General features: G+C 39.0%; 7 protein-coding genes and 1 non-coding gene across 11 annotated transcripts in view; 5 read left to right on the forward strand and 3 right to left on the reverse strand.

The window, feature by feature from the left end:
- LOC127652068 (replication factor C subunit 1-like) overlaps nucleotides 1–17,218 on the reverse strand; it is a 22,054-nt gene extending 4,836 nt beyond the window's left edge. Inside the window, exons 1-20 of one of the 2 annotated variants that reach the window (XM_052138123.1) lie at nucleotides 17,042–17,218; nucleotides 16,814–16,888; nucleotides 15,800–15,866; nucleotides 15,563–15,655; nucleotides 15,132–15,442; nucleotides 14,976–15,041; nucleotides 14,085–14,162; nucleotides 13,696–14,004; nucleotides 13,366–13,473; nucleotides 13,085–13,264; nucleotides 12,232–12,336; nucleotides 10,426–10,804; nucleotides 9,265–9,374; nucleotides 8,769–8,883; nucleotides 8,513–8,601; nucleotides 5,598–5,735; nucleotides 5,308–5,403; nucleotides 2,159–2,257; nucleotides 1,916–2,070; nucleotides 1,596–1,713 (exon numbers count right to left, since the gene is read on the reverse strand). In XM_052138123.1, the coding sequence (XP_051994083.1) occupies nucleotides 1,596–1,713; nucleotides 1,916–2,070; nucleotides 2,159–2,257; nucleotides 5,308–5,403; nucleotides 5,598–5,735; nucleotides 8,513–8,601; nucleotides 8,769–8,883; nucleotides 9,265–9,374; nucleotides 10,426–10,804; nucleotides 12,232–12,336; nucleotides 13,085–13,264; nucleotides 13,366–13,473; nucleotides 13,696–14,004; nucleotides 14,085–14,162; nucleotides 14,976–15,041; nucleotides 15,132–15,442; nucleotides 15,563–15,655; nucleotides 15,800–15,866; nucleotides 16,814–16,888; nucleotides 17,042–17,044 (2,694 nt within the window). In that variant the 5' untranslated portion in view covers nucleotides 17,045–17,218. Of the gene's footprint in view, nucleotides 1–1,595; nucleotides 1,714–1,915; nucleotides 2,071–2,158; nucleotides 2,258–5,307; nucleotides 5,404–5,597; nucleotides 5,736–8,512; nucleotides 8,602–8,768; nucleotides 8,884–9,264; nucleotides 9,375–10,425; nucleotides 10,805–12,231; nucleotides 12,337–13,084; nucleotides 13,265–13,365; nucleotides 13,474–13,695; nucleotides 14,005–14,084; nucleotides 14,163–14,975; nucleotides 15,042–15,131; nucleotides 15,443–15,562; nucleotides 15,656–15,799; nucleotides 15,867–16,783; nucleotides 16,889–17,041 lie in introns of both variants that reach the window. The other variant, XM_052138122.1, reaches the window with a different exon arrangement.
- A 1,163-nt stretch (nucleotides 17,219–18,381) lies between these two features.
- LOC127652088 (60S ribosomal protein L9) lies at nucleotides 18,382–22,374 on the reverse strand. Its single transcript, XM_052138150.1, has 7 exons — nucleotides 22,247–22,374; nucleotides 22,018–22,133; nucleotides 21,814–21,909; nucleotides 20,771–20,903; nucleotides 20,556–20,636; nucleotides 18,981–19,099; nucleotides 18,382–18,547 (listed from the first exon to the last, which is right to left on the reverse strand). Exons 1-6 carry the CDS (start codon nucleotides 22,290–22,292, stop codon nucleotides 18,993–18,995), a joined length of 579 nt encoding a protein of 192 aa, XP_051994110.1. The 5' UTR covers nucleotides 22,293–22,374; the 3' UTR covers nucleotides 18,382–18,547; nucleotides 18,981–18,992.
- Nucleotides 22,375–23,021: 647 nt separating this feature from the next.
- LOC127652077 (lipoyl synthase, mitochondrial) lies at nucleotides 23,022–31,597 on the forward strand. Its single transcript, XM_052138135.1, has 11 exons — nucleotides 23,022–23,305; nucleotides 24,836–25,008; nucleotides 25,595–25,688; nucleotides 26,591–26,671; nucleotides 27,859–28,015; nucleotides 28,118–28,175; nucleotides 28,297–28,425; nucleotides 29,547–29,692; nucleotides 29,810–29,880; nucleotides 30,019–30,130; nucleotides 30,263–31,597. Exons 1-11 carry the CDS (start codon nucleotides 23,216–23,218, stop codon nucleotides 30,325–30,327), a joined length of 1,176 nt encoding a protein of 391 aa, XP_051994095.1. The 5' UTR covers nucleotides 23,022–23,215; the 3' UTR covers nucleotides 30,328–31,597.
- A 6,478-nt stretch (nucleotides 31,598–38,075) lies between these two features.
- Nucleotides 38,076–43,707, forward strand: LOC127652084 (ubiquitin-conjugating enzyme E2 K). Of its 3 annotated transcripts, none has more exons than XM_052138147.1 (7): nucleotides 38,076–38,312; nucleotides 39,083–39,176; nucleotides 39,279–39,337; nucleotides 40,498–40,580; nucleotides 40,726–40,825; nucleotides 40,916–41,044; nucleotides 42,173–43,707. In XM_052138147.1, exons 1-7 carry the CDS (start codon nucleotides 38,250–38,252, stop codon nucleotides 42,245–42,247), a joined length of 603 nt encoding a protein of 200 aa, XP_051994107.1. In that variant the 5' UTR covers nucleotides 38,076–38,249; the 3' UTR covers nucleotides 42,248–43,707. The 3 variants fall into 3 exon arrangements, with proteins under 3 accessions (XP_051994107.1, XP_051994105.1, XP_051994106.1); XM_052138145.1 differs by lacking the exon at nucleotides 38,076–38,312 and adding an exon at nucleotides 38,323–38,637; XM_052138146.1 differs by lacking the exon at nucleotides 38,076–38,312 and adding an exon at nucleotides 38,609–38,729.
- An 862-nt stretch (nucleotides 43,708–44,569) lies between these two features.
- On the reverse strand, nucleotides 44,570–85,206 carry LOC127652066 (sister chromatid cohesion protein PDS5 homolog A-like). The gene is made up of 33 exons (XM_052138120.1): nucleotides 85,065–85,206; nucleotides 84,243–84,391; nucleotides 69,790–69,993; nucleotides 69,485–69,571; nucleotides 69,178–69,275; nucleotides 67,394–67,520; nucleotides 67,197–67,277; nucleotides 65,044–65,184; nucleotides 64,811–64,926; nucleotides 64,620–64,714; nucleotides 64,377–64,522; nucleotides 64,137–64,288; nucleotides 63,865–63,978; nucleotides 63,139–63,220; nucleotides 62,907–62,955; nucleotides 62,658–62,797; nucleotides 61,405–61,520; nucleotides 59,599–59,704; nucleotides 58,431–58,591; nucleotides 58,142–58,265; nucleotides 57,437–57,595; nucleotides 57,222–57,290; nucleotides 57,001–57,137; nucleotides 56,101–56,224; nucleotides 54,957–55,161; nucleotides 54,657–54,771; nucleotides 52,028–52,160; nucleotides 51,770–51,889; nucleotides 51,615–51,683; nucleotides 50,643–50,794; nucleotides 50,315–50,399; nucleotides 49,901–50,223; nucleotides 44,570–45,336 (listed from the first exon to the last, which is right to left on the reverse strand). The coding sequence occupies exons 2-33, from the start codon at nucleotides 84,357–84,359 to the stop codon at nucleotides 45,333–45,335; spliced, it is 3,951 nt and encodes a 1,316-aa protein (XP_051994080.1). The 5' UTR covers nucleotides 84,360–84,391; nucleotides 85,065–85,206; the 3' UTR covers nucleotides 44,570–45,332.
- An 8,162-nt stretch (nucleotides 85,207–93,368) lies between these two features.
- LOC127652239 (U6 spliceosomal RNA) lies at nucleotides 93,369–93,475 on the forward strand. Its single transcript, XR_007971689.1, has one exon. It is a non-coding gene; the product is annotated as a U6 spliceosomal RNA (small nuclear RNA).
- A 10,755-nt stretch (nucleotides 93,476–104,230) lies between these two features.
- LOC127652065 (NEDD4-binding protein 2-like) lies at nucleotides 104,231–119,390 on the forward strand. The gene is made up of 8 exons (XM_052138119.1): nucleotides 104,231–104,631; nucleotides 107,103–108,039; nucleotides 108,557–108,681; nucleotides 108,824–108,912; nucleotides 109,202–109,278; nucleotides 109,521–109,673; nucleotides 109,769–112,128; nucleotides 119,305–119,390. The coding sequence occupies exons 1-8, from the start codon at nucleotides 104,352–104,354 to the stop codon at nucleotides 119,361–119,363; spliced, it is 4,080 nt and encodes a 1,359-aa protein (XP_051994079.1). The 5' UTR covers nucleotides 104,231–104,351; the 3' UTR covers nucleotides 119,364–119,390.
- Nucleotides 119,391–119,616: 226 nt separating this feature from the next.
- LOC127652087 (rho-related GTP-binding protein RhoH-like) lies at nucleotides 119,617–121,651 on the forward strand. Its single transcript, XM_052138149.1, has one exon. The coding sequence runs from the start codon at nucleotides 119,617–119,619 to the stop codon at nucleotides 120,202–120,204; it is 588 nt and encodes a 195-aa protein (XP_051994109.1). The 3' UTR covers nucleotides 120,205–121,651.
- The last annotated feature ends 4,040 nt before the right edge of the window (nucleotides 121,652–125,691 follow it).

Genomic DNA, 125,691 nt, shown 5'->3' on the forward strand with positions numbered 1-125,691 from the left:
GCTGCCCATGTAGAACAATTATGAGGTTCCATGACGATGGCTTAAAGGGATAGTTCAGCCAAAAACGAAAATTCTCTAATTTTATACTCACCCTTGTTATATCCCAGGTGTGTATGACTTTCTTTCTTCTGCAGAACACATTTGAAGAAAAATAGTAAAACATCTCAGCAGGTCCTTAAAATGCAAGTGGATGGCGATTTCTATTTTTCAAGCTCCAAAATCACAGACAGTGAGCAGAAATGTCATCGATACGACTCCAGCGGTTAAATTAACGATTTCTAGAGCGACACGGTCGTTTTTGGTGCGGAAAAAAAAATACATGTTTTAATTTTTTTTTATAACGTTTTTCTCCCAATTTGGAATGCCCAATTCCCACTACTTAGTAGGTCCACATGGTGGCGATGTTACTCACCTCAATCTAGGTTGCGGAGGACAGGACTCAGTTGCCTCCACTTCTGAGACCGTCAAACTGCACTTCTTATCATGTGACTCGTTGTGCATGACACCACAGAGACTCACAGCATGTGGAGGCTCTTGCTACTTTCCGCGGTCCATGCACAACTCACCACACGCACCATCGAGAGCGAGAACCACTAATCGAGACCACGAGGAGGTTACCCCATGTGACTCTACCCTCCCTAGCAACCGGGCCAATTTGGTTGCTTAGGACACCTGGCTGGAGTCACTCAGCACGCCCTGGATTCAAACTCGCGACTCCACGGTGTGGTAGTCAGCGGCAAAAAAAATATACATATTTAAGTAGTTTTATTAACTCTAAATCATGCGTCCGGTCAGCAAAAATAAGCATGTGTGATGTAATAGCGTTTGAATAATTTTAAAACATGCGAGAACTGAAGCATATGCGTCATAGCTGGAAGAGCAGCGCTGTTTACAAGTGAGGAGGAGGACCGCTGTAAAGTAGCTTAGTTGGTTTTGGTTTAGATCTGTATTTATCTGTTTCTTTACTCGCAATGGTGTATTTGTGTGCTTATCCTGGATGTCTCAACCGAGAGGAGAACATAAGATTATGTCTGTATCATGGCAATGCAAATACGACACGAGAGACCACTTCCACCCTCTCATGAAGCTTCCCGGACGTGTTGGAATGCAGTTAAAATAATTATCTTTTTGCACTTCTAAAGTGATCGCCTTGCTTAAGAAGACATTCATTTAACCGCTGGAGTCGTTTGGATGACGTTTATGCTGACTGACTGTGATTTTTGGAGCTTCAAAAGAGAAATCTCCATTCACTTGCATTTTAAGGACCCACTGAGCTGAGATATTTTTCTATTATTCTTCAAATGTGTTCTGCTGAAGAAAGAAAGTCAAACACACCTGGGCTATCATGAGGGTGAGTAAATAATGACAATTTTCATTTTTGGTTGAACTATCCCTTTAGGGAGGCAGCTCACTAGGTTTTGGAACAGTGTTTATGTGAACACATTTTGTAATTAGTTACAAATCAGTGCAATAAGACTCTAATCTTTGTCGCCTCCAAAGTGACTACTTTAGGCCCTTATTATCAGAGAACTGAAACAGCAATCAAAGCTGTTTACATGTCAAGGATGATGAGTTGTAGGTGCGGTGTGTATTACCTGTGTGGGAAGCAAAGACCAGGTCTGTCTGGAGCGGATCTGTTTGTCTACTAAATCACCATCACAAATGCTGTCTGCTGCTTTACTCAACAACACCAAATGATTCTTCAGATTTCCCCTGACAAACAACAAATGGCACACTTACAGTAAGTCATTACACTCACTCACATCATTACTCTCTCCTATGCAGTTAGATGAGACTTTTTTTAACTTATGCAACATGCTTTAGAAGACTTTGTGTTTAATATGCAAGCTTTGCCCAGCTGTTACTGCCCATACACAGTTAGCTTTGCGTGTTTGTACGCGTGTCTAAAACGTACCCTGCTGCGGCTGGTCGGACATGTATGTAGTTCTCTTGTACAAACAGTGGTGCTAAGGAGTAGTCGTGGAAGAAAAGGTCTGACTTGTCAATCAAAGACATGTGGGCAGTTTCCTCTCCCGAGGCAAACACCTTCCGGCACACATCAAACGGACCCTGTACACATAAACAGAGTGTAGTTAAATCGTCAATCCACCCAGAATATTACAGCAGGTGTCTTGTATTGCAGAACGTGCACAAGTACCAGTTTCATGTCCTTCTTAGCATTGTTAGCATCAGCTTTGGCTTGGTCATAGGTCATGACTTTGTCTTTAGCAGACCACATGCTCAGATTATGCAGCACCTAAGAGTAGAAATAACAAAATATCACTAGGGGCACCTTTAATCAAGTTTAACAACTAGAAAATTAATGGCATAAATGCGTTTTTAATCATCCGAGTTAGATGCCCAAAACTCTGTGTAACGATGCAATGCCGCATAAAAGCCAAAGTAAATTATACCTGTTCTGACCCAACTCAAACCCTAGTATCAAAGGCAGTTCTGATGCTGCTTTGGTTCTGTGCAAATGAAATACAGCACCAGATCAATCTTAAAGGGACAGTTCACCCAAAAATGAAAATTCTCTCATCATTTACTCAGACGTATATGACATTCTTTCTTCACCAGAACACATTTGAAGAAAAATATCCTAGCTCAGTAGGTCCTTAAAATGCAGGTGGATGGTGATCAGACAATTGAAAGTCCAAAAATCACAGACAGTCAACATAAACGTCATCCATACGACTCCAGCGGTATAAATTAATGTCTCCTAAAGAGAAACTGTTTTGTTTGGTGCGGAAAGGATCAATATTTAAGTACTTTTTAAATATAAATTGGTCAGCAGCAGAAGCAGCGTTCATTTGTCACACATTATACATTTGCACATATACATCCCAGCTAAGCTGGCGTCAAAGCGCAAGGTGCAGATGCGGTCAAGGGGCATGCTCAAGGGCCCAACAGTTGCATTTTAGTGGTGCTGGGGCTTGAACCCCTGACCTTTTGGTCAGTAACCCAGCGCCTTAACCGCTGAGCCACCACTGCCCCATGTGGTGTAATCGTTTTGAGTAAAGAAACAGATAAATACAGACCAAAATCAACCAAGCTACTGCACAGCGTTCCTCCTTCTCCCTTGTAAACAGCTACTTTTCTGGGTGTTGCACGCGTGCTCAGTTCACGCGTGAACATGCCAACGCAATTACGTCACACGCGCATTCTGTTGCTAACAGAAGTGATGCATTATAGTTAAAAAGTACTTAAATATTGATCTTTTTCTCACCAAAAGCGATCGTGTCGATTTAGAAGACATTAATTTAACTGGAGTCGTATGGATGACGTTTATGCTGACTGACTGCAATTTTTGCATTCACTTGCATTTTAACCTCTTAACCAGCACCCCTATTTTTGAGAATTTTCGGAAAATGACATACCCAAATACAAATGTCTGTAACTCCTAAACCATATGCTCCACATTCATAACTCTGATATTTTTTTAAACTAGACACTTGAAACTTTGTTACCCAAGAGTCATATTAATTCAAAAGTAGCATAGGAACAGAGTAAAACAAGGTCAAATTTACATGAAAGTGACTCACGATTTCTATGAATGAACTTCATTTAGGGAAAAATGTATCAGACTTTTATGTTAAAGGCCTGAAAACACCATAAAGATAAAACTGAATGTCTGACCATGTTCTGATTCAAATTTGAAGATGATACTCCCAAAAATGTAGTTTCTGTAAGCTTTTATTCAGGGAAAGTCTAGGCGTCCTTTCCAAAAGGCCATTTGGAGACTGTAATCTCATATCTTGCTAGTCTTCTCCACTGTAATTTTATAATCAAAACCATCTTCACCTGACTTCTTGTAATCCTTTCCTTCCATTTTTGTTATATTATATGCATCATAAATATAATGTGTGTGTGATATAAATATTATGTCTTTATGTATAATATACAGCTATCACCTAGCTACTCGTGTAGCCTCGTGTCTTTGCTAGTCATTTTATAATCAAAAACATGATATGAACAGAAAAACTGCCAATACTTCATAAATATAAAAACTCAAGACGATGTGTTTCAACTTAGCGATCTAATACGGGATCGAGTCCATGGAGACCGCAGGTTCTGACCCGTGTGCAAAGTTTCAAGAGTTTTTGAGCATGTTAAGAGCCCCAAAAGTGCCCCGTAAGTCGTAAAAAAAATAAAATAAAAAAAATAATAATAATAATAATAATAATAATAATAATAATAATGCTGTCAGTAAAATGACTAAGAGCGACGCAGTGGACGCTACTTGTATTAGACCTATGTATTAGACAGATCTTCTGAGGTAAACTAAGCAAACTGTCAATCACTTCATTCGTGTTTTAGTTGGTTAATACTCCCATCCATCAAAATTTTGCTGACAAGACATTGGGTGGCTTTTATCCAGTCAAAAACCGAGGTGCGAGAGTGACAGGTCAGAAACAGTCCAAACTACGGGGGAGAGATGGTTTTTGAACATTGGAATACAAATTAGAATCGATATTTCATTGAAAGTGAACATGATGGATTACTCTAACTGGAAGCTCATGAAAACTGAGGAGGATATTTAGTTTTTTCCCTATTTTTTTGTTGTTTTGGATTAAAAAGTGGGATGCATTTTGAAGAGTAGACCCTTACATTGAAATGTATGCTGGTGTTTCTTGGATTCGTCTGAACTGATCTGAACCATAGGAGATGAAAGATAAGTATTGCCGTTCATTTTGTTCATATTTACAGGGTCGGTCTGTCAGCATTTTATTGAACCCTTTCCTCTCTGGTGTATTGATTGCAAAAACAAGTTCAGAGCGTGATTCTTGAGTGTTTTAGCTTTCAAATGATGCATAGTTTATGATAGTTGATTGAATATTTGTTATAAAACAAAGGTAATAAAATTATAAACACCCCCCCAGGGCCCGCCGGCGCCCCCCTGCTGGTTAACAGGTTAAGGAACTACTGAGCTGAGATATTTTTCTATTTTTCTTCAAATGTGTTCTGCTGAAGAAAGAAAGTCAAACACACCTGGGATATCATGAGCATGTGAGAATTTAAATGTTTGGGTGTACTGTCCCTTTAAAGTGTTGTTGTCATGATAGAGCATGTATATAATAATTTATAGCTTAATATTTAAAAGTATAACTTCATATTTTCATTCACTTCCTTCTGTTTTCATCATTTTAATTATAAAGCATGAATTTCATAACATTATTTATGCAATTGCTGTGTAAATGCATTTATGCACAGTCTTTGTGATAACTTGGTAAATATGCCACTTCAGATGCAGCTTCTGTGCCATGTTTGCATTGTAAAGATAGCTTATGTTTGTTTATATGATACCTGTCGAATATCCTGATTGGATGCCAAGATGACTTCATTCAGTGCTGGGGGTGGGATCTTCAGACCCTCTTTGAAAGCTATAGACATCACAGCCGCCTGATTGAACGAAAACAGAACCAGAAAGAAAAAGATACATACTCTGAACAGACATTTTTCATTGCTGATATATTTACAATCAATACATTTGCATTCTCACACACAATAACAAACCAAAAATATCGAGATGCATTCTCATACATTTACATAAGAGATGGATTTTTATGATAATCATACCAAATGTCATTCAGTACCTTGATCTGCTCAACACGGGGTCTCTGGAATCGCAGGTCGTAGCAGTAGTTGGCCAACGAGCGGATCTTCTGATGATTGCGGTCATTGCACATGCAGACGATGGGAATCTTTGACTGCTTTATTAGACCGATCATCTCCTGCGAGGGTCAAAGGGCAAAGCACAAGAGTTAACTGCTGCCTCAGTGTCACTGTAAACACTGACTATGCTCAGAACAGCATATGCTTGGGTTTAAGGTTGCTCCAATACCAACATTTTGGCTTTGGTATGATACCAGCACTGGTACATTGGAATCGATGCTAAATCGATACTATAATCAACAAATAAAAAGCCTCAGATTTGACTTGATTAAAAGAACTGCATAAAGTCTCACAGATACAAATTATGCGTTTTCCGTTTGAATATTTCTGGATTCCATGTTAAATGTTTTAATTAAATAATATGATCAAATGGTGTTTAATCAAAATCATACATACATCTTTAATCAAATAAAAATATATTTAGGTTTTTTTTTTTTTTTGGGCAAATAAAATTCTGCACAACAGAGCTTCACAGTATTAATGAAAACTTTAATTAAAAAAAATCTGATGGCACAAGGTTGCTATGCCTGAATCACCACATGCTGATAATACACATGCATTTGTCATTTTGCTTACAGATAATAATAATAATAAAACCATTTAATTTTATACAATTGTTATGAGTATTATTGCTACTTTTTGAAGATGACATTTTTATACAGAAGTTATAATTTTCTGTCAACAATTTCTTGCATCCAGTTGAATTGAGCTTTCATGTTAGCGGGACTTTTATTTTGACAAATCTTTGAGTTCTTCCTTTTTTTGACGGGTTATTTATATCAATTAATACTGGGATAATCCCATCGCGACTCTCGAGCTTAAGGAGGAGTTTAAGTGTAAACAGCCGTTTATACACTATACACAGGGTTGCGTTTGTGTGAGTGTGTGTGTGTGTGTGTGTGTGTGTGTGTGTGTGTGTGTGAGCGAGTGGCACCTCTTGTTCATTCTGTAGAGTGCAGCGCATGTGACTGTATATTATTTAATTAAATTACATCCTTCTGCTGTTTTATGATCACACTTGGCCATATCCAGAGGTTTAAAAAAATAAATAAAAAAAAATCATCAAATTGTCACTGATTCCATCTCAAATTTGTCACATTTAATTTTGCTATTGAGAGCATACTGTAATATGGTACTGAAATTAGCAACAAGATAATATCCTGACATTTTCATTTTTTTGGTATCGCGAAACTTCGTTAGTACCAGTAAACCGCATACCGGTACTAACGAAATATCACGATACCAACATTTTTGAAACGGTACGATATCTAGTTCATAATTTCAGTCTCCAGTATAGTGCTATTAGCTAAATTTTAGAGGATGTGAATTTTTTGTATATGAAATCAATGACAATCTGACAATGAATCGAATTCCAATCTCGATATGGCCAAGTGTAATCATTGAACAGCAGACAGATGTTATTTAATTAAATAATAGATCGTCTGCATGCGCTGTGCACTTAAGAACGGGAGCTGCCGCTGTGCTCTCTATCACACACACACACAAACAGATCGCGCAAAATGCTCAATGCGGTTTGTTTAGTGCTTGGGCAAACTAATGTGAATTTATTCTCCAGGGAATTTTCAACTCGCGAGTATTTCAGCATTTCATTTGGAATGCCGAGCTTACTAAAAACTACCGTCAAAAACAGGAAGAACTCAAAGGTCCGTCAAAATAAAAGTGTTTCACTGGATGTGTAATTTATGCCTTAATAATAAATAGTTTTGTTATTATTATGACTAATATATATATATATATTTATTAGGACTGTTGGTTTAATGCATTAATTCAGTGCGATTCATTTTATTAAAAATAGCACGTTGCAACAAGTAACGCAATTAATCGCAATGCCCCCGGACCGTAACAAGAAAGATTCCTGAGAAATGCAAGCTTGTAGTACCACCTGTTTACTCCAGAGGGCAGTAAGTGAAACTTCATCTATGTGGCAATGCACAGTTTATACAGTGAACAAAACACTTCAGCAGCAACAACACAAACATGAGTTACATTCTTGCGTTCAAAACACTTGATGGAGCGCAAATCCAAACTAAGAGATCTCAAGATGTGTTTTAAGTATTAAACTATATTTAACGTGACACAGTGACCTAAAAATGTGTGTTTATGATGCAACACACCCGAGACGCTACACAAGCATGTCTGACGCAGGTGTACATTGCCGGTCCTTAAACAAGCCCTCATAATAAATCTCCAACTGATTGACAAATTCACTTGTGTAATGGATTACTGTGAACTGTTGATCAATGATTGACTTATGATCAATAATATGATAGTAAACAATACATTGTATTCTAAAACCACTTTTTGTATCGTCTTATCAACGATTAACTCTTCTGCCACGAGAATATAATGCATTTTAATTATCTGAATATTTATTTATTTTATATATATATATATTTAAAGATAACTATGTATAATTATTTCATCATTATATATTGAATCATTTGAGGGGCTTTCTCAGCAAATAATTAATCCGGACACCATGTAATTAATTCAATTAAAAATTGTAATCGATTGACAGCCCTAACACACACACACACACACACACACACACACACACACACACACACACACACACACACACACACACACACACACACACACACGCCAGAACATTAAAACCACCTGTCTAATATTGTGTTTTTTTTTTTTTTACTACGGTCAAAATATATACGGTGCAGTAATTAGTTAGTAAGCTAGTATTCCATTCTGAACATGAATCCATAAACATTTAAACACCATCTAGTCCAATTTGCTCCTTGAGCACCACCTCTAGGAGAGAGAGAGAGAATGCAAGTCAATGAGTATGTATATTTACCTGAATTCCTCCTCTGTCTTCATTTCCTGCCATCCCATCCACCTCGTCCATTATAAGGACGTGTTTATTGCTCACAGTCTGAGATGCACCTGACACCATTAAACACAGACACACACTGTTTATATTATAATCATTTGCCAATCTAAGTCTCAAAGCTTATTGGTTACAATCAATAGTGAAATTTAGCGGTCTGAGGTTCAACAAAGCTGTTTCACAGATGCTACCAGATTTATTAGCTGTTAATGGAGTAAATTACCAGTATAGAAGTTCTTAATGCTGGTGTTGTTGAGTGATTCTGCAATCACTTCTTTTAAACTGTTCTTACTGCGGGTGCAGCTCGCATTCATCTCCACGTAGCTGTAACCCAACTCCTACAAACACACATGGCACTCTTTTAATGCTTTATACTAATCTCAGTATGGCAGTGATGAAATGTTAAAGGAATATTCCGGATACATGATAAGTTGATTCGACAGCTTTTGTTGCATAATGTTGATTACCAACATTAACTTTGACTCATCCCTCCTTTTCTTTAAATAAAAGTACAAATCTTGGTAACAGTGAAGCGAATGGGGGCCAGTCGATTTCATAAGCATAGCCACAAGATGTATTTAAATTCACTCACAAATGATTAAAACATGGATTCAATGCTTAACACACTTATGAATGATTACTCGCGTTAGGTTTTTAAAACTTAGTTAAACAAGATGTTCAGTTGCATGCATTTATGAGAGCGAGTTAAGTGAACCGACCTCACAGACGAGAGCAGCAGTAGTGGTCTTCCCAACACCAGGAGGCCCGGATAACAACGCCGCCTTAAATCCAGATCCATCATCTTTACTCCCAAACTTACCAAACTTAGCTGCCATACACAAAGAGTGAGTGAGCGTGTGAGAGAAATAAGAACAAAAATAAGAATGAGTCAAGGACAATTTAAGCTTCCACAGCTTAAATTGAATTTCAATAGATCCATTGAAGGAATACTGACTATAGATCCATTGAAGGAATACTGAGGTTACTGTCGTAACCTCGGTTTCCTGATGGAGGGAACGAGACGTTGTGTCGATGCAGTGACACTAGGGGTCTCTCTTGAGAGCCTCGGTTACCGCTTATCTTTGAGAAAAGGCCAATGAGAATTGGCGAACAGAATTTGCATGCCCCTCCCCCGGACATACGGGTATAAATGAGGGAAGCGTGCATCTGTTCAGACAGGTTTTGAGCTGAGGGGCCAAGAGTAAGGTCCCCTAGTACAGTGTTTTGGAAAGAGGGACACAACGTTTCGTTCCCTGAGGTTACGACAGTAACCGAGACGTTCCCCTTCTGTCACTCACTCGACGTTGTGTCGATGTAGTGACACTAGGGGTCCCCATTTAAAAACGCCACCACACTGGACGTGTTATGTGGACTGCTGATGCAGGTGGAAGCAAGCTGTTGCGTGCGAAAATAGCAGGTGCATCAGACTGCATGTAACATTCCCAAACGCCCCAAGAGACGCCATATAGTTCCCCATATCCCCGAGGGAGGGAAGTGACATAACTAGCCTGGGAGAAGGCTGCGCCAGCCAGTCCTGCCTCCCACACCTGGATGAATAAAACTATTAGATCTAATGTGAATAACTCTGCAAACAAAGTGGAATATGTAACTGTGCTAAAAGATACTTTGTTTTCTTGCCACCTTCGATACAGATCTGTGCATCCAACCCTGACTCCTAAAAGTAGCATGAAGCACGCCAACCAGACCGAGCTTGTTGAAGGTGGCAAGTTCACAAGTGCATTGTGGCATATGTATCCGGTCATCTGGGTATTCCATGCATATAGAAAATATGCATACTGCGCACATTTACCATAGTAGATCCTACATTCCTAAGACTAATACCCTTCCAAACATGTCTCTTAAAAACTTTAAATACTGACCTGGTGCTTTTGCATTGCCGCTGTGATTTTTATGCCAGTTTTGTAACCAACGCAGAAGTTTATTGGCACAACTCAGATCCCCTTGTTGCCCAATCAGATTCTTTAGACTGCGGGGCCGGTACTTGTCCACCCACAACAGGCTGCTCCCGTCATTGTCTGGGGTAGATGTTGTCTTGGTCTGATCAAAGCTTAAACTCTTTTTGACGTCTGAACTTGATCGAGAAGCTCCAGGTGATCCAGAGGTAGCAGCAGAGCCAGGCTTAGACTTCCCCACAAAAGGGCTTCTCTTGTTGGGGCTGGGTCCTTGTGGTGAGGCCTTTTTGGCCAGAGAAGTGGATTTGCCTCCAGAGTTTGTGGTCCTTGTTTTAGCTGATTTACACTGAAATAAGGAAGATGGATAGATTGTCAACATGCCAAATGCCTTCTGTACACATCCAGTAAACATATTTAACCTGTTTGAAAGTGAACAGCTGGTTTGAGGTCGGTTAGGGGTGTAAATATTTGCTCTGACAATGAGTCCATTACCATTTTTTCATGGTTACCTTGATTTATTTGTGGTCCTGACTGGATTCGAACATTTTGGAGAAATACATTTTTAACATACACCCTAGTGGGATATTAACAGAAAACAACACACTACATTCACAGGCTCAAGAACAGTATTTTTTACATTTGCTGAACCAATAATTGAAATAAAAATTAATTCTGACATGAACTGACAGAAAAGGTCCTTTTTCTGTCTTACATTTACAAAAATACTATTAAAATATTCCATATAAGATATCTTAATTACAATAACAATTGACTAATTTTGCCGTAATGCACACAATCATAAATATTGACACAGAAAATTGAATTCTGCAGCTTTAACTTAAAGGGGTAGTGCACCCAAAAATGAAAATTCTTAATTTACGGACCCCTCATCTTCTGCAGAACACAATTGAAGATTTTTAGAAGAATATCTCAGCTCTGTAGGTCCTTACAATGCAAGTGAATGGTGACCAGAACTTTGAAGCTCCAAAAAGCACAAAGGATTTAGTGGTTTTATCCAGGTATTCTGAAGTGATCCAAACGAATTTCGGTGAAAACAGACCAAAATCTAACTTATTTTTAAACTATACTTCTTGCCGCTATCATGATTGAATGCTCAATTACACATCCTACTGCATGACGCATGTGCAGAACACTAGATGATGCTAGGAAGTGTAATCGAGCTTGAAATCATGATCACCAAGGAGACTGCTGATGTCAAGATTTATAGTGAAAAGGAGTTATATATTGATATGTTCTCATCCGAAATTGATTGGGTCTCGTCTGAAGACATGGATTTAACCACTAGTCATATGGATTACTTCTATGCTTCCTTTATGTGCTTTTTGGAGCTTCAAAGGCCACAATTCACTTGCATTATAAGGACCTACAGAGCTGAAATATTCTTCTAAAAATCTTAATTTGTGTTCTGCTGAAGAAAGAAAGTCTGACACATCTGGGATGGGATGAGGGTGAGTAAATCACAAGATAGTTTTCTTTTTAGGGTGAACTATTAATTAAATTCATAATCTTTATTCAAATTCCAATTTTTTCTTCAGTCTTGCATGCTCGGTGTCTTGTGTGATAGCACGTGCGTAATCCTTTTGAACACACTGGATATTACCATTATATTTAGCATCGATTCATAAATGGCATAACCAGTGCATTGAATTGTCATTGTCAGATCGATGCATTGATGCATTGATGCATTTTATCCCTAACGTGTCTGCAGTGAGGGAAAGAGAAAGAACAGGAGCGTCCATGTGGGTTTCTCACCTCTGCTTCGGCTGCAATCTCATATTTGGACTTTTTGCCTGGTTTGGTTCTTATAAGATCCAACAAGTCATCTTCTGTAATAATCTTAGTGCCAATACTCTCCGCCTGAGACAGACATTACATTAACACATTACGTTAAAAGTTAATCAAATGACATTAAAACTTTAACTTAGACTCCCAAATATAAAAATAAAGGAATAAAAGCAAAACTGATGTTTGAATAAAGGAGAATAAAGGGATAGTTCACCCAAATATTTTAATTCTCTCATCATTTACTCACCCACATGCCATCCCAGATGTGTATGACTTTCTTTCTTCACCAGAACACAATTAAAACATTTTAGAAGAATATCTCAGCTCTGTTGGTCCACACAATGCAAGTGAATGGTGACCAGAACTTTGAAGCTACAAAAATCACATAAAGGATATAGAAGTAATCCAGAAGACTCCAGTGGTTTATTCCATGTCTTCAGATGAGATATGATAGGTGTGGGTGAGAAACAGATCAATATTGAAGTCCTTTTGTACACTAAATCTCCACTTTTTCTTTCACCTTCAGATGTAAAAGTAAAAGTGAAGATTTAGATGAACAAATAACTGAAATATTGATCTGTTTCTCACCCACACCTATCATATCTCATCTGAAGACATGGATTAAACCACTGGTTTCCTTCTATGTTTCCTTTATGTGCTTTTTGGAGCTTCAAAGTTCTTTCATACACATCTGGGATGGCATGAGGGTGAGTAAATGATGAGAGAATTTTCATTTTTAGGGTGAACTATCCCTTTAACAGGTTGGAAAAGTAACAAGAGAATTAGAATTAATGACATGCTGACACGTGAAAATTAAGACCTTCTCAGTCTTTGAGGCTCCGCTGTCTCGTCCCAGAACAAGATAAGTGGTTTTGCGGCTGATGTTTCCTGTGACTTTCCCGCCGTATCGCTCTATCAGTGACTTCGCGTCATCCCTCTCCAAAGACTCTAACACACCAGTCAACACAAATGCACACCCCTCCAGACAGTTCTCTGCTCCCTATAACACACAAACACGCAGTTGAAAGGATGGTAAATATGAAAGGCAATAAGAAATGGCAGATATTATTGTAATGTGAACAAAGAGAGGATCATTTTAACCTGTGGTATCTCTTTCGACCCCAGTGCTCGTGGCCCTTCTCTGTTCAGATAGTTACGGTACGCTGATGTATTTGCATGTTTCTTTTCTATGTCCTCAGGACTTATATTCTGAAAAATGAATGACAAGTTTGCTCACTGCGGGTTGTGTGCCCCATTCTCTGTAAAGCTGCTTTGGACCAACATGTATTGCAAGAAGTGTAATAAAAGTACAACTAAAGCGGAAATCTTAACTTCAGATTTAAGGTACAGTATGATGTCTCTGTAATGCCCCCGAGCACTTTTCCAAGACATGTATGTAAAGCACTAAGCAGCATAAACAAACGGAGTTACCTCTGGTTTTGTTGGTGACGTTTTAATGGGTGCACCGTCACTTTTAGGTGTTGAAGATCTTCCTGTTTTGGGCGTGGCTGCCCGCTCCGAGTAATTAGATGAAATGGGCTCCTTCTTTGGAGAGATCTTAATCTGCTTTTCACCCCTTACTAGTTTCTTCCTTTCCTCGTTCATTTGTTCCTGTTGTCTTTTCATCTGAGCCAGTTTGGAGCTAGTCTTGACGGGGCTTGTTTTAGGGGAAGGCTCCTTTAGCTTGGGCTTGGTCTCTAAGGTTTTTGCCTGAGAGGGGGAAACCGGGTCTACACGGGCCTAAGAAACAAAGAGACATAAACAAACCTATGAGGGACCTGGGTTTCTTAAAGGTTAATGGTACTTGCATATTGAAATACCTTTTTCGCCAAGGGAGCTTCATCGAGCATGGCTAATGTTCTTGCAAATTCCGCATCGTCATGGATCTGCTTCTCCATCTATCACAAATGCACACACACAGTGGCGGGTTCAGTACTATGCCTTTAGATGCATTTGAAAAATGATGATTTTTGCATGATAGTGAACTAGCTGTGAAAAACTAAGTGGCCATGTATACAACGATCAGCCATAACATTAAAACCACCTGCCTAACTTTGTGTAGGTCCCCCCTCGTGCTACCTAAACAGCACCAACCCGCATCTCAGAGATGCTACTCTTCTCAGCACAATTGTACAGAGTGGTTATCTGAGTTACCATAGACTTTGTCAGTTCAAACCAGTCTGGCCATTCTCTGTTGACCTCTCGCATCAACAAGAACTGCCGCTCACGGGATGTTTTTTGTTTTTGGCACCATTTGGAGTAAATTCTAGAGACTGCTGTGTATGCCCGTCTGGCACCAACAATCATCCATGCGATTATCTAATTAGCCAGTCGTGTGGCAACGGTGCATAAAATCACGCAGATATGGGTCAGGAGCTTCAGTTAATGTTCACATCAACCATGAGAATGGGGAAAATGTGATCTCTGTGATTTGGAGCGTGGCATGATTGTTGGTCAACTCCTGGAAAACCGTAACGTCAGTGTAAAACGGAGACCGTGGTGCTTTAACCCGCCTGCATTTTGATTCATGCTTTTCTTTTTTCTCCTTTCAGTGTTTGGGCAGGGGGTTCCTCCCTGCCACCTGTAATTAGGCTTTCTAGAAACTTAAAGATTGGCTTAATCGGGTTATGAAAATAAGGTTAACGCGTTGACATACATATCTGGAATGAGACAAAATTTTGATGAATTCTGTCAGCGTGTTCTGAACCAACCTCCATGTCTTCATCCATCTGAAGTTCTCTTGCAACGCCTTCATCACTGAACGACTCCTCGGTTACCTGGATTAGACAAAACACAGATGAGTTAGGACTTTTTCTGCACACACTCACTCACTCACTCACTCACTCTCACACGATCTCTCGACTCACTGCCTTCCTCTTGATGCTGGTACTAGCAACCATTTTCTTGTCCGATCTCTGAACACTGGAGCTCCCGAAAAAGTCCATTACTGAGGTGGGTGTCTTTTTGGGTGGGGTTGGTGCTGTCTTTGGGGAGGTGATGGAATGAGAGCTCTTCGTCCCTCCCTTCACAGCTGTGGTCGGAGATTTGGTTGGAGATTTACTGGAGGACGTTTTCACCTCTTTTGTTTTGCCCGAGTCTGATGCCTTCTTGCCTTTAACTGTTCCATTTTCTCTGGGTTTGGAGGACTTTTTCAGAGTCACAAATGTTTCATCTGAATCTGGGTATATAAAGAGAGAATGAAAGAGGAGTGCAAATGAACTGGGAGGTGTTCACATGTTGAAATAACATTGTATGAGAATGCTTTATGTTAAATGTTAATGTTTGCTGAATCTCTCACCAGAATCAGACACATAAGTCACTGGGTGTTTCTTCTCCGTGGGGGCAGCGGTCTCTTTAGTGCTCTTCTTGGTCTTCTTCTCTTCCTCAGAGTCTAAGATAAGGGTAGAGAGGGCAGTGCCTTAAAATTGTGCAGAAGAGTCAGGGACCGTCTGAAGTATTTCTGAATAATCATCTAAATAATGGGTGTCGTCATCATAATTATAACGCCAAAATTTAATGAATGTGGTTTATGCACCTGAATCAATTATGACTCTTTTCTTTCTTTTTCCAGTAGGTTTCTCGTCAGATTTGGGACTTTTGACCTTAAAAACGGCACGAGAGAGAGAGAGAGAGAGAGAGAGAGAGTATAAGTAAAGTGATCTAAAAGGATTGTCAACATTTACTGAAATAAAAAGAGCAAGAGAATTAAATATGGCATGTGTTTCTTAAAGGGATAGTGCACCCAAAAATGAAAATTCTCATTATTTACTCACCCTCATGCCATCCCAGATGTGTGACTTTCACCAGAACACAATTGAAGATTTTTAGAAGAATATGTCAGCTCTATAGGTCCTCAAAATGCAAGTACATGGTGACAATAATGTTGAAGCTACAAAAAGTACAAATAGACAGTATAAAAGTACTCCAGACGTCACCAGTGGTTTAATCCATGTCTTCAGAAGTGATATGATAGGTGTGGCTGAGAAACAGATCAATATTTAAGTCCTCTTTAACTATAAATCTCCACTCTTATTTTTAGATTCTTCTTTTGTTTGTTGGCGATTTGCATTCTTCCTGCATATCGCCACCAACTGAGCTTCTGAAGACATGGAGTAAACCACTGGAATCGTATGGATTACTTTTATGCTGTCTTTATGTGCTTTTTGGAGTGTCAAAGTTCTGGTCACAATTCACTTGCACTGATCTGAGATATTCTTCTAAATATCTTAATTTGTGTTCTACAGAAGAAAGTAAGTCAACACATCTGGGATGGCATGAGGGTGAATAAGTCATGAGAGAATTTTCATTTTTGGGTGAACTGTCCCTTTAATATTTAGAGAATCTGTACAATGATAGCTTAGTATATTCCAGTGATCCTGTGTTTGTTTTAGAGACGTTTCCTTTTACTTGGCATTATATTCAATGGCTTTAACATGATCGTACGGCTCTATAATTTGAAAAGTTGCTATGGAATAATATGTATTGTGACAAGTGCTATGCAAATGATTTTAAATTATACTGGTTTTGATTTCTGTTTCTTCTTAGTCACTTCATCAGTGCTGGTGCTTCCGTTTGAAGATTTGGGAGCCGCTGGTTTGGTGGGAGCAAAAAACCTCCGGATGTCCTGAAATGAGTGAATGACATGATGATACGTGAATCTTAGTATTAAAAAATCTTTATATACGTGCAGTAACTTCACCATTGCAAACGCAGGCTAAGTTTAGTTCTTTTGTTATATTTACATTTTAATATAGACTTTGAATGAATGAGAACTCACCATTTTTAAGCATGTGTCAATATCTTTTCTTTATTTTGGACAGATTGGAACAGTCCGCAGTCTTCTTTGGCGCCAATGATACTCAGTTCAGACGCGGCGTGATGACGTCTCTGTGACCCCTAATTAAATATTCATGACTTCCTATCTCTTGTTTACAGTGGGTTGATATTCCAAATATTATGTTGTTAGATGATGTCAAATTCATGTTAATGATAATTGTACTTTCTATTCATATAAATTATCCCACCTGTTGCTTTTGTGTTCTCAAGGTATAATGGTTGGAAACAAACCCCAAATTTAAAGGTGCACTTAAGTAATTTCTTCCTCATTAAAAAGGTTTTACTCGTAAATAAATAATTAGTCGTTTTAAAACATTTGTATGCAATGAGCCACTCACATGAGATGAGACATATCATTAACTTTATAAAAGCTGTTTTATTCTACATGGTGAAGGTCCCCTCATGGGGGCTGCCATGTTAGGATCACATGACCAGCCGAATACAACGCGCTTAAATCTTAGTCTTATTAACTGCTCTGTTATTGGACACTTTTACTCAATGATTCAAATAATTATGGCTTTATGAATTTCGCATTGATAAATGCTGCACTATAAATCCAAATATTTATATATACAAAATTAATGAGCGCACATTTAACTTCTACAGAAATACATTTAATCACAGAACTATGTATAAACTGATATTACTTCATTTTTTTATATATATATATATATGTAAATTTGCTAGCTGTATATGGTTTTGTAGATATTTCAAAGACTATTTAGCCTGTTCGAGTCAATTTTACACAAACCTGTTTGCCAATAAAAAGTGGAATTATAACCATGTTGCTTTGTCAAATTGTGAATTTTATTTAAAAACAAACAAAAAAATTCCTAAACATGCACCAATTAAATGAAACATGTTTATTATGTCCACCTTTGATGTAAATTAGGGCAATTTCCACAAGGGGTCAAGTTAAGCATTTACATCCTTCCAGAATTTGTGACTGTGATGTGCACCATTAGAAACTTTTATATGGTTTATTTGTAAAATATCAGGGTTTGAGAGTAGTTACCCATGTATCAGAGCTGTGTCTGTATTGGATTATGAATAGTTAATGTAGCATATAAAAACTCATTCTAGAAGAATCAGCCGGTCAGGCTCCAGAGTCTTGTCTGAGTAAAAGAAGTTGGATTTTACAAATACAAGGCAGTCCACATGGTGCCTTTTACAAATAGGCTTTAGTTTTTTTTATTTGGCACACTCACATCATCCAAAACATCCATCATGCCTTTGGAATTGTGCAAACAGACATGGGAATAAGACAACTGCACACAAGTATTTGTGGTTGAAAAAAGTGGAATTGTTCTTTATTGACAGATTTTACAGAGACTAATTTAGTCCTCTTGCTCTTCCACCACGGTGCCCTTCTCACTGACATAGATCCCATCCAGAAACTTCCGGATGTCCTTCTTTCTCACAGTTGTGGCCTGCTGGATCAGAGCAGCTGATGGAGAGAAACAAAGAAAACGTGTTAAGACAAACTAGTTTGCATGGGGATGCAAGGTGGTGCTCCCCAAAACACAACTCCCATGTGCTATATGACCGGTAACATGCACACCAAGTCAGTGGTTAAAGCTGTGAACTCAGAAAAGCCTTGTTAGTGTCGTCATGCTTTGATGATTGTGAGAACTCAGAATTAAGCCCTTAAAATATGAAATGCAATAATTTGATGTAGGTAAACTATGATTAACTAAGTCAAGCGCCTCGTAATGGCTTTTGAAACTGGCAGGTTTAGCAAAGAAGATTTGGACAATTAACAAATGAGTGTGAAAGATGAAAATGAAGATTTCAAGAAGCAGGACGAACTGATGCACAGACAACAGAAAGGCGAGGGGGGGTGGCGGCTCCTGCCCCCCGTGCGACAGTCTTGTTCTAACCTCTCGTGTTCTCTATGACTCGGGCTCCACTACAGTTCCCTTCTCAGAGACGTAAATACCATCCAGGAATTTTCTGATATCCTTATTTTTCACTGTGGTTGCCTGCTGGATAAGGGCCGCTGAAATAAGAAATGCTGGGGAGGTGAGGAGCATGCAAACGCCAACAAGAGTCTCACACACTAACATTAAAGACTCGCACTCAGATCCAGTCACTTCAATCATTCACTCACACAAACACAGGTTACGCAACATGGGGTAGTGTACATGGTAACAATTGGGACCTGCAGGTGAAGGAGGGTCAAGTTTAGGGTTTAAAGGATTTCAATACAAGTTAAGCTCAATCGACAACATTTGTGTCATAACCTTGATTACCACAAAAATTAATTTAAACTCAATCCTCTTCTTTTTTTAAAAAGAGAGATTACAGTGAGCAGGGCTCGACATTACCGTTTGTCCGTGACAAATGACATTTTTAAACCTCATTAACGAATATTAGCTCAATAGTGCGGGATTGTGGGGACAGAGCACAATTTGATGTTTTTTTTTCCCTTTTTCTCCCCATTTGGAATGCCCAATTTCCAATGTACTTGGTCCTCGTGGTGGCGTAGTGATTCGCCTCAATCCGGGTGGCGGAGGACGAATCCCAGCTGCCTCCGCATCTGAGACCGTCAATCCGTGCATCTTATGTGGCTTGATGAGCGCATTGCCACAGAGACATAGCACATGTGGAGACTTCACGCCATCCCCGCCCAACTCACCCCACGCCCCACCGTGAACGAACCACATTATAGCAACCACGAGGTGGTTACCCCATGTGACTTTACCCTCCCTAGCAACAGGGCCAATATGGTTGCTTAGGAGACCTGGCTGGAGACACGCAGCAAGCTCTAGAATTCGAACTAGCGAACTCCAGGGGTGGTAGTCAGCGTCTTTACCTGCCTTTAAACCCTCCAAAAGTTGGCCCCCCATTCACTTCCATTGTAAGTGCCTCACTGTAACCTCAATTTGTTATCTTTTTTTAAAGGAGGAATGAGTCTAAATAAATTTTTGTAGTAATCAACATTATGACAAATGATGTTGATTGATCTTAACTTGCATTGAACCCTGAACATTCAATTTAAATGGGGATCTATGGCTTTCAGCAGTAAAAGGATTACCAAGAATGTGTATTTATGTATGTATATATTTATTATACATACAGCAAAAAAATAAGGAGACCACTGCAAAGTGACCAGTTTTTCCTGAGCTGTATATAACATTGACACTCATTACTTTTAGTTCAATGTTCTGATCAAAATAATCACAACAAAATCTAACATTGATATCTGAAACACTGGGATCATCTTATAAGGAGCAACCAAAATAAAACTTAGTTCATTCAAATGACCAGTTTGGCACATAAAAAGATTCACATTAAAGCTAACTAATACTTTAAATACCTTTTTGTGAGAAAGAAATAATCAAAAGTTATCCAAACATTCAGATACACCATCTTATGGTTAACACATCTGTGCAAACCATCTGAAAGGTCTCATCATATGCTGACACAATACAACATATAGAGAGAAGGCTCACCAGAGTTTGACACCAGCTCAATGTCATTACCCTCCAGAACCAGCTCGTCTTTCTGAGCAGCTGACACAGCACATGACACACCTACACACAAAAAAGATTTCCCATGATTCTGCAACTGGCAACCAAGCTTGGGTTCAAATCTATGGTCACAAACACTCAGTGATGTCAGAAGAGATTAACACCACCAGTTTGGACAAAAAAGCCTTTACACATACCTTGCCTCATGCGGACACGGCGGATGTACTTCTCCCCTAAGAAGTTTCTGATCTCCACCAGAGTACCACTCTCCTGCATCACCACGTTAATGGGGAAATGGGCATATACAGATCGCATCTTGTATCTGAAGCCCTACAGATAAAATCACCATGCATTACATTGCATGCCATTCCCTCTTCAAAATGACTAGCAAGAGATTATGGACACAAATGCACCTTTTTGGACAAACACATAGTCTCTTTTAAATTCTGTTTTAAAGGGATGGTTTCATTTTTGGGTGAAATTCCCTCATCATTTACTCACCCTAATGCCATCCCAGATGTGTATGACTTTCTTCTATAGAACACAAATGAAGATTTTTAGAAGAATATCTCAGCTCTGTAGGTCCATACAATGTAAGTGAATGGTGACCAGAACTCTGTAGCTCCAAACAGCACATAAAGGCAGCAAAAAGTGGTTAAATCCATGCCTTCTGAAGATATATGATGCACATTATTCTCTAATTCTTACATCTTATTCTCCTCCCTGCCCTGTAGGTGGCTATATGCATAAAGAATGTGAATCGCCGAAATCAAAACATTGCAAAAGTGGAGAGTTATAGTAAAAATTATATCAGAAACCTGTCAAAATCACCTATCATATCACGTCAGAAGGCATGGATTTAATCACTGGAGTCATGTGGATTACGTTTATGCTGCCTTTATGTGCTTTTTGGAGCTTCAAAGTTCTGGCCACCATTCACCTGCATTGTAAGGACCTACAGAGCTGAGATATTCTTCTAAAAATCTTTCTTTGTGTTCTGCAGAAGAAAGTCATACACATCTGGAATGGCCTGAGAGTGAGTAAATGAGAGAATTTTAATTTTTAGGTTAACTACTCCTTTAAGCACCCAATACAGCAAAATCCATTTTCATTATAGAAATCACAATTCTTTAATTACTAATATCCGTAATTTCTCTAACATCGGCAGGAATCTTAATAAGCTTCACGTGTCATCAAGGAATTTCTTGTAAGAGTTCAGATGTAAAGTAAAATTTCTCACCAGAGTGACCCCCTTGATCATGTTTTGGACATGACTGCAGATGGTGCGGACTGTGGCCAGCTCCTTCCTGTTACCCCACCATTTGTCCACACGCAGCTGAAACGAACACAAATCATCCACTGACATCACCAAGCCTGCAAACAGCCAGCTTAACACAATTGAATGCAACCCACTCATTCATGTTTATGCACTGAGGATGCAAACCTTTTTCTGTTTCTTGCCCAGCAGACTGAGCTCCAGGTTAATGTGGTTGAACTCCCGGCGGAGAGTGCCACGGGGTCCCTTCACCAAAACTGTACGACCCTTGAGGGACACCTCGACTGTGGAGAAACCATCAGGTTTTATTAAAACAGAAGGTATCTATTAAGAAACAAACATCTGAACCATACACAGGTGATGATGGGAAAGATGTCACGCATGGAGTTTAACATACCGTTGTCGGGGATGTCCACAGTCTGGTTACTGAGAATGGTCTTCATTCTGAAGCAATGGAACACATAAGTGGTTAGAAATATTATGAATACTTCAAACCTAAATTACACACTGATGTCAACTTCAATATTATAAATCACACAGCATAAACCTAGAATTCCATTGAAATAGGAGTCAACCCTGGTGGGAAAACCAGCTTAAGCTGGTCCAAGCTGGGAGACCAGCTGGTCACACCAGCTAAAGTTGGTTTCTGGAAGATTGTAACTGGTCGACCATGGTACTGGTTGCTGGAAGATTGTAACTGGTCGACCAGTACCATAACAGCTAGCAGTTTAAGCTTTTTTCCACTAGGAACGCGTCTCATGCCAATAGTTGAGTTTTAATAGTCTTTAAAGCCGGCTAAATGGCCTTAACATTCAGTCGGCTTTAAACTACTAAAACACACTATTTGTACTATATCAACATAATTAATGAGCTTGCTTCGGCCCACAAGTTACAGGCTAACTGCCACATAAACTGTAACCAGACTGAGATTATCAATCATCGTCCGGGTAATTAACAGTAATAAAACCACATATATTAACATCGAAATGCAAACAATGGTCTGAGACGCTTGGCAACCCTAAAGGATTTGACATTTGCGCAGATTGCACTAGATTAAAATGCTCAAGAACAGAATGCACCATCTTCTCACCTCGCAGATTAAGGAGGAAAGGAAGGCGGAAGGACGTCATGACGTCAATGTAACAACGACGTGACCGCGTCATCACCTACTGTCCAAGGCTCGATCAAACAATTACCGGATTTCAAACGTGTCTAGTTCATGAACTTTGAAGGAGTATATTTAATTTGATTTGATGTATTATTATTTTATACGCAAGAATAAATGACCTTCGTGCGTTTGCAATAGATAAGTCCACAGACTATGACTGTCAGTTTGAGTTAATCGATGTCAGAGTGAGACAAAGTCATGGCGTTGATTAGCCGGAGTTGTGTTGCTGCAGGTCGATATTCCTCCAATTTTCTCTTTTTACCGTCAAAATGCTCTGAGGTGTCGCATGTAAGTTCATTTGGTTTCAGTTCTATGTTACTATACGTATGTATGAGATCAAATAGTTTAGTGTTATCTACAGAGGTTAGTGTTGTATAACCAGTGATTGGTAAGTTTCTAAAAAAAGAATCCACTACAAATTACTAACTAGTTCTCTGAAATTATAATCAGATTACTTTTTGATTACTTCATTGAAAATTAATCGCATTACTAATGACCAGTGTTGGGTGTAATGCATTTCTAAGTAATTAATTACTGTAATTAAATAGCTTTTTCATTGAAAAAAGTAAAGGGATTACTCTTAATTTTTCAGTAATTTATTTAGTTACTTCTGATGTAATTGCTTTAACTGTATAGACTCTATATATAAAACAATAGTGAATTTAAAATCTAAATGTAATGTCTAATGTTAAAATATGTTTTCAAATTTGACGCTGCCCCCCTTAAATTCTTTTGCCAGTTCATGAATAATTTATTTAATTTTATATGATTTATTTGGAAGAATTAAAAGAACAGTTTAATGTCTATCTTTGTATTTTTCAACTGGTCGAGGTTGATAAGTGTTTTAGAAAGTAATAAGTATTGCAATTACTTTTCAGAAAGAGTAATTAGTACAGTAGAAGAAGATACAATTAGTAGTTAGTAATTAATTACTTTTTTAGAGTAACTTACCCAACACTGCTAATGACTTTTCTTTTAAGTTACTTTCTAAAACGCTTGTCACATTCTCAACAAATTCAAATGAATGTCTATGGGTATAAATTCAAATTTTAATTGTATTACACATAAATAATATTTGTACTTAAAAGTAATTACTTTCATTGAAAGTCAGGAACTGTAATGCATTACACTACTTTTATGCCTAAAAGTAATTAGATTACAGTAATTAATTACATTGTAATCCAGTTACACCCAGCATTGCGTATAACAATATAATACCCACGATTTTTATTTCTCCCCTTTTCTCCCCAATTTGGAACGCCCAATTCCCAATGCGCTCTACGTCCTCGTGGTGGCGTAGTGACTCGCCTCAATCTGGGTGGTGGAGGACGAATCTCAGTTGCATCCATGTTTGAAACCGTCAATCTGTGCATCTTATCACGTGGCTTGTTGAGCGCGTTACTGTGGAGACGTAGCGCGCGTGGAGGCATCACGCTATTCTCCACGGCATGCACACACAACTCGCCACGTGCCCCACCAAGTGCGAGAACCACATTATAGCAACCACAAGGAAGTTACCCCATGTGACTCAACCCTCCCTAGCAACCGGGCCAATTTGGTTGCTTAGGAGACCTGACTGGAGTCACTCAGCACGCCCTAGATTCGAACTAGCGACTCCAAGGGTGGTAGTCAGTGTCAATACTCGCTGAGCTACCCAGGTCCCCCATTTATACACATGTTTAATGTTTCACGCTCTTAGAGCAGTAGTCGAGTTGAGACTAGCGAGTAAACTGAACTGTACGGTGAGGATCTCATACCCGTATGAAAGTTTGTTAATTAATGAACTAAAGTCTTGTGATCTTGTTTTGCTGGTCACAGGTTCACTGTAACAGACTGACAATTGCTGCCAACAAATCAGACACACTCACAGAGAGGAAGAAAGAGATAAAAGAAGATGGACTGAACCTGCAAGACTTTATATCCGGAGAACTGTCAGAAAAGAGCAAGTGGGAGGAATACAGGGGCAACCTAAAGAGACAGAAGGGAGAAAGGTAAACTAATGACCCCACTCGCGTGCACTTCCAATAACACTTTCATTAGCTACAGTTAGGTCAGTGATGGAACTGTATTATAATGCGGTGTAAACACAGAATAAATTGACCATAAACATACCTACAAAAAAATGGCATAGTACTAACTTATTTTTGGATGGTTTTTTTTAGCATGTAAATACTTTGGTATGTTAATGTACAATGGTATAGTTCAAAGTACCATGGTATTGCCATCTGATAATACCATCACTGTACAATTATACCACCACAGTACATTTATTAAAGAGTAGTTAAGTTGTTTTGTGTCACTTTGCAAAGGTATGCTAACCACAATATGAAGGTTGTCCAAATGTGCTTTAAGATGTTTTTACCCTGTTGATAGTAATTAAAAAAACGAAACAACAACATGTGCACTTAAATAGCATTTGCCGATTGTTTGACTGAATGCATGCAGACTTTGTACGTACTTTCCTGGTAAAGTGCAATTTATGACTTTAAGATGGTTAATAATTGAGATGCTTGTTTAATGATTTCCGTATAGTAAGTCCAGTCTATATGATTTAACCATCTGTGTTTATTTTCCCAGACTGAGACTACCGCCTTGGCTGAAAACAGAGATCCCTATTGGAAAGAACTACAACAGACTAAAAAACACACTCCGAGAATTAAACCTGCACACAGTGAGTGTCTGAAAACACATCTGACATTTGACAGCACAAGATCTGACAGCTTGATCTTTCAAAGGCCCTCATGTTGTCTTGGGACTGGTATGACTTTCTTTCTTCTGCAGAACACAAACAGATTTTTAAGATATGATGTTTTGATATCCGTACAATGCAAGTCAATGGGGTCCAACACTTTCAAGCTCCAAGGAGGACATAACGGCAGCGTTCAACTCGAGTGTCTTAAAACATATCTTCTGAAATTTTTGCGTGTGAAACTTTTCATCAAGCGCGAGGAAGTAATCGAAAAAAGGAGTCACATTTTGGTCTGTTTCTTACTTGAAACCAATCGTATCGCTTCAGAAGACTTGGATTAAACCACTCAAATTGTATGGAAGAGCTTGATGCTGCATTTATGTCTTTTTTGGAGCTTGAAAGTGTTTGACCCCATTGACTTGCATTGCATGGACAAAAACACTTCATATCTCCATCATTATATCTTCTTTTGTATTCCACAGAAGAAAGAATATCATTTGTATTTGAGATGGCTTAAAGATGAGGAAATGGTAAGAGAATTGCCCTTTTTGGGTGAACCGATCCTTCGGAAGGTCTCATTTCCTTTTAAAGCCGAAAACCGGCAAAGTTTAAAACCCTTGCTTTAGGGAAGTAGCGAGCCTGGGACGCCTTAGGATGCATTAACGTTTTTGCTACAATTGTAATGTGGTCGCATGTTTTTTTTGGCTCCCCACGGGCCATGAATGTGGTTTTGGAGATCAGATCAAAAAATGCCATCAATGTAGGGCTGTCCGCTTGTGATCAGAATGCCTGGAAGAGATTTTAATACCAGGTGTAAATGCTGTAAAAATGTATGCTGATAGACCTGTGGTACAGGAAGTACAGACTTGTTACTATGGTTACAGGTCTGCGAGGAGGCCAGGTGTCCCAATATCGGAGAATGCTGGGGGGGTGGAGAGTATGCCACTGCCACAGCAACCATTATGGTGAGTGTATTGGCTTGGCAACACATGCACATGAAATTACCACAGCAACCATTATGGTGATTGTATTGGCTTGGCAACACACGCACATAAAATTACCACAGCAACCATTATGGTGAGTGTATTGGCTTGGCAACACACGCACATAAAATTACCACAGCAACCATTATGGTGAGTGTATTGGCTTGGCAACACACGCACATGCAATTACCACAGCAACCATTATGGTGAGTTTATTGGCTTGGCAACACACGCACATGCAATTACCACAGCAACCATTATGGTGAGTGTATTGGCTTGGCAACACACGCACATGCAATTACCACAGCAACCATTATGGTGAGTTTATTGGCTTGGCAACACACGCACATGCAATTACCACAGCAACCATTATGGTGAGTTTTTTGGCTTGGCAACACACGCACATGCAATTACCACAGCAACCATTATGGTGAGTTTATTGGCTTGGCAACACACGCACATGCAATTACCACAGCAACCATTATGGTGAGTGTATTGGCTTGGCAACACACGCACATGCAATTACCACAGCAACCGTTATGGTGAGTGTATTGGCTTGGCAACACACGCACATAAAATTACCACAGCAACCGTTATGGTGATTGTATTGGCTTGGCAACACACGCACATGCAATTACCACAGCAACCGTTATGGTGATTGTATTGGCTTGGCAACACACGCACATGCAATTACCACAGCAACCATTATGGTGATTGTATTGGCTTGGCAACACACGCACATGCAATTACCACAGCAACCATTATGGTGATTGTATTGGCTTGGCAACACACGCACATGCAATTACCACAGCAACCATTATGGTGATTGTATTGGCTTGGCAACACACGCACATGCAATTACCACAGCAACCGTTATGGTGAGTGTATTGGCTTGGCAACACACGCACATGCAATTACCACAGCAACCATTATGGTGAGTGTATTGGCTTGGCAACACACGCACATGCAATTACCACAGCAACCATTATGGTGATTGTATTGGCTTGGCAACACACGCACATGCAATTACCACAGCAACCATTATGGTGAGTGTATTGGCTTGGCAACACATGCACATAAAATTACCCCACAAAAACCTCAAAAAAGTAGTTTCCCAGTGACAGAAGTTTGAATGAACATGTATGCTTGATATATTTCTCTTTCCATAGTTAATGGGGGACACATGTACCCGTGGCTGTAGGTTTTGTTCGGTTAAAACAGCGAGACGTCCTCCACCTCTCGACCCTGACGAGCCGCATAACACAGCCAAAGCCATCGCAGCATGGGGACTGGACTATGTAGTACTCACATCAGTGGACAGAGATGGTGAGGAAATGCATTAAAACACCAGCATGCTACAAGATGAAATATAATTCTGTATGGTGAATGGGATGATCAAGCAAATTATAATTTTATTGTATTAAACAGACATTCCTGATGGTGGGGCTGAGCACTTTGCAAAGACTGTTTCTAACCTCAAACAGAGGTACTGAGAGTGCCCTGACAATTAGTTTAGTCAGCAAAAGTTCACCCAAAAAGGAAAATTCTAGCATTATTTACCCGCAGGTCCTTCGTCAGTTTGTTCATACCCACGTCTTCTCTCTTAGGAATCGTATTATTATGGTTGAGTGTTTGACTCCTGATTTTCGAGGTGATCTGGCAGCAGTGGAGAAAATCGCTCTGTCTGGGCTTGATGTTTATGCTCACAACGTAGAAACGGTCAGAGAGTTACAGAGGTTGGTGCATTGTTCCCTCACTTGCTAAGCTGCGATCAATTGGGGGGGGGGGGGGTACTATTTAGGAAATGCATTTTATACATTTAACCCTTGTGCGACATTCGAGACATTTTTGTCTTTTTCATTTTTGTTTTCGATCATTTCATCTGTGTTAATGCCAACAGCATAAATTTAGCCAAAGGTGTGTATTTGTTGGGTCATTTTGATATTTCATCCTCAGTTCCTATAATACATCTATAACACACTGTGTACACAAAATAGTCACACTCAGGACCTTCAGGACAAAAATGTCCCCATTTAAACCCATTAAAACTGCAATATTTGATCCCAGTGCCATTAAAGCATTAAATCATGAATTCTATGATATTATGCTTTCATTCCAGAGCCCTGGCTTAAAAATTTAAAAAGAAACATATTTTCCACCAGATGGCGCCATTTTTCTCATGTTCAGCCTATGGAGCAAATACATGCTTTTGCCCTATTTTCTGTTTGCTGTATTATAGAGCACTGCAGGCCAATTGAATAAATGATGCGGCTAAAAGTGTGTGTGTGTGTGTGTGTGTGTGTGTGTGTGTGTGTGTGTGTGTGTGTGTGTGTGTGTGTGTGTGTGTGTGTGTGAAAAACAACAGTGGCATTATGCAAACAAACTGGCATTTAAAGGGTTTAAATCCGGAAAATTATTGAATATTTGGTCAGAGAAAGTGGAAAATAATATTAATATATCATATTATTATGGCAGTTTTTTGACGCGTTAATTTTTGTTCTCTAAGGACCTCTGAGTAACCTTTTTAAACTGACGTACAAGGGTAAATAATGGCCATAAAATCAAATGCAACAACATAAGATATAATCAGAAAAGGTCAGATGTCATTAGTTATACACTTCACACTTTTCAGTCCTTCTTATATATATATATATATGTTGCCTGTGTCCTGCTTAGTTGTGTCCTGTAGTATATACAATCACCACCAGATGTCATAGTGCTCTTTTAACTTAATGGGTGAATTAGTAACCTTGTTGTTCTCATGCTTCGTTTTCTCATTGTACTAAATCTCACTGGTGTCCAATGCTTTAAGATTTCATGGCTGATCCCTGTTTGACCTCTGAACTGTGACCCTTAGGTATGTCCGTGACCCCCGTGCTAACTTCGACCAATCGCTGAGTGTTTTGCGACATGCTAAAAAGGTGAAAGCCGGTTTGCTTACGAAGACTTCAATCATGCTGGGACTGGGAGAGACAGACTCACAGATACACGGCACTTTGAAAGGTAACATGTTGTAACACACTGATACTTACCGAAGATGTACATGCAGACCGCACAGTACACACAGTGGAAAATAAATATGCATGTGTTAACAAATGAGAGCGCTTTGTTTTCTTTCAGAATTGAGGGATGCTGGCGTGGACTGTCTTACACTGGGGCAGTACATGCAGCCAACCAAACGCCATCTCAAGGTACAACAGCAACACCACATAAGAACTCACCCGGACCCCATGACGAATAACGTCCCAGGCTACATGTCCTCTCATTTCAGTTTTACATTGTTACATGACATCGCTAACGTGCATCAGTAAATGTGTGCATCTTTATAGGTGGAAGAATATGTCACTCCTGAGAGGTTTGCGTACTGGGAGAAGATTGGTCGGGAGATGGGATTCGTCTACACAGCCAGCGGGCCACTTGTGCGCTCTTCTTATAAAGCAGGTACTGTAACCGTCACCAAAGTGTTTGTTGCTAATTTCTGATTAAGGCTCATAGAGCACACATGCTTGTGCAGACTGTAACATTATTTGTGTAAACATCCTGTCTTGTGCTTTTTCTTTCTTTCTTTCTTAGGCGAGTTCTTCTTGAAGAATCTGCTGGAGAAAAGGAAGATTGAAGGGACAACAACGACAGCATAGTAAAACTCTTGAACATCACCTGCCTGACCATCCTCATCCTGTCTGTCTGTCTCTCTTCTGTCAGTACAAACAATATGAAGCACAGATGTTACAAATAAAACACATTATGCTAGATGTAACATTGTATATGGTTACAATCACCAAGCATGATCAGGCTTCACAAAGACTGAAACATTTAATGATTCTGAATTATTCTGGGTAACGTCGTCATCTTCTTAAAAGAAGCAAATGAAGGGCAGCCTGTGGTATTTAAGAGACTGCATGTAACAATGCAGATAATAAACATAACATAAATGTAGCGGCTGTAGACAACGCAAAAACAAAAGTTGCAGCCGCGAGGGACTAAACACTGAGAGACTGAAAACACTGCGACGCGCAAAAACTCATTTCCACTCAACTGTCTGACTTCCAGCATTTATTTCACTTCAACACTTAAAGGTACAACGTCATGAAGATTGCTGTGAAAGTGCGCGAGTGCGGTCAACAGAAAGTGTTCGCTCCCAGGCTCACTCCCTCTCTCTGTCAAAGCCCCATTGTCCTCAGGTGCACAGGTGAAGCAAACAAATAGACCACTATCACTTCCGCCCAAGCCCCGGTGGACACGCCCACCACCTACAATCCGAGTGCAGTGAATATTATGAATGAAACCATAAACATAGAACACATGGGAGACTTACAGGTGGCTCTTACAATAAATGTGTGACTTGCTTCTCTATAGGGAATATTCAAGGAGATGTTGTTTAATTTAAAGGGATAGTGCACCCAAAAATGAGAATTCTCTCATCATTTACTCGCCCTCATGCCATCCCAGATGTGTGTGATTTTCTTTCTTCTGCAGAACACAAATTAAGATTTTTAGAAGAATATCTCAGCCCTGTACAATGTAAGTCAATTGTGACCAAACCTTTGTAGCTCCAAAAATCACATAAAGGAATCATAAAAGTAATCCAGAAGACTCCAGTGTTTCAATCCATGTCTTCAGAAGCGATATAATAGGTGTGATTGAGAGACAGATCAGTATTTAAATCCTTATTTACTGTAAATCTCCACTTTCCCTTTTACATCTGAAAGTCACATGTGGTGCCTGTTTAGTTTAACTTTTACATCTGAAACTGGAATACAAAAAGGACTTAAATATTGATCTGTTGCTATTTCTACATTAAAATACAGGCCCAATAATATACAGTATATAAGATAATTACTTAATGACTGGGTGATTTAGCTGTTTGCCTCTTCTCTAAGTCAAGACATTTTTAATGGGAACGAAAATGAGGCTGTGATGTTGTCTGTTCTATGGGACGAACGGTATAAAGCTCCTAGATCACATCATTTAAATGTCCAACTTGGTCCCAAAATCAAATAAAAAATTCCCTTTCCTTTTGTTGGTGCTCTATCAGACATCACTCTCAAATTAAATTATGACTTGGGAGGCTGTGGCTCAGGTGGTAGAGTGGGTCGGCCGCTAATCGCAGGGTTGGTGGTTCGATTCCCGGCCCACACGACTCCACATGCCGAAGTGACCTTGGGCAAGACGCTGAACCCCAAGTTGCTCCCAATGGCGGGTTAGCACCTTGCATGGCAGCTCTGCCGTCATTGGTGGGTGTGTGTGTGGGTGTGGGTGAATGGGACACAGGCTTTGAAAACAGCTAAGGTTAAAAAAGGGGCTATATAAGTGCAGACCAATCACCATTAACACCAATTGTGTGCACAGTTCAAGGGACAGTTCACCCAAAATGAAAACGGTCACTATTTACTAAGAAATGTTTAGCAGAATGTCCAAATTGCTTTTCCATAGAATAAAAGTGGACGGGGTCCAAGAACAGCCGTGGTCACCGTTCGCTGCTCATTTTATGGAAAAGAGCAGCTTGAACATTCTGTGAGATAACTCGTTAAAACAACATGAAGGTAAATGCATCATGACAGCATTTTCATTTTGAGGAAACTCCCTTTAATATCTCTAGAGTCTAGAGCAAATTTTTGTAATCGCTTGAAAATGCCGTTTTCAAACGTATCCGGATTAATGTAGACGTAGCCAAATCATTTAAAACATTAAATCACTGTCAGCATTTCTTGCGAACAGCCATTAGAGATAAAATCCTTTCTTATAAAAACATTCCAAACACAATTCAGTCTGGATCATTAAACGCATCATTCACAACATGCTGACAAACTGTCTCTGTTCTTATGCCTCTGTAGTTTTCCAGAGCGTGATGTATGTGCTGACGGAGCACGTTTTATATATTTTGCATGCTCTCCCTTTAATTTAAAACACTTTTTATCTAATCAAAGTAACAAAATATCCATTGAAGTGAAGATAAAATTATAGATGAATATTGTCAACGATTAAAGATTTACATTTAGAGGCCGCTATTATAGGAGTACAAACACAGCAAAATAAAAATAATAATGAAAATAACATATATATATATATATATATATATATATATATATATATATATATATATATATATATATATATATATATATATATATATATATATATATATATATATATATATATATATATATATATATATATATATTGCAAACATAATATGCCTCGATTTTTGCCGATAACCTATAGTTTAAAAAGCAACTATCGGCACCGACTATACCGATATATCGGCCTAACTCTAAGCTTGATGATGGCATGTTATCCAAGGGATAATTGAGGAGGTATCTTATCATCACTTTTTTTTTAAAAGTTACGTTTATGGCTCTGCTTTAAAACTATATTTTAACCAACCATTCTGATACATAATCACCAGTGTTGGGTAAGTTACTCTAAAAAATTAATTACTAACTACTAATTACATCTTCTACAGTGTAATTACATTACTGTACTAATTACTCTTTATTAAAAGTAATTGCATTACTTAGTACTAATTAACTTTCTAAAACCCTTATCAACCTCGACCAGATGAAAAATACAAGGATAGACATGAAACTGTTCTTTCAATTCTTCCAATAAATCATATAAAATCAAATCAATTATTAATGAACTGGCCAAAGAATTTAAAGGGGCAGCGTTAAATTAGAAAACATATATTTTAACTTTAAATTTCTATTTTAAATACATTATTGTTTTATATAGAGCCTATACAGTATTTAACGCAATTACATCAGAAGTAACTGTAATTAAATTACTGAAAAATTCTGAGTAATCCCTTACTTTATTTTTTCAGTGATAAAGTAATTTAATTACATTAATTAATTACTTAGTAATGCATTACACCCAACAATGTTCATTAATAATAATGAGATCAACTTGGTTGAGTGAATGCAAAAGAGTTTGATGTAGTTCATAGTTCGAATTACAGGGGGTACTGGGGGGTACTATACCCCCCAATGAAGACCCAGTACCCCCCAAAGGGACAGAAATATCAGTTTTGGGGGGGTCAGATAATTTTTCTGATATTGTGAAAAAATATATTTACGGTTACAATATAAGTCAACTCCTATTTTCACTGTAGGAACATTTTAATGTAAAGCGATTTCAGACACCCCTATAGTGGACCGTGCCATTTTTAACCACCGTGGCGGCTAGAAGCAATGGAGATAGAGAACGGTTTGCTGCTGACGTGCATGGATAATTGTAAGTTGCTAGCTGACGTCTAGCTTGTTGATTTTACAACCTTCATTTATTAACGTGTTTTGTTCTTTCATAGCTTATGTCACGTCTTCATATATTGAATTACCGGCTACTTACCTGTAGGGATGGGACGATTACGGTTTCACTATAAACCACTATAAAATGTATTGACTACATATGGTTACACGTTGGCCTTGTTGACATGCCCTGCTTTTAACCTTTAGTGACACATCTTACTGGAAACAACAACAGTTTACTTTGCTCACCCAACAACAAAACGAGTCATCGCCCATATTTCTGCTTGCATCATCTGATTGTGGAGAACTATGTTGTGGTTTTCTCTCTTCAGGTATGTTTCCACTCAAAAATAATTTCTCTTGACCTTTTATATGCTCAAAGCGCACATAACAAAACAGTTGGAATGTAAGGGCTGGCATATTGAGGTAAACTCATAACAATGTTACCGTGAATAAGACCCTCGGTCATTGTCCATATTAAAACAGAACATGTAAAGAATAACCTTCATGTGTTGACTGAGCAAATATAAATGTCCTTAAAGGAATAGTTCACCCAAAAATTACAATTCTCACATCATTTACTCACTCACTTTGAAGGAAAATCTTCATTTGAGCTCAACAGAAGAAAGTCATGTACATGCACAGCTCTGTATGTCCATACAATGCAAATGAATTGGTACCAAAAAGTTGAAGCTCAATAAAGCAAAAAAGGTAGCATAATAGTAATCCATACGATATGAAAGGTGTACGTGAGAAACAGATCAATATTGCAGTTGCTTTTTACTATAAATATCCTCCCTGGCCAGTAGGTGGCGTTATGCATGAAGAATTTGAATCGCCAAAAACAAAAGAAGAAAAAAGTGAAAGTGGAGATTTATAGTAAAAAAGGACTTAAATGTTGATCTGTCGCTCACCCACACCTATTATATAACTTTTTTTTTATCCCTTTTTCTACCAATTTGGAATACCCAGTTCCCACTACTTAGTAGGTCCTCGTGGTGGCGAGGCTACTCACCTCAATCCGTGAGGCGCATGACACCACGGAGACTCACAGCATGTGGAGGCTCATGCTATTCTCCGTGATCCATGCACAATTTACCACTCACCCCAAAAAGAGTGAGAACCACTAATCGTGACCACGAGGAGATTACCCCATGTGGCTGTACCCTCCCTAGCAACCGGACCAATTTGATTGCTTAAGAAACCTGGCTGGAAGGAGCAGTACCCCCCAATTATGGTGGGGTAATTCGCACTCTGATGTAGTTCCATATCTGTGTTAATGTCTTTAAGAGTGTCATTATAAAATTATTAAAATCTCTCTCTTACTCTCTCTCTCTCTCTCTCTCTCACACACACACACCGGGGAGGACAGCAACGTAAACACGTCAAAGAGGGGCGGGGACAGTGTCTGCTTCAGGATCAAGTAATATAAAAAAAAGACCCCTGCCACTTGAAAGGAATATTTCGTGTCAAAGTTTCTGTCCGTGTTCAATACAAGTTAAGGTCAATCGATAGCATTTGTGGCATAATGTTGATAATCACTCAAATTATTTCTACTTCTCCCTCCATTTCTTAAAAAAAAGGCAACATCTTGGTTACCATCAGAGACTATTTAGCAGAGACGGGACACTTCTATTAAAATTAATGGGAGAAAAGGAAAGGTATAACGGTTATAGAAAGGAAGTCCCGCCTTACAGTTAAAAGAGCCAATCACTTTTTAGGTACAGACATCGCCTGTCAATCAACTCGAGAACGCGCATTAGCTATACAAACCGAGGTTAATCACAACATCAGACACTTTGTTTTTGAGGCAAAAAATATATATTTGAAAGTCGGACATAAAGATAAAGGGACAAGGCTGTGTATGTATATGTTTCATGACGGCACAAACTCCAATCCCATGAAGCATTGCAAATGACGTCATTGATTATAAAACAATGGAAATATTTTTAAATATTTATTTTAGGTTGTTGTTTAGAAGTGCAGAAGCAATATATTTTACGTTTATTGAAAAATATCCCGATATGTACAAATATAATTAGTTTAATGGTGAAGGGAGACCGACTCGATTACATCATTCACAGTGCGTCATGGAAGTGGGCGGCACGTTTCGCGGGCTTCGTTGGCTGCGGTTCTCTGATTGGTGGATCTTTCTCTGATGTACCATGGGTAATGTCGTTGTTTACCATGAATTCCGCCATCAAACACGATTTTTAAACAGTTAAGTTCAGATAGCAGACGGATGGCTTCAATGGAAGCATATACCATTGATGAACAACTTCGTTGCTCACAGTAGGTTTGTCTTTAAAGTGTTATAAGTTATCGTTGAAAATCTATTTGTCTATGGGATAAATTAATGGGAATTTTCCTTCCGGAACCAGACTGTGGCACTCTTTAACCTCCCGAGGGCATTCCAAATATGACCAACAGTGGACTGACTTGCTAGAAAGTCTTTGGTCACGAGACACTTACAATGGAAGTCAATGGGGCCAATATGTAAACATCATAGTACTCACTCTTTCAAAATAATACCCACAATATGTAAACAATATGTGTTAATTATGATTTTAGTGTGATAAAATCGCAACCTTTTCTGTGTAAAGTTACAGCCAATTTTATTAACAATGTAAAACGATTGTAAAACCTAAAATGGTCTTTAAAACGCTAAACAACTTTACAGCTCATAAATCAAAAGAGATTTAACTTAATAATTAAAGTGCTTTTATAAAATTATAAGCAACACATTTCTGCTTTTACACCCTCCAAAATTGGCCCCAATCACTTCCATTGTAAGAGCCTCACTGTAACCCAGATTTTGCTTTAAAGGTAAATAATGTTGTCATAGAATGCTGTCATTACTCTCCGCGGTCCATGCACAATTTACCACATGACCCATTGAGAACGAGAACCACTAATCGTGACCACGCGGAGGTTACCCCATGTGACTCTACCCTCCCTAGCAACCAGGCCAATTTGGTTGCTGTTTGTTTTTTTTTTTCAATTTGGTTTGGACACAAATTCTGCTTTCTAAACTTAACTAACGTGTGTCTTCAGTTCCCAAACACTTAATACGTGTTATTAGAAGAAATGGCGATGTTACACAATTGTGAACAGCCGACTGTCCCAACTATTTCAGAATTGGGGTTGTAAAATCCATTATTTTTGACATAAGTGTTTTTGACATTTGGTTACAGTCAAAGATTCCTCACACTGCATGTCTTCATTCAGTCACAGTATTGATATTGTAAGCACAGCTTGGATCTATCTAACAATATATGACCAATAGTTATTGAGAGAAGCTTTAATGTGTCTTTATTTTGACACATGTCTCTCTTAACTAAATAGCAGCATCCACCCCACTTCACTTACCATTTAAACACGTGACAGAAGGACGGCAGGTCATCACCTTTACAAAAATAAAGTTAACTTTGTATAATAATAATGTCATCCATTAATATAATCCATTAATATATTACAATATAATTAATTATTATATTTTCAAATTAAGCTTATTCCGATTTTAATGTACTTGGTGATTTGTTAAGCATTATATAATGTTTGTTATTAAAAGCAGTGGCTTAATACTTTACAATAAAATTATATTTTCTTCCTAACCCCTAACCATTAGGTTTCATAACTAAAAATAAAAAAGCATTTATATATCTTGGTTAATGGTAATTTATCTTTGTTTCATCGTTATTTGTTCATGTTAGTTCATAATGCACTACCTAATGTTAAAGGGATAGTTCACCCAAAAATGAAAATTCTCTTATTGTTTACTCACCCTCATGATATCCCAGGAGTGCATGACTTTCGTTCTTCAGCAGAAGACAAATTAAGATTTTTAGTAGGTCCTCACTATGCAAGTAAATGATGGACAACATTTTAGAGGTCCAAAAGGGACATTAAGACTCTAGTGGTTTAATCCATGTCTTCAGAAGTCATTTGATAGCTGAGGGTGAGAAACAGATCACTATTGAAGTCCTTTTTTATTTTACTCAAAATCTACACTTTCACTTTTACTTCCACATTCTGATGTATGTGTGTGTGTGTGTGTGTGTGTGTGGAGGCGTTACTTCCTCTATCCACTCTGGAAACTACGCCCCTGTAACACCACCTGATTCAACAAAGGGGGAACACGGAGTGTTACTGAGTTTTCTAGGCTGTTACTGTTTTTGCCTGTGCATGTACTAGCACTCAGCTTTTTTTTTTTTTTTTTTTTTTTTTAGAAAAGGTGGACTGTTTTAGTCAAAGGGGAAAGAGAAAGAGAGTGTGTGTGAGAGAGAGAGAGAGAGAGAGAGAATCATTCAGCCATGGCAAATATCGCTGTGCAGAGGATCAAGCGAGAGTTCAAAGAAGTGCTGAAAAGCGAAGAGGTTTGCGAAACGTTACTTTGCTGTTTTTCTTCGTTGTTAAAATAATCAGCCAGACTTTTGGTGACATAGACACCCTGAAGCCAGTGAGCTAGCTTAACCTGCTAAGCTAATGTTAGCATGAGCTGTCACTAGCTTTGCCTGCTAGGCTGATGTTAATATGAGCTGTACTAGCTTAGCATGCTAAGCTAATGTTAGCATGAGCTGTCACATCAAGGCGTACAGATACGGAAGTCACACATTTGCCAGCTTTGCTCCTGTTGACATTTTCAGATATAAGCCGAGACCTAAATTTGAAAATCACTTTTATACATGCTGTATTTTGATGGTACAAGCTTTAGCCTCTGTGTTAACATGCTATTTAGTTTCACTAACACTCCTGTAGTGCTGTATGGTATTATTGCCCGTGTTAATAGCCTGGTAAAGTAGTTGTTTACTGTTTGCTGTGTCATTTGTTGATGTGTTATTGTCACTTAGCAGGGTTGCTAGGCTGTTACTGTAGTTTTCAATGGCTGTGTATTAAAACATAGCCATCGTAGCTATGCATGATGGTCAAAAATGCTGTCTAGGTAAACAGCTTACTAAAATTTGACACATTGCCCATGACTTGAAAATTGCACTGGCCATTTCTTTGTCTCGGGCCATAGAAGACGAAAACAAGCCCCTTTAGGGCCAGTGGCACACTTTTTTTGTAAATTATATTAAAAGCACTTAAGTTGTAAGACTGTCCCAAAAACCTCTCTGCTTTACTATTTTGTTCTGCTTTTCAATAGACAAGTAAAAATCAAATAAAGGTAGACCTAGTGGATGAAAACTTCACAGAGTTAAAGGGGGAAATCGCAGGACCACCAGACACGCCGTATGAAGGTTGTGATACTCTTTTTGTCTTCTCTGTTGCTGCCATGATGTGTAATAATGCATGATTATGGTACATGAAAATATTGTAAACAAGACGATTTTTCACTACAGGGGGCAGATATCAGCTTGAAATCAAGATCCCAGACACGTATCCCTTTAATCCACCCAAGGTCATATTTTTATACATTATGTTCACGTAATGGTAAATGTTTAACGTCAACATGAAATGCCATTCGCAACCCATTTTACTTCCTCAACCAACATGCAAGTGAAACAAAATATGTGATGATAAAAAGGATAATTATTTGTAATTAATGTGATTGTGAAATGTGGGTATTGTATACTAGAATAGTGGTTGTTAAAGATGAGAGGTCGGAAAAGTCTTGTTTCAGAGGTCGAGCAAGTTACATAATTTTGATCATGGTGTTTGATTAAAGATGAATCATACACCGTTAGATCAGGTATGTGTTATACGGGATAGTTCACCCAAAAGTTAAAAAATAAATATCTCTCATTTACTGACTTTCTTTATTCTGGCAGAACTCAAATGAAGATCTTTAGAAGAATATTTCAGCTATGTAGGTCCATACAATGCAAGTGAATGTTGGCCAGAACTTTGAAGCTCCAAAAAGCACATAAAGGCAGCATAAAAGTAATCCATACGACTACAGTGGTTAAATCCATGTCTTCTGAAGCGATCCAATCGGCTTTGGTTGAGAACAGACCAGAATGTAACACTTTTACTAAAAGTCTTGATATAGTGACATCTAGTGTTGTGTGCATGCGTCAAACATTAGGAAATGTAACCAAGCTTGAAATTATGATCGTGCCTAGTGACACAATACACTGCGCAAAATACACAGTGAAAAAGAAGTTACATTGTGTTTTGTTCTCACCAAAAACTGATTGGAACCACTGAAGTCTTGTGGATTACTTTTATGCTGCCTTTATGTGTTTTTTGGAGCTTCAAAGCTCTGGTCACCATTCCCTTGCATTGTAAGGACCTAAAAATCTTAATTTGTGTTCTGCAGAAGAAAGAAAGTCATACACATCTGGGATGGCATGAGGGAGCGTAAATGATGAGAGAATTGTCATTTTTGGGTGAACTATCCCTTTAAGAAATAGTGGTTTATGATTTCATGTTGACTTGTCAGTGCCTGACACAGGTCATTAGACTGAAATATTAAGTGTCCTTTGGAAGTTTTCCTAGTTTCTTTATTTCAGTGCTTTTGTCCCACACCTGCTTATAGCCAATCAGGTGTGTGAGAGGCCTTTTATGTTTATTTTGATCACATTTTAAGTAAAAAACTAGTTTATCTTCTTTTCTCAGGTGCGGTTTATTACTAAGATCTGGCATCCTAATATAAGTTCAGTCACCGGGGCAATATGTTTGGACATTTTAAAAGACCAATGGTGAGTGTTTATTGTCATAAGTCATTATCTAATACATCTGACACGTCACTGTTTCTTTCCCAACACATATTTATTTTAAACTCCTGTTTCCTGTTCCCCTATCAAACTGTTGTTCTTCTGTTTCATCTTTCCTTATTGTGTTCAGGGCTGCTGCTATGACTCTGCGTACAGTTCTTCTCTCACTACAGGCTCTGTTAGCTGCAGCAGAGCCAGATGACCCTCAAGATGCTGTGGTTGCCAATCAGGTACATGCATGTGAAATGTGTGTCTGACTGCCTGAATGAGAATGTGCCTCATTCAGTCCCTTTAAATGGATCATTGTTGTTGTCTTTCAGTATAAGCAGAATCCAGAAATGTTCAAACAAACAGCCCGTCTCTGGTCTCACGTTTACGCTGGTGCTCCTGTGTCCAGTCCAGAGTACACACGCAAAATAGAAAAACTTTGTGCAATGGGCTTTGACAAAGTAAGTACTACAACTAGATAGCGGCAAATAATGTATGCACAATACATTCTGAAATGCACAGGTGAAAAAAATATCAAATATAAACCGTACCGAGATCTCAGTCATCCATAAGACAGTCCATCAGTATTTTTAGGCAAACTGTTTCCACCAGGGGTGTAGATTCAAGTGGGGGTGGGGATGGGGGGTAGGGTAGCCCCTTCCCTCGCCCCCCATAATCAAATCAGGTAAGTACAACCCCCCCAATATTTATACCATGATTAATAAAACAATAAACGCTTCACACTTATCCATTCCGTTTATGAGAATATTTGTCCAAAAACCACGTCGTTCACAGCGATCTCGCGTTCATTCCTATGGGGAGTTCTGCAGGGCTTGTCAGAGTGAGTGACTGTAACCAAGGGGGGGGGCGGAGCTTAGAGAAGGGTCAATTGGCCACACCCCCTCTTTCCAAAACCCCACACTCCAAAGATAAAAGAAGAGCTTTATTGAGACCAACATAAAACAGAATCAGTTGTTTAAAACAACGGCAGCAAAACAGCGCCCTCAAGAGGCAACTCTTATGAACGACACGGCATAAAAATGGCAGTAAGCCTCAATAATTCGCTGCAACTACAATACTGTAAGATTGCACAGAATGATTGACAGGTCGAAAGATTCTTTGTCCGTGGCTCACGGACACATTTTTATTTGCTAGAGCCGTCACAGAGACATTGTTTCGGCAATTATTTCATCAATATCTTTCAGGGAGTACGAACCGTTTTTGCATACCTTTCCATGAAAAAAAATCCCTTACAGCACCTTTAAACAGTACAAAAATAGACAAAATAACAGGCCACATTTTGTCGGAAATGTACGTTAATTGATACCCTGTCGTTTATAGAATAGTTGTATGAAAGCAATGTCATACGAACAAGTACTGGTTACTTGTGGCCTTGTGCATACACGGCAAATCACTAAACAAGTTCTATAAACGAGAAGGAAACATCGAGCAACCTGCAATTTTAGATATAATACGGCCCGTTATTTTGTCTTGCTCCTCAAGCCACTTGCATAATCAGTTTGAGTTATTCAGTAGATTTATTGTCGCTTGGATACTTCATTTAAATGCTTTTTTTCTCTCTCAAACAGAATGCAGTAATAGTAGCCTTGTCCTCAAAATCATGGGACGTGGAGACGGCGACAGAGGTGCTACTTAGCAACTAACCATCCAGCTCTCTTCACCAGGCCATATTTGCCCCAAACCCGCCCTCGTCATGCCCCACTCACACATACACACATCAGTCATCTTGGTTTGTGTTTACAAAGAATCTTTTAGGAGCATGAGATCTGAAATGCTTCCTGGGCAGCAGTCAAGACCGTGAGACAATTAGAGCATGGCCACGGAGTCGTCTTTTGTCTCTCTTAGCAAATGTTTGTGTCCCTTGTCTCCCCCACCACCTTTTTAACATTTTGACTTGCCACAATCACACCCCCCCCTCCCCCTCAGGCTGTAACTCGTCTTTTAAAGAAACCAAACAAGACGAAGCCTGTGCATCACTGTCATTTCACACTAAAACAAGAGAACGTTCACTTGCGTCCGTGAAACTATGTTAGTCATTGAAGAGGCAAACGGTAGCATGTACATTTTTGTTCTATCAGTACATCATAAATGTAACATTTTGGGATGTGTATTTGAATGGGATACATTGCGTATAAAAAAAAAAAAGATTCATAGTGCTCCTTTTGATTGATGCCCTCAAATGTGTGCTTTTCTTTGCTCATTTGATTCTTTTGGCTTTATTTTGCACTAAACAGCCTGTATAGCAGTTGACATGGCCAGATGACATGGTGTTATGGTGCGTGCAGAGAAATGTTCAGACTTATTGGTCATTGTTTTTTTTAACGAAAGGAAGATTGACCCCTTTTCGGAAATAGGGAGGATGCATGATTAGTGGTCACAAACCCTGCCTTTATTTCTTTTCGGGGCAGCTGTAGGGGTTGTGACATCTTGATCATTGACAGACCTACCTTGAGTTGCTTCTTCAGTTTTGTCTTTGCATTTCTGAAGAATGCATGCTATTGAAAGTGTAATAACACGTATGACAAACTTTGTACACGTAGAGACAAGTGAATGGTGAGCTGCTAATAATACATACATATTTAAAATGTAACCATCATTGAAAGTTTGGTTAAAAAAACAAGTCTTAAAAGATGCTTCAAAGCAAAATGGGCCAAGAGTGAGTACTGCCACATGATGCTTTTTGCACCAATTTTTACCTAGTGTTCCCCCCGTTTTGCAGCTTGCCCTCCCTCCGTGTTATAGCATCCGATTTGTTTTTCAAAACACACCCACTTTCACAGACAGTTGCTTTCATACACCTCTTTTCTCATCTACATACAGCCAAGTTTTCTTTTGGGAAAAGTACTGTTCATCTCTAGAATGCACCATTGATGGCTGGATTTATATTTTGTATGAAAAACAAAAATGAGACAAAAAACAAAAAGACTTTTCTTCCTGAAGTGATCACCTTGTTCAATATTGCACGAAGAAGTGAATTAAAGGACAAACATTTCTGTCAAAGGAAATATGCTCCTTTACAAAAACAAAAAGAGCCGTACAAGCATGGTTATTTATTGTGAAACTGTCATTTTTTTTTTGCATTAAAAAGGTGAAAAATTTTAAATTGTGTCGTGTAATCTGTGAATGCATTCTCTGCTACGTTTTGATTTCCACCTGGTCATCAGAATCGTGCCTCTTAAAGGGGCAGTTCACCCAAAAATTACAATTCTCTTATTTACTCACCCTCATGCCATCACAGGTGTGTATGACTTTCTTCACCAGAACACAAAATGTTTAGAAGAATATTTCAGCTCTGTAGGTCCATACAATGCAAGTAAATGGTGACCGGACCGTTGTGGCAACAAAAATCCCATTAAGGAAACCAGAGTAATTCACAAGACTCCAGTGGTTTAATCCATGTATTCAGAAGAAATATAATAGGTGTGGGTGAAAACTAGATCAATATACAAGTCATTTGTACTCTAAATCTCCACTTTAACTTTCACTTTCATATGTAAAAGTGAAAGTGGAGATGGAGTACAAAAAGGACTTATATATTGATCTGTTTCTCACCCACACCTATCATATGAAAAGGCATGGATTAAACCACTGGAGTTTTATGGATAACTTTTATGCTGCCTTTGTGATTTCTGGAGCTACAAATGTCTGGTCACCATTCACTTACATTGTCAGGACCTACAGAGCTCAGATATTCTTTTAAAAATCTTAATTTTAGTTCTGCAGATGAAAAAGTCACACACATCTGAGACTGCATGAGGGTGAGTAAATTATGAGAATTCTCATTTTTGGGTGAAATGTCCCTTTAAGTTTCTCGCTGTAAAAATGCTCATTTCTTTAAAGCACGAGTGATATGGACAACGTTTATGGTGCTTTTGGAGCTTGATCATTACAATCACAATGCTCGTTTTTAACAGTTGAAAAAATAGTATCGGTTTTGAATGATGAGTGCGAGTAAATGAGGGCAGAAATGTTTATTTTCTGTTTGTTGCATATTAACATTGCTCCAGCAACAGTCGAACCTTATTATATTTTTGGATGTTTCAAAAGTATATACGCATAGTTAAAATGTTTAATGCATTTATGTAACAGAAAATAACAGATTATTCTTTTCCAATGAACTTTTCATTTTTCAGCAGATCAGTGAAAACTAGTTTTCAATGCATTTTAATTAAAGTTGTGACTGTTGAAAGAAAATGCAGTCGATCTTTTAAAAGCAATTTTTTCGATCAGATAATGAGGGGTACGGGGCCCTTAACGAAAACCCTTATCCCCAGTGTAAACAGCAGTTTTACTAATCATACAGTCACCTTCAGCGGCCGTCCATGCATTGTAAATTTAGAGCTAACTGAATGCAGGCGTCTGGTCTCTAGGAATCCTTGCCATCGACAGTATTTGAATTAACAGAGGACAGGGAGAAGAGACGTTAAAAAATCATTCCAAGTGTTTAATAAGCAACCATAGAGCAGATTAAACAGTTTTTCATTCAAATGTTTGTTTTTAAAAATGGCTCCAGATAGAGAGAGGCAAAGAGCAACAAGGAACAATTTCAACAGAAAATAAATGAATGAAGAGAAACATACAAGTTTGAACATCTGAATCTAAAGATTTCATTCCTCTGAGGTGACAGTTCAGGTTTGTGAAGAGCATCTGATGGGTGGGTGAATGAGTCTCTTGGGTCGGCTCGTTCGATCCTTTACTGTCTGACCATCCTCATCTTCATTCTACGCTTTACCTAAAACAAAGAGAAACATATAAATATCTACAATCCCCATTATAGCAATGCATGAGCAAGGCCTCGGTGGACAATTTAAGAAAAAAAGTTATATTGCGATATTCTTTGCATTTTTGATCAATAACGATACGCATCACAATATACACATTAAGGAAAGTAATTCAAAAACGTTGTTTTTTTTTCCTCCCTAGTTGGGAATTCCCAATTCCCAATGCGCTTTGGCGTAGTGACTCGTCTCAATCCGGGTGTCGGAGGACGAATCTCAGCTGCATCAGTGTCTGAGACCGTCAATCCACGCATCTTATCACGTGGCTTGTTGAGCACGTTATCGCAGAGACGTAGTGCATGTGGAGCTGTTCTCCGCGGCATCCACGCACAACTCACCACGCGCCCCACCGAGAGAGAACCGCATTATAGCGATTCAGCTCTGTAGGTCCTTACAATGCAAGTGAATGATGGCCAGAACGTTGAAGCTCCAAAATGCACATAAAGGCAACATTGAATTAATCCATGTCTTCTGAAGCAATATAACAGGTGTGGGTGAGAAACAGATCAATATTTAACTTTTTTTTTTGTATTAATTTTTTTACTAAAAAAAATCTCCAATTTCACTTCAAAATTATTTACTTTGTGACAAAACGCAATCTTCGTGCATATCGCCACCTACTGGTCAAAGGTGGATATTTATACTTAAACTTATATATTGATCTGTTTTTCACCCACACCTATCATATTGCTTCTGAAGGCTTGGATTAAACCACTGGAGTCACATGGATTACTTTTTTGCTGCCTTTATGTGCTTTTTGGAGCTTCAACGTTCTGGCCATCTTTCACTTGCATTGTATAAACATACAGACCTGAAATATTCTTCTAAAAATCTTTATTTGTGTTCTGCTGAAGAAAGTCATACACACCTGCCATGAGAGTGAGCAAATGATGAGAGAATTTTCATTTTTGGATGAACTATCCCTTTAACAGAATAATTAAAGCAAGCGCTTTTATAAAATGATATCCTTCGCATTTCTGCTTAAACCCTCCAAAAATGAGCTTCATTCACTTATTATTATTCACTTATTGCAAGTGCCTCATTTAAACCCCAATGGGACTAAAAACAGTTCAAGGAACAACAACAAAAACTGAAAATTAATTAAACTGACAACCGGAACAAAAGTGATTTTCAACTGTTCCGGAGTGAAAGCATTATTTTAAATGCTGGTAACTGGTTAATTTCGTCATGAAACTAAAGGGATTATCACAGAATATTTCTGTAACTACATCACGTCATGTTGCATGTAAAAATGAAACATGTGCTTTGATCCTGAAGGAAACTCCTGCATCACACATTTCTGTGTCTAATCGGCCGTTGTGGATGAAGATGTTTTTAACAGCGACCTGTATGTCGAATCACTACATATACATGCACGCCTAATCCAGATTTCTCAGATGTGAGATGATGCATTAATACAGTTTTGACTCAGAAGCAGATCTGTAATTAAAATGATATTTACTGTTAATGAACTGTATGCTTGTTCTGATTTCTATGCTGATAAATCCACCACACAGGGAAACATTCGTTGCTTATATTGGTGAGGGGAGTGGCTTATTTTGGGCTTGTTTATCCAGACCAGGTTACTTGCTTCTCTTGAGAGATCTGGAAACATCAGTATTGATATTTCATGTTATTATATAACCCTTCTTTTATTTTGTTCTAACCGGTACCTTTTGGAAAGCAGACTACGGAACTTCTGAACCGGAAAAATACAGTTTGTGCTCAGAACGAACCGAAAAAAAAAAAGTGTTTTTAGTCCCTGGTGGTAATCAATATTATGCCACAAATGCTGTCAATTGACCTTGACTTGTATCCAACCCAGAACATTCCTTTAATCAGTGTAAGATTGTGCATGTTAGCACGCTCATGGACTACTTTTATGGTGCTTTTTAGAGCTTGACAGACGTGCTTACTATCCACTGTCTTGAATAGGAAAGCGTGTACATTCTGCAAACCTTCTCCTTTTGCATTTCATGGAAAAATATCATATTTGAAACACATTTTTTTTTTTTTTTTTTTGGATGAACCATTACTTTAAAAAAATAGTTACAACTTCAATTAAAGACATGTTAACTACATAAGAGCACAAAGTTACAGGCTTGACATTCCTGTGCTAAATGAACCTCCCTCTCAAACACTCACTGACAGATCCCCCTGCTCTGCTGTACAGGTGGGCTCTCTCTGTTTGGGGCTAGGTGTACCCCTCAGTGGCTTGTGAATGGTTTCTCCCTGCTGCTCCAGTAGTTGTGTGAGTGAGAGTACAAACTCTGGACTGGACTCAAATTCTCTCTCTGTCTCTCCTTCACTTCCATATGTCTTCTGAGACAGGTGGCTGTGTTCGTACACTTGCTGATCTCGCTGTACTACCCTCACTGATCTTGGACAGAAGAAATATATTAACTACACATAAAACACTTGAAAAGCAACTAAGGTTAACATGTGAAGTGAAGGCCTGTTCACGCCAAGTTGCAATGCAAATACATGGCACGGATGTTCCCAAAATATTGTTAGGAAACCATACACAATATTCAATTTTCATCATTCTCTGAAAAAGAAAGAAAGCAAAATGCACTATGATAATCCATGTGCTTTAATGCAAAACCCATTTGACAATCAGGGGCGGGTTTATTATTTTTTGCATAAAAAAAAATACACCACAAATGTATAAGTCATAAGCTGGATATAAAACCGCTTATTACAGGGCGCTCTGGAATACTCTATTCTTACTGGTCAATGGCGCCATCTAGTGGTCTGATATCTCTGAGTAACAACCGCACGTGCACACATCAGACCACTCATTCGGGTTCTGAGAGTCATCTTTCCTTCGTCTTCGATCACTGTGCAATCTCTACAAGTAAGCTAATAAATTAATTTTTATTTAAAAATCAATGTTTCATGTGCATTTATTTATATGGCAAGTAGTCTTATAATGTGACCCATAATGAGAAGTCGACGTTCATCAATTTCAAAATAAACAACAGAACTCTGACTCAAACTGGAGCTGGCTTTCAGCTGTTCAGCAATTTATTACTTCTCACTAGAGGTCTTCACAGGTCCAAAAATCTGTGCCCCAAACCGAAGAGACCCAGAAATTTGCTATCCGGAACCGACCAAGACCCGTCTATTATTTTAAAGTTTGGATCCGGACCCGTGGAGATCCGAGAAATGCTCTACCCGGAACTAACATGGACCAGTCTATTATTTGAAATCTGGACCCGGACGGGACACACAGACCCCGCAGCTAAATGCTAATAACATGTTAATTTCTTTCCTGTACCTGACCGTGACGCACACAATCCATCCTCCTTGCCAAGAAAGATGGCATAATAACATCCATGTTGTTCCTCTCTTGCGGATGAAAGAGCATGTATAATGCACTCATTATTTCAGCTTCAAAAGTCCAATTGCGGTCACGGTGGCGGATGACAAACGCAACTTTGCCGTTTTTTTGTATCTTGCATAATACGATAAGTTCCACTGTTTGCCCTTTTGAACTATAACAAAGATTGCTAGTTTCAGTGCCACGGCCGCTGACATTAGCATCACTAATTTGCCGTCATCTGTGCTCACCGAGACATGTCTGACCATAGATTTTAGATATACAAAGCGAACGAAGTCCAACCACAATATCTCAAATCACACAGACACCAATAATGTACTTCGGTTTATGCCATCTGTCAAACAACGACATGGCGGAATAAGTCCCGCCTTCTAAATAAAAGAGCCAATCGTCAATTGATCAAGTCATCATGTCACTGCAGATGTTAAACAGACCCACGACCCAAAGCACAAGAATGGGACCCGAACCCGTACGGTTTCATTCCTCATTCCCAAATAAACATATAACATCTGCAATGACACCTACATTTGATCCAAGATAAATGAAAGCTAATAACAGAACATTAATTTATATATTGATTCAGGTCTAAATAAAGGCGATAGTAAATAAAGGAGTTCACAGCGTCATAGTGAGTGTGTTATGAGATGTTATAACCAGTTCTGTTCACTTACATTAATGTTATTACATGTGTAATCGCTATTAAATGAAGATTTTCTCTTTTCAAGTGACTGATAACAGTTCGCCTTTATTCTGATTCACAGTCTGTGAAGTTTTCAATCAAATTACTGAGTAATTTAACCATTTATTTTACAAAACACATCATTTAAGCATACTTAACAATTTTGTCAATTCCATTAAAGATAATATTTAGCCAAAAACCGCGCAGTTAACGGCAATCTTCCATTCATTCCTATGGGGAGTTCTGCAAAGCTTATCGAAGCGAGCGACTGTAACAAAGAGGGGCGGAGCTTAGCGAAGTTACATAATTTCAACGCAAACCAAAAATGTATAGGTTGCGAGTTTTCACTACCTCCTTTTTTGGGGGGGGTACTGGTATGAAGGGGTGCATAGGAATGCATTGTGAAATAACATCAGGCCTCCTTTACATGTGAAGCTTCAACTTGTGGTACTCTGGAGACATGATTTATAAATGTCATTCAGTTACACTCGGTTACCTTTGCAGGTCAATCTGTCTCTGTGGCACTGCCTCTTTCGCCTGTTTTGGTGTCTTGCCACTGATTGGATCAGCTGAGGTTGTGGAGGCGGGATCCTGAGCAGGTGCTGCTCTCTTCCGGCCACGTCCAGCCCCACCCCCTTTCGTAGCTCCAGCCTCTTTATTCGGCGTGGCTACACCAGCAGGGTTTTTAGGCGGTCGACCCCGTCGAGGTTTGTTGGGAGGGGGCTGTGTTCCAGCCGAGGGGTTCGTGGACACACTGTTCTCTGTGCCATCACTTCCAGGAGCAGCACGTTTCTTCCCGCTGGTCTGTGCAGCCTCATCCTTACAGACAGAGAGAGCAGAAACTGAATAAGGAATGACAGATATGGGAATGTGTGAGGCATTTTCAGTGTTTACATGAGACATTTCTGACCTTCTTTACACCTCCTGCTTTGGTGATCACTGGATTCTCTTCGTTCTCCCTTGCTCCAGTCTCTGATGACTCAGATTTCACATCCCTTTATGAGAGAAAAAGAAGTGAATCCTTTATTGTTCACATCAGTGGTAGCAGTATTAAAAATAAGAAAAACAGAAAAACCTTTGATTTTAGATCAAGCCCACATGATAATAAACCACCAATAGTGACACTTGATCAATTCTACATGATGGTAAACGAAAAGTAAACATTTTAAAATGGTCAAAAATATGAACTCAATCTGTTAACAGTAGCTGCCTGACAGAGATGTCTGATAAACACAAACCTGCTCTTATTTGTTGCAGGGGAGCTGGGCTGGGACTTGGCGCTTGCGTTGCTCCCCGTGTCAGAGGTGGTGATTTTAGGTAATGGCCGGCGAACTGTTACCGTTAAAGGTTTGTTCACTGCTCCCAGCACACCTGCTTGCTTTGGCGGTTGCTAGATAACACCATAAAGTACATTTAAAAGTGTCATTTAATGCAGTCAAGACATTCAAGTTACTTGCCAACAAACACAATGCTGATCAGTCATTTATCTATCCCTGTGCTTAAATCGACCAGCAGCTACATTTGGATAAACCTATTTTTGTGTGCTGAATCCCAATGACCTTAAAGGCATAGTTCACCCAAAAACTGGGGTCTCATCTCTCATCATTTACTCACCCTCATGCCATCCCAGAGGTGTACAACTTCCTTTCTTCTGCCGAACACAAACCAAGATTCTTAGAATATTTCAGCTCTGTAGGTCCTCACAATGCAAGTGAACTTTACATTTTTGAAAAGCACAGAGGCTGCATAAAAGTAATCCATCAGACTCCAGTGGTTTAATCCATGTCTTCTGTATTGATACGATAGGTGTGGGTGACAAACAGATCCATTTTTAGGTCCTATCATTAAATCTCCACCTTTGAACAGCACCGACCAGTAGGTGGTGATATGCGTGAAGAATGCAAATCGCCATATAACGATATAAGAAGAATGTAAAAGTGAAAGTGGAGATATATGTTAAAAATTCACTTTTGCATTGTACGGACCTACAGAGCTGAGATATTCTTCTAAAAATGTACACGTGTGTTCTGCAGAAGAAAGAAAGTCATAACACATCTGGGATGGCATGAAGGCGAGTAAATGATGCGAATTTACATTTTTGGGTGAACTGTTCCTTTAAGGCCATACTATTTAATGCACATGTTACGTCACACAGTTATAGAGGACTGCATATGCAGCTGTCTGCAACTACATCAGGTGACAAAACCTACCAGGATTTTTCCAGTCTGCAAAACTGTTTTGGCTTCTGGAGACAAATATTCCTTATCATTGACAAAGTCCTGTAAATATAAGGGAGATAGAATGAGTTTCATGGAACGGTCACAGTTTGTAAAGGTTAACGGTGGAGCGTCAGAGTAGTTGTCACCTTATCTGAAGGGGTAAAGAACATGATGGGTAGCACAGGATCTTTTGGTGAGTCCAGATGACAGGAAGTGCTTTTGTTCGCAATCACAAATAATGCTACATCACACACTATGTAAAGTTTCTGTAAATTCATGAAAATACAGATTAAGAAACTGTTTCACTCGAGAGCACAGATAGCATAAACACTTCATCTAAATAAATCAAGAAAACAACATTTATCATTTAAAGAACAGACACTTATACGTGATTGGTGACAGACCTCGTTTGCCTTGGGGTCATCTGGGGCCTGAGCGTCTTTTGTTTGTTTGATGTTCTCCACCATCTTCCTCAGAAATGAGTGACTGTTATTCTCGTTCTTTGTCATCAACACCTCCAGCATGAACCACAAACACCTGAAGACAGGAGCAAACAAATTAAATTCAAATTTTACTGACACCTCTCTCTGAAGTTGTGCTTCCTCTTCCACCCACGATACAAACAGTTAATACTGTTACTCCACAAATGGCGAATACTGTTCATTTGCATTAACTGCCGCCCCCTTCTAAAATGATGTGACATAACCTGAAAGCTGAGACTATTATAAAAACAAAACATAAAACTCAATATTTTAGGTTTTACTTAATTTGTAATTTACAGTTTAATATTTTTACAGTTTTGTTAATAAATTCAGCAGGCTTTTGCACTATTAATGTGAGACCAAACCTTGCGTTTATTGAATTCAAGCAAATGAGGACTATATATCTGAGGCCTATATAATGAAAACTAATTATAATAGTGGTATTATTACTATTGTATTTAAAAAATAAGTGAAAAGACCAATAACATTGCATATTTTATCCCACTGAAATGCTCATTCGACATTACATCGTTGATTCTGAGTTGGATGTAGAGGAAAATTTACTGGTATCTACAACAACGAGGTTATCTATAACATATAACATCAATAAAAAGTAAACACCTAATTTATGTGACTAAATTATTTTGACAGTGTGAGTTGGAACTCCTTTCATCGGGTTCTTATTGATAAAGCAAACAAAACAGTTATATTTTCGTACACAAAAATATTTTAGCCCATTTTTATTTTTAGGATTACGCATTTCTTTTTCATCTAAATTACTTTATTTCATCCCCTTTTCTCCCAATTATGGAATGCCCAATTCCCACTACTTAGTAGGTCCTCGTGGTGGCACAGTTACTGACCTCAATCCGGGTGGCGGAGGACAAGTCTCAGTTGCCTCAGCTTCTGAGAGAGTCAAGCCGCGCATCTGATCAGGTGACTCGTTGTGCATGACACCGTGGAGACTCACAGCATGTGGAGGCTCATGCTACTCTCCGTGATCCACACACAACTCACCACACGCCCCATTGAGAGCGAGAACCACCAATCACGACCACGAGGAGGTTACCCCATGTGACACTACCCTCCCTAGCAACCAGGCCAATTTGGTTGCTTAGGAGACCTGCCTGGAGTCACTCAGATTCAAACTCTCGACTCCAGGGGTGATAGTCAGCATCAATACTCGCTGAGATACCCAGGCCTACATTAATGTATTTTTGCATTAGCACTTTTTGACTGTAGTTTTTTAAAAACTGTTATTTGTAACAAGAAAATAGTAAGCACATGGAATATGGATTTTCACTACCATGGTTAGATGTAACATGATTTCTATAAAACAAACTATTTTTGTAACCAATTTTAATTAGCATTAACTGTGCATTTCAGTCAAATAAGCATGAGAGCATTTAAAAGCAGTCGTGTCAGTCAGACATCATGCTGGGACAGTGCTCAGTACTGTAGGAACACTGGTATCATGACATCTTTTTTATTTTAGTATCAACTTAGTACCGAAGAACCGGCACTTTTGACTACACTAGTCGTTGTGTTTACTGGTTGAGTTCGGGATTCAAATTAATGCCCATGTGGACCTCTACAACCATGTTAGGATCAATGTGTATCTCTGTAAAGAAACGAGGGGGCAGACACTTTAAAACCCCTTTTACACCTGGGATATTAACATGCGTTTCGGGTGATCTGATCACAAGTGGGATGCAAACTCTTGCAACTGAAATGATCTATTATCTTTAACAAATGCACACCGATTTGTTTGTTGTTTAAAGCTTTTTTGTTGTTTTTAAAGCTGATAAGGTAAGTAACCCTTTCCAGTGATTTTAATGAGGAATATGTAGAACATTTTTACAAACAATTTGGGCAAATTGGCTCCAAAAAAGGGGACTTTAGCTGAAAGGTGAGTAGTTTGCATCCCGGAATACAGGTGTGCAAACATTTTGTGATCGGATCACAAAAACCACATACGAAGGTAGTCAAAAAAACGCATGTGACCACATCACATTTGAGTTGTAAATGCTAATGTGTCCCGGACAGCAGCGAAGCACCACCCCTAACCTATTAATCAACCGCTGCGCTCAAACAAGCATTTAAACTTTGCTGGTTACGAGCAGTTTTAAAAGGAAACAACCACCCGTATGGAAAATTTGACCGAATACATTAGCACAAAAACTTCATGGATGTTCTTCATTGTGTCTGAAATCAACATCCATAGGGACAGCTGGGAAGCATGAATATCTGAAGCTCCAATAATTCAGGTACTCACTAAAAAAAACAAGAACTCTGCTTGAAATGATGTATTTGTGATTAGATTACATTTCAACTGGATCTGGGAGAAACAGTGCACCTTTTTATTCATGCTTTTGTCTTTTCTGACTTTGTTGCACTTTAATGTCATGCAGTAACACACTGACATGGTGATGTATGTTGTCATGACATCAGAGACCCTCTACTAAAAATCTGAACACAAGTGGTCACAGGAGATGCCCAGGTGTAAACGAGGTCAATAAGTATGAGAACGTGTGGACTTCAACACTCATACTCTTTGATGTCTCTGATCTGCTCAAGGTCCTGTGGTTTGGTGAAGTCTGGATCGTGCGCAAGAAGATGGATCATGTATGGCACCACATATTCTGGCAGGAGAGATAGCAGCTTCTCTGAAAGACACACACACACAAAAAAAAAGACAGGACATTTAGGTCCAGATCCATTTAGGCAAATGTACAGTAAGTGCAGTTATTGCTTCAGTATGGCATTTGTGGTTAATGTCAAAGTAGCATCTACTTAAACACCACACAGCAGCTCAAAAGCTCAGAATAAATGTGAGTGTGCTTGCATCTACCATGGGACATGGGGTTCTGTTTGATGTACTCTCTGCGGACACTGATGTTCTTGAGCAGGCACTGTCGGGCATGAGCGCGTCGCTCTTTCACTGGGTCTTTAGCGCACAAAGCAAACACAGCCATGTACTCCAGTGGCAACAGTAACTTCACCAGAGCGACATGCAACTTCTGAGCAAAAAGCTGTCGCACCTGATAGCACTCATCCTAAAGAAAGAGACGAAAGGGAGGGAAAGAGCTGAAGTTGTGTGCAGTAAGGCTATTCTACACTTTTGAAGTATTTTATTGGATTTTTGCCTCCTTGAATTCCAACTATGTTAGTCAAAGTTTCTTGCACCATCCTTGTAAATTTATACTGAATTTGACATCTTTGTTGCCATGACAAAATGTCAATGAACTCTAAAGCTCAAAAAAGACTAAAAATGACAATTTAAACAACTTTACAGCTCAAATAATACATGAGTTTTAGCAGAAGAATTAATGTAAGTTCTTTTATAAAAATTATACAATTTTATAAAAAGTAGGCCCCATTCACTTCCATTGTAAGTGCCTCACTATAACCTCGTTTTATGTATTTATTTATATTTTAATCCCCTTCTCCCAATTTGGAAAGCCCAATTCGCACTACTTGGAAGGTCTTTTTGGTGTTGCGGTTACTCGCCTCAATCTGGGTGGCGGAGGACATGTCTCAGTTACCTCTGCGTCTGAGATGTCAGTACGCACATCTTAACACGTGACTCGTTGTGCATGACACCGTGGAGACTCACAGCATGTGGAGGCTCATGCTACTCTCCGCAATCCACGCACAACTCGCCACACGCCCCACTGAGAGCGAGAACCACTAATCACGACCACAAGGAGGTTACCCCATGTGAATCTACCCTCCCTAGCAACCGGGCCCATTTGGTTGCTTAGGAGACCCGACTGGAGTCACTCAGCACGCCCTGGATTCAAACTCGCGACTCCAGGGGTGATAGAAAGCGTCAATACCACTGAGCTACACAGGCCCCTTTTGTTTTGTATTTTTAAAGAATGGGGTAAAAATTAAAGGGATGAGTCTAAATACATTTTCGTGGAAAACAACATTATTAAGAATTAATTTCCATGCGTGTGCAAAAGGTTATGAGTGTTTTGTGTCAAACTCACGTTAATGACAAGTCCACATAGCTGGAACTGTTCTGGAGTGATGATGTCATGGTAACAGGGCTCCTGAGCCAGTTTCATAATGGCACTCCCTGCTGCGAGCCTCATCCGAGACATGTCAGACTTACTGGGTTCACAAACACACAAATATAAGTTAGAGGCCAATCAGCCACTATATCAGCTCATAAATATATTAACCGATTGTTCAACCAAAGATGAGACTTCTCATGATTTACTCACCCTCATGCCAACCCCAGATGCGTATGACTTTCTTCTGCAGAACACAAATGAAGATATTTAGAAGAATATCTCAGCTCTGTAGGACCTCACAATACAAGTGAATGGTGGACAGAACTTTGAAGCTCCAAAAAGCACATAAATGCAGCATAGAAGTAATCCATACAACTTCAGTGATCAAATCCATGTCTTCAGAAGTGATATGATAGTGCCAGAGTATTTAAGTCCTTTTTTACAATAAATGTCTTTTTACTTTCACTTCGACATTCTTCTTTTGCATTTGGCTATTTGCATTCTTCATGCATATTGCCACCTACTGGGCAGAGAGGAGAATTTATAGTAAAAAAGGACTTAAATATTGATCCGTTTCACACTCACTCCTATCATATGATTTCTGAAGACATGGATAAAACCACTGGCGTATTCTGGATTACTTTTATGCTGACTGTATGTGCTTTTTGGAGATTCAAAGTTCTGGTCACCATTCATTTGCATTGTATGGACCTACAGAGCTGAAATATTCTTCTAAAAAAATCTTAATTTTTGTTTTGCTGAAGAAAGCCATACACATCTGGGATGGCATGAGGGTGAGATGGGATGGCATTTTCATTTTTGGGTGAACTATCCCTTTAAATCACTATGTGGATCCTGACCCCCAGGGAGTACCTGATCTTTTTCTGCTCTGTGAGGTCTCCCTCACTGACCAACATAGCTGACAAGAGTCTGAGTGTTGAGTTAGCTGATTTAGACAGATTATTCTTCATTCCCATCAACCAACGCACCAATAGTTTAATGGCCTGCACCTGCAGCACATGCACACAGACATTAATTAATACACAAGCACCAAGATATGTCGTTTATTCAACCCGATTACACAGAAATTCTACCTTTGCTAGCACTTCAGGGGAAACCTCTTCGTCAGCTGTCCATAGCCGCCCATTCTTGTTTCCCACAGACTGACAGAGAGAGAGAGAGAGAGAGAGAGAGAGAGAGAGAGAGAGCGCAACTTAAACTGCAGTGCAATGGACTGTTCTACCACACTCTAACATGACGTGCCAATTGCAACATGCTCCAAGCAGAATTAATAAATCATGATTCTCACCCTGTCATTCATCAAAAGGTCCTTCACAATAAAATTGGCTACGATGGATTTCATGGGTGATGCAAACTGATCGGGGGCCAGCATGGAAATATGTCCAAGAGACACGAGTGGAGTGATCAGCTGTTCAGGCACGTCTCCGTTCAGACTGCGAGACAAGGGCTACAACAAAAGAATGAGGTGAAGGGATACATTTCAAATACTTTTTATTTCAGATATATCAGACATATCAAGAACTATCCCTCGCTTATTTAGTACAACTACATTTCTTTAGTTATTGTACGATTCCTATGATGATGTCATCAATTAAAATGTCACAATCTATGTGTAATCCCCACATGAAACCTGTTAAATTGTCTTAAAGTTGCAAGATTCATGTTTCTGGTCTATCTACCACACATGTAATTCACACATGCAACGGCTCTCTGTGTTTTGCACGTATTATACCATTCAAACAAAATGCAAAATGAACCTGCAATGTGAGATAAATCTAAATAATAGATTTTTAAAACACCTCAAACTAGAAGTTTGCTCAAACCCTTTAGCTACAGACTTCTTACATTAGATTGTCTGTTAACATTACGCCTTCATTCACACATTAATACACAAGTCCTTTTGCAGGCTAATAACTGATGATTAACTTCCATTTTGTGAGAGTCAGTTAAATGTATGGCAAAAGTTGTACGAGTGAAAATGCCAAAAATGTACCTCAAATATCTGAGCTAATTGGACCTCTTTGTTGTGGAAGATGGCATGGATGCAGTGGACTGCCTGTTTGGCCTGGTGGGGAGTGCCTCTTTTTGCCTTCTGATGCAGAACGGGAATTAGAGTCCTGAAAAAAGAAAAAAAAAAAAGGACAGAACATCATTTCACTACACCTAATATTTGAATTTGATATTTTATACAAGTCTATTTCAGTGAATATATGGGTAAATGTTATATGTTAAAGCTTTTGGTACCAGCTCTACAGTTTTGTGTGTGTGTGTGTTGTTCGTACGAGCGAATCTGAGGCAGTTCTGTCTCAATCTTTTGTCCTGTGTTTCTGAAGATCTGTATCGCAGCTTCTGCCACCTTATCATCCTCCATCTTCAGACACTGCAGCAGAGACTCGTACGTCTCAGCCGAGTGGAACGAAGTGGGGTGTGTAAATGACAAAACCTGAGGTGGAGAAAAGAGAGACCAAACTTATTACACTTATTCAAAATGTGACAAAGACCTGAAGTATTAAAGGAGAAATATCCGACACTTGTCACTTTTTTATCCTATTTATTTTTTTCTTCTAAACCTGAATTAAGGTTTCTTGCAACAAAAATGGAATTGGTGGTTTGGGGGGGGGGCTGTTTGAGCTGCCTGTTTGGGCGGCAGTCAGCAAGCAGCTTTCTCCACGTAATTTCCCGACAACTCGTGTAGATAACAAACATGGCATCCGAGGAAGACTTCACTATTTTATTCTGTTGCTTCGCGTTCTTACCAGATATTTCAGAGTTGTTGTTGTTGCGTTTGTTTCCTCAACTTTCCATCATGATTTGCGACAGTATTGCACTGCAATAGTGGGGTTTCCCTCGTATGTTAAACTCCAGGATTGCCCCAATGTACGAGCACATATATGCGAGCTTGAGGGACAGTCGATATTTTACATTTGTGTGTATAAATGAGTATAAACTGCTCCCAGACGACAGAGAAAAAAGTGAGAACAATGTGCACGTTCCACAAGACACGATCACGTGTTGGCGTCAAATCACAATTGAACTTCTGAACAAAAAAAGCAAATCAGACACGCACATCACCGGCATTTCTTTCGTCTGATCTTCAGAATATAATCAGGTGTGTTTCCTCAAGCATGCATCTTTGTGTCTAGCGGCATTTCTTGTTGACATTGGCGGGTAAATGTGCATAATTACCCACCACTGTGCAGGAATACCCTGTTAGATTATACATATTATGTGGGCGTGACTTGGTTCACGGCATCCAACAGTTTGATAAGCCTTTTTACAGCTTTACGTATTAATTAAAGCAGTGTCAGATAGAATCTGCGTTGGGCTGAGGTCTTCAACTCTGTTCCTGGGAACCCATTTGGTGTTGAAAGAGCAACAGAGCAAGACAATTTCCTGTTTTCCATTGTACGGCCCCTTGTAAACTAGTACATTTGTATGAATGAACATTACCTTGAGTAGCTCAAGTCCAGCACGGATGGCAGTATCAGGGGTTACTCCCTCATCTTCATCATCAGCAGTACCCTCAATTGATTTATTCAACAGCTTAACCAGGGCACTGTACACACAAACATATACACACACATTATAACAGTGATCCAAAAGTGTGCACGTTACCTGCAGTTACCCTTCACTCTCACTAGGTGTCTCACCTTCATGATGCCAGTCAGTTTGTTACACAACCGTTAAACAAAAAAAACCCAAAAGGCCCACATCTCTCTCCTACTCACTCAGTTTCTCTTCCTCTCTCTCACACTCATTCATTTTCGTGCTATACATGTGCAGGTGCACTGATAGGAGTCCACATCCTATGCTGCCATTCAAACAAATGTGCATGCAGTCTCTATGACTTTGCTCACACTGCACACGATTCCAATTTCAAATCTGATTTTTGGTACTGACTGTTTAATTTGCAAGTTCTCAAATAGGATCTCATGCATTGTTCAATGCTAAAGATTGGGCCAGAGCTTCAGATTTTTACTGGCCCCAGCAGTGGAGGAGATGATGCGTTTTCGGTCACCCATTTAGTCATGCAACATTTGGCCATTTGTAGTGTTTTCATACACAGGATCAAAGATTTAATCACCGAGTTAAAGATTTGATTATTGAACAAATGAATCCCTGAGAGGTGAGACTCGCTACTTAATTGGTTGTGACTGTGAAATATACTGTAGGTAGATATGCCTAATCTGTGAATTAAGAATGTGTATTTAAACATAAAATCACCCAGACAACCCAAACAAGACCAACACTGACTGATACACAAAGCACAAAAACTAAAAAACCTGTACGGTCCAGAAATGAGACATGTAGCAGGTGTTTTATGAGGATGAAATAAAGTAGACTGTTTTACATATTCATCTTCACCCTGCAGCTGAACAGCTCTGATAATAACAGCCTAATAGTGGTTTTGCTTCTTTTACGTTTTGAAACATCACCTAATTAAATGTATACTTACATTTTGGATACAGAGCAGCTCCAGACTTCCAGGCATGTGTATAATCAGGGTTTATTAATAAAATACTTGCAGTTAAGAGCACGCAGACAAAACACTCTTAAAGAACAAAGAACTGTCTCATGTCTGGGAGCGACAGCATGTCATACAGTTCTATGAGCACCACGTGTGTGCGTTCATCCATCCTTATTATGACTACTGTGCGGAAGTGTCAGTAAACCTGCTCATCGGCACAGTTTGCTCTGTTAACTCTTTGCAGGCTTTGCATTTTCAGGACACCATTATTCAGGATGACCAGAGCAACATCTCAGATGCAATGATTGGGTCGCTGGTTAGTCTAGTCATGAACAAGTTGATCAGTCAAATGACTTTTTTGATGTGCATCTAGTGTTCCTTATAAACTCAATAGGAGTTTATTTGGTACATGCATTTTCACAGTAGTCCATGCGCATTTCCTCTTATCAAACATTTATCCACTTTCATTTTGGAGCTTTAATTCGCATTATGGCGTATCAATCTAGAATTTGTTATTTGCAATATATGACAAAATACGCATAAAATACAATCAAATTAAAAACCACCAACAAACAAGTCTTTCAAGGCTATTAAGGCTAAAAACAACTCTGGACCCAAGTTAAACATTTTGACTAAAAACTAGAGTCAGATATACAACAGATGCCTAAAAAGATTTGGACTGTTAGTGTGAACAAAGCCTGTCTGAATTCTTGCATGCATCTTCATTAACTTCACACCTCCCCAAATTAAAAAAAATCGTATCTGCCCTTTGACCTCAGCCCCTGTACCTGATGGCCTCAGAGTCTATGTGGACTGGTGCGATTCTTTCCAGTAGGAATTTCACCATCTCCAGGAATGGGTTTGTGGGCTGCTTGGGGAATGTCAGCTTCCGTGTGATTTCCCTCTGAAAGAGAACAACAAGCTCAGATGACTTATATCTGCTTAATACAACTGAAGGTATCTGGGGTGCTTTTCCCCGTTCAGCGACTCGCGGCTTAACCACAATAGCACGATGAAACGTTCAACAATATAAAGCAGACACTAACGACGCTACGCAGGGGGTGGAGTAATAACGTCAGCTTATATCTAATTTTAACAGCTCATCTACACATACACCATAAAGCTGTTTAATGAGAGAAAGCTTCTGAGGACATGAAAGTGGCATGCACAGAGTAAAGCGACAGATACAGATGCTGTAATAGTGGGGTTTCCCTCTACATCAGACTACAGGGTTCCCTCGATGCACATGTGCAATCTTCAAAAACATTGAAACGGCACTTGTGAGTTAAACACATAAAAGCCGTGTTCTCTGACAGAAACAGTGTGTGATAAGGCTCTTAACAGCCTTTAATCCATTAAACAGCTGCATTTGCGTTTACATCGTTGTAAAACTGCTGAAAAAAATGAATAAAAAAGGTTTATCAAATAACCATTCTGAATCTTCCGGATTCATTCTCAAAGTTGATACTTCTGATGGTGTCTCTCCCTCATCAGTGTCTGACTCCGGTTCAAACATATCGGGCTGAACACCACTATTTTCACTGTCAGTCATATTGCTTATGATGTCTAGTTATCCCAAGCAGAAATGTCAAAACTCCGCCCTATTCTGGATACGGGGCTGGGAGCAGCAGCTCATTTGCGTTTAAAGACACACACACACAAAAACAGCTAGTTTTTAATCCCACCCAAATATTGCCATTTTCAACATTGTATAATAAATGACCTGTGGAGTATTTTGAGCTGACATATATGAAGTATCTTGTGAAAAAGGGGGATAATAGGTGCCCTTTAAAAAGGTACTTTTTACAACAGGGACTCTTATTTTAACATTTAAGCGCTTCACTGCTTCCAGCAGCTCATTCAAACAGATAAGGGAAATAAAATGTGCACTCCTACAATAATCTATAAAGTATTTACAATATAACAATTACAAGTAAACATTGTCATCATCATCAACATCTTTTCAGCCCGTTTACAACACGTGAAGTGTGGAAAGTGCAGCGTTGAATACGATTGGTGGAGACAGCGTTGTTATACTCACCACACACTGTTCTGCCTGTTTGCAGGAGCAGGTGGGGCTGATAAGCAGATCAAGCTGAAGACGGAGCTTCTCATCTTCACCCAAAACCTGATTAAACCTTTTCATGAAGTCCTGAGCTTTTCCTGAATCTGGAAGATTCTCTAAGAGAGAGAGAGAGAGATAGAGCGAGAGAGAGAGAGAATATACACTGTAAAACCCATAGTTTTAATAAATACATAACTACTAGCAGGTATGAGTTTGTGCGCTTACTAGAAACGGTCATTAGTTTCCCAAACATTGCTGTGGTGTTTGCTTCAGACTACAGGGAGACAAAACCAAAGATATTAATCCACTGCACCTAAATTCTTATTTAAATTGCACACAGTAACAAAATAAGGACCAAACAAACCACTGCTTTGATTACAGAATAGTGTGACTTTTCTCAATTTAACATTTTATACCCCAATACACATTTTTACTAGTGCATGTTGGTGAGACTTACAGTAGGCAGTTTGTGTAGGTCCAGCAGTTCTCGAACCAGGCCTCTCAGCATATTCTGACACTTCCACATTTCATTCAGTGCTCTGAGAGAAAAAGACACGCTCTGATTGATATCATTTTTACACATCAGTGAGATATGAGTGCTCTTATTAGTAGCGCAGTCGGACGTCACGTGGGAACTGGAGACTCTCTCTTGGCAATCTGATAAAGCTATTAAAAGGTGCATTCAGTAGTTTGGAGCCAATTTAAAAAGTTTCACACATTAATGAATGAATTGTGTTTCTGTGAAGTTTGATCCGAATGGAGAACACTCACATTAGAAGACGACTGTGCTCATAATAGTTCCCTATATAAAAGTGATTTATTCTGCATGGTGGGGGCCACCCCCTTCAATGTGTTTCACCATGTTGAAATCACCCACGTTTTACTAAACGTCGAAGAAGAGAATCCTTGCACTCATTGGCTGTCGCCTGTGTAGATACTCTTGGCTATGCTTAGAACATTGTTGTTTGGTGACGTGAAGAGCGAAAAGAATCAGAATGAGCTTTATTGCCAAGTATGCTTCGCTCGCTCGCTCGCTCGCACGCACGCACGAAAGATGGCAGTATTGGGTCTAACAACCACTGTAATGTCGGTACTTAAAGTACACGAAGAAGAGCAATACTAACGCTAGCTAGAGAACTACTGAATGCCCCTATAAAATAGGATGCAGTCGATTAAGACTCACTTGACTGCGTTGGTGTCCAGACAGGCGTAAAGGTAGTACAGACACTTCATCTTCTCCTCAGTGTCCAGACTGTGAGGAACCATGAACTGAGCGAAGATCTTCTCCACCAACAACCTGACACACACACACACACACACACACACACACACACACACACTAAGAACATGTGGTTTTTCTTATGCATGCTACAATGTTTTAAAAGATTAAAAAGGGTCAATCAATGAATTGTATGAAAAAAATTGTTTTTGTGTATAAGTGTGTATGGCTCCTACTTGTCATCTATGCTGTTCTGGTAGTAGATGTGTAAGAGTTTGTCTTTGATCCAGCTGATTTTCAGAGCAGACTCTTTCCCGGCCTCATGGTGCAAACAGTATTTCTTAAACAGCTGGGCCAAACCCATCATTGCTTCTTTTCGGACACGCCACTGAAACAAAACACACATGCACTGAAAATCTTCACTCCCCTCCCAAAAACAAAACATCTGGGTAATTGTAATAGTGCATCTTCCTCACCCTCTTGTCCAGCATCCTTTCTCTGACGAAACCCAACAGTTGATCATTCACCAGGTTCAGGTTTTTCTTCCCCGCGTTGATGATGGTCACAATGACATCATGTCTGATAGCCTCTTCTGGGTCATGTGATCTCACCTTCAGATATTCTGATGACGTCACCGACAGCATATTATGAGTTACAGAAGATCTATTGTGTAAAATGAAAATAGAAAACAGCTAAGAACACATTTGGCACAAACACACCTGTAAGATCCCTGGCCAGGTCTGGGTGGTTCATCAGGCAGTGGCTAGCAAACTTCACGCATTCCAGTCTCACAGGAACATGGATGTCATTGAACCTGTAGAAAACAAACCAATTAACAATGCAAATGCTGGATCGCTAAATGCAACATTAGTTCATCGCTCCAGTTTTTTTAGCAGCAGAAGAACCTCACCTTCCCAGAAAACATTGCCAGAGTGGGCGATTCTGAGTGGCCAGTTCAGAGTCCTTTGCGCCAAAGAGTTTAGCCAACAGTTTCACCACAGCCAATCTCTCCTCTCCGTCATTACTCTACACAAACAACAATAACCGATAAAGATTTTGTCTGGCTCTTAATGGGTTGGTATGTGGGATTTAAGCATTAAGAATAGTTTGTGTGTGTGTGTGTGTGTATGTGTGCGTAGTCACCTTCAGTTTGAACTCAAGTTGTGGCATCACCGAGACGAGGAGCAAAGGGTCAATAGCAAAGAGCTCCTGAATGAGGTCAAACACGTGCTCCGACAGATCACTCACTGAGGACTTCCCCATCACCAACACCTGATTAAAGAACTACAGAGAAAATGAGTAAAGGAAGAATATGCAGAAGTCCACACAAACACATACAGTTACACGTGAAAACAAGGGCTGACAAAGATAACACATTTAAAGGAATAGTTCACCCAAAAATGAAAATTCTCCCATCATTTACTCACCCTCAAGAGTCATGCCATCCCAGATGTGTATGACTTTCTTCTGCAGAACTCAGTTCTTCTTTTAGAAGAATATTTCAGCTCTGTAGGTCCATACAATGCAAATGAATGGTTGCCAGAACTTTGAAGCTCCAAAAGCACATAAATGCAGAATAAAAGTAATCCATACGACCCCACTGGTTAAATCCACATCTTCAGATGTAATATTATTGGTGTGGGTGAGAAACAGATCAATAAATCGGCACTTTCACATTCTTCTTTTGCTTTTGGCAATTGGCATTATTTTTTGCATATCGCCACCTATTGGGCAGGGAGAAGATTTATAGTTAAAAAAAAAAAAAAAAATGACTTAAATATTGATCTGTTTCTCACCCACACCTATCATATTTCTTCAGAAGACATGGATTAAACCACTTGAGTTGTATGGATTACTTTTGTGCTTTTGGGAGCTTCAAAGTTTTGTCAACATTCACTTGTATTGTATGGACCAACAGAGCTGAGATATTCTTCTAAGAGGGTGAGGGTGAGTAAATGATGAGAAAATTACAATTTTTGGGTGAACTGTTCCTTTAATTCAATTTGGCACCTTTCAAGCATATTTAATGTAATTACCTAATTTTACATTAAAACCAGCTAATTCTGTGCTGTATGCTTTCTAAAGACTGTTTAGAATAGTTGGAACTAGGGATGCACCTATAACACTTTCTCTTACGATCCGATTCAGATATCGGAAATCTCAGTATCGGCCGATAGTGATCCGATACAAGTGTTTTTTTGCATAATCAGTTTAGTATATCTTTACATTATTGTGTGGAACTAATTGGGGGTACTCTTTAATATGTAAAGAAACACAAACCTCTAACTACAAATTATTTCAATATAAAATGTATAGCTTATTAAAGAAACACTTTATTATTAACTAGTATGCTGGATAATAAAGCAGCATAATTAACAATAATTAAAAGCACCTTTAACTTTTAAAACCTCACGCTTTTATTTTGACATTCTGAACTCTCCAGGAAGTCCTGTATGTGTCTGTTTGTAGGCAAGTTCACAGTAGTTTAATTCACTTCTTATTCAAATTCTGGTAAAAAAAGAAAAACACCTTCAGTGCCGTTCAAATGCTTATTATAAGTGAACCGAATTTTTGAGCATCTACATCTGAGATGTGGTTCGTGAGTAGCGCTCAAATATTGTGCAACGCGTGAAGTCTAAAAATAGCCGCGAGTGTGTGTGTGTAAACAGAGAGGCGCCATTCACTGACGTGCTGGAGCTGTGTGTGCATTTGATATATTTACTTATTAAACAGCCTTTTGTGATTCAAGTATGTCTTCAAGTGTCTTTAAATAAAATGCACGAGTTATATGAACTGCTTTAACTGTGTTTTTATGTTTCTTTGATGTCATTTATTTGAGCTTGACAGTAACTAATATGACTAACACACAGTATCGGATTCGGATCGGGTCATCAGATTGATACCCGATCTGTCTAAAAGCTTCAGTATTGGAGCCGATACCGATCCAGGTGCATCCTTAGTTGGAACCTTTTCAAGAGCTCCACCACAGGTGTACATGATACATGTTCGACACACAATTACAGGTCATTTATATATTAAACCCAGAGGAACCATAAAAATAAAAGTTATTTACAGTCTTAAGATGGAATTTAATAATCAGTAAAGCTGAAAAAGTGAGGAATCTCCTACAAGTGAAACACACCATTTAAGATTCTCACTACAATCATTAATAAGCAGGACTTTTGCAGCATCAATAAAACATCTTTGATGCATTATATATTATTTTTCTAACTAAATGCACAACGCTATGAACTGGAGGAAAAATGGGTCATTTTGGGATATGCAGGATGACTCACCGAGGCGATGCAGGTTTCAATGCTCTGAACGGTTCTCTTCAGAAGAGTCCTGGCCAGGTCATAGGCCTGCTTATTCAAGTTCTACAGCACACAAAGAGACAGAACCAAACACCGGTCAGACATATAAAACTGGATAGGGTAATAAGTAGTTAGAAGGTGTTGTATATAATTCATCAAAGAAGCATGTGATTGGCTACTTTGTGAGCAGGGATGAGGTTGATGAGGATTGTATCCAGCAGCTCCTGTGTCACTCCATCTCCCTCCATTATGATGGAGCTCATCAGGTCCAACATGTGCATCTGCACCTTCTGATTATGGCTGTTACTGAGAAAGAGGAAAAAAAGATGTTGAAACCAGAGGCAGAGGCGGCAGACCATGCAGACGCACTGGACTATAATTCGCACCGGAACAAAATTGCGTTGTTGAGATAACCCCCCCCCACATAAGTCACATCTCTGTATTAGTCTCACTGACAGAAGTTGCATGAGGCAGGCACTAGTAACCTGGAGCAGCCGCCTGACTTCCCTTTACCGGTTAAGATGTCAAACACGTGCTCAGTGACGGTTACAGTACTTCAGAATCTACACATCGTATCACAGTGTTTTGGGGCTTGTTTTAAATGGGAGAATTTGCTTTAAGTAAACGTGTGTAACAGTTTCTCATATTCTTTGTTTCATGAGAGAAATGCGACAAGTAAGCCACATCTGTTCATAACATCTGTAACTGTATGTGGTGCATAAATAAACAGCTTTATTAGCGTTAACGTTAGCGACTGGATATTTCTGATATTTGTAACCCTCTTTGCAGTGTATAAATTATCCAGTTCACTGACTGAATGTTTTTAATATGAGTGTGATGAAGCGTCATTTTATGGGCATGTGAGGAGTTGCGTTTGGCATCGATCTAGAGTTTGTTACAACAACAACTTTATGATGGACAAAGTAATTAAACCGGTTGCATAAAGAAATTAGTAAAGGCAAATTATTCCGAATTGGCCACTTTAAAACGCTTCTACCGTCTCTAAGATGTTTTCATCTGTTTTGGTACGTGTCTGTTTGACCAGCCGACATCGGTTACGTATATATGATGTTTATAAATAATGAAAAAAACTGTGACTTTTATTCCGGCTAATATGGTACATGCTTTTACACAGCAGTTACAAATGCATAAATAATGTTATGAGATTAATGTTTTAAATATAAAAGTAAGAATATTGAAATTGAAGTTAAAGAAAATATGCAGTTATACTTTTAAATATGAAACTAAATTATCAAGACAACAATGAAATTTCAGGCTCCTGTAATTCTGCATTTCATTTACACAAACCAAAGCAGCATCAGAACTGCCTTTACTAGGGTTTGAGGTGGGTTACAGGAGGCTTAATTTACTCTGGCTTTTTTGTGGCATTTGCATCTTTACACCGAATTTTAAGCAGGCACAGAGCAAGCTTAACTCGGCTGTGTAAAGACAACTTTATAGAAGAGGGAAGCTTTCACATTTAAAAGAAACAAAATGATGACTCACTTTGGGGACTGGGTAGTTCAGTGAGTATTGACACAGAGTATTACCCCTGGAGTCGCGGGTTCGATTCCAGGGTGTGCCTAGTGACTCCATCCAGGTCTCCTAAGCAACCAAATTGGCCCGGTTGCTAGGGAGGGTAGTCACATGGGGTAACATCCCCATGGTTGCGATTAGTGGTTCTCGCTCTCAATGGGGCGTGTGGTGAGTTGTGTGTGAATTGCGGAGAGCAGCATGAGCCTCCACATGCTGGGAGTCTCCGCGGTGTCATGCACAACGAGTCACGTGATAAGACGTACAAATTGACAATCTCAGAAGCGGAGGTAACTGAAACTTGTCCTCAGCCACCCGGATTGAGGTGAATAACTGCACCACCATGAGGAGCTACTAAGTAGTGGGAATTGGGCATTCCAAATTGGGGAGAAAAGGGGATAAAAATAAATAAATAAATAAGACGACTCACTTGATGACAGAAAAGAGGGTTTTGAAGAGCTGGATGAAGATCTCATTACAGTCCTCCAATTCAAAACAGATATTGTAGGACTTCACCCATGCCAGGTTCTGTCAAGTCAAAAACAATTTGGCAATGAGAGTCAACTAAATATTGCAACAATGTTGCAGATTAACCTCTTTGCATGAAAAACATTCAACAAATAGCCGAGGCAATATATAATTAACAATATCACATATTAACAGAATAAATTCACTGGGCAAAACAGTGATCAGAACAGAAGAATGAATGAATTATTACGTTGAATGAACTGTCTCACCTCTAGCAAGTAGAAGTATCTGTTGAACTGAGGGCTCTTAGTGTCCTCTAATCCCTTCAACTGCCGTGTAATAAAGAGAAAGATTTCCTAAAAGGAAAACAGAGCAAATCAAAAGCTACCCCAAATTTTCTGTTGTCACACCTAAGATGGGTGATGGGACTATGTGCAGGGTGACAGCTTGACATGTGAGGTATAAGTGTGATCTTTGAGTTGTCATTCATTATTTTGGTGTGGCGTGTACGCAAAGGGTACATTTATCATGACAAATATGAGGTAATTTATCTTTTGAGGAGTGCATGTAGTACCTTAAGTTTATCATGCGAGGTGTACGGAGCCTCTGGAGCGTAGATCCTGAAGATGTCAGCGAGACAGCAGGCCACAAGCAACCGCACATCCTTGTTGGGGTTTCGCAGGAAGAACTCAGAAGCCAAGTGAAGAGCCAGAGCCAAATACTGCTGCTTTTCCTCCTCCGAGTCCTGATCCATGTCCATATATGTCTTTACCACCAGCTAGAAGACAGACGGGTGTCATTTAAGCTCCTTTTACTTTCTTTATTATCTTTCTTATAATGTCCAAAAGAGCAAACCATTCAAAACTATTAATTCATTTTCTAAAAGACAATTTCTCTACACTTTAAACAGTATTCACCTATTTTTACTGGTGGAGATCTTTGCAAACTTTCATACAAAACTCATCATTCCAATTTTTTTAAGGCACACAAAAGGTTTTTTATTAACAATTACTCACGCTCATGCGAGAACTGGCATTGTTTTTTGTGTAAAAGTGAGGCACTATCCACTGCCACTGTCTTGACAGGATGGTGCCGAAAATATAATCGTTCGTATTCCGCAAAAGATAGACATTTGGGTTTTGAACGACATGAGAAAATTATGACAATTGAAATATTTTTTGTGACCCTTTACTTTAATTCATGTCCTTTAGTTGATGCCTGAAACACATTTTTAAGCTCATGCTCACATATAAAATCTGTTTTAAAGTACATGTATAGTTCAATGAAAACTTCATAACAGTAATGGCCACAATTACATGCCCTATTTTTTTATTTCAAGGTGTATTATTAGTCGGGCTGTCACGATTACGAAATTTGACTGCCGATTAAATGTCACATGAATAATTGCCTTTTTAGGGGTATCAAAATTAATTGTCATATTTATCTTCAAATAAATCAAATAATAAAATGGTGATATATAATTTCTTTAAGGCTCTAAAAAACTTATGAATAACATGAAAAATTGTGTTTTAAATATACAAATATTTCTAAATACTTAAAATATGTCTCCTTTTGATCAATTTTATATTTAAACTGTTGTTTTTGGAACTCTTGTATATGATATATTTTTTATAAAAATAAAAAAATATATATATATATTAGATATTTAATTAATTATTTTATATATTATAAATATTTTATGAAATATTAAGATATTTCTGTCCCACTTCACTTTCACATGTTATTTTTTTATTTCATCCCCTTTTCTCCCCAATTTTGGAATGCCCAATTCCCACTACTTAGTAGGTCCTCGTGGTGGCGCAGTTACTTGCCTCAATCCGGGTGGCAGAGGACAAGTCTCAGTTGCCTCCGCTTCTGAGACCGTCAATCCGCGCATCTGATCACGTGACTCTTTGTGCATGACACTGTGGTGACTCACAGCATGTGGAGGCTCATGCTACTCTCCACGATTCACACACAATTTACCACACGCTCCATTGAGAGAGAGAACCCCTAAATCACGACCACAAAGAGGTAACCCCATGTGACTCTACCCTCCCTAGCAACAGGGCCAATTTGGTTGCTTAGGAGACCTGACTGGAGTCACTCAGCACACCCTGGATTCGAACTCGCAACTCCAGGGGTGATAGTCAGCGTCAATACTCGCTGACTACCCAGACCCCCAAAAGCATAACATTTTTAAACTACTTAAAAAAAAAAGATAATTTCTTGGAAAAAAGTAACGTGAGTATTTGTAATTCATTACTTTACACCCCTTTTGAGATGAGTAGGTATGGTGTCCTTCTGACGTCATTTTGCTCTTATTCCTAGACTTAATCATTTGCGTCTTTGCATGCTCCCAACTGCAATTATTATGGTAAACTAATAATTCAAGTTCAGACCAAGCAATTGGACCATGTGTGAAAGCAGCTTAAATGCTCTTTAAAACATTTACATGAAAAATAAATGTTATTACGCCGTACATTATTACCCTGAGCATGCTTGAGGTTGGTAGTAAGGTGCTACATTTACTCAGTTACATTTACTCGAGTAAATTTTCTCCAAAAATTTACTTTAAAGAGTAGAGTTAATAGTGGGTACTTTTTACTCTTACAAGTAAATTTAGAAATGGACATTTACTTTGTTATAATGGGCGAAGTTCCTTTCATCACATTACTAGTTTTAAATTAAATACGTAATTTGTTGAGAGATGTGTACACATTTTTATATCAGTGCTGAAATATATCAGTGCCTACTGTAGTTAAAAGTGTGTGCGTGCGTTACTACTGGAGCGCATTTCTGCACGTGCACACTGCACAGCAACTTTGCGTTTGACAGGTGCGGTGCGTTTTTCTCATGGACAGAGAACAAGCTCTGAACTTAAAGCCTAACATGCTTCCAAATACAGAGACAAGGTGCCACTTACCCTCACTGTACAGAACTAATGATCTAAATTCTTTCTACACTGAAAATACTGTAACGAAGAATCCATACAGGACATTAAAACACTGTGAAATAGTGGTGGTAGCCATAAATAAAGCACGATCTTGCTTCGTTTTAATCAACATTATATATGATTGTGCCGGTGGAATATTGTTTACATTTTTTCACCGTAACAATTAATATAATCTGGTTTCCAAATTTCTCTTCTGATTTGCAGATTCATCCAAAGCGTCCTTAAAGTGATAGTTCAGCCATAAATGTATATTCTGTGATCATTTCCCACCCTCATGTTGTTCCAAACCTGTGTGACTTTCTGTATTTATTGGAACAAGAAATACAGGATTAGAACAACATGCGAATGAATGATGAAATAATTTACATTAATAAGAATAGTTATTATTATTAGTAGTAGTATTATTATAATAAAATTATTATTATTTTTCTATATTACATGTTAAATGTAATGAAATATTAGGGAGTAAACATACATTATGTTATGAAATATATATGAAAGTAACTAGCTATTTGCAACTTGGATACTTTTTTTTACTCCTACTCAAGTAATTAATAACATCATTAATTTTACTTCTACTTGAGTAATTGTTTTGGTTACTCTACCCATCTCTGTGGATTAAGCACTGAATCCTTCTAGCTCTAGGACCCAGGAGAGCTGCTTTTGCCAGTTTGGTCTCCAGCTAGCACTCCGAATGGGTGGGTGGTGTGTGTGTGTGTGTGTGTGTGGTGGAGCGGGGGAAGGGCAGTCAGTGCTCTGAGCTCAAGGAAAGCAGCCAAGCATCAGACTTGGTTAAAACAGCACAGTGGCAAAACCAGAAAGCCCAACTGCCACTTTAATTCCCTCCAAAACACACAACAATCCCAATCATTTCCATTTTGCACATTTAAAGGAATGTTCTGGGTTAAGGTTCAATGCAAGTTAAGCTTAACCGACAGCATTTGTAGCATAATGTAGATTGGCACAAAAATGTATTTTGACTTACGCCTTTTCTTAAAAGAACAAAATAATTCCTTTAATTAGAGAATATTACACAAAGCCATATGGGTATGTATGGGTTACAATGCTACATTTGTCTTTGTTTCCTCAAATTGTGTTCTAGGCACTCTCTTTTATTTGAATTCTGCCCGTTCATTTAAAACAGCAGGGAATTCTTTTTTGGGAGATGACCTAAATCACATTTAGTTCCTGCACAGAACAAGCTAGTCTATGATGGCAATGTGATTTTCCACAAAATCCTTTTACGGTACACCTCGGATTTAAAACTTCTAATTTGCGGTACCGTCCATCCGTCCATCCATCTTCAACCGCTTATCCGAAGTCGGGTCGCGGGGGCAGCTGCTCCAGCAGGGGGCCCCAAACTTCCCTATCCCGAGCCACATTAACCAGCTCTGACTGGGGGACCCAGAGGCGTTCCCAGGCCAGTGTGGAGATGTAATCTCTCCACCTAATCCTGGGTCTTCCCCGAGGCCTCCTCCCAGCTGGACGTGCCTGAAACACTTCCCTAGGGAGGCGGCCAGGGGGCATCCTTACCAGATGCCCAAACCAGGAGGTTGGCCGGAGAATCGGGGCAGCAGGGGCGGTATTGCACTCGCTCTATCGCACCGTTGTCACGAAAAGAGAGCTGAGCCGAAAGGCAAAGCTCTCGATCTACCGGTCAATTTTTGTTCCTACCCTCACCTATGGTCATGAAGGCTGGGTCATGACCGAAAGAACTAGGTCACGAGTACAAGCGGCCGAAATGGGTTTCCTCAGAAAGGTGGTGGGCTTCTCCCTTAGAGATAGGGTGAGGAGCTCAGTCATCCGTGAGGAGCTCGGAGTAGAGCCGCTGCTCCTTTGCGTCGAAAGGAGTCAGTTGAGGTGGTTTGGGCATCTTGCGACTGTATGAATTAGAAATAATTTCTACATTTTAAATCAAACAGAGAGATAGAGGAGGTGGGAACATCGGTCACCTCTTCTCCATTCTGAACCGGTGAGTGTGTGATAGACCTCCGTATGAAGAGAGTGAGGCCTTTGTGAAAACATTTGGTAGGTTTAACATTCTTGGGCAAAATCAAGTCGTTTTTAACTGGATCATGAGATGCTGGCTTCAGTATACTGTAAGAAGAAACTTTTTGGACCGGTGCCAGTTCAAAGCGGACAGGGTTACCCGGTGAGACTCGACGGCGCAAATACGAAAACAAGCAATCTACAGATTGTACCGTCGCTCATCACGGCTGGTTAGGACATACTCTAATTAGCATAGAAAATATACCTTTTTTCGCATGGCATTTGCCGTCACGGCATGACTGTGGCTTCCACAGCCTCTTCAATTCCTTTTAGTTTGATTTTCCGAGTACTGTGTCAAATAAATAAGGCTGGGCATAGTAATTGGAGGTCGACCGATAGATATATATATATATATATATATATATATATATATATATATATATATATATACACACACACACACACACACTCACCTAAAGGATTATTAGGAACATCATACTAATACTGTGTTTGACCCCCCTTTCGCCTTCAGAACTGCCTTAATTCTACGTGGCATTGATTCAACAAGGTGCTGAAAGCATTCTTTAGAAATGTTGGCCCATATTGATAGGATAGCATCTTGCAGTTGATGGAGATTTGTGGGATGCACATCCAGGGCACGAAGCTCCCGTTCCACCACATCCCAAAGATGCTCTATTGGGTTGAGATCTGGTGACTGTGGGGGCCATTTTAGTACAGTGAACTCATTGTCATGTTCAAGAAACCAAATTGAAATGATTCGAGCTTTGTGACATGGTGCATTATCCTGCTGGAAGTAGCCATCAGAGGATGGGTACATGGTGGCCATAAAGGGATGGACATGGTCAGAAACAATGCTGAGGTAGGCCTTGGCATTTAAACGATGCCCAATTGGCATTAAGGGGCCTAAAGTGTGCCAAGAAAACATCCCCCACACCATTACACCACCACCACCAGCCTGCACAGTGGTAACAAGGCATGATGGATCCATGTTCTCATTCTGTTTACGCCAAATTCTGACTCTACCATCTGAATGTCTCAACAGAAATCGAGACTCATCAGACCAGGCAACATTTTTCCAGTCTTCAACTGTCCAATTTTGGTGAGCTCTTGCAAATTGTAGCCTCTTTTTCCTATTTGTAGTGGAGATGAGTGGTACCCGGTGGGGTCTTCTGCTGTTGTAGCCCATCCGCCTCAAGGTTGTGCGTGTTGTGGCTTCACAAATGCTTTGCTGCATACCTCGGTTGTAACGAGTGGTTATTTCAGGCAAAGTTGCTCTTCTATCAGCTTGAATCAGTCGGCCCATTCTCCTCTGACCTCTAGCATCAACAAGGCATTTTTGCCCACAGGACTGCCGCATACTGGATGGTTTTCCTTTTCACACCATTCTTTGTAAACCCTAGAAATGGTTGTGCGTGAAAATCCCAGTAACTGAGCAGATTGTGAAATACTCAGACCGGCCCGTCTGGCACCAACAACCATGCCACGCTCAAAATTGCTTAAATCACCTTTCTTTCCCATTCTGACATTCAGTTTGGAGTTCAGGAGATTGTCTTGACCAGGACCACACCCCTAAATGCATTGAAGCAACTGCCATGTGATTGGTTGATTAGATAATTGCATTAATGAGAAATTGAACAGGTGTTCCTAATAATCCTTTAGGTGAGTGTATATATATATATATATATATATATATATATATATATATATATATATATATATATATATATATATATATATATATATATCGGATTTGCCAAATAATCGGGCCGATAGTTGCGTCTTTTAAATATCAGAAAAAATATTTGTTATTTTTGGTTGCGCTGGAGGGTTCTACAGTCTGAACTCATAACCACACCCTCTAGAGGTCAATTACAAAACAATCACTGACTCAGCCTGGTCACGTTGCACAACAAACTCCATGCAATTTATAGAGACGTACACTTCAAAAGTGAGATTAAATACATTGACAGAGAAAAGCCAATGAATTGAATACACTAGGGCTCGAATATTCGTCAAATTTAAAAAAAATTAAAAAATAATTCACATTCGAATGCTAAAACGATGTATTCAAATTTTGGATGCGTGACAAGCACTGATGATGACTTCAGATCTATCGCATTCTTGGGCTAAAAAAGGCTAAACACCATGCAATAAATACATTTTAACACAAAGCAAGTGTCTCAAGATGCTTTTTACATTTATTTTTAATTAGACACAGCATCTAAAAAAACAGCGCACCTGCACGAGACGCTGAATAAACAAAAACAAAGCAAAACAAATATGTTTGTCTAGTGCGTGTTTACAAAGATAAACAAATGGATGGTTGCAAAAGTGTTTGGTGTGAACAGCTCCTTACAGTTGGCGGAGGTACTTGGCCATTGCGTCTTGCTCTCTTACGCATTTCTCAGATTAAGCAATTCGTTTTTTTTAAATGCTTTGTCAGGAGAGTTCAACTTTCGTTCCATTCTGTATATTGAAGCATTTACCCCCTCATTTTTCTTTTGACTTAACGTTTGAAAATATGGACCGACTAAAACTTTATTTTAGTTTATGCACATTAGTAGAAAGATTTTTTTTTAACAGCCAGGAATGTTCTTTACAATAATGTCACAGTGCTGTATGGTTTATGTATTTAAAGCACCCTCTTGTGGATTAAGGAAACAACGTCAATTTAAAGATCAACTGAATATTACTCGAATTAAGACAAATGGGGCCTGGGTAGCTCAGCGAGTAAAGACGTTGACTACCACACCTGGAGTAGCGAGTTTGAATCCAGGGCATGCTGAGTGACTCCAGAAGGTCTCCTAAGCAACCAACTGGCCCGGTTGCTAGGGTGGGTAGAGTCACATGGGGTAACCTCCTCGTGGTAGATATAATGTGGTTCTCGCTCTCGGTGGGGCACGTGGCTAGTTGTGCGTGGATGCCACGGAGAATAGTGTGAAGCCTCCACACATGCTACGTTTCCACGGTAACATGCTCAACAACATGCGTGTTTGCTTTTGCTCAGTCATTCCCTAGTTTCAGAAGACCAAGCGTGGGCAAATTACATTGCGTGAATTCACGCACACAGGAACAGTTTTAGTTTTATAGTTTTTTTTAACTATAAGGTTTCCCAAAGTTTTCTCCATTCTGACTAAGGGCGAATTTCAATCGTAAGTGATCATCCCTATGCCCTACTCACTACAAAGATCTTGATGTAAGCTCTCTAAAGATAGCTTGGCATTACAGTTTGAATATCCCCAACACTAAAATCTTGTAAAAAGGCCCTTTGTGAAAAAATAAACTCTTACTTTTGTTTGGAATGACCCTTCCTGAAGTGCCCTTCAAGGGCGCAAAAATGCCGTTTGGAAAAAGCCTAAAACTTCTGTCTCAGCATCCTAATTTTATGATGTAGATTGGCTAACCCCCTCGAATACACAGTCATATTTTAAACTCAGAAAAGAATGAACCAGCTCCACAAATGTTTAAAGCTAAATTTCAGGATTTATGAATAACACACATCCAACAAATTGCATCTGAATATTTTATACTGTGCACAATCCTTCAATAACAGTTCCTTTGCAAAGCTTAAATCGTATTATGACTGGCTCAAAAGCAGTCCACGCACATACACAGTCCATAGCAAGATGAATAGACAAACACACACAGCTGCACGGAGGCGCAGATCGCAGGAAACATCCAAATGGTCAAATATGTCCAGCTAGTGCATCTTTACAGCAACACCAACATTCACCAACGATTAAAAATTGCGCAGATGGGCAAAAGGACAGCATGTTGAGCAGTTTGTGTTCAGTACAGCAAGAGGCAGAGAAACTGAATTGTACCTTGACACCGCATCTTTCAAAAGTGGCACGATAAACATGACAATGGTAAAAGACACTGTATAATGCATGTTATATGCAACAACAAAATTTATAAAAAATTATAATAAAACTTAAAATTAGTCCAGTTGGTTCCCCTTTCGTGTTCAGAAATAGTTGGTCACAACTGGTCTCTCTTCGTTTACGATATAAACGGCACACCAGTGGGCGGGGCCAAGGGCGCAATAACATGTTGTGGGGTGTGTGTATACATCTGAGCTATGTCTTGTGATGTCACAAACACAGTTTTGAAAATGACACATTTCAAAAGAGTGGGAACTACAAATGCTCTTTTTGACTGTGGAGGGAGTTTTGAGTTCTATAATTTACAGTATGTTTTTATAGTACAGTTACTGCTTATATGTCTAAATAAAGGAAAATGTGATTTTCCATTTCATGACCCATGGAACGTAATACTTAAAGATCAGCACTATTTTACAAGGAGTAAAAAACTGTCATATTACAAATTTTATTAACTATCGTCCAGCGGTTTTCCCACCTCTGTTATCGGTATCAGCAAAACCCGCTATTGGTTGACCTCTAATAGAAATGCAACTAATCTCCAACTACAAACTCTTCAGATATGTTTAGTACTTTCTGTTCTCTGGTTTGTGTGCAGCTGTGTTGTGTTCTGTTGTTTCGTTCACTGTGACGGACCTGTTTTTAGATTAACCAAACGAGTAGTTGCTTGAACGCCCCATTTCGTGAGCAGGGGCAGTTCAACTTGCTCTCGTGCGGTCTCATGAACATGCAGAGGAGAGCAACAGTTCAAATTATACATTAGATTTCGGCTTGATCTCATCAAACCTTATCGTATACTTTCATAACAATCATGAGTCTCACAGAATAATTTATTAGACTTCTGAATTATACTTGATTAGAGGGCCTATCTGCAGGAGATCAAAAGCCTGGAGGACCTGTGCCAGGAGAACAATCTCCTTTTGAATGTCAGCAAGAGACAGGAGCTGATAGTGGATCAGCACACAGCAGGCGAGGAACTACCACCCCATTATGATCAAAGGGGACACAGTGGAGAGAGTGGGCAGTTTCTTGCAGTACATATCTCACACGATCTGTCATGGACCTGCCACATTAAAACCATGGTGAAGAAGGCCATCAGCATCTTTACCACCTTAGGCGCTTAAAGGAATTTAAACTGCCCTCTATGGTGCTAAAAACCTTTTACACCTGCAGCATTGAGAGCATCCTGGCAGGAAACATTACAGCCTGGTTTGGAAACTGCACAACACAAGATAGACTGGCTCTACAAAGAGTGGTGCGATCAGCTGAGTGCAACACCCACATCAAACTCCCTGACCTGCAGTCCATCTACAGCAAATGATGCTGGACCAAAGCCAGGAAGATCATGAAATACCTCAGCCATCCTAATAATGGACTCTTCTCTTTGTTGTGGTCAGGGAAACGCTTCCGCTCCCTGATGGCCAAATCAGAGAGAATGAGAAGGAGCTTCTTACCCCAGGCCATCCGTGTCCTGAATTTTTTTTTGTGTAAATGGGGGGGGGGAGTCGTACCAAGAATTTTACTACATGTGGTACTGTGTATGGTTATGTATGTGACTAATAAAACTTTCACGTACTTTTGAAGTTTGAAGAGGTGGTCACCATAAACTGCCATTCTATGACATGGCACTGCCAGCGTGCTGCCCAGATATCTCGACACGCAACTAGTCTTTGTCTATGCATACACCTGCCATTGACTATACTATTGGAGTATCACGAAGCAACTGTAGTACGCATGCGACAATCACTTTTGTATTCGCATGTGGTCAATGAGTATGCTTTGAAAGACTGCATGCTCAACCATGTGCAGGACTATCCGGCACACGAAAAAAACTAAATACACCCGAGCCTTTATTTTCCACACCAAAGCAGTGTAAGTCTGCGGCAAGGTTATAATCATGAACTGTAAACTCAATCAATATTTTAAGCTTATTTTTAACCTTCACTACTAAGACAAACAGTTTGTCAACATAAATCCCCCAAAAATTATTAGTATCACTGCTGAACAAATTTCAAAGTGGTTTCAGAACTAATGCATATGCTTTAGGTTTATGAAGACAAAACTGTCCTTCAACACGATTCTTATTGAGTCCTGATGACATTTAAAATATTTGTTGCTTTTCCCCTCCACTCAAACATACGCCAAAGATTGCGAAAGCTGCATTAGTCATTAGAACCAGAGTTATTATTTTCAGAGTTTTTTCCCCACTTCATTTTCAATGTCCATTCAATTTAGTTTTATCTAAAATTATGGGTGAAATACACTTAATATGTTTAATAAATTTAATAAATGGTAATATTAAAACATTTAATAATGCCCATAAAATTAACTACAACAACAACGATATAAAAACTGAAAATATCAGATACCATTAAAAAAATATATATTTATATACTACAGTACTACACTTCACACTTTTCAGTCCTCCTGCTGTGTCCAGGTGTAGCCTACATCCCAACCATGCACCCCATTGAGAGCAAGAACCACTAATCGCGACCACGAGGAGGTTACCCCACGTGACTCTACATTCCCTAGCAAAGGGGCCAATTTGTTTGCTTAAGAGACCTGGCTGGAGTCACTCAGCACGCCCAGGATTCGAACTCGCAACTCCAGGGGTGATAGTCAGCGTCAATACTTGCTAAGCTACACAGGCCCCAGCGTCTTTACTCATTTTCACATGAGTTGAGGCATCAACGCTCCAATCAATGCCAGCATCAAGCAGTGCTTTGCACTTCCACACGACAAGCGTTGCAGAAAGCGTCACAGAGGGGCGAATTTATGAGCTTGCCACACAAGAAAGAGGGAGGTGTGCACAATAATACATTTTTATTTATTTATTTTTCGTAAATTAAATTACTGTAGTTCAATAACTGGGGTCTCTGGATACTCCGAAACGATAAGGTAATAATTAAAATAAAATATGGAGACATAAATTTGGACAGTTTTAACATATTTCTTGTAGCTTTGTACTCTTAAAGACATCATTTATGTGAGGGAAAAACATGTGAAAAACTCTTTAGTGAAGTTGGAGCCAAGGTTGCATTAACACGTCACTTCATAGACTTGTCCCCCTCAATGTTTATAAACAGTCAATTTTACGCATTAATAGCTCTTCCATCTTTTTCTCTCCGATGCTGAAGTAAACGAACAACATGCCCCTTTCATTCAGTTGGTCGGTACATGTATCAGGTCATTCAGTTTGTTTACAAACGAGAAGTTTCACGAATGCCGCTTCTCACCGTGCATGCGCCAAATACGTGATTGGCTGAAGCTGTAGCCAATCAAGTGATCTGCCTCGGTTGGACTGTGATTGCCAAGCACACGATTGGACGCTGCCATAATCAATCAAGAGGGTCCAAGCGGCCTTAACCGTTGTCAACGTTTTCACAATGTGCAGCCGCAGGACAATACGAATTTGTTTATTTGACTCCTATTCCGAGTCCCGAACGTTACCATGTTTTTGTACCTTGCTAGCAAAACTGTCAAACCATTTTATTATACTAAAATATTTTCCAGGACAAATAATCTTTTTCCAGGACATGTAGGTATTCTTCTAATTTTCCATGACTAGAAAACCATACAGCAAAATTCAAGGTTTTCCAGAATGCGTAGGAACCAGAAAAAATTGTTTTAACATATGTCATTATTTTTAGCATTAGTTTCTGAACTAGTGTCATCACAGGCAGATAAATTGGCAGGAGAGGCGTTTAATAGGTCTGTTTTCCAGTGATGTTAGTGTAACATGTCTACTTAAATTTTTGTATTTTATAACACTGCTGCGGTTTCGTGATTTCCAAAAGTGCTGCTAATTTTTGTTACCCCAGTTGTAGAAATATACAATCTGCTGATCTCATCAGCCATATCACAAGTTTCACCTCATGTTTAATACAAGCATTAACTCAATAAAATGTAAAAATATAAGTGTTGTTTATTTTAATCAAAGTAATATCTCGGTTTTAATTGTTTAATCGTTTAACAATTTCAACACGAATCTGCTTGTGAAAATCTCCCAAGTGATCACAGGCAAAGCAGGTAACTGTGTTTGACAATACCACATACAATTAAACTTTCAGTAGGTAAAACATTTTTGTGTCAAAATTTAGCTAGCAATGAGCCTTAATACTGTGGTATTTTTCTGACCGTTATTAGGATTCAAATCTCATAGCGTTACATCCCTATTATTGGGTGGAATATGTTAGCCAAAGGAGGGTGTTTTCAAAGGCCTATCACATTGCCGTGTGTAACATCCTATGGCTTAAGTGGCAAAAAGGTGATGTTAAAGGCCAAACTATTCTTTAGTTGTCCATGTTGGTGATCGCTCCGGATTTTCTCGACACATTTTTCTCGGACAGTCCTCGTCTGTGCATATCTTCAGCAGGGATGGATTACCGACTGGGCCAATGCCCAGGGGCCCTTGACTACCAGGGGCCCTTGACTGCCCAGGAGGGCCCTGGGCTTTAAGGTTGCATGATCCAGTTTGGAGGTCCCCCATCGAAAACCCATACTTCTGTGTCAAATTTGAAGGCTATTTATTGGATCAATACAGGTAAATGTCATTATGCGACTATGCATTACTTTCGCAGAGCTTATCACCTACTAGCCAAGTCTTGCCTTAAGAGAAGATGGTGCAACCAAATTAAGCACTGACTTACACTGATGGCCAAAAGTTTGGAATAATGTTCAGATTTTGCTCTTATAGAAAGAAATTGGTAGTTTTATTTGCCAAAAAGGCATTCAGCTGATCACAATGTATAGTCAGGACATTAATAACTGTAAAATTACTATTACAATTTGACTTTTTTTTTTTTAAACTACTTCAAAGAGTTCTCATGAAAAAACACTCCATGTGCTGCAATGACAGCTTTGCAGATACTTGGCATTCTAGCTGCCAGTTTGACCAGATACTCAGGTGACCTTTCACACCATGATATAATACGCATAGTACGCTTCCTGTAGCACTTGCTATAGATGTGACTGTCTTGTCACGCACTTCCCATGCACCTTACAGTCTAGCTGATCCCACAAAAGCTCAATGGGTTTAAGATCAATAACACTTTTCAAATTAATGTTGTCCAATGTCTGTATTTTTTAGCCCACTTTGCACCCCTGAGTCTTCTGTATACTGTTGTACATGAAACTGGTGTTGAGCGGGTAGAATTCAATGAAGCTGTCAGCGGAGGACATGTGAGGCGTCTATTTCTCAAACTAGAGACTCTGATGTACTTATCCTCTTGTTTAGTTGTACATCAGGTCTTCCACATCTCTTTTGCTAGTTGTTCGAGCCAGTTGTTCTTTGTCTTTGACGACTGTAGTGTACACCTTTGTATGAAATCGTCAGTTTTTTAGCAATTTCAAGCCTTTTATAGCCTTCATTCCTCAAAACAATAATTGACTGATGAGTTTCTAGAGAAAGCAGTTTATTTTTTGCCATTATTTGCCTAATATTGACCTTAAGACATGCCAGTTTATTGCATACTGTGGCAACTCAAAGACAATGTTAAGATTATGTTAGTTATGTAATGTAAGCTAATTTTAGCAATTTATCATGATTACTCAAGGATAGGATATTGGAGCGATGGCTGCTGGAAATGGGGCCTGCATAGATTTGATCAAAAATGACCTTTTCAAATAGTGACGGTGCTGGTTTTTTTACATCAGTAATGTCCTGACTATACTTTGACAATATTCACTTCCAATATCCTTCCTAAACAGCAAAATCTGTACATTATTCCAAACGTTTGGCAGACAGTGTAGTTACAAACTAACTAGCAGTTACTTAGCCCTTAGTGTGATTTTTACATCTCAACTTTAGTGAGACATTACGCACATCTGGTGCAACCCTACCCAGGAACCTGAATGACTCCACTGCTGCCAAAGTACCGTTCAGGATGGTGAGGGGGTATTTCTCCTGAAGTCCAGTATCATCTCCACTGTTCTGAGCATGTTCAGCTCCAGGTTGTCTTGACCGATGTTCAACCTACCATCTGTATGCAGACTCAGCACCGTCGCGGATGAGGCCGGTGACAGTTATTCAATATATTGCATTTTAAGGGAGCCTTATAATTTCATATTAGTGTTTTGGGGAAACGTTTACATTTTACATTACCCCTAATTATAGAATGACCCACCTATCAATTGTGCCAGTCATGTGATCACACTTGTCATTACTTTGGCTCTTACCTTTAACCGTTTGACGACTTCATCGTTGCTGATTTTATCAGTGATCTCTTTGACACCCAGTGGGTAGATGATCGCCGTAGGTCTCTGTTGCTGATGCTGCTGCGGGAACTCCATCATCCTTCTCCGGACAGACAGTCCTCTACTGGCCTCTATGGGCAACAACACTGAAGTTCAGCCCTACCACACCTCTGAAAACACACTCAAAAACATCTCCTGCACTTCAGCCTCCTGCTTTCTGGACGTGTAGCTACTAGCTAGCCCCCCTAAAATAGTATAATGACATGAAAACATTAAAGAAGACACATTTCCAGAATAAAAACATGAAGCTAACAACAGTGCTAGCCTGGGAGCTAACGAGACCCGCACTGCTACGCAGCAATTTCAGTCTCTAGTAACAAAGGTTTCTACGTGATATGAACATTTAGATGCAAGTCAACAATTTGAACGGTATAAAACAATTTTTAAGCACCCCAAACAATGAAAGAGATCTTTTGGCGGCTAATGGCCTAGCCCTCAGCTCCAGGCCTCAAACTATTCAACAAACATCCAGGCAACACTCACGTTTACCTAATGAAATTAAACCCCGCCGCTTCCCGTGACCAAAAACGCATTTCTTCCAGACCTCTCAGTCATACTACTCCACAGCGGCCGTCATCCCAACTTTACACGGCAGGAAATCGGAATTGTTTACTTGTTTTCCCTGTATAAGTTCACTCAGCGAGGCACTTAACTTGACCATCCCACAAAAACTGTGTGAACTAAACTCCTCCAAACGTCCCCAGCCGCCTCACAACCACCTAAAAACAAAACCCCAATCATTACCTCACGGATAAGTCGTTCTTTTAATTCATGAGTCAGGTTCTGGTTTAGATGTTGTTTTTTTTAGTTTCGGGCACAAAGCTCCGTCTCTTTCATACACGGCACGGCGCCCCCAGTGGCTGAAAGCTGGTATTGCAGCACACCGATGGAGGGAGAAACATTACCGTACATGCTAGAGAAGAAGCGCCAATGTCTATCTGTATGTAGTGTACCGTGTATGACAGAGAAGATGCGCATCCACTCAAAAGAACATCAAAAGAATATATTTATCTGTTTTCCTTATTTTATCAATTATTTGTTACTTATATACACTGTTGTAATGGGTGTAATGCATTAATAAGTTATTAATGACTGTAATTAAATTACATTTCACTGAAAAAGTGAAGTATGGGATTACTCTTAATTTTTCAGCACTGTAACTACAGTTACTTCTGATGTAATTGCGTTAAATACTGCAAAGACTATATCAAACAATAGTGAATTTAAAAGCTAAATTTAACACCTAATGTTAAATTGTATGCCTTCTAATTTAACGCTGCCCCCTTAAAATATTTTGGCCAGTACATAAATAATTTATTTGATTTTATAGGATTTATTTGAAAGAATTAAAAGAACAGTTTTATGTCTACCCTTGTATGTTTCATCTGGTCGAGGTTGATCTTGCTTTTAGAACGTAATAATAAGGAATAAGAAATAGTAATATGTAAAAGATTAATTAGTACAATAATCTAATTACACTATAGAAGATGTAATTAGTAGTTAGTAATTAATTACTTTTTCACTGCTTATATATATATATTAGTATTGTTATATTTATTTTTGCTGTTCAAATGTAAAAAAAAAAAAATGTTTATCCCCTTTTCTCCCAATTTGTTATGCCCAATTCCCACTACTTAGTAGGGCCTCGTGGTGGCGCGGTTACTCGCCTCAATCCACTTCTGAGACTGTCAATCCGCACATTTTATCACGTGGCTCATTGTGCATGACACTGCGGAGACTCACAGCATGTGGAGACTCATGCTACTCTCTGCGATCCATGCACAACTTACCACACGCCCCATCGAGAGCAAGAACCCCTAAACGTGACCACGAGGAGGTTACCCCATGTGACTCTACCCTCCCTAGCAACCAGGCCAATTTGGTTGCTTAGGAGACCTGGCTGGAAATAAATGTCTATTTAGTGTTGATTTGATTGATCAGGGCTGACAGCAATCAGGTCTGGTGTGTCCAGATGCGAGAAGGCGGAGCATTAGAAATAATTATTTTCATTGAATCATTGACCACCAGCTAAAGGAGGGCACTGTGGGTGACTCTAAATTACAGCATGTCTCATTTACATTTTCAGATAATAAAAAGAGTACAATGAACAAGTCTGGAAGTGCATTTATATGTACAGTCAGAGCTGGCCCAAGGCATTAGCGAACTAAGCCAATAAGCGGCTGCTTAGGGCCCACGTGGCCACCAGGGGGCCCCCAAGAGCACATGAAATGACAGTTTGATCATTGTTTGATCATTGATCATACTGTCAATGGACAATGGTAATTATACAAAAACGCAATATTATGTTAACGGGCTGCAGGATGCAAACACATTCAGACAGCAAAACAGCAATGTCACAAAAAAGGACATATCCTCTGGTGCAGAGAAATGGAAAAAGAAGAAAACAGAGTAAGAGTATAAACGGCACGATAAAGTTATGTTAAGTAGCTATATGTTACGAGCTAACATTAGCTGGCTAGTTCGTTAACATAGCCTATGTAGCATATCTTCTTTTTTAGGAAAGTTTGATTAAACATCCGTAAATAGCCTTGACATCTTAATATATTATAGTACAACATATGTCTTTGTCTTCAGTGTAAAAATAACTTTTCTAGGTATGTATTTTTTTGTAATAAAAATATGCTTCCGTTTCATAAACTTGGTACTGATAACAACTTAACATTATTTACATGAGTCTACCATTTTGGGGTCTTTGCTATTATATTCCAATATCATTATGCCTCAGTTAGCTTGTTATAGATTAAGAGTTGTTTTAGGTGTACAGACGGCTTGCTGCTGTGTATAATCATTCGTGTTGAGAAAATAACATTCTGTTCGGTCAAATATGTTCTCTTATGAAACTTCCCTAGGAGCACTGTTGAAATGTTTTGGAGGTGAGGCACAACCGATGCCACCTGCCCCAAGTGCCAGTGCTACAGCTGATGATGATTTTTTAACAATCCCAGATCAATATATTTATATGGATAAACCATGCCTTTTGTGAAACCTTTTATTTAGTTTCTGACAGACAGTTGCATTAACTTCTAATAAGGCTAGCTGTTATTATTATTATTTTCATCTTTCATCAGGTCCATCCTCTGCAGACAAGGAGCACTTCCCAGCACCGGCATCCACTGATCCTGCTTTTCCTTCCATATCTGTTTCAACCTCAGCGGCCCCTTTGCAACTTCCAGCCTACACCATGGATCAGCAGCTCCTCCAGTTGACCCAGCTGAGTGGTCATCTATCCGGTCCGACTCAGAAAGGACTGATCTGGTAAGCAGAGGGCCACTGCCTATAAAGGAAAACATCCCATTCCCTGAAAAACCTGATGGCCGAAGCTTCCACTACACCTACAGAAAAGTAATTAATGGGGAAAAAATGTAAGTGGAGCTGGCTCACTTATTCAAAACAGCTTCTGCTGCAAATTGTTCTCTAGGAAGTCCACAAAACTGGTAACAGAGGGATAACAAGATTGGGTAAATATAGGTGTGCTACTGTTACAATTAAAACCATAGAAGGGTAAAATCATGCCAGGCAGACATTGGTATGTTGTAAGCAACACAGCTACAACTAATACAATTGATAAGGGGTGTGTTACAATTACAGTGTTCTAATAATCAAGCATTGACAATATTCAATCATATTGACGGCACAGAGGGGCCCCCAAATCAAATTCTGCTTGGGTCCCCATAAAGGCTTGGGGCCCCTGCTGGAACCATTAAGGAACCGGAATTGTTATTCCTTATGATTCCCATCCCTAGGTGGGACTGATATATCAATTACGTGCAGAGGCTGCACTCTAGTGGCGGCCTTGCGTATTGCACGCATAAATACATGGGATCTGTGGCATTTTTCACTTAATATACACAGTAGATTAAAAAAATACAGTTTTCACTGCCTCAATTGTTCATCAATTAGAGCTTCATAGTCCCACCGCTTTCTCTTAAAAGTATCAACCCTGTTCTTTCTCTTCAGTGTTTTTTCTAGCTTTTGATCTAGAAACTGAGGAATCTTACATGAACAAATAGGTCATATAGGCTTCTACTACCTTACCACTAGCTCTTTTATACTGTGTGTATGCAGGAGAAAATCCTTATAATTACACTTGGGGCCATTTATCTCTACATAAAAACCCTAAAAGCGTAAAGACTAGAAAGTAGACAACACTGATTCAAGTGTGGCTATTTAAAGACTTTTGGAAACCTTTTCAAACTACATTATGAATGAGAATGTTAAAGTGCACATTGTGTTTAAGTGTTTTAAGAAGGCAGGACTGATCTTGAAGTCAAGCCATAGACATATAAAACACCCCTATGACTTCCTGAGACTCGACCGTGTTTTCACTACCTCGGTTGTTCTCCACATACTCCAAACTCGGCTCAGACACTCAAACTGTTCTGACTCGAGTTGCTATATCTTTTCTAACTGATCGGACTTACGGTTTTCCTAAAAATGACGATCAAACTCGGAAAAAACTCCCATTGACTTAACATTGCGGAATGTTCAGAAATTTAAATCCCAACTGACATTTTCACACACACAGACAAAAAGGGCCTGTCAGCCCTGCATCTCTCCCTCTCTCTCTCCTAGGCGGTGGGCCGAGTCCGTCTATCTCGTTTAGTTTTTGATTTGATAGTTACCCAGCAGCTGTCTGGTTCATTTTTTTTATTTGTCTGTATGAATAATTCACAAAAAGATTACCGATTGTTTCCAACGCCAATTGTTGCACATTAAAGTATAAAAATAGATTTAATTTAGCTAGCTGATCACAAGCGTTGGCGGAGTGAGATCCAATCAACGCTTGTGTTGTTACCTTGTTGAATTGATTTGGCCAATCACGTTATTCGTTGAACCGGCGTCGCGTGACTCGCGTCAGTCTGAAGCCAAATTAGTCTACAACCCAACCTGGAGAGACCGGTGTGTCTCGGCAAGACAACGTCAAGGTAAGATCTGTTTTACAATGATTATACACCCCTATATCTTAATGCTTTTCATATAAGTTGTATTTAAGACTGCAAGCTATACTTCGTCGTGAATATATGCGTTGTCGTTGATGAGAACAGTAGCCACGAAAGAATGTTGGTAGTGGAGCAGTAAAGCTAGGTCTAACGGTATGTTGCTTAGGCTAATCCAAATCATTCGGTACATACACAATGAATTAAGCAAAGAGTATTCAAATACGGGATAATTACGGGTAAATATTTAAACGGGAAGACAGTAGGAAATAATTTGACAGGTATGTCAAGGTTGGATTGGTTTATAGCAAGCTACCTAGGCTACAAGTAAGCTAGACTAATTATCAGCTAAAAAGAGTGCAAAGCAAAACAAATAAATGATTTCAAATCAACTTTATAGTGGTAGTCATGGAGTTATATAAGCCATTTATGGTTGATTGTCACAGTTTATACAATGACACAATTCTGTGCATGGTAGCTTATGCTTTTTGCAAGTGCAGTTCCCTCCCACACATTTAAGGGTTTTGCATTGGCAGTGCACCAGCTCTAAGACACTCTGTGGTGCTGGGGGCAGTGTCATCCAGTGCACTACCAGGTATTCTCCCTCCATCCTCCATCCATGCTGTACCGGCGGGGGTATTTATTTAAAGATGGCTGTTTTTGAGCTATTTAACAAAATTATTTGTGGTTAGAACCGCAGTAGTCTTGTCAAGCTCGTTTAAGATGGTTAGCATCTTAATACAAATGTCAAGATGAAAAATGTGATTTAAAATTATCTAGTAATGTGTGCTTTCTGTGTTTATTTATCTGAATATAATTCAGTTGTTTATCTAACACACAGACACGGACAGGACAACATCATATCTCTCCACACCCAAATGACTACAGAGGTGATCGTTGACAATCATCATCACATCAACAGCACCATGAATGGAGCAGGTCAAGATCACGGAGTTGCTTAGTATCCACATCACAGATGACCCATCTTGATCTATCGACACCACCAACAAACAGAACCTGGCCAAGAAAGTCCAAAAACCTCTGCACTTCCTCCCACAGTTGAGGAAGGCTCATCTCCCACAAATCCATCCTCTTAACTTTCTTTAGGGTAATCATAGAGAGCCTCTTCCTTCCACCCCCACCCTCCAATAACCTAAGGGCAGCTGATTGACTCTTGCACAAATACACTGGTAGTTTACACTATGATGCTGCTACATTGGTTTATTTTTTTATTTTTAAATTTGCTATGAACATTTGACCCCACTTACACACATATTTCACTGCCTTTTGCTACTTGTCATGTCATCCACTTGCACTGAAATACTATATTAATTAGGGATGAGTCACGATTTTCGAATATTCGATTAGTTGATTTTATTATAGAATATTGAATAGGATGTCGTGGGATGATTGTCTTTAAAAAAATCCCCATGTTTTAGTTGTGGTTATAAGTTGCAATCCTAAATTCACATAATATTTTTATACATTTTATAAATATATTCTTAATATTTGTTGTTTTTGTTTCTATGTTTGAGCTTATATATCTCAATATTAATAACAGTCTGGTTAATTTTGAGTCTTGAAATGTAAACTCTCAAGGGTTGGCTTTCTAAATATATGTTGGTTATGTGTATATTCAGAATGACTTCTGAGCAGCAACCTTTTTATTTTGGGGATGTCATGAATGCATCACTTGCCAAAATTGGGGCTGACTAGTAAGGGGTTAAGCGTATATAAATGAAACCTTTTATATAAAAATTATACATTTGATACAAACCTTCACTGTTGTTAGCTGCATTTTCTATCTTCTTACGTGCTCTTCTTATGTGTTCTTTGTTGGTGAAGAGCATGTAGCATTCTCTGTGAAATCCAACATTAGCCGGCACATCTTGGACGTCTTGAATTTAAGTTAAATGCCAATACGGCTTTTTCAGCTACTGTACTCTCTGTGGTTTGCAGGTTCACCCATAAATTTGTACATTGAACAATCTTTGCCCAACTTGTCTGGGAAAGGGGGGTTACAGGGCTTTTTACATTTGAGGCTAAATGGATAAAACACCTCATTTTTACCTCAGTATTACTGAACTACAGAACTAAATTTACATTTTTAATGATTTACAGCAAAATTGTAATTTCAAGAACGCAGCTTCCTGGTCATCTGTGTTCATTATTTACATTGGTTGTCAAGGAAGCGGGAGGTTTTCTAACGTTATGATTAGTACTCCTGCTTATTTGCTGGTTTAAAAAAGTAAGAGTTTGTAGGACATTTTATAGTCAAATGTGCAAACAACAAAGTTGGAAACAATGTCTGTAGTACTTATACGATTTTATTACATGACCTCAGCAAAAAAAGACTTACACAGCTGTGAGGTAAGTATTAAATTCATAATTTCGAGGTCCGGCCCACCGCCTATCCCTCAGAGGATTTATTTTATCAAGCAGCCAAAAAGTAATGACCTAAAATGTTCATAGCTACACGCTAAAACATGCTAAAAACGTGCTAGCATCATGCTAACACATGCTAGCATTGCCTAGCGAAGTGTTAAAACATGCTAAAAACGTGTTAGCATCATGCTAACACATGCTAGCATCGCCCAGCGAAGTGTTAAAACATGCTAAAAACATGCTAGCATCACCTAGCGAAGTGCTAATAAATGCTAAAAGCGTCTTAGCATACGCCTAGCGAGTGCTTAAAACATGCTAAAAGCGTCTTAGCATCATGTTAACACATGCTTAGCATCACCTAGCGAGTCGCTAAAACTTGCTTAAAGCGTCTTTATCATCATGGTAACACATGCTTAGCATCGCCTAGCTGAAGTGCTAAAAAATGCTTAAAAGCGTCTTAGCATCATGCTAACACATGCTTAGCATCGCCTAGCGAAGTCTTAAAACATGCTAAAAGCGTCTTAGCATCATGCTTAACACATGCTAGCATCGCCTAGCGAAGTGCTAAAAAATGCTAAAAACGTGCTAGCATCATGCTAACACATGCTAGCATCGCCTAGCGAAGTGCTAAAACATGCTAAAAACGTGTTGGCATCATGCTAACATCGCCTAGCGAAGTGCTAAAAAAATGCTAAAAATGTGCTAGCATCTATCTGTCTGTCTATCTATCTATCTATCTATCTGAGGGTAAATATCTATCTCTCTCTCTCTATCTATCTATCTATCTGAGGGTAAATATCTATCTATCTATATCTATCTATCTATCTGAGGGTAAATATCTATCTATCTATCTCTCTATCTATCTATCTGAGTGTCTATCTATCTATCTAGCAACTAAGTTAAACTATAAACTACTTTAAACTATAAACTACTTTAAACTATAAACTACTTTAAACTAATTTAAACTTCAAACTACTTTAAACCTCTTCAAACTTTCTGGTCCAAACTTTCACAAGCCAACTTAAAGTTTGTCTCGACAAACTTTTTCTAGTTACACTTAGGGCCATTTATCTCTACATAAAAACCCCTAAAAACGTAAAGACTAGAAAGTAGACAACACTGATTCAAGTGTGGCTATTTAAAGACTTTTTGGAAACCTTTTCAAACTACATTATGAATGAGAATGTTAAAGTGCACATTGTGTTTAAGTGTTTAAGAAGGCAGGACTGATCTTGAAGTCAAGCCATAGACATATAAAACACCCCTATGACTTCCTGAGACTCGACCGTGTTTTCACTACCTCGGTTGTTCTGAAACGAGAACTTCCTGGCGCCACAGCCCTCTGTGCTCTTCTGTAAATCAAGAGACCGGTCTTTGCCACAGGGTGAGGCATTGTGGGGGATGGTACGAGACACGTAACAAAGAGCTCCACAACGTCACATTCAGAGGTCCAATCACAGTCTAGAGAGAGCAGGCTCTTTTGTATATGATCTGTAGCCCAGAGGAATACTACAGTAAACCTACACAAAACTGTGTTTATTTTATTTATTTCTTGTTACTGGTTTTTAAGGTCTACAGGTTTATGTGTGCGTTTTTGTTACTATGATATAGTACTAGATAAGTTAGTGATTTGTCCACTTACCACCTCTCAGGCAGATACTTGGAGGTCCATGGTATTAATAGATGCCATCAAACCAGTAAGTTTGTGCTTGCTTCGGCAGCACATATACTAAAATTGGAACGATACAGAGAAGATTAGCATGGCCCCTGCGCAAGGATGACACGCAAATTCGTGAAGCGCTCCATATTTTGATTAGGATTTATTAATTTACTGTATTTGTTTTATCTACTGTATGTATTAAGTGCAAAATTCCACAGATCCCATGTATTAATGCGAGCAAAACCGCCGCTAGAGCGCAGCCTCTGCACGTGAGGGTGACTGCGCTCATCAGCGCCACACTGGCTCATTGTTGAATATACAACACTTACAAACATATTTTTGATGTACGTTTGTCGAAATTCAAAGTGTAAATATGGTTTAAATGTGTAAACAGGACGCCTGACGTTGACGTTAATTAACTAACATACGTTAACGTTTCTTTAAATATAAAAACCAGCGATTGACGGCAAGACGTAACAATACATCGACGAATTCCATGTCAGTACATTGTAAAAGTACTCTGGGAAGACAATGTTATGTCAGTACATTCGTAATATTCTATTTATTTTTGTTTTACTCACTCACTCAGTCAGTCAGCTCTCCCTCTGCACGTGAGGGTGACTGCGCTCATCAGCGCCACACTGGCTCATTGTTGAATATACAACACTTACAAACATATTTTTGATGTACGTTTGGAGTAGAAATTCAAAGTGTAAATATGGTTTAAATGTGTAAACAGGACGCCTGTCGTTGACGTTAGAAATTCAAAGTGTAAATATGGTTTAAATGTGTAAACAGGACGCCTGACGTTGACGTTAATTAACTAACATACGTTAACGTTTCTTTAAATATAAAAACCAGCGATTGACGGCAAGACGTAACAATACATCGACGAATTCCATGTCAGTACATTGTAAAAGTACTCTGGGAAGACAATGTTATGTCAGTACATTCGTAATATTCTATTTATTTTTGTTTTACTCACTCACTCAGTCAGTCAGCTCTCTCCGTTTGATTTGTTGCTATGAGTGACAAACGCTTGAGTATACTAACCGTTGATTGGCCCATCAGCGCCACACTGGCTCATTGTTGAATATACAACACTTACAAACATATTTTTGATGTACGTTTGGAGTAGAAATTCAAAGTGTAAATATGGTTTAAATGTGTAAACAGGACGCCTGACGTTGACGTTAGAAATTCAAAGTGTAAATATGGTTTAAATGTGTAAACAGGACGCCTGACGTTGACGTTAATTAACTAACATACGTTAACGTTTCTTTAAATATAAAAACCAGCGATTGACGGCAAGACGTAACAATACATCGACGAATTCCATGTCAGTACATTGTAAAAGTACTCTGGGAAGACAATGTTATGTCAGTACATTCGTAATATTCTATTTAGTGGTGCTTGCAAAGCATCACTATTGTAATCTCACATACTTATTTTTATTTTTATACTTTTTATTATTCTATCTCCGTACAAAACTTCGGCACCTAACTCGTCCCGCACCGTTTGGCGTAGACCCACGAATGAGGTATCAAATCGAACGGCCTATTGAGGACACGTGTGCTATGACTTTTATAAGCGATCGGGGGTACGGTATTTGCCCCAGGGGCAAAAAAGCGGCCGAAAAATCCCATAGACTTAACATTGTGACAAACTTTGACGCGTCACAGCTCCGAGCGAGGATTTCGCAGAAACGTGTGATTTGCCACATTTGAAGAGGCTGGCAGGCTCTGTAAGAGCATACCTCAATATGGGGTAAAAGTTGCACCCTGGGGGCAGGAGCTGCCCAAAATGCCCCAATTGACTTATAATGGTGTAGGACGCTCCATGAAATGAAAAGGCATAGGGATTTGTATTGAACATAGCTCTGGATCACAGTGTCATAGAGACGATGGGGTGGGCTCATTTTACTCAGACGACCAATCAGTCTCTCTGGATCATTGTGAAGCTATCAAGCCACGCCCTAGCAACCATTAAGAGCACCTTAGCAACAAGTCCCATAGACTTCTATTGAAAAAGATCAAAGGGATATCTCCGGATAGAACTGTCATAGAAACACAAGGGTGGTCTCGTTTGACTCGGGACAGCAAACAGCCAATCATGCATCACTTCAACACTTCCTAGCCCCTCCCTAGCAACCATTGTCGAAGCACCTTAACAACCAAAATCCATAGAGGGATATCTTCCATTCTGAATGTCACAGAGGCATGGGAGTTGGTTTATATCATTCATACTGACAAGCAGCCTTTGGAAATTCATGATTGGCAGCTGCCAAGCCACTCCCTAGCAACTACACAGAGTACCCTAGCAACCGTTTAGCAGTAACTATATCTCTGCACCAGAAAATCAGAGAGACTTCTGGGTTGATTTATTTCAATCAGGATGGCAAGGAGACTTGATAAGTATCACTATGTTAACTGCCTAGCAACCAGATGGGGTTACCCTGGCAACCGAGTAACAAATCACATATCTCAGCATCAGAAAAACGTAGAGACTTCCGGGTTGACTTATTTCAATCAGGATGGAAAGGAGACTTCATTAGTATCACTATGGTAACTGCCTAGCAACCAGATGGGCTTACCCTAGCAACCGAGTAACAAATCACATATCTCTGCATCACAAAAACATAGAGACTTCTGGGTTGACTTATTTCAATCAGGATGGCAAGGAGACTTGATTAGTATCACTATGGTAACTGCCTAGCAACCAGATGGGGTTACCCTAGCAACCGAGTAACAAATCACATATCTCTGCATCAGAAAAGCGTAGAGACTTCGGGTTGACTTATTTCAATCAGGATGGCAAGGACACTTCATTAGTATCACTATGGTAACTGCCTAGCAACCAGATGGGCTTACCCTAGCAACCGAGTAACAAATCACATATCTCTGCATCACAAAAACATAGAGACTTCGGGTTGACTTATTTCAATCAGGATGGCAAGGACACTTGATAAGTATCACTATGTTAACTTCCTAGCAACCAGATGGGGTAACTCTAGCAACCGAGTAACAAATCACATATCTCTGCATCAGAAAACGTAGAGACTTCCGGGTTGACTTATTTCAATCAGGATGGCAAGGACACTTCATTAGTATCACTATGGTAACTGCCTAGCAACCACATGGGCTTACCCTAGCAACCGAGTAACAAATCACATATCTCTGCATCACAAAAACATAGAGACTTCCGGGTTGACTTATTTCAATCAGGATGGCAAGGACACTTGATAAGTATCACTATGTTAACTTCCTAGCAACCAGATGGGGTTACCCTAGCAACCGAGTAACAAATCACATATCTCTGCACCAGAAAACACTACAGACTTCCGGGTTGACTTATTTCACTCAGGATCGAAAGGAGCCATGTGTTGTATTACCTTGGTAACTGCATAGCAACCACTTGGGCTTACCCTAGCAACCGAGTAACAAATCACATATTTCTGCACCAGAAAATCGTACAGACTTCTGGTTTGATTTATTTATCACCACAATTTTTGATCTTTTCAAGTTACAGCATGCTGTTTGACGAGTTTTGCCACGGCAAGCACCACTCACATTTTCTTCAGGAAATGTACCCATCTAGTATTCTATTTATTTTTGTTTTACTCACTCACTCAGTCAGTCAGCTCTCCCTCTGCACGTGAGGGTGACTGCGCTCATCAGCGCCACACTGGCTCATTGTTGAATATACAACACTTACAAACATAATTTTGATGTACGTTTGGAGTAGAAATTCAAAGTGTAAATATGGTTTAAATGTGTAAACAGGACGCCTGACGTTGACGTTAATTAACTAACATACGTTAACGTTTCTTTAAATATAAAAACCAGCGATTGACGGCAAGACGTAACAATACATCGACGAATTCCATGTCAGTACATTGTAAAAGTACTCTGGGAAGACAATTTTATGTCAGTACATTCGTAATATTCTATTTATTTTTGTTTTACTCACTCACTCAGCCAGTCAGCTCTCTCCGTTTGATTTGTTGCTATGAGTGACAAACGCTTGAGTATACTAACCGTTGATTGGCCCATCAGCGCCACACTGGCTCATTGTTGAATATACAACACTTACAAACATATTTTTGATGTACGTTTGGAGTAGAAATTCAAAGTGTAAATATGGTTTAAATGTGTAAACAGGACGCCTGTCGTTGACGTTAGAAATTCAAAGTGTAAAAATGGTTTAAATGTGTAAACAGGACGCCTGACGTTGACGTTAATTAACTAACATACGTTAACGTTTCTTTAAATATAAAAACCAGCGATTGACGGCAAGACGTAACAATACATCGACGAATTCCATGTCAGTACATTGTAAAAGTACTCTGGGAAGACAATGTTATGTCAGTACATTCGTAATATTCTATTTATTTTTGTTTTACTCACTCACTCAGTCAGTCAGCTCTCTCCGTTTGATTTGTTGCTATGAGTGACAAACGCTTGAGTATACTAACCGTTGATTGGCCCATCAGCGCCACACTGGCTCATTGTTGAATACAACACTTACAAACATATTTTTGATGTACGTTTGGAGTAGAAATTCAAAGTGTAAATATGGTTTAAATGTGTAAACAGGACGCCTGACGTTGACGTTAGAAATTCAAAGTGTAAATATGGTTTAAATGTGTAAAAAGGACGCCTGACTTTGACGTTAATTAACTAACATACGTTAACGTTTCTTTAAATATAAAAACCAGCGATTGACGGCAAGACGTAACAATACATCGACGAATTCCATGTCAGTACATTGTAAAAGTACTCTGGGAAGACAATGTTATGTCAGTACATTCGTAATATTCTATTTATTTTTGTTTTACTCACTCACTCACTCAGTCAGTCAGTCAGCTCTCTCCGTTTGATTTGTTGCTATGAGTGACAAACGCTTGAGTACACTAACCGTTGATTGGCCCATCAGCGCCACACTGGCTCATTGTTGATTATACCACGGGCTGTTTATATACTCGATTCTGATTGGCTGGAAGGTGCGCAGCAAAACCGTTTAATGCACAGGTAGTACCAGTCAGTTTGATTACAGTTCGAAATTAATCCGCTACTATAATCATTGGTAACCATAGTAACACAGTTACACTTGCAAACAGAGTGAGAGAAACATATGAAAACGTTTATTTAGGTAGGCTAAATGGATGATTTTTGCATATCGTTTAATTTGTATGGTGAATATGGCAATTTTGAGAAATGGGCCCAGGCACAAGACGAAATAGAAGACTTGGAGAAGACGTTGAATGACAAAAAGCGGCACAAAGAATTAACACCGACAGAGCTAGATAAGATCGAAGAGCGACAAAGATGAGGTCAATACTGAAAAAGACAACTAAATGGGCAGTTAACACTTTCAGTGACTTTTTGCGCCAAAGACAGAAAAATTTTGATTTCGAGACCTGCTCTGCTTCTCTTTTAAATGAGACATTGCGGGAGTTTTATGCCTCTGTTCAGTCTACCGCTGGACGCTGAATACAGTGTTGCAAGTTTGATGTGTCTCAGAGCAGGTATAAACCGTCACATTACAAAATACAACATCGTAAGTGATAAAGACTTCAAGTCAAGCAATGCCATCTTTAAATCAGTTTTAAAGCGCTACAGGAAAAATGGAAAAAGACACCAGCGTTCATCATCCGCGTATTACTGAGTCTGACTTGGAGAAAATTAGAAATGCACCTGCACTCTCCCCTTTCACACCCACAGGACTTGTAAAAAAGTTTGGTTTGACATACAGCTGTGTTTTGCACGGAGGGAAGAGAAGGAAACCGTAACCTATCAAAAGAGTCTTTCGTTCTCCGGCAAGACGAGAATGGGAAAGAGTACCTGACCCTGGCGCATAACCCAGAGACAAAAAACCACAAGGATCCCACCGCATCGGATAGAGAAAATTTACGAGGATTTATGTTTGCGAGCCCGGCGACCCACTTTGTCCCGTGGACAGCTTTAAAAAATATCTGTCAAAGTGTCCAGAAAATACCGGAGCGTTCTATTTGCATCCGAGACGCATCCCTCTGTGCAAACTCGAGAGCACCGAAATGTGGTTCACCAGGGAGCCGATGGGGCTCAACTACCTTGGCAATATGCTAAAAAGTATTTGTGAAGAGGTTGGTAATAGATATTTCATTTTTGCCCATAAATTTAAACTGTGTTTATATTATTTTCCAAATCTAAATTGTATACTTTAAATTGTTGTTGTTCAGGTGGAAGGTATCTCACAAATGTACACAAACCATAGTTTGCGTAGCACTGCCGTTGGACGACTCTCTGATGCAGGACTAGAAAGTCGCCAGATCATGTCAGTGACAGGCCACCGATGCGAGGCGAGTTTGCGGTCATATTGGGCCCCATCTTTGTCAGAGAGGAGGGAATGGAGTGACATACTGACATCTAGAACCTCAACAAGCAAAGCGAAACATAATTTCACCTCCAAGCCTAAAACTGAAATAACCCTTTTCCATGTCTAACTTCACAATAAATGGAAATGTGGAGTTTAACATCAATTAGTATAATGCTGAGTAAAACAATCCCCTATCGAAATTTCCAACTGTTTGATTTTTTTGTTTTCATTTAATTTAATGCATTTCAATAAATTTAATGTGTCTTTATATAGCCTAATCGTGGTTAGAGACACCGGTTTTATTTCACACTCTACATAATTCATTTAAAAAATGACATGATTATTTCAAATAAAGATTGCCTTGTCACTGTCAGTGTTGCCTGTCATTCATAAATAATTTTAATAAATCCATTAAATAATCATTAAGTTAGCTATATGCTTAAGCAACGAGGGGACTCTTTCAGTTCTTTGTCTCTCTCTTTTAATAATGAATTTAAATAAATGTGATAATTCATTCAAATAAAAGCAATCCGATGGCTCTACTTTATTTGAAGCGGACGGAGTGCTAGAACTAACGAGCCGTAACTTCAGAAAATAACCGTCATTTTTACACGTCTGTTAAAAAATTACATTATTTTTACAAAATTAACATCAGTTACAGCTTTAACTTATTTTTAACTTGGCAAATAACCGTGGTATAAGCGGGATAATCCACGGCTAGCCATGCATTAAAGGATTTAAATGCACGACGTAGAGGCAACCACCCTTCTACGTCGTGCATTAAAATCCTTTAATGCATGGCCAGCCGTGGATTATCCCTTACATATGCCATATAACGTATAACCGCTAACGCGTGTTATATTCGCATGTCCGTCGTGGTGGAGCTCAAAGAAAACTACCTCAAATCGTCATAGAGACGTGGGTTCGAATCCAGCTCTGGTGTCTAAAGCTTTATATAATCTTGTGACGTTTCGATTCCTGACGATACACACTTAAGAAATATTTGTAAAGTTCTTATTGTTTGTGTCACTATTAAAACGATTGTTACAAATAATGATACATGGACTGGAATAAATGGTCTAACGAGTCTTCTGATGTGTCATTAATATTGGAAAGCTTTATTTTTGAATCAGTACTATTTCATTGATGTATGATATAAATGGCGTAACAATACTTTTGGTATATTAATAATACTGGAAAATGCTATTTTTAATCTGTACTATAAACATGTGATTTTATGTTTTAAAATGTCTTGTCTAAGAGCAAACATGTGATTATTGTTATATTGTACAAGTTGTTTTTTGTCACCACCATTAAAATGCTTGCTTTTACTATAAATAAGAAAATATACAGTAATTGCAAATATATCTCAATAATAATAAGGTGATGACAAATACATTCAAACTTGTTTGAATAAAAATGTGTAATGAAAAAACTAACATATTATAGGATATACTCTATATAATTACAGCAGTGCAGTTTGTAAACAATATATACACAATATAATTAGGTTTTACTTAGACAATCAAACGCATTAAATAAATGTTACATTATAACAATAATAATATAAAACTGTGCAAATGAGTAATCGCCAACTTTAAAATGCTTGATTTGCAACTGTAAGTATATTGTAAATATAAGTGCAAATATAAAAATAATAATAACGTGAGCACAAATGCTTACAAGCCTGTTGATTTTTTTTTTTCACACTTTTTGCCGAGAGTCAGTAACACTCATTTTACCGGTTATATATTTACAGCAATGCAATTTGTTAACATAAAGCCAAAATAATATATTATTTACATGATTAGGCTTTATTTAGATAATTCGCGCCTCATTGGTCAATTCTTCGAAGAATCCAAGTAGCGGTACCGGCTGTGATTGGTCAATTCCAGTAACCAGGTAGTGACAAGTGTCTGATTGGTTCATTCTTCAAATATTCTTGGTAGCGATGCGTGCCGTGATTGGACCATTTCTGGATATCGCTACTAGAAATTAGCTCTGCTGACAGGTTGCTTTAGCGCGTGCTTGACAGTAGCTGCCGAGTGTAAACAATGCCCTAACGAAAGTGCAAATTTACTGAAGATTTGCACAAAAAATTCCCATGCTTTCGTCAAGGTCGAGATTCGTGGGAAGCAGAATGTATGACATGTAAAGCTGGCACTTATGTGTCAGTTGCTAATAAAGGTGCACGTGATTTAGAAACAAACAGCTCTGCGAAGCATAAAGGGTCAGCAAAAGGTGAAATTCCATCAGGTAAATTAACGGACTACTTTTTGCAACCAGGAAAAATTATCATCACATTGCTTAATTTTCCATGGCCATTCAAAGTAATAGTAATAGTAAATGAAGGTACACTCATGGCATCAAATATTTTATTTTAGTACATGGACATTCAAAAGAATTTGGAAAATTGTTTAATATATATATATATATATATATATATATATATATATATATATATATATATATATATATATGTGTGTGTTAATAGTGTCTTTTTCATTGAAGTTTCATTCATAGTAACACTGTTTTGAACCTTACTATTCCACCCCACCCCAATTGGCACCTTGTTCACTTTTATTGCTCATTTATTCTGAAAACAGAGGCTGGGTTAGGGGAGGCCAAGGTCATCTGCGGTGGAGGAGACCCCTTTGAAAACCTACTGCTGGCAAGTCAAGGTGCCATCCAGTTTGGCCAGAACAGGGGGAGAACCTTCAAGTGGATGCTTGATTATGACCTTGGTTACTCCCTCATGATCCTAGCCAGTCATCAAAGGGAGCGTGGAGCTGGCAGACTGGACAGAGGTGTCCTCGTGTTCAACCAAGATGCCTTTGCATTCCCTGATGTTGCAGAGGCCATCAGATTGCGCTGGCAGAGAGAGGGCACCTTACCTGGCTGTGAGGGTGACTGCATGGTGGGCTTTTGTGTTTTGAACGTATTGTTTCGAAAAAAAATATTCTCATCCGACAACTGAGCCAAAGCTATTGAGGAAAAACTGTTAAAAATTCTCATTGAAAGAAAAAGCACAATGTATACATTTTGTTCACTTTTGAATGCAAATCTGGAAATGCCGCAGTAAAGAAGAAGATTTTTGAGGTAATGTAAAGATTGCATTTTACCATAATCAAGGGCATAGGTTGGGGGGGGTTGCAACGTGAAGTATCTACATGTTTCCACTGATCATAGTATAAATATTGTGGAGGTTGTACTTACTTGTTTTGATTATACTCCCCTGACCATAATTATGCATTAAAAGTATAATATTGTGCATGATCTGAGTTACCACGCCCACTGCATCACTATCAAAAGTATATGCAACAACAGCAAGTATGTGCTGACAACCTCTGAAACTTACTGACATGTTACTCTGGAGCAGGTTATGTTCAGAGAGTATGTTGCCATGGCTACACACCAGCTCTAATATACTCTGAAAGTTACCTCAGTTTTTGGGTTAGCTCTTACTCTGAGTAAACTTACCCGGTTAAGTTGCTTAAGCTGCTTTCTGGAATATCTGAAGATTTGCCATATGCGATAACAAAAGTGTACAAACGTGCACAACAGAAAAAAGTGACTATGTGCACAAAAAAAAAGAAAAGAATGTATGAATGTAGCAAACCTTTTTTTCCTTTATTTTTGTGTGTGCACATATTCACTTTTTTTTTTGTTGTGCACGTTTGTTATCAGATATTGCAAATCTTCAGTAAAATATTTTCCTCTCAATGGATCTTGTACCTCATTTTCTCTTTATTTGTAACCTGATTTGCAGATTTTTTTTTGTTTTTCTGGCCTATGTAGGTTGAATTAACGCACCCAATCGACACTTTATGAACTGGCGTGGGACTTTTTTTGTATTTCATACAATATTACCAAACCATTAATACACAAACAGATAATGGCAAGACAGGGCAAGTTTATTTATATTGCACATTTTATACACAATGGCTATTCTAAGTGCTTTACATATGCATTGTAAAAAAATATAAGATACATAAAAAAATAAAAACCAATAAAGAACATGAAATAAGAATAAAATGTTTTTAAATTAATAAAATTATTAAAATGAATAAGAAATAATAAAAGATTATTAAACTGCTGTTAATCCCAAGGATCAGAGAGAGAAAAACGCTTTATAATTAAATTAAACAGTAACAAATTACAATAAAAATAAGGTGCTAATTAAAAATAAATAAATACAATTAAATCAATAACAATAAACTATATAAAAATTAACAGTTTACAAGACTTAATGAAAATAAAAACTGTAAAAGATATACATTTATTCCCCTTGATTATGTCGATCAAGCAGTGATTCATTTCTGAGGGTGTGCGTCTCAGAAATTAATTTAGCAACTATCCGATAAGGATATATTTGCAGGCATTGCTCCAAAAAGTGGCGGTCGCTCCAAATAGCTATTTTAAGACCCTTTCCCTAACCTTAACCGTTGGTGGAAGTGACGCTCCCTTTGGAGTAACCACGCCCTCATTGTAGAAACTCCGCCCCTTTGGAGGTCATCGGCCTGCAGTTTATAATCCTGCAGGAGTTCATGTTATGCTGTTTCTATCCACTAGAGGCAGCTTTTTCTTTACTCTTCCTTCAGTAAAAAAAACAAACCAACAATTGTAAACAGTGGATCGTTCGTCAGTGTCTAGTGAAGCGGGCACAGCAGAATGCCAAAGAAAAAGAATAACGGACTGAGTAACGCCCGAGTTCCGATGCAGGCGGGTGAGTACGAGAGCCGTCCCGAGAGTCGAGCACACGGGGCAAGTGGATCTGTTTTGACCCAGGCGGACTCATCATGGGGCTTTAATAACTTTGGGTCCACGCTGTCCAGCAGCGGTCAGTCGGAATCTCAAAGCCGAGACGAAATCATCCTGAACATGCAAGAAATGTTTTCACATCTGGACTCTGGAGTCATTTACATGGTGCTCCATGAGGAAGATTTTAAAGGTAAGGGGAAATAGCCGTCACTGACTGACTGTACATTTTTAGGCAGGCGTTTAAAAACTTTTTATTAAGTTTAATTCAATAAAGAAATTCAATGAACAAAAATTATTATTATCAAGTGTTTTTGTCTTTGTTTTCCATTTAAAATGGTCAAAAAAAAAATCCTTAAAACAAGATAGATTTACGTGAGATATTTAGACTTGCTGTAAATGTATCTTAGATATAAGTGTATTTTGTATATAAGTGTATTTTTTTGCTTGCTTATACTTCTGCAAATGCAGTAAAGACAAAATACATTCAAGACCTATTCTCTAAAAGCAAGTCTAAATATCTTATATGCTGCTTCTCAGGTGAATGCATCTTCTTTTAAAAGGCTTTTTAGATATTTAAAAATATTTGTATTTTTAATATTATATTCAACATTTCACAGATAACAATTTTTTTCTTCTGCAGTATAGCTGCTTAAGTAAATGTATGTTGTTTTAAAGGAGTTTTAGATATTTATATTGGGAAAAAAGGCAAAAAAAATGGCTTTTGGAGTGATTCCAGCCAGGTCTCCTAAGCAACCAAATTGGCTCGGTTGCTAGGGAGGGTAGAGTCACATGGGGTAACCTCCTTGTGGTTGCTATAGTGTGCTTTGCTCTCAGTGGGGTGCCTGGTGAGTTGTGTGTGGATGCTGCGGAGAATAGCTCGAAGTCTCAACAGCGCTACGTCTCCACGGTAACATGCTCAACAAGCCACGTGATAAGATGCGCGGATCAACAGTCTCAGACGCGGAGGCAACTGAGATTCGTCCTCCGCCACCCGGATTGAGGCGAGTCACTACACCACCACAAGGACGAGTGCATTGGGAATTGGACTTTCCAAATTGGGGAGAAAAAAGAAAGAAAAAAAAAACGTGTTTTGTTGCCGTGTATAATAGGGCGAAGACTACACCTCTCTCACCTTTCTGTTCACTTCAATCCATGTTTTACTCACAAAAAAACGAACTCTCTCTTATTAATAAAGCTGCGTATTGCCAATTGTCTTCATGATAAGAAGCACACAATGACACATATTATGATACAATAAGTCACGAGCAATCACGTTATAATCTAGCTGCATTAAGCGTGTGCGCTCGAGGGACGAGCGTCCCGTGACAGAGTGTGCATCAGCCGGGTTCAGTTTAAATTTCTCCCCCTTAAATCAGGACATTCGCGCAACTCATAGAAGAGGTCACTAGTTTCAGAGTTTGTAGTTATTTACATTATTTGCTTCTGTATTATTTGAACTTTAAAGGGGTCATGACATGAGAAACCAAATTTGCCTTGATCTTTTGGTATATAAGAGGTCTTTGTATCATTAAAACGTCCTGCAAGTTTAATATTTTAAGACGTCCTCCCCATTCTAAACGAATCATTTATTTAATCAAGCTCAAAATACAGCTCGTTCTGGATTCATGGTTAGAAGTGACGTGACGGTTAGAAGTGACGTAACAGCGTTTGCATATGACCGCCTCCAGCACAAGATAACTACGCTTTAAGCGCCAAGACAACTACGCTCATTTCAGTATCGCCGTCGCCTCACAAGTGTTCAGTCGATGGACAGCGAGCTCTGACAGAGACTACTTGTGCACAGGAAAATTACGATGCCACACAGATGTGCTGTTCCTGGCTGTGGTCAAACAAAACCTCTGAATAAGCTGCCGAAAGATCCAGGCGTCAGGGAAAAATGGATGCAGTTTATTTTTTGCGGACGTCCCAGTCACGGCAGTGTTAACTTAAGCGTTTGTTCTGTACATTTTAAGGATGACTGTTTTGAGAACAAATCTCAATATGATGCTGGCTTTGCCAGAAAACTGTTGCTCAAAGATAAGTCCGTGCCGACTATTCTGGGAACAACGACGGCGCTAAACTGTAAGTAATCTATTTTAAACTTTAAACTACTTTTTAAAGCGCAATTTCATTCATTATGAATAATCACAGTGTTTTTACTTAGTTTACTTGCATATTGTTCTGGCTGGAGCGTCAATAATTGATACATAGGCACTGGCGTTAGCCAATCATAACAGTGAGCGTTAACACTGAAGTCTTAAATGGAAACGCCCCCAAAACAGACTGTTTGAATCAGAGGATGAGAAACAGGGTGGGAAAAGGTCATAAATCACTAGATTTTAAAAGTTTTTCTTAAAAAAAAATATATTAATACTATAATTGCACCTAAGGGAACATAATAATACAATAAAAAAACCCATGTCATGACCCCTTTAATAAAGCTATAACACATTAAATAAAACTGCATTTAAGATGTAACAGAGGGGTGTTCCTTATTCCACAACGAGAATTCTTCTGTATTTACTTATTTTGTATTTTTGTATAATTCCCCCATATGATGCGATCTACATCACTTGAAGCTGTTTGGAAAGTTTATAGTGGCACATAATATTATTACATTTACCCTGAGTTTCTTTTTTCATCTCCATCTCTTTGCATTAGTGGACAATGCAGTGAATTCTCTTTTGGAGCTGTCAGATGCTGCTGAGGGCACAGCGCCGCCCCCTCCTCCAGTCTCTGGGTTTGAGTTGGCTGCTGCTCTCCTGGGAGCAGACTCCACTCAGAGTGGCTTCGCTTTTTCACAGCAGACTGAATCTCAGCGGGTACACAGCCCTCATGAAACCCACCTAACCAGAGAGTTTAATACACTCCTAGATCAGGAACTTGAGACTTTGACGTCACCGCAAACACAGCCTAGCACTCATTCTCTGATGTCCTCCGTACCATTCTTTGCTCTGCCCCCTCCTTCTCAGTCACTCCATCCTTCCTCCCTGCCTCTCACATCCCAGACTCCGCTTTCTGGTCCTCAAAATGCTTTAGAGCTTGAGCAGAATCCCAAACCGGGCTCTGTTACTGAACAGGCATCATACTCTAGCCCCAGGCTCAGTGAGGCCTGTGGAGGTATTTCACCTGTGAGTGAAATGAGATTTGGTGGAGTTCATATCCCAGAGCTGAATAGCATATCTCTTGACTTTAGTCACTTAACAATGGAGGCCAGCTCTACTGAACCATGGCCCTCTACCTTCCAGGTGTACAGCAGACCTGACCAACTCCACAACCAAACAGGAATTCTGAAGCATAATGAAGCGCTCAGAACACCAGCCATGTTCTGGAAGACTCAGGCTGCGGAGTCCCATTCCCAAACTGTGGGGCCAGCCTTTATTGCACCTGTTATTCCTAATCCCACACCCTGGAACACTAACCCTTTCCCTGCTGCTCAGTGGTTGGATCATGGACCTATCAGAGAAGCACCTCCGAAGCCTTTTGCAACTGTACCGAAGTCATGGACTCTACCTCCCAAGAGCCGACTCAAATTGGAAGGGCGTGTGCTGGTGTTACTTAGAGGGGCTCCTGGATCAGGCAAAACCACCCTTGCCAAGTAAGCAAGAAGGCACTCCGCTCCGGTGGCATGAGTATACTACAAAGTATCAGCAATCTCTGAAAAATAAATTCAAAGAAATCCTTATTCACTAGGGGTGTAACGTTTCACTCATCTCATCATTCGGTTAATTTCACGATACTGAGGTCACGGTTCGGTACGGCTTTATTGTTATTATAAATTTAAAGACATATGACTACCATTTAAAATGTAGCACTGTTATTAAAGTGCTATATGATGTAATAACCTCTCTTGGCCACAGGGTCATTTGGTTTTAGTTTTAAAAATTAACCTCCAACGAATATTAACGAATAGACTAATATTTCACCCTGGATTTTTAGTTGGCTGATTTTTTTTTTTTACTTGGCTGTTTTGAGATCAACAACAATTACCATGCATGCTTGACCAATCAACATTATATTGTCCTCCATGCTTTTTACATTTGCCATATACGTTCGTAGAGAAAGTGTATACAGTAGGTTTGTATCTGCTTTATGAAAGTCTTTCTGTTGTGTAGTGCTATGTTGGAGCATAACCCAGGAGGGGTTGTTTTGAGCACTGATGAATATTTTACTCGAAATGGTCCCTACCATTTTGAGCCAAATTTACTAGGAGAAGCCCATGAGTGGAATCACCAGAGAGGTGAGTATATTCAAAGTGTGTCCAATACAAAAACAGAAATGTCTGGGCTGTAAATTGCAGTTTTTGCCCGATGTGTTAAATTATTAAACTGTCCATTAAATACACAGTCTGTAATTGTTCATTCTGGTAATCAAATTTTCAGCAAAAGAGGCTTTGAAAAAAGGCCAGACACCCATCATAATAGACAACACCAATATTCAATGTTGGGAGATGAAACCATATGTTGCTATGGTGAGCAGTTTTTTCTTGAAACACATAGTATGAAATACGTTCTCAATGTAGGATATAGAACAATGACCACATATTATTTTCACTATTACATATTATTATTATTATTAATTTGTAATTGTCCAAGATTAGCTGTGGCATTTCAAATGCAATTGATATTTCTGGCAATTAAGTGTATATCTCTATAGATCTTATTTATTTATTGGTTTACCTCTATAGATTTTTCCCTACTTAACAGTGTGATGTGCCCTTCACTCGTACACATAAATACACCTTCTTTTGCTTCTCCTAGGCACAGAAACATATGTATAAGGTGCTGTTTCGAGAGCCAGATACTTGGTGGAAGACCAAACCCAGAGAGCTTGAGAAGTATGTAAGACATGATCACAAATGAGAATTAACATAACCCACAGAAACCATAGAACTTATTTATTAACAAGAAGGGCTCCCCATAAATTGTTTTTGTTGGGAGTCTTATATCAACAAACTATTCTTGAAGTTTGAATAAATAATACTAACACAAAACTGCGATTCATAGCTTTAAATAATCACACAATCACTAATGTTTACAATTTCTTGGCAAGTCTCTTTCCGTTACCCTTTATGTAAAGGCGTACAAGGCACCAAGTAACAAAGAAGAAGATCAAACGCATGTTGGAACGGTATGACCGTTTTGTCTCAGTCCAGAGCATCATAAATTCACAAAGACCAGAACCAGTGCCAAGTGTTGTGGATTTGACGCAAACAGAGATCGACCAGCCCCAGTGAGTAAATGCATTACATTCATGTTATTCATTTTTATAATCGAGATGTACATATATGTACAAATGTACATGCAGATTTATGTCATTCCATTCAGGCAGTCTTTACCTCCTGGGCTCAATTATCCTGATCTTGTTGGTAACTCTGGGTTGATTAAACCAAATGTGGACCCTTCCACATGTCTGCCTGATTTGTCCTCTGTAAGTCAGGCTTGCGATACCATTTCCACAGGCGAGGAAGAAGGTGAAATGGAATCCTACAGTTCCAAAGAGTCCATGGTGTTCCATGAGACCATTCTGGCAGAGTCTGGGATGCTGCAGTCTGACCTGCTTGATGGAGAAGAGTTGGACTTGGAACTAGATACCTGCTTTGTAAAAACAGAGAAAAAAATTGAAAATCTGGGCAGTGAAACAATTGAAGAGTTTGGAATGACAGCAAAAGAGATGTTTCTAGAGCAACCTGTGGCGTTTTCGGAGTCCATTGCTCAGCGTGTAAGGAGGGACAGAACGCCTTACGCAAATGTACATAGTGTAAGTAGAGTAAGAGTAAATAGAGTAAGTGCCATCGATCAACCTGTGGACTTTGACCCCAATGTTGAGTCTTCTAGGCAAGTTGAGGAGGGATGCGAAGATGAGCCTCTTGCTGAAAGCAAAGTAATGCAACCAGAGCTGTTGGATTTTGTGGGGGACTGGCCACTGGAATCTCAAAGCCAACGCCAAAGAAGACAACAGAATTCAAGTAATAAATCTGTAAAGAACACCAATAAGGAATCCAGAGCTGTGGAAGGTGGAGAGAATGCTTCTGCTGATGTGGACAAGCATTCTGATACTGACATGATAAATGAAGAAGAATTTGTAGATCTACGGCAAGGAGGAGGAAGCTCATCTCCAGCAAATTTGGCTTTAAAGCATTCCCCTTCCTTGGGTAGAAATGAGGGTAACTTGAACTTGGAGACTGTGCTTTGGCCTAAACTCCCTGACTGTGTGCTGGAGTGGAAGTTTTCAGAGTGCACTGACCCAAGGAAAGATTACTCTACTTCTCCAAGTCCAGTGAAAGAGGGGGCAGACCAAATTGAGTCCAGTCATGTGTCCACACAGGAGGTGGTTGAGGAAGAGGGGGAGAGTGTGGTATCCGAGGAGAAATGCAGAATGAGCCCCAGTGTCCAGGGAACTTTGTGTTCAAGAGTTGCCGTAGACTTGGAGAGCAGTCTGGAGAGATGGAGAGGGCTTAGAATGGGAAAGTCTTGTAAATTGGCACTTCCCTTCACCGATCAAAGCCTTTCCTCACCCTGCACACAGTTTCCCGTAATTTCACATCAGCCCTCCAATCTTTCACCAGGGGAAGGAATCATAGAGTCGTGTCCCAGCATCTCAACCCAAACACATCCTCAAAACTTTGCACTGCTTTGGGGAATTAACCAGCTAAAATGTTCTGCATCGGCCTCGGATCTCTCTAGTAGTGATATGGTCATTTTTTATGGAAACTCTTTGCGTTTCACTCCAAAAACAAATGAAGAGCAGTCTGCCTGCCAGCAGGGTGTGTCATACCGCATCATCCACGAGAAAGGCTCACAGGTGGAAGACAGCGACTTAAGAGAATCCCAATCCAAACAACAAAACCTTGAAATTCTAGGCCGCCATTTCAGGCATGTCTACATGGATATTCTGGAAGACCTTTACGAGAAGTGCCAGCAAGATATGGAGTGGAGAACTAATTTATTGCTAGACTCTGGAGAACGGCTGTATAAAGATGATAAAGAGAATGAGGAAGGTCATTTGGGGTCTTTTTTTGGGGAACAGTCACATGATTACCAAGCTGTGAAGAAATTTCCAATCACCGAGCCAACAGAAGCCGGCTCAGAGAGCAACCAGGCTGGGGCTGAGCAGAATGTGGCAGACTCCAGCAGCATTAGGCCCAAGTCCCAAGAAACTAACTTAAGTGACTTGAGCCAAGCTAATGAAGATTGGAGCGCATTTCAAAGCTCACAAAGTGAAGCTGAAGGATCTGATGAGGGTTTAAGCATTTACAAGGGCAAATGTGAGCCTGAGCATTACTTTGTAACCTTAGGGCAATCAAAAGAAGACACTAAAGCACAATTGAATGTTCCAGCAGCTAGTGAGGCAAAGCCAGAACCAGATACAACAGATCAGCTAATTAGTCAGAGCCTAGAGGCACCATTGGAGCAATGGTCTCAAGAAGAGAGAGGAGTGAAGGAAAAGGAAGAAGAAGAAACAAGAGCAAAAGTGGATGCCATTACACAGTCACTTCTGCATCAGGTAAATGAAATGGAGTGCAGACAGGAGGAGGAGAACACGGAACTAGCAAAGGACAGAAAGAGAACTGGCCAGGAGAGAAGAGAGCCAAGAACTTTGGACATTCAGACTCTGGAGCTGAAACTTCCAACTGAACTTGCATTGCAGCTCACTGAGCTGTTTGGACCTGTTGGAGTCAGTCCAGGTAATCAATTGTCTAATCAATGCATCAGTTAATTTTTCAGTTAGTCATTCAGTGTACAGTATCAATCAGTAAATCTGTGCCTCATTAAAAACAGTGTTTTGAATAAACGCATGCATAACTGTAATTGGTTAGTTTGTGCTCGGGGCACAGTGCTCACACTGGGGCTCAGGTTCGAGTTTAACCAGTGCCCGCTCCCAATAACCTTTCTTCCAATACTGTCCTTTCACTCTAACTGTTCTGTCTTGTCCCATGAAGGCAAAAGGCCGTTAAGAACAAAGAACACTTTCATTTGTATGAAGTGTGTCATTTTTGTGCCTCTTCGAAACCAAACAGAGTTGTGGCTAAATTTAGAACCACATGCTACATTACTACCCATATATTTCTGCAGTATCTCTACATGGCTGAAAAAGTAAGAGTAGGATGGTAGTATGCAATTCCATATTTAACCAATAACTGTTTTCAAACAAGTTTCTCAAACAGTCCCCCATCTTCCATTGGCGAGACAAACAGATAGTCCCACCCCAAACTCACACCATTGGTTAAGTCAGTGTTGGTTTGACTGTGCTCATGACTGTTGAAATGGCATTTACAACATATTAAGCATTTGTAATGTGATTTAGTTCAGGGTGAAACTTAATATTCAGCAGGAGACAAAGCAGGGTTGAGCTTGATTTTATCCCTTGGGATTTGATCAGATTGTGAAAAGAGTCCATTCTATACAAACATGTAAAGAATTATTAGTTGAAGGTTTAGTTCATCCAAAAATGAAAATTCTCTGATGATTTACTCATCCTCATGCCATCCCAGATGTGTATGACTTTCTTTCTTCTGCAGAACAAAAATGAAGATTTTTAGGGGAATATGTTAGCTCAGTAGGTCCATACAATGCAAGTGAATGGGTGCCAACATTATGAAGCTCCAAAAAGTACATATAGCAATCATAAAAATAATCCATACGATTTCAGTGGTCTAATTAATGTATTCTGAAGCAAAACACTGTTTGTGTAAGAAATAGATCAATACTTAAAACTTATCAATGACATTTCTGCTGACTGTCTTTGATTTTGGAGCTTCAAAAGAGAAATCACCATCCACTTATTTTTTTAGGATATTTTACTATTGTTAAGATATTTTACTATTTTTCTTAATTTGTGTTCTCCTGAAGAAAAAGTCATACACACCTGGGATAACATGAGGGTGAGTAAATAATGACTTAAATATTAATATAAAAAATTATTCATTTTGGGTGAATTACCCCTTTAACGATGTTACCAAAATATATATGTTATTATATATAATATAATTTATAAAAAAAAGCATGCATGGAAACACTAGACACACTCAAATACTAGTCTTTAGATGGTGGTTTGTCTTTGAAAAGATTTCTGTTGTAAGATATCGCTTCATAATTTTCCACTCCTTAAGTGGGATGTTTTATTTAAAACTCTATTTCTCTGGGGGCTTGGGTAGCTCAGTGGTAAAATACGCTGTCTACCACCCCTGGAGTTTGCTAGTTTGAATCCCAGGCCGTGCTGAGTGACTCCAGCCAGGTCTCCTGAGCAACCAAATTGGCCCGGTTGCTAGGGAGGGTAGAGTCACATGGGGTAACCTCCTCGTAGTCACTATAATGTGATTCGTTCTCGGTGGGGCACGTAGTGAGTTGGGCGTGGATGGCGTGAAGCCTCCACACGCACTATTCTCTGTGGCAACGCGCTCGTGATAAGATGCGCGGATTGATGGTCTCAGGCGCGGAGGCAGCTGAGATTCGTCCTCTGCCACCCGGATTAAGATGTGTCACTACGCCACCACGAGGACTTAAGAGCGCATTGGGCATTCCAAATTGGGGAGAAAATATATATATTTTTTTTAATTATCTCGGGATAAGTTGATGCAAAAGTCATTGCAAAAACAGATAAGAAAAAGTAAAGTTAGTCTGAGGAAAGGTCTAGCATTATTTGTTTGCAGATGCCACTTGGTTTGATATTTTAATAACAAATGCAGTGACATTCATACTGGGAAATTTTAAAGGGGTAGTTCACCAAAAAATGAAAATTCTCTCACCCTCATGCCTTCCCAGATGCATATGACTTTCTTTCTTCAGCAGAACACAAATTAAGATTTTTATAAGACTATTTCAGCTCTGTAGGTCCATATAATGCAAGTGAATGGTGATTAGAGTTTTGTAGCTCCAAAAATCACATAAAAGAACCATAGATGCAATCCATATGATTAAAAAGAAGCGACATGATAATTTAAGTCAAAATCTAAGTCCTTTTTTACTCTAAATCTCCACTTTCACTTTTACATCTAAAAGTCACATGTGGTGCCTGTTTAGTTTCAGTTTTATATCTGAAAGTGAAAGTTAAAGTGGAGATTTAGAGTAAAAAAGGAATTACATTTTCATATCGCTTCTGAAGACATGGATTTAGTCACTGGAGACAAATGGATTGCTTCTATTTTTACTTTATGTGATTTTTGGGGCTACAAAGTTCTGGTCACCATTCACTTGCATTATATGGACCTACAGAGCTGAGATATTCTTCTAAAAATGTTTTATTGTGTTCTGCTGAAGAAAGAAAGTCACACACATCTGGAGTTAATGATGAGAGAATTTCATTTTGGGGTGAAATATTCCTTTAAAAGGTCTTTTGTCTAAACTGATTATTGATCACACATTTTATTCTCTCCATACCAGTGAAGTATTTTTAGACTACAAAAGCAGAAGAGAGGGGTTATATTCCGGTATTTTATGATGTTTGATATTTACTTTTATTGTTGCATATTGTTTCATGTTGTTTTGTTTATAAACAAAGGATACGTTTTATATGATCTAGTAGCTTCAGATATGTTCACGGTTGATAACTGGAGATGTCACAGGACGGCTGTTTACTTTTGTTAAAGTTTGTAAATCAATACATATTCATAATTTTTGAAAATATACTGATCGTAGATCAGCTTTGCATTTTAGTTTGGTTGCATTAACAGAAGGGGCCTGGTCCTAGATCAAAAATACAAATTGTTTATTTTTTTTTATATCATAGGCTTGATTCATACATTTTATGCCACTTAAAGTGCTGGTTCTTAGTTTTAGCTTAGCTTTGTGTTTTATATGTCCAATTGAAGGTTTTGATGTGACAATATCTTAATGCTGCTATGCAAATCAGAAATCGTATTTTAAATTGTATATTTTGAACCTCAAAATATTTTTTTTATAAGTAAACTTTTTCATTTATTTGTGTTAATGGAATTATGGTTAAAAAAAAAAGAAAGAAAGAATAATACATTATTTTTGGTATTTTGGTGAAATTAAATGGAAATGTGGTGAAACTTTAACATTAAAATTAAACTCGATATGTTTGCTTGTTTAGATTGGGGCTCAGAATTTCAATCACAGTTGAACATGTTCAACATTTCATTCTCTGTTCTCTATTTCACCTTCAATCAAAAGAAACGTTGGTGGGGGAAAATATAACTCAGCATGTTGAATACTCAGTAGTTGACGTTAGTTTCAATTAGTAAAGGTCACATTTCTCCATGATGAAAGAAGCAGCTGGTGAGGTGTATGCAGTGCTCTTCCTCTCCATCTGAGGGCATTGCTAAACTCAATAAAATTTGCTCTTAGGGTTGCACTGAAGTACCTTTTATTAGACAAACAGCTTGTTCTTGTTTGTCTTTTTTGTATTGATTAGCCATTTTCAATGACATTGAACATGCATCAAAGTGTAGTTTAAATTGCCACATTTAGGTGGTCGCAAAACAGCACCATGAAACTGTATTTTACCAGAAGTGGAGACAGGCACAGTCAAAGACTAACATGCTTGAACTACATGCACTACATGCACTTTTATCACTTAAACACATGCTCTATATTGTGTTTATTAATGTTAATTTGGCACTAAAAGCTGCCAGGTCAGCATATTTGAGCAAACTCATAGAAGATACAACAATCCTTGGTGTTTATTCAGTACTGTGGCTAAATTGGAAAGAAGCATCGACTGACCCAGATATTCCGTCGCAGCACAAGAGTAATGACTTCATGAATTTCTTTACTAATAAAATTTTATGGAATTATGAAATTATCTGTCACAGTACCTCAGAAAGCAGGGTCTCATAATTTTGCTCACGTGCAACTTCAATCCTTCGCTGTCATAGGTCATGAAGTGCTAACAAAACTTAGCAAACAATCTAAAGCCTCAACATGTATGTTAGATCCAATACCAACTAAGCTCTTAAAAGAGGTATTCCCTGTAATCTCAAAACCTCTTCTTAATGTTATTAACTCGCTTGCTATCCTTAGGACATGTCCTGAGAAATTTTTAAATGGCAGTTATCAAACCGCTTATGAAGCCTCAGCTTGATCCAGGAGAATTGGCTAATAAACACACTTTAATCCCTTAAAACGCTGTACTCGTGTTTACGTGATGTTTCAGAACGCCACTTTGTGCAAAACCCTGGAATACGCCAGTTTCTTTTGTAAACATGGTCACCACAGATGCTTTTTAGAAACGCACCTTTTTGGAAACCTTTTTGAAAACAGTAATTATTGTTGCAATTCCTTTTACTTGTTTATTTTACTGCTATACTATTTTATTACTACTGTATATTGGACAACAATCACCTTTCTGAAAAATCAGATGAAGATTGAATAATATCTGTGTACTTTTGAGTCAGAAAAACACATAAAAAAAATAAAGGAGAAAAAAAAGTTAATTTCAAATTATTATAATTATTATTATTGCACATAGTTTCTCTGGGACCCACACATAAAGAATGGGCAGTCAATCTCACCATCTCTCTTGCTTGTGTCTTGTTATTATTGTTAGTCTTCTTGTCACTTTTTCCTCTTTGATTTGATGTTTCATGCACAATGAGTATTTGACTGCTAAAGCAGCACGACTCGATACTGTAGTTGCACTGAGAACGTCACACAGACTCAGCGGAAGTTATAGAGATAAAGTACGATGTACGAATTCACAGAGAAACGAGCCCAACCTCGGATTACACTTCCCTCTGCTAGAGGATGCAGCATGTGAAGGAGTAAATGATCTCTATGTGTTCCAAGATCACTTGAATTTCCTGTTTAACGACACAAGTTTTGAGAAAAATGCACATTTGGACTAAAGTCTTATCTGAGCATGTTTAATTAAATTGTTCAGAAATTGTAAAGCAGAGAAGATTCAAAATTAAGCTTCATATCCGCTCGTGAATCTCACGGATGAAGAGCTAAAAAAGGTGAGTTGTTCTCTAAAAGGATATTCTCTGTAATACATAGAACTGTGATCCGAAATTATCTTTTTTATTTATTTTATTTAATTTTATTTTGCTATAAGTTAGGTCAGCATAGAACGACAAATTCACCAGTGATCCAAACTTGACCCACAATTTGAACATTTTAATTCAAATTGTACTGAAATGAATGTCAAACCTTTTTGAAATGCTCATTTTTATGTATTTTTCGAAAAGGCTGAAAATCCCAACTTTCCAGTTTTCCTTTTTTTTTTTTTTTTAAATACAGGGTTTGGCAACACGTTGCAATAAGGTTGCATTCGTTAACGTTAGTTAATGCATTAGGTAACATGAACAAACAATTAATTGTATATATTTAATAGCATTTATTTATCTTTGTTAATGTTAGTTGATAAAAATACTATTGTTCATTGTTAATTCATGGTTAGTTCATAGTCCATTAACTAATGTTAACTTTTGTTTTTTAAACTGTATTAGTATGTTTTAATTAACATGAACTAAGATTAATAAATGTTGTTAAAATGATTGTTTATTGGTAGTTCATGCTAACTAATGTTAACAATTGGAAACTTATTGTAAAGTGTAAAAAAGGGTTTTAATAAATAAAATTTCGTATGTTTTCTAAATGTAGCAAATACATATTTTTTAACATTATTTTAGACAAAACTCAAAACTAAAATATTAACAATCAATATTACAGCATGAGTTTATATTTACCTTTACTTTATAATGCTCAATAGCGTGTAAATGGTTTTGCCCACTTTATGTATTACAATCACCCAAATTCAGTTAATTCTTTCCCCAATACTGAAAGTATTTCTTTGATGAAACACGTGTGATCCAAGCACACTTGAGTAGTTTCGGCACATTTTTTAAGATATAATGTGGGATTCATAATTATATAATAAAGCCTCTATGTCAGAGTATTAAACACATTGCCACCCATGCTTTAGATCTTGTATGTTCCGGCCAATACAGAGGCCTCTTCAACTTACAGACTCTCAAGTGTTAACTTAATACTATCATTGTTTTACACCAGAGAAGAACAGTTATTAACACTGTATTTGACAGTCCAGGTTTATTGCAATCATTTAACCTGTTGCCGTTACCACATTAATATTCCAAATTGTACGTATTATGGCTGTAACACTTCACAGCTCATTTGTTTTAAAGATTTGCAAATCTTGGATTTGCATGGAGGCTATTTACTATTTAAATACTATAGCATATGTATTAGCTGGATAAGTTTGAATCATCAGTATTCTTTGCTATAATCGCAATAGGCCTCGGAGGTGTGAGCCATTGCCATTTCGAGAATCATCTTTGAGGTTGTTTTTTATACCGCACATGTCACACTTAATGAGAATTAGCCCATAGAGTTACTGAATGAACAGCTGGATAAGTTAATGCATTTGTATTACACAGCATTTTTATGGACGCTCAAGGCAAAAGATGAGTGGCCTTCTGCCGTAGAGTTCATTAATACCACCTTAATCGATAGGCAGCGGTGTTTACGAAATTTCCCATGTTAGCAATGATTGATTATGGCAAATTGACTCATTCAGGGATGCAAACAACTCACCTTTTGGCTCAAGTTCCCCCTATTTTTAAAGCTATGTTGTCCAAATCGTTTGGTAAAATTGCTCATTTTTACTTACTTTTGCATTTTGGGAATGCACACCCCAAAGTTGGTAATGCAGCCATGATGCGAACACGATGATATAGACCTGTAATGCCTGTAATGTCATTTGGAAACTACTTTACACATTCCTAGTGCTCATCTGAGTCTGTTGGATATGGACAAATACTGACAGTCTTGTGTGATGTTTAAAGATTTCTTTCTTATTTCAAAGCTATTTTATCATGTGATCAATTCTCTCAGTGTTTGTGTGAACATAATATTTCTATTTGATTTTTTTCATAGTGCAGGAACCGGAGAGCGGGTCAAACGGTCAAACACTCGAAGTCCACACACATCTCTCTTCTGAATGTGCTGCTTGGATTCAACAGAAACGACCGCTTTCGATGGATTACAGAGCAGAGGACTAAAATATCACATTGCTCAAGAAAACCCCCCTTTAAGAATGGCGAGGCAATCGCAGGGTTTTTAGTCTTGGACATCATTGTATTGAAAATCTGTAACTCATATGATGACTTCATCTTCCCTTGGACCCCCCTGATTATCTGTGTTTGGCCTGCTCAACTGCGCCTTTCAATCACTACACCCAGAACAACGAAACGATGAACGGTTTGGCAGAGACCTCTGTGAAATGTGTCCTGGTTGGAGACTGCGGAGTGGGTAAAACAGCACTCCTTGTACGCTTCACTTCGGAAACATTCCCAGAGAGCTACAGACCCACTGTCTATGAAAACACCGGCGTTGATGTATTTATGGATGGCATCCAGATCAGCTTGGGATTGTGGGATACGGCAGGGCACGACACCTTCCGCCAAATCCGGCCCATGTCTTATCAGCAGGCGGATGTGGTTTTGCTGTGTTATTCCGTAGCAAATCCTAACTCGTTGCATAATCTCCGGCACAAATGGATCGCTGAGGTGAGGGAATATCTTCCGAAAATACCTGTTCTGGTTGTTGCCACACAGACAGACCATCGTGAGATGGGGCCGTATCGTGCTAACTGCACCACAGCCTCGGCGGGCAAACAGGTGGCACAGGAGATCCGTGCCAAGGGATACCTGGAATGCTCGGCACTCAACAGCCGTGGCGTGCAACAGGTTTTCGAGTGTGCCGTCCGAACGGCCGTTAATCGGACACGAAGACGGACACGGCGGAGACTGCTGGATCTTAACCCCTGCAAAGTTTCCTGAGGGCGGTGAAACGGGGATACTATTTAATCGTAACCTACACATATGGGTTCGAAACCTCAGTTTTGTCTTCACTAAGATCATTCTAAAAGATTTTCCTCTATTCTATCTAATACAACTAAATGAGGCCTCAACGGAGACCTCGTCTTACTACTGTATTGGAAAGACTATTTGATGCAATTCATAGAACGACGCATGATGTCTGCATTGCCATGACAGATTCTGTGGCATCCTACACTGAATCTAAAAATGTGTTTCATTTGGTAATATCTCAATTAACTAGTTTGATATCACTGAATCAACCTGAATACATTAATGCAACTAAATTAATTTGAATGATTAGATAAGGTAGGAATAGTTCATTAAGGAAACAATTGCAGATTACCACTTTTTACAGTGTACAAGAACTGCACAGGCCCAAAAATATGCAAAATGATTAAGATGACCGGCTGAAGCAAAGCATAGCGCACAGGAGAAATGTGATTTCCCAGACTAACACATGGAACAAACACTGGGCCAAATATTATTATTAACAAGAACAAGTGACGGACGAATTTGCTCCAAAATATTGTAGAGGGTTTGACGTCAATAACCAAAAAATAGAAGCTTTTTCTCCTTCATTTTCAAAATTGATTGGTCTATTTATTTTGCTATATTAAATATACATTATTGTACTGTTAGTTGCATTTTATTACCAACATTCAGGTTATTTTTTCCTGCTGTTTGCAACCATTTTTGGGTCGCAACCCACCAGTTGAGAACCGCTGTTTCGACTGTTCACTTTAAAATGAATAGGTCATTTAGTTATTATTAAGCTGTGTCATTGTTAATTTTATTAGTTTAAAACTATTTAACATTTACCAGGATTTGCATCTGTTACATCCGTTGACTTAAATTCTTTTGCAGAACAGAACGGGTATTTAAAAAAACAATTTTGTTTGTGAACAGCCCCTCATTGGGCTCTTAAAACCTTCTCTCCCAGTATCTACTGCAGAACTGTGATGAATTATGATGGATGCATTCACATTAGCTCATAATGTCACGATCACATGCTGTGATGAGCAACATCTCAGTTTTTGGGAATAAATCACTTCCATTATGTATCTTTGATTTGACGACAATGCTTTTAACTGTACCTGATGCACTGTTTAGGGGGGTTAGGAATAGCTGCAATAAAGTGTTCAGTCCTGACGTTCTTTTTTCTTTCTTTTCTTTTTATAGCCTTTAGGGGTTCACTTGAATAAGTAAATGTTTAATAAGCAAATTTAGTTTGGTCCATGTTGTGCGTGTGTGTGTGTGTGGGCATGTTTATGTGGTATATGAGGACAATATTTTAGGTTATAAACTGGTCATTACAAGGGTATTATGCTATAAATGTGGTTTATAAGGACATTTCTAGTGTCCACATAATTTGAATAGCTTAAAAACATATTAAACAATGTTTTATTGAAAATGTAAAAATGCAGAAAGGTTTAGGGGATATAATCTATATGTATGAACACAGTATAAAAATCATTATCTATGGAAAGTCCTCATAATGATAGCTGCACGAACATTTGTGTGTGTGTGTGTGTGTGTGTCTGTGTGTGTCTGCATGCGTGTGTGCGTATGGTCTGTCTTGCACAGCCAACGGGGGGACGTACGTGTGTGTGTGCGTGTGTGTGTGAGAGAGTGTGTGTGAGTGAGTGTGTGTGTGTGTGTGTGTGTGTGTGTGTGTGTGTGAGAGAGAGAGAGAGAGAGAGAGAGTGTGTGTGTGTGTGTGTTTGTGAGAGAGTGTGAGTGTGTGGGTGTTTGTGTGTGTGAGTGTGAGAGAGTGTGTGTGAGAGAGAGAATGTGTGTGTTTTTTGTGTGTGTGTGTGTGTTTGTGAGAGAGTGTTATTGCGTGTGTGAGTGTGAGAGAGTGTGTGTGTGTGTGTGTGTGTGTGTGTGTGTGTGTGTGTGTGAGTGTGTGCACGCACAAGATTTGTCTTCCTTAATTTGTGCATTATTATAGTTTCATTGGAGAACAGTATTTTGGAGACACAATAAAGTATCCCATAGACAAAGCACAAGCTTTGACAGACAATAAGGAATTAATAATTAAGATATCTTATACAAAGACTTGTATAGCCAATCTTTAAGCTATGGGTATACAAGCAGTTTCTCACATGAAAAAATAACAATTTTCAACATTATCGAATCAGACTTTAGTTTCAAATATTTAAAATAAATATTGCTCTGCTTTCCGCATTAGGAGAGTGAAGGACATAAGAAAGAATCGCTGCGTGTGAGGGAAACATGTGTACTGGTGCATGCTGGGAATGGTCATGAAGACAACAGAGCCAGAGTTCATATTGTTTGACTGTTTCTAACAGAGGCTTGAACATAGAACAGATCAGATGGTAGGAAAGCATACATGAAACAAAAAGAAGATGATACTTGGATGTGAAAGAGGAATCTGCACAGAATAGGGTTAATTATAATGTTCCCAAATCAATGGCATCATGACCCTGCATGGCGTTTGTATCTAGGCAGGAGGTTGTTTTAATGAAATCTAAGGAGTTAAACGTACATATGGAGTACTTGGCAGAGGAACAAAAGTAGCATATGTGGTTTATGGAGATGAGGTGATATGGGCCTGTGCATTTGGAGGAGGCTTCAGACCCCGAAACCACATCCCAGCAGGAAAACAGTTCTCTCTGAACTCCCTGAAACCACGTTGTACTTCATGGCTCCAAAGAAAAAAGTTAAAACTGCATTGCACGCATGAATATATATTTTAGTTATGCAGATTCTATATAAAGTATATGTCTTTTTCTAAAAGTTGTGGAGTTATTCTCAGAGGTCATTGTGTCTCTGCGCAATCATAGTTACTTTCGATTTTTTTTATTTTAATGATTTGTTTCAATGAATGAGTTTAGGTTTAAATTAAAATTGTTCATTGGCCTTGGTGTCTTCTAACACTTAGCCAGGCTGAGTGACACCAGTCAGGTCTCCTAAGCAACCAAATTGGCCCGGTTGCTAGGGAGGGTAGAGTCACATGGGGTAACCTCCTCGTGGTCGCGATAGGTGGTTCTCGCTCTCAATGGGGCGTGTGGTGAGTTGTGCGTGGATCGTGGAGAGTAGCATGAGCCTCCACATTCCGCTAGTCTCCGCGGTGTCATGCACAACGAGTCACGTGATAAGACGTGCGGATTGACGGTCTCAGAAGCGGGCACAACTGAGACTCGTCCTCCGCCACCCAGATTGATGTGAGTAACCGCGCCACCACAAGGACCTACTAGGTAGTGGGAATTGAGCGTTCCAAAATGGGGAAAAAATGAGGTTACAGTGTGGCACTTACAGTCCAATTTTCCAGTTGTTTTTATGGTCGTTTTAGGGTTTGCAGCGTAGCGTCGCCATGGCAACGAGTCGTAAAATATGTACACAGTATGTACACTTTACACAGAAAAGGTTAGTTAGCGATTTTATCACATAAAAACACACATTGTTTATATCTCGTGGCTATACTTCTGAAACAGTATTTTAATGTTTATTGATTTGCCCCCATTCACTTCCATTGTAAGTGCCTCGCAGCAACACAGAATTTTGCTTTTTTTTTTTAATGAACAGGAAGGACATGTTGAAATTAATTTTTGTGGTTATCAACTTCATGCCACAAATGCTGTCGATTGAGTTTAACTTGTATTGAACCTGAAATATTCCTTTAAAAGGAGTTTTTTATTATTATTCCACTGTAAATGGTTTCTATTCACCATTTACTCTAGATGCTTGTGAGTTCTGTTCATTCGAAAAATGTGTCGAACAGGGGGAATATGGTCAACAGGGCTTTATGCCAACTGTAATATTTATACCACAAAATGGGATGTGAAAACTATCAGAAAAGACAATTTAGTACACTATGAATGCCCATGAATGCTTGGATGCTTTGTGTGTGTGTGTGTGTGTGTGTGTGTGTGTGTGTGTGTGTGTGTGTGTGTGTGTGTCTGCATAACGAACAGATGTGACGAGGGTAAAAATACACTTGCTGAGCCGTAACTCCTAACGCACAATAATGTGTTTGGTGACTGAATACCAACAATGAATCAAACAATGCATGTAATACCAAGGCTTTGTTTGACCTTTCATGATACCTTAAAAAAGACCCGAAAGAGCAACATGTGTGTAGGAGAGACTTTTGGAGACATTATACATGAGTAATACGCTTCAGTCCATATTCTGTTCTCCAGAGTTCTGTGGTCTGCACATCATAGAAAATCAACACACGCACACATACATGCGTTCATTATTGCGACCCTGCCACATAGTCTGTTCTCTTGTCTACAACAGGAAACACCTGCACTGTTCTCTTACCACACAAGCGCTCTGACACACACACACACACACACATACACAATCCACCCATAAAGCATCAAAGTCTTGCACAATCACCAATGTATGACAGTTAAGCCAGAGATAGTGCATTATCAGATAACATGTTACATATGCATTTAAGCTCCAGTCGCTTGGGTTTTGCTGAGAAGGCAACAAAAACAGCTAAAATAGCTACAGCTTTATAAAAACATCATTTAAATGGTAAGGGTTTTCCACACTTGGTGTTATCTGGCCAATGGTGAGTCAGAGAAGAAGGAGTGAGTGGGACAGGGAAGATACCCCTGAAAATGATACTGAAAGAGTCATCTTAGTTTCAGGAAGCACTAAGAGAGAAAGCACCATTTTCAGTTCATGTCATCAATTTATTTCTATGCCAAAGAGTAACATGAAAAGAACAGGGAAAGGAAAGGACCTTAATTAAATGAGCTGAAAAAGGAAAGCGGTTTAAGAGCATTCTGCCCTACAAAGGCAACACGCAGTAACTACAACAACACCAAAACAGAGAAAATGACTTCAAAGTTTTTTGATTATCCAGACGTTTATCCATATTTTACACTTCAGTTGAACCTCTCTGTCACAGGGTGGATCATACCCATAAGAGATGCTATTGCGATCATAGCTCAATTTGGAATGTGTAAAATGTGTAGTTACTGCATTTTGCCGTTGCACAATAGTATTATGGGTAATGTAGTTTCTTTAGCACAATATGCAGTAGTGCACTACAGGATATGAAACTCTCTTGTTTCAGAACCCACGGTGCAATCGCATTCCTGCGTGGTGCTGGGAAATATGAGTGGGCTGTTTGAAACAACCCACTACTAAGAGATTAGTTTACAGACGTCTCTCAAAGAATAACATGTTAAGCGCATTTAAAATCTAAGCGTGACGTATATAGAGTCCAAAAGTGTGAGAGCATGTTGAAGATGTGGGATTTAAAATCTAACCTGGAAGTAAACAGAACGTTTTAGGGACCTCAATATAAATGGATGGGCCATTTTTTCTATACCAAATTCTCCTTAGCAACAGAGTGTCAGGAAATGAATGAGTAAAACAGGACCCAAACGCAGGAAGGCAATAATGTGGGCTTTATTTGACAAAGAACAAAAATACAAACCAAAAATAAGTAAATCAGAAAAC

The sequence above is a fragment of the Xyrauchen texanus genome, chromosome 11, assembly GCF_025860055.1.
Source record: "Xyrauchen texanus isolate HMW12.3.18 chromosome 11, RBS_HiC_50CHRs, whole genome shotgun sequence".
In the NCBI taxonomy this organism is placed as follows: Eukaryota; Metazoa; Chordata; class Actinopteri; order Cypriniformes; family Catostomidae; genus Xyrauchen; species Xyrauchen texanus.

Excerpts from the sequence above, each read along its gene's own strand:
- LOC127652088 (XM_052138150.1), bottom strand. The coding sequence starts at position 22,292 with ATGAAGACCATTCTCAGTAACCAGACTGTGGACATCCCCGACAACG. Across the intron at positions 22,134-22,246 it reads TGTGGACATCCCCGACAACG|TCGAGGTGTCCCTCAAGGGT; the intron begins GTATGTTAAACT and ends GTTTCTCCACAG. Across the intron at positions 21,910-22,017 it reads TGGGCAAGAAACAGAAAAAG|CTGCGTGTGGACAAATGGTG; the intron begins GTTTGCATCCTC and ends TGTTCGTTTCAG.
- LOC127652065 (XM_052138119.1), top strand. The coding sequence starts at position 104,352 with ATGCCAAAGAAAAAGAATAACGGACTGAGTAACGCCCGAGTTCCGATG. Across the intron at positions 108,040-108,556 it reads GGCAAAACCACCCTTGCCAA|TGCTATGTTGGAGCATAACC; the intron begins GTAAGCAAGAAG and ends TCTGTTGTGTAG. Across the intron at positions 108,682-108,823 it reads TGAGTGGAATCACCAGAGAG|CAAAAGAGGCTTTGAAAAAA; the intron begins GTGAGTATATTC and ends TCAAATTTTCAG.
- LOC127652066 (XM_052138120.1), bottom strand. The coding sequence starts at position 84,359 with ATGATGGAGTTCCCGCAGCAGCATCAGCAACAGAGACCTACGGCGATC. Across the intron at positions 64,715-64,810 it reads TGGCAATGTTTTCTGGGAAG|GTTCAATGACATCCATGTTC; the intron begins GTGAGGTTCTTC and ends TGTTTTCTACAG. Across the intron at positions 55,162-56,100 it reads TATGTGGACTTGTCATTAAC|GATGAGTGCTATCAGGTGCG; the intron begins GTGAGTTTGACA and ends CTCTTTCTTTAG.
- LOC127652077 (XM_052138135.1), top strand. The coding sequence starts at position 23,216 with ATGGCGTTGATTAGCCGGAGTTGTGTTGCTGCAGGTCGATATTCCTCC. Across the intron at positions 25,689-26,590 it reads GAGAATTAAACCTGCACACA|GTCTGCGAGGAGGCCAGGTG; the intron begins GTGAGTGTCTGA and ends CTATGGTTACAG. Across the intron at positions 28,176-28,296 it reads GTTTCTAACCTCAAACAGAG|GAATCGTATTATTATGGTTG; the intron begins GTACTGAGAGTG and ends CTTCTCTCTTAG.
- LOC127652084 (XM_052138145.1), top strand. The coding sequence starts at position 38,509 with ATGAGCTGTCACATCAAGGCGTACAGATACGGAAGTCACACATTTGCC. Across the intron at positions 39,177-39,278 it reads ACCAGACACGCCGTATGAAG|GGGGCAGATATCAGCTTGAA; the intron begins GTTGTGATACTC and ends TTTTCACTACAG. Across the intron at positions 41,045-42,172 it reads GTGCAATGGGCTTTGACAAA|AATGCAGTAATAGTAGCCTT; the intron begins GTAAGTACTACA and ends TCTCTCAAACAG.
- LOC127652087 (XM_052138149.1), top strand. The coding sequence starts at position 119,617 with ATGAACGGTTTGGCAGAGACCTCTGTGAAATGTGTCCTGGTTGGAGAC.